Here is a 129,120-nt window from a genome sequence, read left to right on the forward strand (position 1 = left end):
TTTCTGTGTAACAGCACTTCATGTCCTGGAACTCACTCTGTAGACCTGCCTGTCCTGGAACTCACAGAGATCCACCTGCCTCTGCCTCTCAAGTACTGGGATTAAAGGCGTGCGCCACCACTGCCCCATCACATTTTTTATAAAATGGATGTTTTCTCCTCCTATCTAAATCCTGTTCTATCCCTTGAGCCTAAGTTAGATCCAGTTTCCACTCCCTCCCCAAAAGAAACCTTTTATAAGGTATGACATCACAAACAAAAATCAATAAAAGAAGGGCCAGATCCTTCTTAGCGAAGCTCTGGGGAGTCCACCAATGTTGAGCCACTGTTATTTGTAAAGTCTTCCCTAACAAAGAAGGTCAACACGAGAACACATTTGGTCAGCTGTAGGCAGAAGTTTCTCTCCCACCCGCCTGTTCACACATACCCATCAGCCGCTCCCAAATAATTTACTTGGAGGCTTAATATCCCCCTTTCTGTCTAATCAAAAAGGAAGGTTTTAACTTTAACATAGTAAAATTACATATGACAAAACAGTTATCAAGTAAGAATTATAGTAACACTATCCAATCCATTTGCATTTGGCAAAATTAGAGAAAATACTTAATTATCTATCTTATCTTGGTGAGTCTAAAGTTTTGTATCTAATTTACTTTCTATTATAACCAAGGAAAACTATAATTATAACTATCTAGTCTTCAACTCCATCAAAGACCTGAGAAGGGTGAAATGTTACCTAAGACAGGGACCTCAAACTGCCTCGACAGTCCCCCAAAGTTCCTCTGCAACATTGGGGCATCGATCTTTGGCCTATGGGCCTAGCATGTCTGACAGACTTATCTGTGAAGCAGGATTTTTGAAGGACGATTCCACCCTGTCTTGGCAAAGTTCTGCAGCTGCTTTCTTTTGTGTCCTGCCAGTCTAATTTGTACAGCATACTGTCAGCAGTCCAGGCAAAGGGCACTTTCTTTACCCACATGGCTAGCCTTTGCCATAAAGAAAACAAACTCCATATGCAGTTTCTTCGATGCCCATTATCCTCTTCGAAGTAATTGGTGCTACCAGAAATAGATAAGTCTCACTGTCAAGAAAAGTCTAAGTTCTTAAAACATTTTAAATGCCATATTCTGTATGTCTATGAAGTATTTGACAACTTTTCTTAACTATGTATTTCATTTTTAGATGAGCTACATAAACATAATACCCTAAACAAGAGTAGAAATATACATACAGTATAACAAAATTAACTTTAAATTTGTATCAATAAACTAAAACTCCCGCCTACATGTTCCAAAATATCCAACATCTGCTTCCCAAATAATTGATTCAGAGACTTAATATTACTTATCAATACTCAGCTGGTAATTCAGGCTTATTATTAACTAGCTCTTACCCTTAAATTAACCCATAATTCTTATCTATGTTTAGCCACGTGGCTTGGTACCTTTCTCAACAGGACATTCTCTGCATTCTCTGCAGGCTTCCTCTGCATCTGGCTGGCAACCCCTGACTCTGCCCTTCCCCTTCCTATCATTCTCTGTTTGGCTTTCCTGCTTAACATCCTGCCCAGCTACTGGCCTGTCAGCTTTTTATTAGCCAATGAGGGCAATACATATTCACAGCGTACAGAAGGACAGCCCACACCAGGCAGACATCAATCACCCTCACCCAGTCTATCCTTTCCCTACACCCAGCACCCTCACTATCCCTTTGCCAAATCAAAACTGTGTGACTTAAATCAGAATACAGTTTGCCAATCAGAAGAGAGCAATTTTTATGTGCCAAAACTGAATTGCGTACACTTTTCTCTCTCTGCAGCTCTTAACAGTTGGCTCCCTGTCTCAGGAGCAAAACGTGGGAGCCAGGACAGTCCTTCCTCATTCAGTGCTGGTGAACTATGAGAAGTCAGCATGCAGCCTGCAACATGCCTAAGGAGAGTGGAAGGAACTTGGACTCCCTAGTTCACGACCTAAGGGAAGGGCCTGCTTCTCTTGCCCATGGACAGTGACTGTTCCCCTCCCCCCTTTTTGTGGTCATTGGCTGATTTTCTTGGCAGAGAAGATGAGCATAACCTTTCCTAAGATGGGCTTGTAGCCTTGGAGACGCAGTCACCAACGCAAAAAGCCAAGTTGCTAATTGCTTCTCCATTTGCTCCCATACATACCGAGACACCTCACTGAAACAAATTCACACCCCCTTCTGTTTCTGCCCAATAGCAAGTAATCCTATTTTTACTTTTCTCTCTTGTCTATTTTCTTTTCCTTCTGCTTAATTAAAATAATTTTTTGTCACCCACAACCACTGCTTTTCACATTTTTATTTTTCTGCTCTCTATCTAAAGAAGAGACTTTTAAAAACTAATCTAGACAGGTGGTGGTAGTGTGCACCTTTAATCCTAGCACTCAGGAGGCAGAGACATGTGGATCTCTGTGAGTTCTAGGCCAGCCTGGGCTACACAGAAAATCCCTGTTTCGAAAAACAAACAAAAAACCTAATCTAAATTGTGGGTAATATAAAATGAAATTTAACTTAAATGTATAAAAATAATATAAGTAAAATGTGATTCATTGGATAATTTTTTTTTTTTTTTGAATCTCACTCTGTAGACCAGGCTGGCCTCTCAAACTCACAGAGATCCACCTGGCTCTGCCTCCCAAGTGCTGGGATTAAAGGCATGCACCACCACTGCCCATTGATAATTTATTTCTTACAAATCTGAATACAGATGTGTTTCATGTTCATTGTAAACTGATTTTTAAGGAGAAATTTAATTTTTCCCTTAGGAAAGCTACTTTAGGAAGTTATCACATTCTGTCAACATCATATTTTAGTAAGATAATGAAAATGAACTACTGTAAACTCTTGCACCAGAATCAGTGACAAGAGTGCTAGGCAATCCAGAGTCCTGGCTTCAATTTCAATCAATCCCAATGTCAGCTATCATCATATGTTCCACTTAATGAGTAACTAGCTGAAGAGAAAGATCTGAGTTTGATTGCAGCATGATACAGACTGACCAGACCACTAGTTTTTCTGCTTTTAACGCAGTTAAAGAGTAACAGACATGATTTTCAAGGCTGGGGAAAAGCACCACATCCTGGGAGAACTGCAAAAAAGAAGTGTCAGGTCCAGGTTACCTTACTTTCATGATCTGGGTCTGCAGAGGACCCAGTGAAATGCTGAGTTACTAACACTTGCACAAAAGGCTGGAGCATTTAAGCCTTGGATGTCTAGTGTGAAGACTGAGTCAATCAGTGTCAGACACACCCAAGACATTTTTTTTTAACCTTTCCCTAATGTGCATGAAATATTTCATTCGCTGCCTAAAATCTACTGAGTTTCTTTCACATTCATTGATGGCATGTCAGATCTCTATTTGTTCTTGCTGTTATACACACCAGCAGGGATGCTTATGAGTATCCCTTCCACACCTCAACTGCACTGGGTTGAATATGTTTTTACTGATATATGGTCTTGTGAAATATATTTTTTTATGGACTGTAAAAGAATCTCATTGAACTTCATATTCTATTTTGTCTTGTTGTTTTGTTTTTAGAGACAGGGTACCACGTGGCCCGGGCTAGCCTCAAACTCAGTGTATAATGAAGACAATGTTGAACTCCTGATCCTCCTGCCTCCATCTCCCAAAGCCAGCTATAAATAGTCTTTCACGGCTCCTTATCAAGGCAAAGTCACAAGCCAGGTATTCCCAAACTTGTTTGAAACATCTTTATCTAAAGAGATTAGATATACACACCAAGCAAATAATGATGAAAGAGGGCAGGAGCGTGCTTCTGTGAGCCCTTTAGGGGTGGAGGGGTGGGTGCTCCAGGTCCACCCACGGGGTTGGGTTACTCATATTCCTCATTTCAAGTCCCATAATCATCATTCATCTGTGCAAAGCCTCACCCATATTTTATTTATTCACTCATGTTTTATTTATTCACCCTCTCTTCCTCCTTCCTCCCCCTTCCATCCTCCTACAGGCAACTGTGCCACTGAGTATAAGGAATACTTGCTTGGATGCATTCTTGCAAAATATATTATTTTTGCATGAAGATTTTTCTCAGCCCACACTATGCTTGTATGTTCATTTATAGCCCATGTATAATCTACTTAGCTGCTTCTAGTTCTTGTCCTGTTCCCATGGTAACCAGTCTCCACATTTTACCTAGCCACTTTCCAAGAGAAGGACACTCGAGACACCATCCAAACACTGACCACCATAAATGATGCTAAAATGGATATTCTTGTGTGAACTTCCACATGAACAACCAGCTATGAGGAAAGGTGTAAGCACACATCCCTTGATCTGAGTCAGCTGATTCTGCCTGCCGTGAACAGACCTAGAGATTCTAGATATGAAATCAGAAGAGTTAGAGAAAGGAGCTTAAAGATCACAATTTAGACATTTTGATTTTCTTCAGGATCTAAATTAATGCAACAGGAATTAGACGTAACTAGTCAACAGGAACATTTGTTACCTTGAGCCACTTATAAAAAGCAATTGTTTTGGGGTTTTTGTTTTTGTTTTGTTTTGTTTTGTTTTTTAAGCAAGTTCTCTCCACATAGCTCTGGCTGCCCTGGAACTCACTGTGTAAACCAGACTAGCTTTGAACTCACAGAGATCTACCTCTCTATGCCTCCCAGGTGCTGAGATTAAAGGCCACCACACCTGGCTAGAACAGACAATTTTTACAAATATGTACTAGGGTTTGGGGAGAGGTTTGTAACCTTGTTGGAGTCCATCTGGGTTTCCTGGTGGCTTTACCCAGCAGGTCTGCATATGAGGATGATTGGACCATGGGCATGAGTATCAGGTGTTTGGAAGGGTCTATACTTGGTTGTATTAAGCAAGGGGGAGATCCTTTGCGCCTCCCGTTGGCATTGTGATAAAAAGTCCTTTGGAATAAAGTTCATGGCTGGTGGGTTGAGACCCAGGCCCTCCCGAGGCTATCCCGTGTTTTCTGTCTTTCCTCTCGTCTTCTAGGTATCTCTTTCTATCTAAAGAGTTCTCATTTCTCCCTGCTCAAGAGTACCCTGGTAGTAAAAGTGGCAGCTGATCTGTCACATAACCTGAAAGGTTTCCCTTTCTGCTTAAAACTAGAGACAGGGGAGGCTGCTCAGCAGTGAAGAGAACATACTGCCCTTGTGAAGATCCATACCGAGTGGTTCAATCCCTGGGACTCACATGGTCAAAAGAGAACTGACTCCCAAATTTATCCTCTGGCCTCCACATGCACCCCATGGTACATGCTCCCCATCCCAAGAAATAAAAAAATTAATTAATTTTTTAAAGGTGGAGAGTGATTGAGAAAGACAACCAATGTCAACCTCTGGTTTCCACACACACACACACATATACACAAACAGGTGTATACATACAGACACACACACATATACACACATATATACAAACAAGTATACACATACAGACACATGCACACATATACAAACAGGTAGACACATACAGACACACACACATATACACAAACAGGTATACACATACAGACACACACACACATACACAAACAAGTAGATACATACACACACACACACACACACATATACAAACAGGTATACACATACAGACACATGCACATACACAAACAGTTATACACATACAGACACACATGTATATACAAATAGGTATACACATACAGACACACACATACACCAACAGGTATACACAGACACACACACACATACACAAACAGGTAGACCCAGACACACACACACATACACAAACAGGTAGACACATACAGACACACACACATACACAAATAGGTAGACAAAGACACATACACACACACACACACACACACACACACACAAAGGGAGAGGAGTTGCATTTATTCTTTAAGGTGAATATTCTAGTTACAACTAAAGGATATGTGTGTGAATCTTAAGTCATATTAAGTTCCAAGAACAATGAGACTATTGTATAAACAGGACACAATCTAAGAACTAATGCATCAACAATAATACAAATGCAGCATTAAAAAGAAATACATTTTGTGAACCTAAATATATGTTATGTACTCACAGGAATGGCAAAAAAAAAAATGTAAGTTTTGGAGAGGATGCAGAACCACTGAAGTCATACACTGCTGACAAGGAAGATAAGCTGGTTCAACACTTTGAAAAACTGTCAACCCCTAATGACATCAATCATGTGAATTCTATGGCCCAGAAAGAAATGAAAATATGCATCCAAACAAAGACTTGCACACAAAATAATTAAAGCAATCTCATACATAATAGAAAAAAGTTGAAAACAACTACATTTCCATCAAGAGAACATAAATAAATAATAAATAAAATAAAACCCACCCTGTAATTATGTATGATGGAATGCCACTTGGCAATTTTTTTAAAAAGCATAAAATGCAGATGCTCACAATAACATTAATGAACCTCACAGACAAAATCAGCAAGAGCCAAAAAGCACATGCTGTGTACTAATATGAGTAGTTAGACTAGCCTGTGATTACCTTCTGCAAAGGTAACTGAGAAGAAGGTGTGCTCTTTTTTCCCCCTGGGTTCTGGGGATCAAACTCAGATCAACAGACTTGGCTGCAACCTGGACCTCTCCTGTTTTTATTTTTGTGTAGATGTGCCTTAATTAGGGTTTTTCTGTTGCTGTGAAGAGACACCATGACCATGGCAACTCTTATCAAGGAAAACATTTAACTGGGTGGCTCACAGTTCAGAGGTTCAGTCCATTATCATAGTGGGACATGGCGGTGTGTAAGCAGATGTGGTGCTGGAGAGGTAGCTGAGCCTTCTACATCTTGGGCAGGCAACAAGAAGCGATCTGTCTCACTGGGCATGGCTTGAGCATATATGAGACCTCAAAGCCCGCCACCACAGTGACATACTTCCTCCAACAAGGACACATTTCCTAATAGTGCCACTCCCTTCGGGGGCCATTTTCCTTCAAACTACCACAACAGGTATGTGCCTGCTTGTCTGTCTGTACACCAGATGCATATAGCAACCATGAAGGCCACGTGAAGGATGTCGGATCCCCTGGAACTAAACACGGGTAGTTGTAAACCACCCAGTGTCAGTGTGGAAGCGGGAGTCCAGTCCTCTGCAAGAACAGCAGTTCCCTTAACCACTGAGCCATCTCTCCAGGCCCCAAGATTCATGTATGCTACTGTATGTAAACTGTGTATGTGTGTGTTGTGTATGTGTGTTGCTAGGGGTTGGATCAAAGCCTTGTACAAACCAGACAAGTGCTGTAGCACTGAGCCACATCCCCAGCACCATTTTAAGGTATATAGAGTGCACATCAATAAATACAGAAGAAAAGCCTAAGCATTCCAACCATATATAGCTACACATGCATATCTATACGCATTTCCGTTCTTAGGAATGCTTTTTAAAGGACTGTTGTGAATTTTGAAAATCATTCTCGACTTTCCACTTGAAAGTAAAGGTCCCACTTGGACTTCCAAGGATCACCTGGGTTGTCTAATCTGTTTGGGGGGTGGGGGAGACAACTGAATTGCTTTCACACAGTTATTACCAAAACCCCTACATTTGGAGTCTCATTCACACTGTTTTCTTGCTGTCTTCAAAAATGGGCACCATTTATTTTCTACTATGTTTTGATGTGGTTTTGTTTTGTTTTGTTTTTGAGAGGACGGAATATTCTTATGTAGCTGGGGCTGACCTCAAATCTTCCTGGATTAGGCTCTCTAGTATTGAAATTACAAGCACATGCCACCATACTCATTCATTTCCTCTCTCTTTCTCTCTCCCTCTCTCTCTTTCTCTCTTCCTCTCTCTCTCTCTCTCTCTCTCTCTCTCTCTCTCTCTCTCTCTCTCTCTCTCTCTCCCCCTCTCTCTCCGTCTCTCTCATACCTGTTTGTTTCTAAAAGAAAAGGAAATGAGTGTGATGCTACCTAAGAAGTCTCTACATGAAACAAATTACATCTAGGTGAGCAGATCCGCACAGACTGGTCCTCTAAGCTGTGCTGTGGTACAGCCTTTCCCTCGAGGGCAGCAGCCTCAGCACTCAGAATTAGTCCGCCTGAGCTGGCCTTGCTCACAGGCCCAGCTGATGGGAATGAGGGATGCCTGGACAGCAGCAGCTCCAGGGCGGAAGGGCACTGGGCTGACACACAGTGAGAACTAACACCTGTGTTGGACTGTTTCCCCGTGACTCTGGGATACTGGGCCTAACTGGAGCCTGGGCTTTAAGGGCATGTAGGTACTGCTCTGGCTGGGCCCACCTTGAGGCATCCCTTGGGAAACTCTTATTCTAGTTAGTTTCTTGTCAGCTTGACCCAGGCTAGAGTTACCTGGGAAGATAAACCTAAACTGGGAAAATGCTTCAATCAAATTGCAAGTCTGTAATACATTTTCTTCATTAACGATTGATGTGAGAGGGCCCAGCCTACTAGGGTGATGCCACCCCTGGGCAAGTGGTCTTGGTTGTGGACTGAGCAAGCCAGGAACAAGCCAGCAAGTAGCAACATTCCTCCGTGGCTCTGCTTGAGTTCCCCTTTGCCTTGGCTTCTATGTTGGCGGGTCTTATGTCAACTTGACACAAACTAGAGTTTGCTGTGGATATCACTCTATATAAATAAAACACTGGCCAGTGACCAGGCAGGAAGTATAGGCGGGACAAGGAGAGAGGAGAATTGAGGGAACAGGAAGAAGCGGGGGAGAGACACTGCAGTCACCGCCAGGACAAGCAGCATGTAAAGACTCTGGTAAGCCACCAGCCACGTGGCAAGGTATAGATTTATAAAAATGGGTTAATTTAAGATAAAAGAACAGTTAACAAGAAGCCTGCCACGGCCATACAGTTTATAAGTAATATAAGCATCTGAGTGATTGTTTTATACATGGATTGTGGGACTGCATGGCTTGGTGGAACCTGGAGAGAAGCCCTCCAGCAACAAGAGTTATCTAACAGGAGAGAACCTCAATGAGAAAATGCATCCGTAAGATCCAGCTGTAGACATTTTCTTAATTAGTGATTGATGGCAGAGGGCCCAACTCATTGTGGGTGGTTCCATCCTTGGGCTGGTGGTCCTGGGTTCTATAAGAAAGCAGGCTGAGCAAGTCATGGGGAGCAGGCCAGTAAGCAGCCCCCTTCTGTGGCCTCTCTGTCACCTCCTGCCTCCAAGTTCCTGCACTGCTTGAGTTCCTGTCCTGACTTTCTTCAATTATGAAAGCAATATGGAAGTGTAAAGCCGAACCCTTTCCTCCCCAGCTTACTTTTTTGGTCATGGTGTTTTGTTGCAGCAATAGAAACCCTAACTAAGACAACTTCCCTCAGTGATAGACTGTGGTTGGGACATTTAAGTCAAATAAATGGTTTCTCCCCCAAGTTGCTTTTGGTAATGGTGTTTTACCACAGCAATAGAAACCTAAGCAGGACAGGCTCCATCCACCAAGAGCTCGGGGCCAGCAACTTAACCTGGTACCCTGAGCCTTCCATTAAAATGGCCATGGGGATGGCTTGCAGATGATATGTGGCCTGCCAAAGGTCAACAGCAGTCAGGTGGAGTACAAAGCATGAAGAAGTGCTGTAGCATGAATCCTAATTGGTCTTACGAATAAAAACCTGGAGTCAGATACCAGGGTGAAAGCTGAAAGACCAGAGAAGCAGAGCAGCCAGCCACTAGTTCTTACCTCTACGAAATCCTCAGTCAAAAGGGCTCTCAACTCCTGTCTCCTCCCGCCTTATATTCCTCTCTCTGCCCAACCATATAACTTCCCATCTTCACCTTCCTAGTGCTGGGATCAAAGGTGTCACCACTGCCTGGCCCTGTTTCTCTTTTAGACTGAATCAATCTTGTGTAGCCCAAGGTGACCTTGAACTCACAGAAATCCGTCTGCCTCTGCCTCCCGACTGTTGGGATTAACACCACTGCCCGGCCTCTATGACTAACTAGTGGCTTAGTTCCACACTCTGATCTTCAGGTAAGCTTTATTTGTTAGATCACAAACAAAATATCACCACAAAGCATTCAAGAAGCAGAAGCCAGACATCCAATTCTTGTCATCAATGAGTTCAAAATTGCCAAAGTCTATAGCCAGTATTCTCAAACCCATATCCCTGGAACTCAGATGAAGTTTAGACATTTCAGAGGAAAAAATAATAAAAGGGTTTTGGACACACACACTAAACAAACATAGCTAGCAGCTGACAGACTGCCTCAGTGTAAGAAACAGAAAGAAAAAAACTGACAATGATCAAGACACATCTAATATGAACATTAAGCTAAGGATGGGAAGACACCTTTCAGAAGGTTCGAACCAAGCTGGGCATGGTAAGTTATGTCTGCACCACCAGTTCCTTGACAGATGAGGCAGGAGGATCTCTTCAGTCCAAGAGATGGAAGCCAGCCCCAAAGAGGAGATAAAATGAGAGTATGTCAGTTGGACGCACACATTTTTATTATGAGGAATAAAATTTTGTTCTAGATTCTGATAATGCTGGGAAAGGCCCATTTTAAAAATTTCAAACAACTGCCTTAAGTTGCTGATTTCTTCACTATATTTGATATTAACTAGCTGGAACGTCTTATTTTAAGGTAAAAAGAGATTTATTGTAATGACTTAAGATTTCATAAGAATAGAAAGAATGATTATGAAAATTATCCAAGAGAAAAGTGCTTCATTCTGTTAAAGAAATCTGAAGTACATGAGGCCTATTTTAAAACTACAGCCAGAGGGGTCTGAAGAGATGGCCCAGAGGTTAAGAGTACTGGCTCTACTATGTCCTGAGTTCAATTCCCACCAACCACATGGTTGCTCACGGTGGGATCTGATGCCCTCTTCTGGCATAAAGACATACATGCAGACAGAGCACATTAAACAAATAGATAAATAAATCTTAAAAAAAAAAAAAAAATGTACAACCAGGGCCACTGAGATGGTTCAGTGCTTGTCTCATAGGCCTGCTGTCCTGAGTTCAGACTCTGGAACCTCCACAAAGGCAGAAGGCCTCTACAAAGTCAATCTCAGACTCTACCCATGGGCCAAATTGCACATGCCAACGTGGATACATTATACATAGCAACAATAATAATACTAATAAATTAAAAATACAATATAATATCAAAATCCTTTCTTAGAGCAACACACAACCAGATGTTTGAAGTATTGGCACCTGACCTAACGGAGAGCCAGATGTGCTGCTCAGGGGGAAATCTCACTCAAATTTCTGGATGCACGCTCAGTCCAAAACTCCAAAACTACCAAAGTTTGCCAAAATTTGTGCCCCTTTATTTTTTAATATTAGGGACAAAACTCAGAACTTCATGTGTGCTAGGTGAGCGACAGTCCTCTCCGATTTCTCATGACTCGTAATTGTGAGTTAGTTCTTTCTAATTCAGAAGAAAAAAAAAAAATACCCTGCATATAAAATCTGACCTAACTCAAGCATCCATCACCAAACCTGCCACATTACTAGTCCTTTTAATGAAAAAGCCAATAAAGTTTTAAGCCTAAATTTGAAGAGTTGCATATGTTATAAAAACCTTGAACGGACCTCAAGAGTTAACTATTAATGGTGGCTGGGAATTTATTCTGCTGGCAGACGTCTGCCTAGCATGTGCAATGTCCTGGGTTCAATCTCAAGCACTATAAATGATGCACACCAGCTGTTCCTAAGAACACGTCATCACAGACCCAGCGACCTCAGTGCCATCGCCTTCCCTGCCATGATGGACTGTTGTTATTCCCTGGGCCATGCCCCAAACTAACTCTCCCTCCCTCAAATGGCCTCTGTTAATAGTCTGCCATCATCAGAAATAAAAAAAAAGTAGCTAATACTCCATCCCACAAAGTCAGCCTCTTCCTGCCACTTCAGAGAGCAGTCAATGCAGACCCAAAGCAATGTGTCTGCCTTTGCTCTTCTCTGATCTGATGGCGCTCTACTCCCTGAACGAGGGTACGAAGACCTCCTCCTCCTCCTCCCCCACCTGCCCTCCGCTCTCTCCGCTGTCAGAGCTAGACAAAAACAGTATCTGAATATGAATTTGATTTTGTTATTTTGGGTTTGGTGTCTGTTGGTTGGTTGTTTTGTTTTGTTTACTACTTTTGGGTTTGGGGTTTATTATGTAGTCCTTAAGACTGAGCCAAGGGCTTTACGCCTGCCAGGCAGCCACCTTTCTACTGAGCTGCATCTCCAAGCCCTTCTTTTTACTGGTTTGTTTTGTGGAGACAAGGCATGTAGCATTGTCTAGCCTAGTACTCACTATATAGGCCAGGTTGGCCATGAACTCACAGAGATCCTCCTTCCTCTGCTTCCCAAGTGCTGGGTAAAGGTACATGCCACCATAGCTGGCCCGGCCAGTCTCTTCAAAAGCCTTAAATCCACATTGCAGTTTGATGATGCATTTTATTTGATGATCCTCAAACATTGGCAGAACCATTATTTCCACTAGGTGGCTGTCTTCACCAAGAAGTGTCAGAGCTGTGCTGGCTTCTGGTAATTTGAAAACTTCAACCTTACATTTTTTTTTCTTTATTAAGAAATTTTCTACTCACTCCACATACCATCCACAGATGTGTAGTCATTCCATAGACGTTCTCATACAAAGTATCAACCTGTAATTTTCTTTTTATGCCTTCACATTAGGAGGAAGGGGCAATATGTTTTTAAAAAAAAATGTACTCTCAAAAGTACTAGGAGAGACGAGTAGTTGGGGCATCTCTGGGAAAAACTAGAAACCCAGCACAATGGAAACTCCCAGGAATCTTTGAGGGTGACCCTAGCTAAGACTCTGAGCAATGGGAGACACAGAGCCTGAGCCGCCATCTCCCGTAACCAGACCAGATTTCCAATGGAGGGATCGGGACACCAACACAGCCACAAAACCTTCAGCCTACAATTTGTCCTGCCTACAAGAAGTGCTGGGGTACAGGTGGCACAGACATTGTGGGAGTGGCCAACCAATGACTGGTCCAGCTTAAGACCCATACCACAAGAGGGAGCCCACCCCTGACACTGCCTGGAGAGGCAAGACCCAGAGGAGGGACAGCCCAGAGACCTGGGATAGAACCAAACATGACGGGCAAAAAAGCAAACAAACAAGTCAATGAAATGATTCCTAATGATGTTCTGCTATACTCATAGACTGGTGCCTAGCCCAGTTATCATCAGAGAGGCTTCACCTAGCAACTGATGGAAATCCACAGCTTGAGGAATCCTGTGGAAGAGGGAGAGGAAGGATTATAGGAGCCAGGACATCAAGAACATCACAAGAAAACCCACAGAATCAACTAATCTGGGCGCATAGGAGCTCCCAGAGACCGAACCAATAACCAGGAGCCCTGCATGGGACTGACTTAGGCCCTCTGCATACATGTGACAGTTGTGTAGCTTGGTCTTCTTGTGGGACTCCTAAGAGCAGGGGCAGGGGCTGTCTCTGACCCTGTGGCCTGCTTCTGGGACCCTTTTCTCCTGCCGGGTTGCTTTGCCCAACCTTAATAGGAGAGGAGGTGCCTAGTCTCACTGCAACTTGATATACCATGGCTGGTTGATATCTGTGGGAGGTCTGCCCTTTTCTGAAGAGAAATAGAGGAGGAGGCATGGATGGGGAAGGGGGCTGGAGGAAAGGAGGAAGGAGAAACTATGGTCAAGGTAAAAAAAAAAAGTGCTTTCAAAGCAGAAAAAAGAATTTTCATATGAGACTGAAATTACTTTTAAATGTATTATTTTATTATTTATGTGTATATACATGTGCCTGCATGAGTTTACATGTTTCATGTACATGTGGATGACCTTGGAGGTCAGGAGAGCATGTCAGACCCCTGGAGCTGGACTTACAGGCAGTTACATGTAGCCATAAGTTTCTCCAGTCCCACCTGGCCCCTGTGGTTCCACACCAGCTTATAAAATAATCACTCAGAGGCTTAATATTAATTGCAAATTATATGGCCTATGGGTCAAGCTTCTTGCTAGCTGCTCTTATAACTTAACTCAACCCATTCCTATTAATCGATATGTTGCCATGTGGCTGTCGGGGTACTGGTCTGCTGGCATCTTGTTGTTCCTTCGTGGCGGGCTGGGGTCTCCTCGACTCCACTCTTCTTCCTCCTGTCTTCATTTTCAATGTACCGTCTAACCTTATCATGCCCTGCCATAGACCAATGCAGCTTTATTTATCAACCAATCAGAGCAACACATACTCACAGTGTACAGAAAGACATCCCTCAGCAGTGATAAGCCGCCTGACACAGGTGCTGAGAACTGAACCTGGATCCTCAGCAAGAATACTAAGTGCTCTGAACTTTTGAGCCACCTCTCCAGTCCCTGGAATCATTCTATCTTTCTTTCCTTTTTTTCTGTTTTAGATTTATTTATTTTATGTGCATGAGTGTTTTTCCTGCATGTATATATGTGTCCATGTGCATGTATGGTGTGCACAAAGTTCAGAAGAAGATATGAATCACCTTGTAAACCATCTCTGGGATGGTTTGTAGTGCTGGGAACCAAACCTAGGTCAACAAGTGCTCTTAACCACCATCTCGCCAGTCCCCTGGGAACTGTGAAGTGGGCGCTGAAGGGGCTGGAGAAATGGCTCAGCAGTTAAAGAGTGCTTGCTCATCTTGCATCAATGTCAGGAGGCTCCCCAACTGATTATAACTCTAGCCTCAGGGGATCTGATACCCTCTTCTGGTCTCTGTAGGCACCCACATGCACGTGTTCTACACACACACACACACACACACACACACACACACACACACTCTCACACACACAATAATAATAATTATGATAATTGTTATTATTAAATAAAATTGAAAATAAGTCTTAAAAGAAAATTAAAAAGAAAGAAATGTGAAGTATCCAGCTATCCCGCTCTTAGATAGACTCCTAAAGGACTCTAAGTCAATATACCACAAGATACTTGCACATTCATGTTTACAGTTGTACTATTCACATCATCCAAAATGTGGGCAAAGCAATGTGATTATACATGCACAATAGAATCTTATGCAGCTGAGAGAAAAATTGAAATTATGTCATTTAAAAAATGCAACTGGGGATCACATTAAGTAAAATAAGACAGACTCAGAAAAATATCACATTTTCTGTCATATATGGAACCTAAATTTATGTGTGTTATGTTTGTTTGTATGTCACAAAACTAGAAAGGGGATGAGATGAGGCAAAGAAGAGATCTTAAGGGAGATGAGAAAAAGTGAGGGTAATGGAAAGTGTTAAGTCAAAGTGGGTGACTGGGAGAAGGCAGGCAGGCAGGCAGCTGAACAGGGAGGGAGGAAAAGGGAAGGGAGTGGAGGAGGAAACAAATGAGAACAATGAGTAATCACACACACACACGTATGAAGACGCCACTGCTTTGTGTTCTCTGTGTGTGTCCTATGACAGCTAGTGTCAATTTGACAAAATTCTTTGCCACCTTGAAGGTGGGCCACTGAGGATACCTGGGGATAGGGGTTATCCTGATGACTGTTCATTAACTGAGGGGAAACTTAACTGCTGGGGTCCTTGACTATGCGAAGAGATGCGGGAGCTGAGCCACAGGCAGCATGCATTCCTTGCTCTCTGCCTCTTGACTATGGGTGCAGTGCATGCAGCTGCTTAAAAGCTCCGCTGCTGGACTCCTCTGCCATAATGAACTGACTGCACCTTGAACTGTGAGCCAAAATAGACCCTCTCTCCCTTAAGCTGTACAGATACTTTAGCAAGCTTAAGATCCAACTTTTAAAAAAATTAAAAATAGGAACTAAAGTATGAAGTTAGACCCAGGAGATCAGTGAAAAGCAGATAATATTTTAAAACTGTCTTGGAGTAATTGTTATGTTGTCAAGTCAAAAAGCACTTATTCTTAGAGCTTGAAGAGATGACCCAGCAGTTAAGAGTGTTTACTGGAGGCCTAGAGAGATGGCTCTGTGGTGGTATTGTGTTCCCCAAAATATTGTGTACTCTAATAAATTTATCTGGGGTCAGAGAACAGACAGCCACTAAATACAAAGGCTAGAAAATGGTGGCACTCACACCTTTAATCCTAGCATTCCAGAGATAGAAATCCCTCTGGATCTCTGTGAGTCAAGCCACATTGGAAATAGCCAAGCATGGAACACACCTTTAATCCAGAAAGCAGCCTTTAATCCAGGGAGTGGTGGTAGAAAGCAGAAAGATATATAAGGTGTGAGGACCAGAAACTAGATGATTTTGGCTGGTTAAGCATTCAGGCTTCTAGCAGCAGTTCAGCTGAGAGCCATTGGGATGAGGACACAGAAGCTTCCAGTCTGGGGAGATAGGACCAGCTGAGGATCCGGCGAGGTGAGATAGATGTGGCTTGTTCTGGCTCTCTGATCTACCAGCATGGACCCCAATAACTCGCCTCGGGTTTGACTTTATTAATAAGAACTTTTAAGATTCCTGCTACATGGCTCAGTGGTTAAAAATGTTTACTGATCTTGCAGAAGACAAGGGCTCAGTTCCTGGCAGCCACATGGTAACCCACAACTACCTATATCTCCAATTCCAGGAGATCCAATGCCCTCTTCTGATCTCTTTGGGCACCTGCACACACATGGTGCACATGTGTACTCAAAGTACACACATATATACATAAGATAAAATTTTTAAAGGATATATATGTCATATATATAGATATAGATATCCATACATGCACATAAGATAAAACTTTTAAAGGATATATATATATATCATACATATTTATTGTAATTTTTGAAGGTTGTATATCATGTATATATAAACTTTATTGTAATGAACTCACAAAAAAAATTATAGAACTAGATTAAGGTAGTCATTCAAAGAAACATTTCTATATGGTTAGAATGAAGTCATGGAGCTTCACTTACAGCTTTACACTTTCACTATCATTGTATAGAAATATAGGATAAATATTTCACATTGCTATATAGTTTATTGATACAAATTTAAAGTTAATTTGTTATACTGTATATATATACATATATATATTTCTACTCTTGTTTAAAGTATTATGTTTGTGTAGCTCATTTGAAATTGTAATGTATAATTAAGAAATGCAGATTATTAGTCATCTATGATAATCAAACTTATAATCATGCTAAGTTTTCTAGGCATACATAGATATAATTCAATTAGGTAGGTAATCTTCAAACACTTCAAAGACCTACAGAATATGGGATTTAAAATGTTTTAAAAACTTAGACTCTCCCAAACAATGCAAGGCAGAATCCAATCAGCTCTCTTTATAAGTTGAATTCTATCACTTTTGGGATATTTGCTGTTAATCTCTCCCAAAAAATTACTGCAAGCTCTTTGCCAAGGTTCATTTTCTGCCCATAATTTTTCAATGTCCTCCTTAGTTAAAGGTACTACAAATTCTGCTGGGTCTATTCCTGCTAATTGATAAAGTCTCAATTTTCCTTTTAAAATCAAGTCAGAGATCTTTTCCATGTAAGTTTCTAATTTTTTACTCTGTTTATTTGGTAGAAATATCCATTCCAATATAATGTCTTCCCTCTGCATGGAGAATGCTTAGAGGGTAAAATAACCAAAATGCAATCAAGCTTTGGATATACAAAATCCACATGTCCTTCCTATATTTTCTTTTCCACCAAGACCAATTCTCTCTCAGCTTCAGGTGGTAATTCTCTTGGACTATTTAAAACCTTGTCACCTTCTAAGGTTTTGAACAAATTGCTCAGTTCATCACTTTTTACCCCAACAATAGTCTGTAGATGGGAAATTGTCTCCAAATAATCTTTGAAAGTCATTAAGAGTTTGTAATCAATCTCTCCTAATTTGCACCTTTTGGGGTCTAATTTTTTTGTAAACCTATTTTATATCCTAAATAATTAATAGAATCTCCTCTTTGTATCTTTTCAGGAGCACTTTGTAATCCCCAACAAGGCAAAATTTTCTTTACTTTTTCAAACATTCTTTCTAAAATGTCTGCATTTGAATCAGCTAGTAAAATATTGTCCATGTAATGATAAATTATAGATTTAGGAAACTGTGTATGTATTACTTCCAATGGCTGTCATACAAAATATTGGCACAGGTTGGGCTATTTAACATTCCCTGTGGGAGAACCCTCCATTGATATCTCCTAACTGGCTGAGAATTATTATAAGTAGGCACCATGAAGGCAAATCTTTCTCTGTCTTTTTCTTGTAAGGGTATTGAGAAGAGACAATCTTTTAAATTGATAATCCTTTAGGTAATAAAATAGACAAAGGACAGTGGGACCAGGACCTGTCCTTAGTGCATGAGCTGACTGTTTGGAACCTGGGGCTTATGCAGGGATACTTTGCTCAGCCTGGGAGGAGGGGACTGGACCTGCCTGGACTGAATCTACCAGGTTGAACTGAATCCCCAGGGGAATCTTTCCCCTGGAGGAGATGGGAATGGGGGATGGGCTGGGGGAAGGTGGGGGCGGGCGGGGGAGGACAGGGGAATCTGTGGCTGATATGTAAAATTAAATTGAATTATAAAATAAAATTAAAAAAAGTAGGCAAAGGAATTCCAGATTGTAGAAAGCCCATTGGCTGAATTACTTTGTTAATTGCTCTTAGGACTGTTACCATTCTCCATTTACCAGATTTCTTTTTAATAACAAGTACAGGAGAATTCCAAGGGCTGGTTGACTCTTTAATCTGCTGAGCATTTAACTGCTCTTGTACCAGCTCTGTAAAGCCTGCAGTTTCTCTGTTGTTAAAGGCCATTGCTGAAACCATACAGGCCTGTCTGTTAACCATTTTAAAGAGCTGTTGGTGTCTTTGGAAGATCAGCAGTTTTTGTGCCCTGTTCTTGTACAATCTGGATGGCTAGTGACTACTTTTTAGAATAATATCTCCTAATATTTCTCTTAGAAACATGTGTTAGTTTATGATTTGTTTCTGAGGTTGGAAGAATGTTAATCTGGGTATTCCTCTGTCATAAGAGATCACAGCCCCATAAATTCATAGCTATATTAGCCACATATGACTTTAATTTTCCTCTCTGTCCTTCTGGCTCTATACATTTGAGCCATCTTGTGCTCTGTTTCACTTGAGATATGGTTCCAATCCCTAACAGCTGAACATTTATCTCTGAAGAGGCTATTTGGATGCCAAAATTCTAGTGCAATTATTGTAACATCCATACCTATGTCTATGTCTACCAACCCTTCCAAGAGAACATCATTTATTCATATTTTTAATTTTGGTCTTTGTTTATTTTTTTGCCAAAAAAAATCACCTTATGGTTTTTCCTGAATTTCCTGTTCTCTCTGCTACAGCTGTTCTATCACCTCGAGCAGCCTGGTTTATTCCAATAGGTATTTGGTTATTTAATTGCTCTGAGAAGGGGTTTCTTCTATGATGGCAGAAAAGATCTAAACTGAATTTGCTATGGGGGCCTGCATGAGGCCCCACAGGGAGTTTCCCAACAACAGAGGCAAAGTGACTGAGAGACTCTAGTCCTATAAGCTGAAAATGGATGCCCCAATGTTGCAGAGGAACTTTGGATGACTGTCCAGGCAGGCACCTGTCTCTGTCATTTCCAGAATTTTATAAATTGCTTACAATGCATTTCCTATTTTCTTAGGTAATACTATATCCTTCTGGGGTCTTTGATGTAGTTGAAGACTAGATAGTTATAATTATAATTTTCCTTGGTTATGATAAAAGATAAATTAGATATGAAACTTTAGACTCACAAATATAAGATAGAATATTTTCTTTAATTTTGCCAAATACAAATAGATTAGATATATAACTGTAATTCTTGCTTGATAACTGTTTTTTATATGTAATTTTACTATGTTAAAGTTAAAACCTTCCATTTTGATTAGACAGAAGAGGGGAGGTGCTGTGGGATGTTCTGTATGCTGTGAATATGTGTTGCTCTGATTGGTTGATAAATAAAATGCTGATTGGCCAGTAGCCAGGCAGAAAGTATAGGTGGAGCAAGCAGATGAGGAGAATTCTGGGAAGTAGAAGGTTGAGTCAGGAGTCGCCAGCCAGACACAGAGGAAGCAAGATGACAAGGCAGAACTGAGAAAAGGTACCAAGCCACATGACTAAACATAGATAAGAATTATGGGTTAATTTAAGAGTAAGAGCTAGTCAGTAATAAGCCTAAGCTAATGGCCATATAGTTCATAAATAATATAAGCCTCTGTGTGTTTGAGTCTGAGCATCTGCAGACCAGGTGGGATATGGGAAAACTTTCAACTACACTATCAATTACATTTTTATACACTTATCTACCCAAAAGAAAAAGAAAGAAAAAACACATAAGCTCTGGAGTACTGGCTCAGCAGTTAAGGGCACTGGCTGCTCTTCCAGAGGACCTGGATTTGATTTCCAGCACCCACATAGTGGTCTATAACTCCAGTTCCTGGGGTTCCAACTCCCTCTTCTGGTCTTCATGGGCACTGCATGCACATGATGCACAAACATACATGCAATCAAAACACCCATACACATAAAGTGAAAATAATTACAATTTGGGGGAATATGGTCCATTGAGGTAGGGAAGGCATGGTAGCTGTGACCAGAGGCAGCTGGTCACACTGCATCCACAGTCAGAAAGCAAAGAAAGACCAGAAAGCAGGGCCACTATATAACCTCAGGGCCACCCTCAGTGACCCACCTCCTTTCGTGAGAGTGCATCTCCTAAAGGTTCCACAACTTTCCACCACCAACACCATCCACTAGCAGGAGACTAAATGTTCTGATCCATAAGCCTATGGGGGACATTTCACATTCAAATAGCATTCTGTCCCTGGTACCTATAGCCGTATGGCTATTTAATGGCTCAAAACACATCCATTCCTAACTATAAAAAAAAAATCCCTACAGGGGGCTTTAACTGTCCTAACACTATTCAAAATTTCTAAGCCCAATCTCTTCTGAGACTCAGTGCAATTTCTTACCCATGAGCCCCTATAACACAAATTATATTACAAAGTTTCAATACACAATGCCATAAGAGTAAACATATGCTTGGGGAAAAAAAGAGTAAACATGTGGGATGTCCGTCTGTATGCTGTGAATATGTGTTGCTCTCATTGGTAACAAAAAGCTGACAGGCCAGTAGCTGGGCAAGAAGTTAGGCAAGAAAACCAAACTGAGAATGCTGGGAAGGGGAAGGGCAGAGTCAGGGAGTTGCCAGCCAGATGCAGAGGAAACAAGATGAGAATGTCCTATTGAGAAAAGGTACCAAGCCACATGGCTAAACATAGATAAAAATTATGAGTTAATTTAAATGTAAGAGCTAGTTAATAATAAGCCTGAGTTACCAGCCAAGCATTTATAAGTAATATTAAGCCTCTGAGTCAATTATTTGGAAAGCAGCTGCTGGGTATTTGGGAATAGGCAGGTGGGAGAGAAACTTCCGCCTACACATCCCTGTTCTAAAATGAAGAAATGAGACATAACAAGGAAAAGTTAGGGACAAACAAGAACAAAACCCAGCAGGGCAAACACCAACTTCTGTAGCTCTACATCCCACATCTTGGATTTGTGATAGAATCGCCTGAGTTCTAAAAGGCTGGGTGACTTCTGCCCTCCAGCTCTGCCATCTGCAGCCTCTCTCTCAGGAACAGATCACTCTGTGCCTACAGCTTTCCTCCACAGGTGACCCATGATTCACGCATCTGTATCTTCCTGGCATCTCTGTTGCAGCCTCAACTTGTCCCTTCCAATTTTATCTAAGTGGGTCTCAGGGCCTCCTTTTAGGGATTCTGACTCTGCCTTTCATGGCCACGGACACTCTCAGGAACCTTGGAGGAAGTCTCAATTGCCCTCTCAATCATGTGTCATTCATGCCTGAAGAACACCAGTGTCATAGTTCTCTTTCTGACTTGGGGCAGAGCCTCGCCCCCTTGGACCACTGCTGGAGTGGTTTCTGTATGCATCATTGGCTGAATCTTCAAGGCTGGTTTCCTCAGCTGTTTTCGAGCAGGGAACCATTATACCTGCATTCTCAGTTCAGGCTCTGTTCTTTCAAATCAATTGGAATTCTCACAAGTTGAAGGGGTCACTTACAGGAGCAGAATGACCCATCAAGCTTTGCTCACAGACTCATTTGGGCTTTTCTTACCCAAAGTTCCAAATTCTCCCAAATTCCTTCAGCCAACCAGTTCCAAAGGCCTAGCAACCACATGGTCAGGTTTATCACAGTAGGGACCCCCTCTCTTAGTTACAAATGTCTGCATTCACTAGTTACTTTTCTGGTTGCAAAACACTTGACAAGAAGCTTAAGAGAGGAAGGATCAGTTCTGGTTTAATTCAAGGGGACACAGTCCATCAAAGAGGGCATGGCAGCAGGAGAAGGAAGCAGCTGGACACATTGTATCCTATCAGGCAGCAGAGAGATCAGGACATGGGCCAGGTTATAAAACCTTAAGACCCACTTCCAGTGACCCACTTCCTCTAGTAAGCACACCCATCCCTACGAAGGTCCATGACCTTCCCAGGCAGTACCACCTGCTCCAGACCAAGTGATCAAACCTATGGGAGACATTTTACATTCAAACCACCCAGATAGCTTGAGTTTGAAGAGAACATTCTCTCACCTTTCCAATCCTTCTGTCTTATGAGCACACTTCAGTTTGCTATTGTTCCCCCTAGAGGACATAACAAGACGACATGACAGAAACAGGGACAGACCTCACGGGTTAGACTCCAAGTCTGCCAACACTTTAACTTCCTAGACTTCCTAGTATGAGGAATAAATATTTACAAAGTGATAAATCTCCAGTGTATTCTCTCCCTCTCCCTCTCTCCCTTCCTTCCTTCCACCCCTAGGGATCAAACTCAGAGCCTCACACTGGAGTGACTGCATCATAAATGGACTGATGTATTCAACTGTACTGCCCCACCCATCTCCACCATTGTCAAGTAAATAATGTAACAGTGTTGTTATGCAATCTGTTCATCTCCATACTTTTTCATCTTATAAAACTGAAATTCTATTAAATACTCCCATTTCATCCCTTCCCTAATGCCTAACAATTATTCTGTCAATTTGACCACTTTATATACCTCATGTTATGAATTAAATCATGTTCCTTCCTTATCTATGTTGAAGCCCTAATCTCTAAGTGCTTTAGAATGTGACTTTATTTAGGGAAAGGGCTTTTAAGAGATAAAGTTATTTCTTTGTTGTTTTTAGATGCCATATCATATATCCCAGGCTGGCACACAACTTGAACTTCTGAACATCTTTCCTCTACCTCCTAAGTGCTGAGACTTGGGGGCAGGTACAGTCACACTCTGCTTATTTAGTCCTAGGCGTTAAACACAGGGCTCCATGCATGCTAGGCAAACACTCTAACAACGGAGTTACTATGGTGTGACACCATTCCTAGCGAGATGTAAACACACAGACCAAAATAAGGATACTACCAAAATCAAACTTGGGGAGCCAACTAGGGAGGGTTACTTACAGGAGTATGGGTGAGAGGTCACTTACAGGAGCAGAAACAACTCAGAGACAGTTGCACCAAAAGCCCACCCCAGCATGGGTGACACCTCATGAAAGCAGCAAACCTGAAGCTCACTATACTATGTGCAGGTGGCTTAATGGGTTGGAAAGCATCTTTCAGACAGCCCCTTTAGCACGAATCCTGATTGGCCTTAATAATAAAAACCCAGAGTCAGATATCAGGGTGAAAACTGAAAGATCAGAGAAGCAGAGTAGTCAGCCATTAGAAAAACTTCTTACCTCTAGGAATTCTCAGTCTGAAAGGGGCCAAGCTCCTGTCTCCACCCACCTTAATGTTTCTCTCTCCACACAACCATATCACTTCCTGTCTCCACCTTCCTAGTGCTGGGATCAAAGGTGTGTGCCACCACTGCCTGGCTCTGCTTCTCTTTTAGACTGGATCAATCTTGTGTAGCCCAAGGTGGCCTTGAACTCACAGATACCAGTCTGCCTCTGCCTCCTAAGTGCTGGGATTAAAGGTGTGTGCCACCACTGCCTGGCCTCTATGGCTAACTAGTGGCTTAGTTCCACACTCTGTTTTTCAGGCAAGCTTTATTTGTTAAATCACAAACAAAATACCACCACATTTCCCCTTTTTTGTCTAAAATAAATGATGGTTATAACTGATAAAAGAGAAACTATATACAATAAGTAAATAACTATACACAATATATACAAACAATAATTACACTAACAATGTCTAATCCATTAACAATTGACAAATTCAGAGAAAATACTCGATTATTTATCATACTTTGGCAAGTCCAAAGTGTTGTAGCTAATTCATTTTCTATCCTAACTTGTATTACCAGCCAAAAACTATCTTTTGATGTCTCTCAAACTTATACACTTTACATCTCTTTAGTGAGTTTCTTTTCTGAATTTGTTAACAAGGAAAAACTATAACTATCTAGTCTTCAACTCCATTAGAAACCTGTGAAGGAAATAATATTTACGGAGTAAGCAGGAAGTACAAGCAAGCGACTTCCAAAAATTGTAAGAAATGACAGAAATAGCTGGCTGTTTGGACACTCACCTAAGGTTCCTCTGCAATATTAGAGCATCTATCTTCAGCCTACAGACCTAGCATATCTGATAGACTTATCTGTGAAGTAGGATTTTCTGAAGGGCTGTTCTACCTTGTCTTGGCAAAGTCTAGCAGTCATTTTCCTGTGGGTCCTGCATGTACAGTTTATATAACATATAGTCAAGCAGTCAAGGAAAAAGCAGTTTCTTACCCAAATGGCTAGCCTTGCCACATTGAAAGCAAACTCCATAAGGAATTTCTTCAATGCCCACCATCTCTGAAGTGAATTGGTGCTGCCAGGAGAAGATGTGTCTCATTGTCATGAAAAACCTTATGTTAACAAAACATTTTAAATGCCACATTCTATAGGTCTTTGAAGTATTTGAAGACCATCTATCTAAAATATATCTCTATATGATCCTGAAAACATACCTAACATATCTATAAATTTGATAGTTATAGATGGCTAACTATTAACCTATGGTTCTTGATTATCCTAAATAGTTTATATTAATAGCTTTCAAAAATTAGAACTTCACCTTATATTTTAAATGAACTACATAGGTACAATACCTTAAAGAAGAGAAGAAACATACATACAATATGTTGTAACAAAAATAACCTTAAATTTGTATCAATATATAAAAATCATTTAAATAAGTATAAAAACATATATACAGTATAACAATTTTTTTAAAATTTGTATCACTATATATCAAAATCCATGACAATGTAAAATATCTAAGATTAGTAGTTGTCTTTTTATCCTATATTTTTATATTCCCCTAAATTATAACAATCATCCATAACCCACCAAATAACCACAGACCACCCCCACCCTCCAACTCTTGTGGGTGCAGTTTTCTCCATACTGCTTCTTGCTGTTTGTGGGCAAAGGCATCACCAGGGGTCACTGAGAAAATTTTAAGATAATGACCAAGTCCTGGGAAGACCAGCAGTAAGTAACCTTTGTTGATACATATCATCTGTTAAGATTCAGGAGGTCTCCCTTGTTCAAACCTGATCCATATTATTCCTGAAGGAATTCACAGCCTCTCATCTCTTGTAGGAACAAAACTCAAAAGAATTTCTGATTTCCATTTGACAAATATATATTTTTACTTATTTTTTTAAGTTAAGGCATTCCTAAAATATCTAGATAGGTTCCATTTAGTAGTCCAGTTCACAATCCCATGTCTTTTAGCAGCTGTCTTTTGCTTTTTAACAATCAAAAAATTCAAAATCAGCATAATAACATACAGGATCCAGACTCCCTGTGTATTTCCCATCTCTATGTGGCTTGTTCTTTTTTATATTACTTTGCTTCTCTCTCTCTCTCTCTCTCTCTCTCTCTCTCTCTCTCTCTCTCTCTCTCTCTCTTGTTTTTCGAGACCGAGTTTCTTCTTGTAGTTTTGGTGCCTTTCCTGGATCTTGCTCTGTAGACCAGGTTGGCCTTGAACTCACAGAGATCCACCTGGCTGTGCCTCCTGAATGCTGGGATTAAAGGTGTGCACCACCACCACCTGGCTCAGACTGTAGCTTTAATGTCTATTTTTTTTTTAAAATAAATGTATTTGTCTGTCTGTCTATTCATTTATTTTACATCCAGGCCATAGTTTCCTCGCCCTCCTCTCCTCCCAGTCAACCCCCCTCTGCTCCCACACCCAACCCACTCCCCCTCTATTTCTGTTTAGGAAAGGGCATACGAGACAAAACAAAACATGGCATATCAAGTTGCAGTAAGACTAAGCACCTCCCAGACTAAGCCTGGGCAAGTTGACCCAGTATGAGAAGTAGGGTCTGAAAAGCCAGTAAAAGAGTCAGAGACAGCCTCTACTCCCACTGCTAGGAGTCCCACACGAGGACCAAGCTCCACAACTGTAACATATATGCATGGTCAGTCCCATGCAGGTTTCCTGGTTGTCAGTTCAGTCTCTGTGAGCCCCTATGAGCCCAGGCTAGTTGATTTTGTGAGTTTTCTTGTGGTATACTTGACCCCTCTGGCTCCTACAATCCTTTCTCCCCTCTTCTGCAGGATTCCCTGAACTCCTCTTAATGTTTGGCTGCGGGTCTACATCTCTTTCCGTCAGCTGCTAGATGAAGCCTCTGATGACATTTGGGCTAGGCACCAGTCTGGTCCCAGGAGATGACCAGTTCAGGCTAAGTATCTGTTAGTGCTAAGAGTCTTTTCTTTCTTTCTTTTTTTAAAGATTTATTTTGTTATGTATACAATGTTCTGTGTGCATATATTCCTACACCCCAGAAGAGGGCACCAGATCTCATTACAGATGGTTGTGAGCCACCATGTGGCTGCTGGGAATTGAACTCAGGACCTCTGAGCCATCTCTCCTGCCCATGCTGTCTTAACTAAGGTCCTCTTGTAGATTCCTGGGAGATTCCCTTCCACCAGGTTTTTACCTGACCCCGAAATGCCCCGTTTCAGAACTCTCTTCCTCTGTCCACCCCCCAACCTAATGGCTCATGTTCCCATCCCCACCCATCCTCAATCTACTCACAAAATCTCTTCTATTTCCACTTTCCAGGGAGATCTAGGCATTTCCTCATGAACCCTCCTTGTTACCTAGTCTCTCTGTGTCTGTGGCTTGCAGCATAGTTATCCTTTATTTTATAGCTAATATCTACTTATGAGTGAGTACAAACCATTTTTTACTTTCTAGGTCTGGGTTACCTCACTCAGAATGATTTTTTCTAGTTCTACCCATTTGCCTTCAGATTTCTTGGTGTCCTTGTTTTTAACAGCTGAGTAATATTCCATTGTGTAAATGTACTACATTTTCTTTATCCATTTTTCAGTTGAGGGATATCTAGGTTGTTTCTAGGTTCTAGTTATTACAAATAATGCTACTATGAACATAGCTGAGCAAGTGTCCTTGTGGTATGATGGACCTAAGAGTGGTATAGCTGGGTCATGTGGTAGATTGATTCCCAGTTTCCTGAGAAACCACCACACTAACTTCTAAAGTGGCTTAATCAATTAATTTTATGTTTTGGTATTTTGTCTGCATCATGTGTGTGCCTGGTACTTGTGGAGGCCAGAAGAGGGCAACAGATCCTGAGACTGGAACTATGGTTGTACACTACCATGTGGGTTGCTGGGAACTGAACCCAAGTCCTAGGAAGAGCAGTGCTCTTAACCACTGAGCCATTTCTCCAGTTCCAGTATGTTAAATTTTGTGAGGAACTCCCAAATTGTTTTCTATGAGTACACAATTTATTTATGATCTCATCAAGTGTGAAAAATGATTCTAGGGGCTGGAAAGATGGCTCAGCGGTTAAGAGCACTGGCTGCTCTTCCAGAGGTCCTGAGTTCAATTCCCAGCAACCACATGGTGGCTCACAACCGGCTATAATGAGATATGGTGCCCTCTTCTGGCCTGTAGGCATACATGCAAGCAGAACACTATATATAATATTTATGTATAATCTTTAAAAAGAAAATGTGTAATCTTTAAAGAGAAAAAAAAAGAAAAATGATTCTGATTTGTCCTATCTCACCAACATTTGTTATTTTCTGTTTGTTTGCTTTAGAGTAACCATCCTAAAATGATTTTCAACTGCATTTCTCTAGAAACCATATACAATTTTTTTTTAATGTTAGGGGTGGGTAGGAGATGGATCAGTAGGAAAAGTGTTTGCTGTGCCAGCATGATGTTGCTTAAGATACACATATTGGAAGGAAATACGTAAGCAGAAATTATTTTTAAAAACTAATGATAATTGGGAATATATTTGGCAAGTAGATGAAGAAAAATAAGACAATCATATTAGTAGTGTTCTATGTTCATGAATGTTCATTTTATTAATATGCATCAATTTAAATTTACACTAAATAGCCTAAAAACATTATAGGATAAACATATATAACAATGCTCCCATTTACTAAAATGCTCAAGAGTGTACCCTGCTTTTCTCCCACAGCAGTGAGTCAATACTCCCAAACAAAAACTGGATTTCCTGAAAAACAGGTTAAGTCAATTCACAGGGGGGAAATGCTTGTCAGCATGACAAAGGCCAGCACTTTTATGAAAGCAAAATCTATATATACCTTTCTTTCGGGTTCCTGAAACAAGATCATACCCAAAGACGGTACTACTACCTTAAACACAAAAATAAATTGTGCGCTTGTATTCTTTGATCACGGGGAGAAAAAAAAGAACTTCAGAAAACTTTCTTGATGTGCATGCTCGGTGTACCGGGACCTCGGCCACATCCGGTAACAACACTGATTTATATATAGATTCTCTAGTCAGCACTGAGCTAATAATTTACTATGGGAAATGTAGCTAATCAGAGCCACCCCCACCCGCAAGTGTTGCTTTAGAATTGAGATTAACTTTCATCGCTTTCTTGAGTTAGGGCCGTTCATCCTAACTTCTCAATAAGAGCAACGGGTCCATCTCTGAGAAGAGGCTTATTAAGAAAAACAAAAGCAGATGTGGAAGGTTAAGTGAAGAAACACTGTAAAGAAAACGGGCGAGGGAGGGAGGAGGGAGCAGGAATCTCCCAGGGGAAGGTATGGAAACAAAAATACAGAAATTTTCCACACTAAAACTTCCAAAAGAAAATGCATGCCCGGAACAAAACTTGCCAAGGTTCATTTTTTCAGTACACGAGCAATGAAACTCATCTCGGGAGGTCTATGCTTTCACAAAGAAAAAGAAAAGGCAGCCAGCCAGCCCTCCCGTTTTGGGCAGAGGCTCCGTAAAGATGGCGGTGGGTCGAAGCCCCTTCTCCTCCCGCAACCAAAGGCTCTCGCTGCACATTTCCCACAAGCCCCTCCGCGCGGCCCCGCTCGCCCAGGCCGGCCCGGCCCGGGGCGCAGCCATTGCGCACGCGCGTGCTGACGTCACGCGCGCTCCCAGGCCCCGAGCGAGCTGGCAGGAGTGGTCTCGGCTGCTTCCGCCGCCGCCGCCGCCGCCGCGTCGCTCCAGGGCTCGGCGGGCGGGTTCGCGCTGCCTCGGCCGCGGTGGGGCAGCCGGGGGTCACCGAGTCGAGCAGGGGGCGCGCGGTGGCGCGGCCATGGGACTGCGCCAGCTCTGGTGACAGCGGGGAGCCCAGCGGCCCGGGCCCTGAGCGCGTCTCCTGCGGGGGGCCTCGCCCTCCTGCTCGCGGGGCCGGGGCTCCTGCTGCCTTTGCTGGCGCTGCTGCTGGCGGCGGCGGCGGCGGCCAGGATCATGTCTGGCCGCCGCTGCGCCGGCGGGGGCGCGGCCTGCGCGAGCGCGGGGGCCGAGGCCGTGGAGCCGGCTGCCCGCGAGCTGTTCGAGGCTTGCCGCAACGGGGACGTGGAGCGAGTGAAGAGGCTGGTGACGCCCGAGAAGGTGAACAGCCGCGACACGGCGGGCAGGAAGTCCACCCCGCTCCACTTCGCCGCAGGTAAACGCCGGCCCCGCGTCGCCTCCCGCACTCCCCCACCTGCAGCTTCGGGGCTTGCAGGCCGCAAGCCACGCAGCACTGCCCTGTCTCCGACCTTTCCCCGGGACTCTCACCGTGGCCATCTCGCTCTCCCCGCCCCCTCGGGGGCTCGTGATTAGGGGTGGGGTGAGCGTGCTCTCGGGAAGTTGTTTTTATGGTATGGGTTTTTTTTGTTGTGTGTGTGTGTGTGTGTGTGTGTGTTGTTGTGTGTGTGTGGTTTGTTGGGTGTGGGGGGGATGCTTTGTTTTGTTTTACTGTATCAACAATACCTGCACCGACTTCCGGTCTTGCTACCCTAAAGGGCTTCGGCACACAAGAAAGGCTTAGTAGACCCTGTGATTTGAAAGAGTAATGATCTCAACAATTCACCCTTCTTTGCAAGTTCCACCGTAACGCTTAGCCAATCTTAAGTTCTAGCGGCCTTCGTAAACTGTGAAAATGTAATTTAGGAGTTGTTTTTATTGGGTATTGACTCATTAGAGTTAATTGGTTTAGGTATCTGGAGAGACTAAAACCGGAAATAGGCAGGTTGGGAGACTTGAGATCTACTTAGGCTGAGTGTGGGTGGCCTCTGCCACACACATGCACAAGTTGGGGTGGAAAGTGAGTGAGAGAGAGACAAGATAGGACAAGCTCTTGAGCTCGGATCTAGGATTTTAAGATTCATTTTGAGCCATCCTGAGATTTATTGTAGATAGTTTGAAATTAGTTTTAACTACTGGGTTCTCTTTATGATACCAGAGCGCTAAAGTTTGCCGAGTTATTTAAAATAGCCGGGGATGGCACCAGCTTACTGACTAAACCTTTTACGCTTCTCATGTTAAGGACACATTGTTAACTTTTTAACCTTGTGAACCTCGGGTAATCGAAAAAGGTCCTCATGGCTTGGTAACATTTGCTATTGTCTGCATCAAGATTGTTTAGCAATTCTTTTTAAAAAGAAACATTTTGAGTTCCTTTTGTTCCTTCGGGGGCAGAAGAACATGAAAAAGACTTCCTTGTTCGCAGACATTGCTTTTACAGTTTTACCAATTGTAGGTCTGTCTGTTTGCTGTGACCTGCCCCCATTTTCAAATGAATCATGTTTCCTTAATTGAGTGCCCCTTTGGGAGCCTTTCTAAGAGGTGAAAGTTTGGGAAAACCACAGTTGGGCGAACTGGGAACGCCTGTGGCACTGGGAAGAAGAGCACTGGAGCCAGATCTCTGGTAGAGTGTTGCCTTTCTTCGGCGAATTGGAATTGTCCTGCTTGACCATTTAGCCAACCTATTTGGCAAACGGTCACAACCAACTGCTCCATAATCCAAAGGGGTAATGTTACTTAGATTATGTTCACTTGATAAAAATAGCCAAGGACGATCTTAGTTGCCACCTTTCAAGAATTTGATGTATTAGTGAGTTCATGTCTGAAAATAGTAGTATTTAGAGATGTGGGTTTATGGTGTGACCTTGTTGCTCCTAGACCATCCCATCCTCAGTTCTTCCCCGATATTCCCTTCCTCCACCCCAAGGATGGAATCTAAGCCCTTGCACATGCTAAACAAGTGCTCTGCCACCGAGTGGGGTAGAGTATATCCAGTTCTTGGCCCAACATTTCAAAGCATATTTTTACATGTATTTTATATTGTTTGTCCAGGTTGAAATGGAAATTTAAATAGCATGGGGACCAACTCACCACTCATGGTTCACATGTATAGACAGTTCTAGGTTGTAAAATAATTAAGATATAAAAAGCAAATCATAAAATAATTTCTGAGGAGGCTAGGGAGGTGGCTCATTGGTAAAGTGCTTGCCTTGAAAATATGAGGACTTGAGTTCAGATCCCCAGAGCCCACATTAAAAAAAAAAACCCAGCAGCAACAACAAAAACCCATTGTTTTGATGCATGCCTATAATCCCAGCTCTAGGAGGTGGGAAAAGAAGGATCCTTGGGGCTTATTGGCCAGCCCTTAGTCACTGAGCCCCAGGGTCAATGCAAGACCCTGTCTAAAAAAGTAAGATTGGAGAGCCATGGATGGAGATGCCTGACCTGGCACACTGCACACCCATGTGGATATGCCATACACACAGAACAACAGAAATGGTTATTAAAGAATTGATATTCAATCACAGTTTTGAAAGTCCTGCATTTAAACCCTAGAAAATAAGGAGGTTTTAAAAAAATGGCTTTGTAATTTTGTGGGTTTTTTGTTGTTCAGTTGGTGGGTTGGTTGGTTGGTTTTCTTGAGACAGGGTTTCTCTATGTAACAGCCCTGACTCTCCTGGAACTCCATTTGTAGACCAAGCTGGCCTTGAACTCACAGAGATCTGTCTGCCTCTGCCCCCCTAGTTCTGGGATTAAAGGCGTGTGATACCACCAATGGCTGGTTTTGTAAATTTTTAAATCCAAATTATTAATGAGGCAGTGATTGATTCTGTTTTTCTTGGCTGGGTAATGAACTCAGTACCTTGACCCTACTAGACACATTGCTACTGCTGAGCTACTCAGTCCTATTTATTTTTAAGTAAGTATGCACACCCACATTTTGTTTGTGTGTAGTGAGTTACCGTTTTTTTTTTTGTTGTTGTTGTTATGTAAGCATACTGTTGGATGCTAGGTCTGTGGTCTATAGGTGGTGGTACTTGGTAATTGCCTGACCAAGCAGTTACTTGTGTTTGTATTTTATAGGGTTGGAGAAGCAACCTCATTTTTAAAAAAAAATTAAAATAGCCAATTAAAGTTTAGAGGTTTAATTAAGCAGGAAAGGCATGCTTTGTCAGGTGGAATGAGGGGTGTGAATGCTACAGAAAATGAAAAATGTTTTTGTCTTTCCTTGCACACAGCTCAAAAAAAAAATTCCAGCCCCCTTAAATACTTTTGGAGTATGCAGAAAAGTGTCAGTCAGTAGAGGAAAATGTAAAATGACTAAGGTTTAAGAAATTCATGTATGGGCTGGAGAGATGGCTCAGTGGTTAAGAGCACTGACTTCTCTTCCAGAGGACCCCGGTTCAATTCCCAGTACCCACATGGCAGCTCACAACTGTCTGTAACTCCGGGATCTGACACCCTCACACAGACATACATGCAGGCAAAATATCAATGCAAATAAAATTAAAATAAAAATAAATTAATTTTAAAAATCCAGGCTCGTAGATAGATGTTGGATAGGATAATACATATGCTGTGCTTGAAGAATGAAAAGTTGAAAATAAATGTGCATTCTATAGTTCTATCCACGAAATGTAACACTGTTTTGATTTGTAGTATGTTACTGGTACCCATTTTGAGCTGGTTAGATTCAGTTAGAATCATCCAATATATGAACTGCTTAGGAGGGGATTTTTTTTCCATAGGAAGAAAGAGTAAGAGCATCTAGAATTTATCATACAGGCAATAGATAGAAAGCTGGATTTCTAAAGACAAAAGAAGACTGGACCATGTTCACAATATTTGCAAGAGTCTTTAGAAAGAGTGAGTGAATATGGCTGGTGTAGCTTCAGCTACAGTAGGAGAAAGGTTACAAGGAGTTAAGTAGCCGTTTCTGTTCACCTATGGAGCTAGTTGGAAGTATCAGAACATGGGGTTGCTTGGCATCTTTCAAAGGCATACAGGATTTCTGCATAAAGTAGGCAGTTTGACTGACAGGTCATTCATTCTTTGGTATAGAAAAGTAGGATAGCAGTTGTCTCAATTCAAGTTTTTGACATGTCACCTACAAACAATATGACTTCTGTCGTTTTTATTGTTTGCCAAAACAGTACTCTTAAAAATCTCAAAAACCGGCTGGAGAGACAGCTCAGTGGTTATGAACACTAACTGCTCTTCCAGAGGACCTGGTTCAATTCCCAGCACCCACATGGCAGCTCACAACTGCCAGTTCCAGGGGACCTGACACCTTCACACAGACATACATGCAGGCAAAACACCAGTGCACATTAAATTTAAAAAAATTATTAAAAATCTCAACCAGCCAGGCGTGGTGGTGCGTGCCTTTAATCCTAGCAATTGGAGGACAGAGGCAGGTGAATCTCTGAGTTCAAGGCCAGCCTGGTCTACAGAGTGAGTTCAAGGACAGCCAGGACTTAAACAGAAAAAACAAAACAAATCTCAAAAACCTTTAATACCATTTCTTTTTTTAAAAAATTTATATTTAAGTGTATATGTATGTATGTCTGTATATGTGCATGTACCTGAGGTTAGGGCCATTCCCTGGAGCTGGAGTTCCAAGCTAAGTTCGTAAGCTACCTGATGTGGGTGCTGGGAATTGAACTTGGGTCTTCTGCAAGAACAGTACATGTTCTTAACCACTGAGCCATCTCTCCAGACCCTTTAATATTATTTCTAACATTATAATCATGAGTGATGCACTAAATGTGTCCACATTCTTTGCCTGGGACTACAATTGTACATTATTATTTTCAAGATGGGGTTTTGATTCAGGAATTAAATCTTACAACAGAAACTCCAATACTGATTAATCTGCTCAATAGTTCAGTCTTTGATTTACTCCATCCTGTAATGTGAGATCTTAGCTACAGCATTTGCCTTGACCCTTCCTGGACCTAGAGTGGAGAGCTGGCTTCAGTAACTTCTACCTTGAAGTACTCTTCTGGGTGTTCCCTTAATTCAAATTGTCAGGGTTTTATTGTCTCACAGCCTAAGATATTCTTTTCTACATTTCTTCTAGTATGGCTGGATAGTGTACCTGCTCCAAGTCAAGGTGGACAAAGCCCTCTTTTACTCCTTATTCTAAAGAAAGTTAAGATGGAGGTTGGCATTGACTCTTAAGATATGTCTACTCTTGTTCTACCTTGCCAGTGAGAACAGATTGGAAGGTAGCTGTAAAGCGATCCTCTCTCCACAAGAAATTGCTACTTATCAGAAGTACTTTGTATCATTCTTGAGAACCTAAGAATGAGGATTTCATCAGAGATTATCCCTTGAGAATTTGGAAAACATCTTTTTATTGTTGTCTATTTTATTTTATTTTTTGAGGCTAGATCATATGTAACCTTGTTGACTTATTAAACTCTTGATCCCTCTGCCTTTGCCTCTGAAATACTGAGGTTCGAGGTATGGGGTACCATGCCTGGTTATGATGCATCTTAGGTGGATATGTTTTCCCAGCAGTGGGAAGTTTATTGAAAATACCTCTGAGACTCTCTAAATAATAACCTTTAGTGCAGTGGTTCTCTTTTTTGGTTTATTTTGAGACAGGGTTTCTCTGTGTAGTTTTGGTTCCTGTCCTGGATCTCGCTCTGTAGACCAGGCTAGCCTTAAACTCACAGAGATCTGCCTGCCTCTGCCTCCCGAGTACTGGGATTAAAGACGTGCACTGGTGACCGCCGCCGCCGCCGCCACCGCCGCCGCCGCCGCCACCACCACCACCACCACCTGGCCAGTGCAGTGGTTCTCAACCTGTGGGTTGCATTTAGGGGTCAGACGACTCTTTCACGGAGGTTGCGTATCAGATATTTATTTACATTACGATTCATAACAGTAGCAAAAGTACAGTTATGAAGTAGCAATGAAAATAATTTTATGGTTGAGGGTCACCACAACATGAGGAACTGTGTTAAAGGGTCGCAGCATTAGAAAAGTTGAGGACTACTTTAGTGTTAGAATGTGGCTTCAAATGTTCAAATTTTCAGGCTCTTGATCTTGAGCAGTATAGCAAATTCCGCTTACATGTATTATAATTTTCCCATGTGTCTTTAAAAGCATGCCGACCTCAGGGCTGGAAAGATGGCTCAGAGGTTAAGAGCACTGACTGCTCTTCCAGAGGTCCTGAGTTCAATCCCAGCAACCACATGGTGGCTCACAACCACCTAATGAGATCTGGTTCCCTCTTCTGGCCTGCAGGGACGCATGCAGGTAGAATACTATATACATAATAAATAAATCTTTAAAAAAAAAAAAAAGCATGCCAATCTTTTGGAAAATCAGTCTCCAAACTGATTTTCGACACAGTGATAGCTAGGGAATCATGTTGATAGAAATCTATCATTGACAGAGACGACATCTATGTCAGTATGTGTTGTGGAATAATGGTAGCTATGTAGATCTGCTCACTCACTCCACTCATTCTAACTGTATCTCCTCGGGTAAAACTGTAGTCAGTGTCCCTTTAATTCTGGCTTCCAGCAGCCCTCTTCTCAGTGGGATTTTGCCAGGTAGTTACAACTTGACCTTCAGCTAAGTCACCAGCGCTTTGGAACAGGTATCTTCCCAATTGACACTATTTCCTGCAACAGTAGCAACTATACATCCTACTTTAGCTTTTGCTATGCTCACTAAATTCTTCTTTTAGTGAGGATTGGCCTTTATGTCCCCATCTTTATCAATGATTGTTACCAGTGAAGAAACAGGGATCCTTCTTCTAAAGGTGTGTGTATTCAATGACTTTACAGTGAAGAGCAATACTTAACTAGTTTTTCCTCATTCTCATCCTTCTTTTCTTTTACTCTCCAATTTAGGAAGCCTTTTCTCAAAGCATTTCCTCCCGATGAGTACTGAGTGGGTGAGAGAGGGACAGTGGTAAAAGACAGCGTCCCTAAAGCCGAGGAAGTGGTCACAGAGTCAGACCCAAAGGCAGTGAAATCCCTGCCTCCTTCAAACTTTCCGTCCTGGCTCTCAGGACCATTTCTAGTTTTCATTCTTAGCTTCCTTTCTCACACCCTGGTATATTAATTAAGCAAAATCAACAAACTGTTAAACACCTCATCCTCTGAAGGACTCCAGGAAAATAATGATGAACTAAGACATTCACAGCTCTCAATTCTTATGGAATTAGCACCCAGGAGCTGGGTTTGGTGGTACATACAGGTTGGTAATCTCAGCCCTAGGAAGCTGAGGTAGGAGGACCTTGAATTTGAAGCTAGCCAGATGCTTACTGAGACACTGTATACAGAGAAAGATAGATGACACAGACTAGGTTAGTAAAGCGTGTATTAGTTCACAAATCTTAGTAAGTGCCAAAACCCTGCTGTGAACAGCAAAGACACAATCCCTGCTCTTACGGGACTTTCATCTTAGTAGAGGAAAGGAGACAGCCAACCGGTGTTAGGTGATAACAGGTGGGCACAATGGAGGATGGTCAGAAGTGGCCTTGTTTGGGTGGTGACTTTTAGGACCACAATAAATGAGGGTTGTTCATTCTAAAGAAGAGCTTTTTGAGTGGACAGACAGCATTTACTAAATCCCCAACATACTTGACAAACTCAAAGGAAGCTGGATCACAGTTAGGAGAGGAGAGAGGGCATGAAACAGTGCCAAAGGGTAGTTCATCCAAGATTCTTCATGATTCGCTGAGGAGTATTTGACTGTTAGTCTGAGTATCCATGGGAAGCAGGTGAATTGTTTTAAACAGTAATGTCATATGATGGAGTTATTTGTTGGTTGGTTTTGTTTTTGTGGGTGGTTGTGTTTTATGGTGGGGGGGTTGCTGTTTGCAGAGTCACTAAGCATAGGGTACCTTCATATTTGTAATCCTTCTGCCTTAACCTCCCAAGGATAGGGCGATTGACACGTGACACAGAACCGAGGTATGACGTGAAAGAGCCATGCATCTCCTTGTTTATTATTTCCCCAGGATTCTAGTTTACTTCCTATTGTTGTGATAAAATACCATGACCAAAAGCAACTTTGGGAGGAAAGAATTTATTTGGCTTACACTTCCCCATCCCAGTTGCTCGAGAAGGGACGTGAGGGCAGGAACTAAAACAGAAGCTTGGAGGAATGGTGTATGTAAGAGCTTGCTCTACACAGCTCCTTCAGCTAGCTTTTTTATACAACCCAGGACCACCTGCCCAGGGGTGGCCTCCCACATCAATCACCAATCAAGAAAATGCCCTATAGACTCTGGAGGCCAGTCTGATGGAATCTCTTTCACAATTGATTCACTCAGAACTCTAGCTTGTGTCAAGTTGATAAAAACCTAACCAGCATACTAAGTGTCCTTCACAGTATGTAGTGTCTAACAGTTTGTTGATATTTGCTGGATTGTTATATCTTAGTATTAGAAAATAGATAAAGAAGAAAAACTATAAAAGAACAGTTCTGTTCTGATGTGTGCTGCCATAAAGACTGTTGAAACTAGAAGTGAGAAGGTAACTTCTGAAAAAGAAATGGTTGAAGGCCATATGGTTTTTCTGGGGGACAGTCGCAGTTAGTGCCCTAACTTGCTGAGCCATCTTTCCAGCCCCCAGAAGTTCAGCTCTTTGTCGGTGTCACACAGCTTTCCCACATCTCCGTTGATGACCCTCTGTTACTCAGGCCAAACCGCAGGGTCCCGCATGACTCCTCACTCAGTCCCACCCACTTTCGCTCTTTCTCACCACCTTACCCTATTCTCACCGCACATCTAACCCATCAGGAAGTTAGGCTGGCTCTTTCTACCCCAGAGTATCCAGGATGTGCCACCCATCATTCTGAGCGGTACTCTCGGGTTATGATACAAGTCATCATAATCTCTCATCTATTTACCCTACTTACCCCTAACACAGCAGCCAGATTAGTATAAGACATATCTTGTAACTTACCAGCTGAAAACCCTGTAGTGACTCCCATTTTCCGTGTGTGTGTGTGTGTGTGTGTGTGTGTGTGTATGTGTGTATGTATGTGTGTGTATACACACAAATATATATATAAAAAGCCAAACTTGGTGATCTTCAAGTTTCACCTGGTGTCTTTATCTGTCCTTCCTTGCTGCTTTACTTCCTATTCTATTACTCCTTTTTCACTGTTGTACCCACTGTTAGCCAGTAAGTCAGAGTCTTTGTCAATGTATTAGTGATAGCTACAGAGACCACCATATTCAATTTTGCAGTCTTCTCTCACATGTACTTGAAGTTCTCCTCAGCCTGCTCTTTTTTTTCATTGCCTCTTAACATACTTATTTTTTTATGTTTATTGTCTTCCCGCATACCAATAAAAAAAGAAGTTCCTCAAAAGCAGAAATTTGGTGAGCTAGAGAAAAGGTTTTGAAATTAAGAGCACTTGATTCTCTTGCAGAGGACCTGGGTTCATTACCAGCACCCATAGGTGACTCACAACCACCTATAACTACAGTTCAGGGGGTCCAAAGCCCTCTTCCAATTTCCAAGGGCCCCTGTGTATACACACACACACAACATATAAAAAAATTTTTTAAGGCAAAGATTTAGTTTGTTTACTGGTTTGTCATATACACCAGAAAAGTATCTGGCACATAGTTGATATTCTCTTATCATTTGTTAAATGGATGAATGGGATAGGAATAAGACCTGGATCATGACTCCTTCAAACTCTTTGGAGAAAGGATTTCAAGCAGGAAAGACTAGTGAGCTGTTGAATATTGCTGGCGTGTCTAGTCAAATACAGACAGAATCCTTTGGATTTGGGAATGTGGCCATTGTAAGTGCCCTTGTCCAAAGCAACTATGAGAAAGAAGCAGCAACTGGCCGAATTTGAGAAAAGAAAGGGAGGTGGACCTTACAGATTGGGTTATGCAGGAGCAGAGCTGAGAATGTGAGTTCAGGAAGAAGACTTTCCATGAGACGAAGAAAGGAGTGTATTGATGGAGCACAGGGAGAGCAAAGATCTTGAGAAAGATTGTAGGTACACTTCCCGCCATATAACAAAATATCAGTGTTCTCTAGTTAGCTTCATTAATATTCATGCCTGACTTTATGGCCAGAACTCCAAAATGACTGTCTCCAGCTTGGACCAGTTTCCGGAGTTTAGGATCCACAGAACCTACTACTTACTGGGCATTTGTCCCATGAGCACTTCTACTGGGATAAAACACCATGACTTGTTACACAGAGAAACCCTGTCCAAAACAAACAGACAAAAAAACCCACCATGACTGCTGGGCAGTGGTGGCGCATGCCTTTAGTCCCAGCACTCAGGAGGCAGAGACAGGCAGATCTCTGTGAGTTCAAGACCAGCCTGGTCTACAGAGTGAGTTCCAGGACAGGCACCAAAACTACACAGAACAACCCTGTCTAAACAAAACAAATACCATGACCAAAAGCAGCTTGGGAGGGAAAGGGTTTATTTTGTTTACCCTTCCACATCACTGTTCACCACTGAAGGAAGTCAAAGAGGCAGGAACCTGGAGGCAGGACTGAGGCATAGGCCATGAAGAATTGTGCTTACTGACTTGCTCAGCTTGCTTTGTTCTAGCTCTGCAGCTCAGGGGTGTGGCACTACATACAATGGCCTGTGTCCTCATCAGTCACAAAGAAAATGACCTACAGGTGCCTACAGCCAGATCTTGGGGAGGCAATTTCTCAGCTGAAGTTTCCTCCTTTCAGGTGATTCTAGCTTGTGTCACATTGGCAAAAAACTAGCCAGCACACTCACAAACCCTGTTTCATTCTGTATCTCATTTGAGAATCTGCTTACTGTGTTAGCCACTGGAGCCCATCATTTTCTTTTCTTTCTCTCTTTGGTTATTTATAGTGTCATGTGCAGTAGTAAAAAGATTGAGAAATCACTCAGCTGTCTAGATCAGATGGAACTAGTTAAATTTTGATATTCCAATAAAGAAAGTGTTTACAAATAGAAATTAATTTCTAGGGTACCATTAGATTTTAAATAAAAAAAGGAATATGCAAATAGCACTTTTCAAAAATATTGGTAGGGATATGAGTAGAAATGTGTGCAAAAAGCAATAATCAAAAAGGAATGTGTGAGAGGCTGGGAATAGGAACGGAAGGAAAGCCTCAGTATGTGAATGCAACCTGACTTAACAACTAAGCCTGCCTTACTGTATGCACTCAGCACATGTCACAGGAGTTGGAACAGTAACCATGTCAGATCTTGACTTAGCTATCTCCTGTCTCTGTAGTCCTTCCATGTATTTACATACCACCAAAGGGATCTTCCTAAACAAAACCTCAGGGCTGTTGATGTGCTTACTAGTATTGTTCAAACTTTCTCCGGTGGCTCAAAGATACAAGACTATTTTCTTTTGAGTCTTTGTGAAAAAGAAAAAGGCAGCTCTGAGTGTCAGCTATGTGCCAGCATTGGGTATTTGACAGTAACCATAGCATAAGTTTATTGGATAATAAAAAGGATTTCATTGAAATCTGCTGTCTGAAAAATACAAGTCTGTAGGACAGAGTCCAAACACTGCCTTGTGAGTCATGTAGATCTTTCCAAACTGCCCTCTGATAATTAAGTATTATATATCCTAGCTGTCATAAAGGATTTGTTCTTTTAGCTCTAAAAACAGATAAATGGTTTCTTCCTGAAGTTGTGTCCTTGTTGAGAGAGAGAATGTAGCTACAAAGAAAAAGCTGTTGGTAGAGTGTTTACCTAGCATCGAAAAGCTCTGGGTTTGATTCCCAGCACCACACAACAGGACACGGTGGTGCACTTGGAAGGAGCAGGAGGATCAAAAGTTTAAGGTCATACTTGGTTACATAGCAAATTCATGGGTAGGTAGCATGGGCTGTAAAAACCAAAAGGGTGGGGTAGGCTAGGGAGATACTCGGTGGTAGAAACACTTACTGTGCATATTTAAGAACCAAAGTTTAGATGCCAGCACTCAGCATTTAAAAAGAAAAACAAGCAGGCTCAGTTGTGCTTGCCCTGATAATCTCAGTGCTGTGGGGAAGCAGAGGAGGCTGGCCGGTCATTAGCTTAGCTCTGGGGTCAGGGACAGGCCCTGCCTCGGGGAAATAAGGAAGGGAGTGACATCCAGTGTCTTGACCTCCATGCATGGTACGTGTGTATGTACGCGCACGCGCACACACACTACTCATCTTCCTCGCCAAAAGATACTGAGTCCCCCCCCCACCTCCCCCAAAAAACCAATTGACTTCCTCAGCGCTGTTTCTTCTTCATTCACAGTCAGTTTCCTATCCACCTGGAAAGACCTTCCATTCTTTTGATATACATCAGATTACATTCAGACTTAATGATTCTAAGAATAATATGGAAAAACTTCAGAAGACTGAGGGGTTGAGGTTTTTCTCTGTCTCAACACACACATTTATCGTCCATCACCTGCTTTAACGTATGCCCCAAATCCTTTCATTTTACAGTTAATTTTTAAAGGTATTGAGTATTAATAGTATAAGAATGATAGATAATATTTCATTGGTACTAAATTATTCTATAAACCAGAATAATCATTACCAGATGTGATAGTTTGAATGTAATTGGTCCCCATAATCTCAGGGAGTGGCACTACTAGGAGGTGTGGCTTTGTTGGAGTAGGTGTGGTCTTGTTGGAGGAAGTGTGTCACCGTGAAGAGGAGCTCTGAGGTCTCTCATGTGCTCAAGATACCACCCAATGTCTCAGGTCACTCCCTGTTGCCTGCAAGTGAAGATGTACCAGCACCATGTCTGCCTGCACACTTCCATGCTCCCCGCCATGTTGACAATGGACCAAATCTCTGAAACTGTAAGCTGCCACCTCAATTATGTGCTTTCCTTTGTAAGAGTTGCCATGATTGTGGCATCTCTTTACAGCAATAAAAACGCTAGCTAAGACACCAGACCTTTTTGCTTCACTTGGTTTGGGGATGACTGAGCAGACTGGCACCTATATAAAGAAGGACGCCTACCTAGAAAGAAGTTGTTTGTGTTGTGCAAATAGCAAAATAAAGACTTACATTTCACCTGTCTTATCACGTAGGCAAGTACAAGCTGTAAGCTGGTCTTATTTTGTTGTTGCCTCATGGTCCCCCACTGGAGCAGAAAGGGATTCTATAAGACTTTAAGTCTGCCACTTCTTTATTAGGTACTCATTTACATACTTAGGTTACATACGTGGAGTGTCTGAAAATGTGTGCACACTAAATGCAGAATTTGGTATTTACAATTGGAAATGTCATTATATAGTTGGAATCATTTGGGGTTTTAGCCTTTGCCTCTCTCCCCGCCCCCCAAAAAAAATCATCTCTGAATTTAGTAGCAGCAGCAGCTAAGGCTCTCAACCACTTAGGTGGTCTGGGCTACTTAGCAGAGGGAGAGACCTTGAGCTTAAACATTAAGGTTAGTTGTATATATTTCGGGTCATCTTTTCAACAGTTCTTGAATTGTTGATCTTGTTATTTTTTTCATCCTAAAACATTTTAGCATGGCTTGTCATTTTCCTTGGTAAATTTAAATGTGGGCAATCGGCTTTCTTTCTAGGTTTTGGACGGAAAGATGTGGTTGAATATCTGCTTCAGAATGGTGCAAATGTGCAAGCACGTGATGATGGGGGTCTTATTCCTCTTCATAATGCGTGCTCTTTTGGTCACGCTGAAGTTGTCAATCTCCTTTTGCAACATGGTGCAGACCCAAATGCTCGAGATAATTGGAATTATACTCCTCTCCATGAAGCAGCTATTAAAGGAAAAATTGATGTTTGCATTGGTAAGTTTGTATTTCTTTTTCAGAATTTTCTAGAAAATGTAACTATTCTAAATCTAATTTTGAATCTAATTTGTTAATGTTGTCTTTCTACTAGGCTGAACTTACATTTAAATCTGTTCATGATTTAATCTAACCTTTTTTTCCCACTCCAGCCTTCAGTCTAACCATTCTTCACTGAATGTCTTTTCTTAAAATCTTAAAATTCTTTGAGAAAAAAAATCATTCTCTAGAAACTTGTGTTCTCTTGAGAGATAAGATGCTCAACAAATCAAATAAAGGCAGCCAAGCTTGGTGGCTTTTAGTTCCAGCACTCAGGAGGCAGAAGTAGGTGAATCTCTCAGTTCAAGGCCAGCCTGGTCTACAGAACAAGTTCCAGGATAGCCAGGGGTACATAGTGAAACCCTGTCTCTAAAAATCAAAACAAAACAAGAGAACCAAATAAAGCCATGGTAGAAATGAACATTGAGTATTAGACAATAATGGTGTAAGTTAGTATGCTGGTTAGGTTTTATCACCTAGACACCAAGTAGAGTCACCTGGCAAGACTGAACCCCAATTGAGGATTGCCTCTATTACATTGGCATTTTCTTAATTGATGTAGGTAGGCTCAGCCCATCGTGGGCAGTGCCTTCCTAGGCAGGTGAGCCTGAGCTGTGTAAGTAGCTAAGCAAGACAATAAGCAGTATTCCTCCATTGTCTCTGTTGCAGTTCCTGCCCTTAGGTTCCTGCCCTGGCTTCCCTTGATGATGGAGTGCAACCTGTAAGCCAAATAAACCCTTTCTTCCCCAAGTTTCTATTGGTCATGGTTTTATCCCAGTAACAAAAACCTAACTGGAACAGTTAGCCAGAGTCAGGTCTCAAGGCTCGACTTTCTGGCATCTTTGTACTGGAGAAATGTAGGAAAACAGAAAGGGGCCTTATGAAGAACTCTGGTTGCGGTTTGAGGGTCTTGTTGTAACTATATAGGCCCTGTTCGGTAATTGCCTGGATCAGCCTTGACCTCTCCATTCTTCAAAAAACTTTTTATTTTTTTGCTTCTGTGTGTGCAAGTGCACACAGATGTATGCTTGTATTCACATAGGTTTTAAATCCTACAGCTTTCTGCCTGGACTACGCAGCTTTAGGCATTTCATAATAGAGGAATCTTTCTAACATAGACAGTGCTCCTTTGCAACAAGAAAAGCTTTCAAGCCAGCTTTCCCTTTTCCCCTGCATACTTCTTACCATCCTTCATCACCTGTCAACAGTGATAAAAATAGCTAAGAAAAAAACCTTACATTGAATGAGAAAATTTAGCATGCTCTTAGTGTAATAAATAATTGAATATGTTACATTTTCTTAAATTTAAACATTTACCATATTATTAGTATACAAACAGTCTTTAAATAATTTTGAGAATTCTCTACTGGGACTTTTGTTTTAAATTTTTTTGTTATTATTGTATGTGTCTATGTGATGTAGAGGACATTTTTGCCAAGACACATGTGGAGGTCAGAGAACAACCCTGTGGACTTGTATCTCTTTTTCCACCTTTAAATGGATTCTAGGATTTGAACTTGGATTGTTAGGTTTGCATAGCAAATGCCTTTACCCACTGAGACATCTCAATGTCCCTGTACCAGAACTATTAAAAAACTGATTTATGAACTCAGATTGCCATGATCACCATTTTGAAAGGTAGTGTTGCTATTTTTTGCAGTGCTCTTACAGCACGGAGCTGAGCCAACCATTCGAAATACAGATGGAAGGACAGCGTTGGACTTAGCAGACCCATCCGCCAAAGCTGTACTGACCGGTAAGGCTGTGTACACTTTGGTCATTCCAGGAAGAATACAGATACTTACTGGGCTAGGCAGACGCACTGTCTCATGCAGTTAGGACCTCAAGTAGGATTTGTAAACAGTGTAGTTCACTTATTTTGCTGTCTGTGGAGAGTTTAATTTGATTCTTGTCTAAAATAGAAAAATTTTTTTCCTTTCAAATTTATGTTTAAGTTTGAAATTATATAGGCGGCCGGATGTGATAAACTTGTGTTGCTTCGGGTAGTCAGTGTGTTTTGAAAATATCCCCACGTTTTTCAGACAATTAATATATTCCTTTATTTACTGGTGTGTGTGTGTGTGTGTGTGTGTGTGTGTGTGTGTGTGTGTGTGTGTGTGTGTGTTTTTAAGGAATCCTTTCAAAAAGCACTAATTTTCTTCTAGTTATTTCAAATCAAGATTTGGAGCCGGGTGGTGGTGGCACATGCCTTTAATCCCAGCACTTGGGAGGCAGAGGCGGGCGGATCTCTGAGTTTGAGGCCAGCCTGGGCTACAGAGCGAGATCCAGGACAGGCTGCAAAAGCTACACAGAGAAACCCTGTCTCAAAAAATAGGAGGGAGGGAGGGAGGGAGGGAGGAGGGAGGGAGGGAGGAGGGAGAGGGAGAGAGGGGGAGAGGGAGAGAGAGAGAGAGAGGGGAGGGGAGGGAGGGGAGGGGGGAGAGGAGAGAGAGAGAGAGGAGAGAGAGAGAGAGAGAGAGAGAGAGAGAGAGAGAGAGAAAGAAAGAAAGAAAGAAAGAAAGAAAGAAAGAAAGAAAGAAAGAAAGAAAGAAAGAAAGAAAGAAAGAAAGAAAGAAAAGAAAAGAAAAAAAAGAAAAAAGAAAATACCCAGCAATCAGCAATCTCTTGGGGGCTGGAGAGATGACTCAGGTTAAGAGCACTGGCTGCTTTTCCAGAGGTCCTGATTTCAATTCCCAGCCACCACATGGTGGCTCACAACCATCTACAATGAGATCTGGTGCCCTCTTCTGGTCTGCAGGCATACATGCTGCAGAACACTGTATACATAATAAATAAATCTTTAACCAAAAAAAAAAAAAAAAAAAAATTGGGACACATTTCAGTACCGTGGTATGGCTGTCTTAACTATAATTCTTTTCCTTGTCATCTGTTGACATGACTTCAGCTCTTGTTTAAGCCAGTGGGCTTGCTTTGAGCTGTATCTACTTCATTTGTTTCTGCCTTTACCCAGTATGCTGTCTCGTTTAAGTAACTGCCATTATTTGTTGGATTCTTTTTTTATAAATATTTATTTAATTTTGTGTGTATGTGTGTCTGTAACTGTTTAGAATTATGTCTGATCTAAAAGGCAGAATCCTGAGGTTTGGCTGTAACTGTGAGCCTTTGTGCTTAGACTCTGATATTTCTTCTGGCATTGCTAAGAAAATTTAGACTAGTCCCTGAAGATTTCTGGAAATGTGAGTTGTCATTGTGACTATCAATTCTGTGTTTGTTTCCTCCTCTAATATTCTCTTATTCTGTGCCTTGATCGATCAATATAAATTCAGTGTAGGCTGCAGTGTAGATATTCTTACTGCAAATCTTTACCTTAACTTAAATTGTACTAATTGTTTAAATAGTTTTGTTTGTGTTCATTTGTAAATATAAAAACTGTTCCCATAAAATAGTATATGATTAATCCTTTTTATTTTATTATAAAGTAATGTTAAACAAAAATCCTAGTATAAATTTAGATTCATAAAGATGTTAGTGATGATGTTCAATTAGTGATTCTGTAGAAGATTTCTTCAGCTTTTTAATGTTACTATGTAAGGATTTTGGTGTGTGTTTGTCTGTCTGGTTGGAGGTTTTGTTTGGTTGGTTTGGTTTGAATTGGGTTTTTCATTGGTTCTGGGAATTGAACTCAGAGCTTCCTGTGTACCAAGCAAGTTCTCTATGATTGTACTGTTGAGTAGCACTCCCCATTGGATTTTGAATGAAGTGGTGAACTGTGCCAGGCTGCCCCCATCTCCACCGCAAGCATAGTGTACTACTTGTCTTAGGAGAAAAGGGAAGTTTACTGATGGCTCCACTCTGTGTAGTCAGCTTTGTTAGTACTTCCTTCTGGACCTGGCTTTATCTGTGCATACTGGTTTTGTGGTGGTTGTGGTTGTATGTTCTGTAACACTGAATCATTCTTTTTCATTGTACTAGCAAAGGCATTCCGTGTTTAAACTGCATTGATACTATTTTGATTAGCTACTTTCTAATTCTTAGGAGTGTATTTCTAGATTGATTGAACAAAGGCCTGGGTTTAATCACTAGTTACACACACTTAGATAAAGCAGATGATGATGATTTGCATGGGACAAATATCAGAATTGGAAAAACTGGTTAAAAAAACAAACAAGTTTTAGAAGTTTTGATGTTTAGTGAGCATCTTTATGCATAAAACTATCACTGAGGGTTTTTTAAAAATTTCTGATCTTTTTTTCCCTTACCCCCTAATTCACAGGTGACTATAAAAAAGATGAACTCTTGGAAAGTGCCAGGTGTGTACTACTATTATGTATATGTGCCATGAAAACTTCACAGTGAGGGGATGGAAAGATGGCTCAGGGATTAGGACCGATTGATATTCTTGCAGAGGACCCAGGTTCGGTTCCCAGCACCCACAAGACAGCTCACAACCATCTGTAACTCTAGTTCCAGAGATTCCTATACCCACTCCTGACTTCTTTGGGCTCCAGACAGAGTTTTTCTATGTAGCTTTGGAGCCTGTCCTGTAACTTGCTTTGTAGACCAAGCTGGCCTCAAACTCATAGAGATCCACCTGCCTCTGCCTCCTGAGTGCTGGGATCAGAGGTGTATGCCACCACCACCCAGCTAAAAATAAATCTTTAAAAAGCAAGTTTTTGCTAGATATAGTGGTGGACACCTTTAATCCCAGCATTCTAGGGGCAAAGGCAGGTAGATCTCTATGAGGGGATGGAGAGGTGACTCAGTGGTTAGGAGCACTTGATGTTCTTGCAAAGGACCCAAGTTCAGTTCCTGGTACCCACATCAGAGGGCTTAAAATTACCCTTAACTTCAGCTCCAGGAGCATCTGGTGCCTCTGACCTCTGTAGGGAGCACACATTAGCATGTATGTGTAAACACACACACACACACACACACACACACACACACACACACACACACACACACTTGAAAAGAATAAAAATATTTAAAAAGAAAACAGATTTTACTGTGAATCTCTGGTTGGTCATCCCCACTCCTGAAATGTGTTAGTGACCCACACTTGTAATCTCCATCCATGGGAGGCAGAGTCAGTAAGCCTACTATGAGTTCAGGATAGCTCAAGCTACATAGAGAGTTCTAGGACAGTCTTTGCTCTACAGAATGTAACAGGCTTTTTTTTTTTTAAAGTTGTTTTTAATGCCATAAGCATCCTTTAAGAGAAGACTTTGTTTTAATGGTCTCAATACATAGTATAAGCTACTGATATATTTTTTGGTGTGTTTCTAGGAGTGGCAATGAGGAAAAAATGATGGCTTTGCTTACACCATTGAACGTGAACTGCCATGCAAGTGATGGCAGAAAGGTGCTTGCTTTATGATTCTTTTTTTTTTTTTTTTTGTCATCTAGTGATAGGAATGTATATTTATTATAAATTAAAACATTTAAAGAGAGTTCTGGTGTTTTCTTTTTAAATATAAATTGAGATTCTTAAACTTAATAAAACTCATTGATAATGAACATTTGTCTCTGTATGCAGTAGTGAACTTTAAACTTTTATGCTATGCTTTCTATATATTAATTTTATAAAACCAAAATGATTGTTTCTTAGCAATGAAGTCATAGTTAGATTTTGTTTTGTTTTGTATTTGGGTTTTTATGTTTTCAGACATTTATGCAGCCATTATGTGAATTTCATTAGTGTATCTGGTTACTGTTTCAGTCAACTCCATTGCATTTGGCAGCAGGATACAACAGAGTAAAGATTGTGCAACTGTTACTGCAGCATGGAGCTGACGTCCATGCTAAAGACAAAGGGTAAGCTTTGAACAAAAGTGAAGTCTTGTTAGAGTCCTTGTAACACACTATCTCCTTAACGAAAGCACTTTCCTGGTACTGTTTAAGCAAATCGTTCATGTTTATTGAGCTTTTATAAGATGCAGGTTGTTCTGAGCACCATAAGGATTATAAAGCATTAAGCCTACCACTCATACATTATAATTTATAGCTTGTGAAAGATGCTTCATAAATTTGAGTAGTAAGTAGAGATTGATGGATGGAGTTATTAGAAAATCTTTTAGAAGATATATGTTCCATCCATATCTTCAGGGCAGGGTGTGATACCACATGTCTATAATCCTATAACTTGGAAAGGTATAGTCAGAAGACTCAGGAGTTCAAGGGCATTTTTAACTACATAGCAGTTCTGGGCTATATGGAATCTAGACTCAAAAATAAATGAATAAACAAATAGAAAGCAGAGTTTAGGGAATATGATTCTATAGGAAAATGTAGATAGTACATTTAATAAGTAGTAACCAAGCCAACTTGGACACAGGCATATAATCCCAGCTCCTTGGGGCCCGGGATGAGGCCGGCCTGGGGCAATTTAGTCAGATATTCATACCACTCCACCCTCACCCCTGGTGAAAGAAGGTAAATGTAGATCAGTGGTAGGACTTTTGTTTTAGCATGCACAAAGGCCTGGGTTCGTTCACCAGTAACACACACACAAACTTGGATAAAGCAGATGATGGTGATTCACATGGGACAAATACCAGAATTGGAGAAACTGGTTAAAAAAATCAAGTTTTAAAAGTTTTGATGTTATTAGCACAAGAAATTCAACTTTGTTCTTTAGTCTTAAGCATTTTATGATCTGAAAGGAAGAATTGTTGTTTTATCCTCAAAGGAACTTGAGAGGTGCATTATGGGATAATACATGTTGGGTTAATTGGGGAAGGAGGAGACTAGAAGAGCAGTAGCTAAGAGTGAGCACTGTGGAGCTACTATACAGCTAAGGTCTCTAGCAGTGATTGAGGGGAAATGAAAAGGAAGGCAGAGACATACTGCAGTGTGATAGCAGAGATAGTGAAAATCTGGATGTCAGGCAAGAGAGAGGAGTAGAGAAAATCACATCCTGGAACATGTTAGGCCCACAGCACACATGCTGAAGTGTGGGAGGGAAATGACTTGGCAGAAAACATTATGCTAACTTTTTAGAGCTCTTGGTTTTATGAGAATGGAAATTCAAGCAGCAGTATTTAGTGAGTGGCAGTAGAATTGGTATTCGGGCAAGGAGAGAGCTGTGTATTACCAGAAGCTGCTCAGGCAGTGCTTGTATGAGTAATAATGCTGATCCCAAGGAGAGGGAGAAGCTTAAAGGTAGAAGCCAGAAGTTCTTCCATTATATTACAAAGGAATTTGGCCTCAGTTTACTGAGAACTATATAGCATTTATTTTAGAGAAGTTCAAAAGATGTTTCAAATACCTACGAGCTAGTATTCAGAATAAATCTGAAAAAGAAATGTAAATGTGAGCCAGAGCAACAGAAGGAAGGAAAGCTATACCCGGGAACAGTACGTGTGCAGACACACAGGAATTACAAGGCCAGAGAGAAGCTCAGAACCTTGTGTGTGTCATGCTAACTTAGAACCAGATGCCCAACTTTAATCCCAACACTGGGAACTCAGAAGCAGGTAGATGTCTGTGAGTTCAGGACCAGCCTGGTCTACAGAGTGAGTTCCAGGCCAGCCAAAGCTGCATAGTAAGACCTCATCTAAAGAAATATTAAAAAATTAGAACCATCTCTTCAAAGCAAGGATGAATAATGATATTAAAACAAGAATGCCTATAAGGGATTTACCTTTATAAAAATCTGGCTAATGCTTAGAGAATAAATTGGGTTAACAGTTGTTTCAGAAATAAAATTTGTTAACATTATGTAAGCCCAAACTATAACCAATAGTAGTGGTGGGGAGAAAAGGAATATGGATTTGAAAGAGACTCAGGAATTACAATTTGAAGATTGCCCTAGACTTAGGGACTCTGTTGTAATAATAGGCTTTTTTTTCTTCATCTTGTAGTGATCTGGTGCCATTACACAATGCCTGTTCTTACGGTCATTATGAAGTAACTGAACTTCTGGTCAAGGTTAGTTCTTTTGTGCCTTATTCTATAATTACATAAAATGATTTGAAATGCATACTGTTTCTGGCTTATTCTTTGTTCTGGGTTCTTGATAGAAAGCGGGAATAATCATAACATGCAGATTATTGATAAGCTAGCATTTGAATGCCTTCAGAATTTTGAGATACCAAGCAATGTCAAATATAAAGTAGCACTAAAGAGTTCATACTAAAGTGTTACTGAAGTGAGGGATCAGGGACTTACCGGAATAAGATTGAAAATACATACAGAGGTCCTGGGCAAGCACCAGGTTGACAACCCTTGCTGAAGAGTCTGGCTAACAGAAGACATTCATTCAGCGACTGCATCTGTGACCAGAACACTCACTGTACCTAGGAACAGAGGGTACCAAGTCACATCCCTGAGTTAAATAATGAAGTATGGCACCAGCATACATAAAAATAGCAAGGGTTGGCACGAGCAAGATGTCTTACTGGATAAAGCCCCTGCTGCCTAGCCTGGTGACCTCAGTTTAATCCCTGGGGTCCACATGGTAAGAGAAACCAACTCCTTCAAGTTGACTTCTTACCTCTGCATGTGTACTGTGGCACGTGCATGTGTGTGCACACAGTAATTTAATTTGACAATAAATTTACTGTTTTGGTTTGGGTTTTTTGTTTGTTTGTTTTTGTTTTTGAGGCATAAAAGCATGTGCCACCACCACTTGGCTGACAATGTACTTTATAAAAAAATTTTTTTAAAGAATAACAGGTTTGGCACTTGTCTTTAATCTCAGCACTCTGGAGGCAGAAGCAGGTAGATCTTCAATGATCATTGAAGGTGTTGAGGCCAGCCTGGTCTGCATAGTGAGTTCTAAGCCAGCCAGGTATGCATAGTGAGACCCAGTATCAAAGTATCACAAATAAATAAATAAATAAATAAATAAATAAATAAATAAATAAATAAATGTATGTTTTTTAAAAGACAGCAAGGCATTTTCTCAACTTTCATCTTCATATCCTCGTAAGTTCAAGAAAGCAAGTAGCCTGATCCGAGGAGAAGAAACTCTGTCAGATTCATAACTAAGCAGCTCTGCCAGGAGTTAACTGCTATTCTTCCTTGAGGGGTGTCAAAAACTCTAATAGACTGCTGGAAAGTTCTGTCTGTGTGTGACTTTGTGATTCAGGTTTTAATGTTGTCTTGATACAGAATTAGAGAATATAAAGCTAATTGTTTTTCTGGTTTTAACTCTTGTTTATTTTTCTTCATGTGTGTGGAAGGGGGGACAGTTAAGTACGTAAAAATATAATTGGAAGTGAAAGTAAAATCCAGTGTAAAGCTCCATAGCTTCAGAATGAGAGTGCTCTAGCTATACCCATTCATTGAGACTGCATGGCTTTGGGTCTGGCTAATCTTACTGAGTAATATTTTTATTTGTGAATTATTTACAATAAAGTTTTGACCATTAAAAAAGAAAGACTGGATGGTGGTGGCTCATCTCTTGAATCCAGCACTCAGGAGGCAGAGGCAGGCGGATCTCTGTAGGACATCCAGTGCTGCACAGAGAAACCCTGTCTTGAAAAACAAAAACCAAACAAAAAAGGAATTAGAAAGGATATATAAAGGTTGGCGGGTTGACATGAAGCTTGTAAAAATAAATGTGAACAGCTTTGGTTGAAGCCAGTGTGATCAAATTTAATAAGATTCAACAAAAAGACCTAAGTTACAAAAATAGTGCATGAGATGTGATGTTTAAAAATTCTAGAGTTTGAAGGCTAGAGAGATGGTTGGGTTAAGAGCATATACAACTTTGCAGAGGACCAGAGTTTGGATCCCAGCACCCACATTGTGCACCTCTAATGGCCTGTTATCTCCAGCTCCAGGAGATCTAACTACCTCTTCTGGCCTCCAGAGGCCTTGCACTGATGCACATAATCAAAATTTAAAGAAAAAAAATTATCCCTGCTCCCCCAGAAAAAAATCTGGAGTTTTGAAGTTGCCCATATTGTGTGATGTTAGCTATTTGAAAGGCTACCTCCATTCTGTGATAATGGAAGTACAGTGTCAGAGTCAAACCACATTTAGGAATCTTTTTATTTCCCACTTCTCCTGCTCCCTGCTGCCTTACTCTTCTCATTCCTTCTCCTAGAAACAGTCCAGTTGTCCAGTAACAGGCTGAGCAAATCACAGTGTAATAAAGTTAAAAAAAAAAAAAGGAATCCACACTAGTGATACAGCCTGAGTCTTAGGAACATTAATATGTGAAAGAGCTAAACACAGACAATCTACTGTGCTTTGTTTTTTATGAAATCCAGAAACACATAAATATGGTACTAAAAGAAGGGGGCAAAAATTGTCAATGAAAGAAGCATAGCAAACACTTAGTGGTTGGTGGTAATGGAGCACGTCTTTAATCCCAGTAGTTGGGAGGCAGAGGCAGGAGGATCTCTGGTGCTCGAGGCCAGCCTGGTTTATGAAGGGAGTTCTAGGACAGCTAGAGCTATTATACAGAGAAACCCTGTCTCAAAAAAAAAAAAGGTATGAATCTTGTTTCTTGTGTGGTGGAATAGATGTCAAAATTCACTAAGCTACACTCATTATTAAGAGTTCCGTTTTCCTGTATGTTAATTATACCTGCAAAAGGAAAGGGAGAATCTTGCAGAAGACTTTTTTCCAACTTTCATGTTGTTAAACTACACAGGGTTAATCTAAATTCTCTTAAGAATTGCACATTAACTATATACCTTTTCTTCCCCAGCATGGTGCCTGTGTAAATGCAATGGACTTGTGGCAATTTACTCCTCTTCACGAGGCAGCTTCTAAGAACAGGGTTGAAGTGTGCTCTCTCCTCTTGAGTTATGGGGCAGATCCAACCTTGCTGAACTGTCATAATAAAAGTGCTATAGACTTGGCTCCCACACCACAGTTGAAGGAAAGATTGTCATGTGAGTATAAAAATGATGTTCAAGATGGATGTGGTGACACATACCTTTAATTCCAGCACTTAAGAAGCAGATGTAGGTGGATCTTTTTAGTTCTTTAGCCTGGTGTACATGTAGTGAGGTCCAAGCCACCCAGGGCTACATAGTGAGACCCTGTCTTGAAGGAAAAAAAACAAAACAAAACCATGTGATACTTAGCTAAAGATACATGACCTCAATGAGCGAGCTTTTTTTTTTTTTTTTTTTTTTTTTTCCTTTTGGGAATGTTTAAATAGTAAAATATTTTCTTTAAGGATGGGTGTCTATTTCTGTTTGCACAGTTAATAATTTAAATACTGGGTAGAAGTATATTTGAATTAGTTTTTAAATTTAAGAACTGTAAATTATAGCCTTTGAGCCGGGTGGTGGTGCATGCCTTTAATCCCAGCACTTGGGAGACAGAGCCAGGTGGATCTCTGTGAGTTTGAGGCCAGCCTGGTCTATAGAGATCCAGGACAGGCACCAAAACTACACAGAGAAATCCTGTCTCAAAAAAAAAAAAAATTATAGCCTTTGAATTTTACTCATATCTTTGGGACTTACTAGTTAATTTTACAAAAAGTTGTTATTGTCTTGTAAATATAATCCCTGAATTGTGACATATAATATTCTTTACTACTGGACCAAATTCTATGGTTTTCTGTGTAGCTAAAGAAAATACTGTAAGAAATAAGCACTTGATTCAGATACAGTATTCCTACATATAAATGAACAGTGTGAACTAAACTTGAATTATTCCAGAACAGTAAAATGATAATGAGTGGTTTCACAAATCTACTAAGTAAAAGAGAAGCTTTGAAGAAATGCTTTAATTTTGTTCAAACTGAGGAGTTATTGATGAACTAGTGCTTGAGCAAGACTATCTTATACTGTAATACTAGCGGAGGGGGGATGGTCACCCCTTTTTAAGTTCACAGAACACTTTGCAGTGGGAATATATTGTAATAGTGTAGATCTCTAATCCAGTTAGAGACTGTCAACAGACCATGGATTTGCCTTGGCCCAAATTTATGTATATACTTGGGAATGAATATGTTGCGCCATGACTAACGGGAACTAGAATGCCATTGTGTCTGTTAATTGTTGCTTATTAGTCTTACCTATAGAGCCTTAATCTGGTTATTTTGGAGATTACTTTGAAAATACTAGTATTGTGCGAGGCAACCTCGTTACTATGATAATTTTCATGTGAATGCAAATGCTTCTTTGTTTAGATGAATTCAAAGGCCACTCATTGCTACAGGCTGCACGGGAAGCTGATGTTACAAGAATCAAAAAACATCTTTCTCTGGAAATGGTGAATTTCAAACATCCTCAAACACACGAAACAGCATTGGTAATGTTTCAGACTTAAGCTTTTCAAATAAAATAACCCAAAACTAATCATAATGTCTGATTTTAGTGATAGCATTGTTTTTTAAAATACTCATCTGTTGGTTGGTGGCTGGCTTGTTTTTGTTGTTGTTTTGGTTTTGTGAGTCTAGTGTCTTGTTGCATAGCCCAGATTGGCCTTGTGCTCGTGGTAGTCCTACCTCAGCCTCTCAAGTGTTGAACTGAGCATTTGCTACCAGTTACCCATCTATATATAAAGGAAAAAGAGATCTAAATAGTGTAGACAAATAGACAACTCACAAAACAAGTGGTCATTTGCGGTTTTCACAAGTTTGAATTTAGAATCTTACTTAGAGTTACTTCCATTTACAAACTGGGCATGATACTGTGTACCTGGAATCCCAGAATCCAGAAGGCTAAGGTAGGGGAACACAAGTTTAAGGCTAGCCCGAGCCACACTAGCAAGACTATCTTAAAAAGCAAGTGGAGGCAGGGCATGGAGTGAGAGAGGTGACTGCCTTAAAAAGTAGAAATTCCAGAAGAAAACAGGAAACTCTGTTCTATAAGCTTCATAGTGTTCTTTAGGTAGAGGGAAATGAGTCAAGTAGACTGTCTGGTAGATAATGTGTTTTCTTCCTTATGCCTTAATAAACTGCGAAACTTGCAGCTTGACTTTTTTTTTTAATTTATTTATTTTATTTGCATTGGTGTTTTTGCCTGCATGTATGTGTGAGGATGTCAGATCTTGGCGTTACAGACAGTTGAGTTGCCATGTGGGTGCTGGGAACTGAACCCGGCTCCTCTGGATGGGCAGCCAGTGCTCTTAACTACTGAGCCATCTCTCCAGCCCCCAACATTTAACTTTTTAAAATCCAAGTTAAAAAGAAACTAAAGCTCTAGACTATTAAAAAATGCTAAGCAGAAAATTAAAACAATAGCAGCATCAAACTAGTATGGAGAAGCTTAGAAAGACTAACAGTCATGGAAATTTTTCTAGTTTGAAAAATCTCATTATCTAAGGAGGATATCTTCCAACTCCCCAGTCACTGCCTAAAATCACAGATAGTGATGAACCCTACATATGTCATTTTTTCTTACATAACCACACCTGAGATAGTTTAATTTATTCTTTACACACAGTAAAATTAACGACCATACCAGTAGCTCTTAGTAAAACTTCAGTATACAGTATCTTTTCTGTCCTTCATCAGTTGAAGCTTTTCAGTTTAAAAAAAAAAAAAAAAAGCACTTTACAGCTTCTCTCTGGTATATCATAGTTGCCAGCAAAACTGCCCCTGCACTTTAGAGCCATTAAGTAAAATAAGCATTTCTTGAACACAAACACTGTTACATTTCAGTTGATTCAAAGATAACAGACAGCTGCAAAGTTACTAACGAGTAGGCAGCATATGCAGCCTGTATACTCTGCACAAAGAGCCAAGGACAGGATTTCATCACACTTCGCAGAAGCATGTTTATTTCTGGAGCTTTTCTGTGTAGTAGCAGATCATAGGGATCTCAGGTAATAAAAGCAAAACAGCATAGTTGAAAGAATGTTTTACTATGTGTGTTTTCCTCTAAGTATCCTGCTGTAATGTCTTTAACTTTAAAACATGCTAGGACTTAAGTGTTCATGGGTAGTTGTGCAGGGGCAGTTTCTTACTGTTTCTAGAGATTGCAGGCCTTTCCCTAGGATGGACAGAAGAGTAGGACTCTGATTTGTGGTGGGTGTAATTAAAAACTTCCTGGAAATAAACTATCTTTTTTTTTTTTTTTTTTTTTTGTATTCAGAATAAATGTTCTAGGGTATTACTCTTAGTGTGTCAAAGGAACTGTGTACCAGTTAGATTTGACTTTATTGAGGGTGAAGGAATTATTTTGGTGACTGCAGCAATATCAAAAAAATGAATCAGGAACATAGTTGTTAGGAACTGACAATGTGTGATTAATAACAGGAGAACAGGGGCTGGGGAGATGGCTCAGCAGTTAAGAGCACTGGCTGTTCTTCCAGAGGTCGTGAGTTCAATTCTCAGCAACCACATTGTGACTCACATCTATCTATAATGGGATCTGATGCCCTCTTTTGGCTTAAAGGCATACATGCAGATAGAGTATTCATATACATGAAATAAATAAATAAATAAATCTTTTTTAAAAAAATAACAAATTTCATTATTGCTGTATGTTTAGAAGTATAGAGCAACTTTGCTTTAAAATTTTAACCAAAATTTTTAGCTCACAACTTTCAGATTTGGGTTTTGACAAATAATCACATTGATTTGGTCAATTCTCTGTCAGATATTGAATATCTGTTAGACAGCATTATCCAGATGTTGACAATGTAAAGATTGTGCCATAACCATAGGTAATAAGTTTATAAAAGGCAAGTCCCTACCTCCTTTCTCTTTCCCTTCTTGATACTCAGAAATGCTGCAGCCACAGCAGTACAGGTTGTGCCGAACAGGTAGTTCACGTCCTTACTCTGCTTTGGACCAGTTAAGGAAGATACACAACTTAGCAGCTAGCCCAGCAGTGCTTTTAAACCAGCAGAATTGAGAACAGAGCAGATGGGTATGCTTGTTCGTGTAACAGCCCAAACTCTGGGCTGAGGACATACACAGCCCAGTGGGAGAGCTGGGGTACCATCTCTGAAGCTGTGGATCAATTGTTAGCACTGCAAGAAGAAATGCTAACCTTTGAGTCTGTCCTAACCTTTTAAATATAACATTCATCCTATCAGTAGTGGCATTTTCAAAATTGAGAACAAAGTTTAACCAGAATATTTAATAACACAAAGTATTTGATCCTGTGGGATTTTCCAGCTGTGTCAGAATCTGTAATTACTACATGTTCTCTCCAATAGAAAGTTTTCAAGAGCAAAGTTGGGTAAAAAGAAAACAAAGAAGTTACATTGCATTTATTATCCATGATTGGAAACACAAGTGTTCTTAAGTGAAAATGGTTCTGTATGGTCCTTGATTAATGCTGCAATTTGAATTATTTAGCATTGTGCTGCTGCATCTCCATATCCCAAAAGAAAGCAAATATGTGAACTGCTGCTAAGAAAAGGAGCAAACACCAACGAAAAGACTAAAGAGTAAGTGTACCTTTGACCAGTAGATGTTATTAATATCTTTTTGTATGGAAAATATACTTATTGTGGCTGGCCTTTTCTCTTTAAGATTCTTGACTCCTCTGCACGTGGCTTCTGAAAAAGCTCACAATGACGTTGTGGAAGTAGTGGTGAAGCATGAAGCAAAGGTACATCCTTTCTGGTAACCGTTGGTAATCCAGTCAGTCAGTCACTCTCTGATAAGTGGATATCTAGCTCCTTAAACTAGTCATGCTGTCATAAAGGATTTTTTCTTAGTTTACAATTCAAAACAGCCCTAGGGTGGGGAGTAAAAGTACTTGCCATACAACACCCCTCAACCAAGTAGCCAACCCCAACTCAGCCATCTTCAGGGGAGCCAGGCCCAGAGAGGAAGTGGTTCAGAAGGAGCAAGAATGAGCTTAGGTTGGGAGGGAATGGGGCATGGGGGAGCTGGAGCAAGACCACAGCCCAGCCTGGTGGCGGCCGGTCGCCCTGCAGGCCCCATTTCCGCCTGGCACTGTCCTCCTTACAGCGGAAACAGAGCTTGCGAGTGCATGTCAGCTGTTAACAAGTGGTTTCTAGTACATTCTTGGCTTTGCTAAATTTAAAAAAAAAAAGGTACTTGCCACGAAATTGTGAGGACCTGAGTTCAGATTCTCAGAATCCATGGAGCAGGAGATAGTGCTCCTGTGGCTAAATGGGAGGCAGAGATGGAAGAGTGTCTAAATGCCTGTAGGCCAGCTAGTCTGGCATGTACAGTACTCAGTCTGTCTCAAACAAGATAGAGGGTGAGGAACCACACCCAAGGCTGTGCTCTTGACCATCATGCACACATACACATGTGTGCACATGCACACACCACAACCTCAATATGCAGAACTTCCCAAATCTATTTTTTGTTATTGTTAGGAAATTTATGTATCTATTCATATGTACGTTATTCCTGTATGTCCTTTTTTCTCCATTCCTTTTAATTCACTGATCAACATTATACTTGACTTTTTCTTAACAGTACACAGAACACCTCTTGTCTTAGCAGGAGACCAGTTCTACTCTGGTTTTCTTTTCTGACCCGCATCTGAAATTCCTTTATTAATATAATAACTCCTCCTTATTTACCAGTGCAGACTTTGTACTTTCCACGATTTCTGTAAAAAGACAAAGAACTTGAATAGAAGAAGTAAAGAAATAATTTGAGTTAAAACAACATACGTAACCATTTTGATGAATTAACATTCTTTAGTTGGCATTTATACGCAAAGCATTTTACCCCTTGAATAACTACTTCCATCAAAGCTGTAAATAATTTTCTTACTCAATAACTTTAAAATATAATTAATAATGAGTCCAGAGAAATGGCTTAGTATATAAAGTGCTTGCCATTCAAGCCTAACTACCTGAATTGGATCTCCTGGAATCTATGTGAAAAGCCAGGTGTGATGGCACACATCTGTAATCTCAGTGATCTGATAGATTGGAGAGACAGGGAAGTTGGCCAGTTCACCAGCCAGCTAGCAGAGTGACAGAAACAATAAGAAGACCCTGCCTCAGCATGGTGGGAGGTGAGACCTGAGTCCCAGAAGATGTCCTCTGACTTCCACATTTTTTTACACACACACACAATTTCAAAATTTTAATGTAAAGAATGCTTGGTAAAAGGTGTACACAGCAGAAATGACAGCTGGTAGTTTACAGTTTTTAGTCCAAAGACTTTCACCTTCTTCAAAGAAATTTTTTAGTGAAAATCTAGTATGTGGTACAGAAATGGAGCTGCTATGAGTGAAGGGGGAAAAAACAGGCCCTGAGAGGCCCTGAGGCCTTATCCTCACAGGTTTTCAGGTCAGTTTTCTTACTTTTCCTTCCTTGGATTTCTCCCCTCTCAAGGAATTACTTAAAATTTTCAGTTTCTTTTTCTGTTACCTTTAATGTCCTAATCTCTGATTTCGGGAAGATCCTGATGATAATGTATAAACGTGATTTTTTCCTATTGTAAATTACTGAATAAAATAAAGTTGGTTTCTGCTTGACTGCTTGGCATCCTCATTTGTCTCTGCTCTGTGCCTTCTTGTGGATTGCTCTTTCCTTACATACGGCACACTACTTGAAGAGTGTCCAGGCGAACACTGAATCTGAGTTGTGAAACAGTTGTGACTAGAGACCACTCACTTGCTTTTGTCCAGGACTGGGTAGTTTCTAAACCTGTGTCATAGTGCGAAGACTGAAGAAGTTCCAGGCAAACCAGCAAAAGTTGGTCACCCTGATATATATTACTCAAAGCTTTCAGGGTTTGTTTTTCAAAAAATATGATTTAGTGTGTGAGTAAACATTGCCCTGAGCATTTCAAATAGGGTTTCAGTTCTGTAATCATGGACACTCACAGCCTAGTTTTATGCTCATTGAGATCTTGCTATGTCCATCTTCAAATAGTCTCTGATGACATGAATTATTAATTAGCCAGTGCCTCAAAAGACACTGATGGACATAGGATTGGTTAGTTATATATTGAATTATTCTAATGGTAAGGAGGGAGAGTGGAAGTGAGGTACTCTTAGAGGTCATCTTATTTTCTTGTGAAAGAACTTTACAAAAAATAGTTCTGTACCCACTACCTGGATACTATCACCAACTATATTATGTTACATATCTGTCAACATGTATTTTTTGACAGGTTTACAGATTACTGTGCACATATTAAATACTCCGTGTATACACAGCAACTAGAGTTGAATATTTATATATAGTTTTTCTGTAGGTACAAAATTATGGGGTGAAATGTGCAAACCCTCAGTATGTATGTGCTGAATTTTAACAAATCTCTACATATATGTATGTGTGTATGTATATATGTATGTATATACACATATGCATATACAGTATATCTGTGTAACCAAAATCTATTAAAGAACACGGGCTGAGGCAGAAGTGGGTGATGGATAGTTCAGTGGTAGAGTGTCTCAATGTGTAAGGCCCTGAGTTCAGTCTATAACAGTGCTTCATCTCAGGCAGTCTCTACCCCAAACAATAACAGCCATTTTGAGATTTATCTATCACAAATGTGTACTCTTTAGTGTAAGGCTTTAGAGATTAGTATAATGTTTTAGAGATTGATCAGCATGTCCACAGTGCCTTTGTATTGCTGGTGAATGTTCCATTGTGGATATGCAGTATGTTTATTCACATAATATTCTACATGATACATGGTGTAGAAGGAATTAAATAGGAATGAGTATTTGAATACTAACTCACCTCTGGAGTTCTCCTTGCTGTTGTATGTCTTGGAGCCAGTCATAAAAATTACATATCTCAAAGATCCATAAAATTTCAATGGATGCAGCCTTTTCAGTCACTGTCTAGTTCTGAATAGTGTGAATTTATAAATGCTTTAAGGCTAAACATAACTTAAATGTTGAACTTATTGTACTTGGCAACCCACATGTTTAACCCAAAGTTGGATCTACATTCCTGATACCAGTTTTCATGGATTGGTGAATTTGTACTCTAGTATTGAATGGGAAAAATGCCTCCTTTGGCACTGGACAGTTGGTTTCTTTAAAAAAAGCTAGAAACTTTTAGTAGTAAGTATTAAGTACTAATGGATGATTTTAGATGGTGCACCATATGCTAATTTCAGTGTTTTCTGCATTATGAAGGTTAATGCTTTGGACAGTCTTGGACAGACATCATTGCACAGAGCTGCACACTGTGGTCATCTGCAGACCTGCCGCCTGCTCCTGAGCTATGGGTGTGATCCGAACATCATATCCCTTCAGGGTTTCACCGCCTTGCAGATGGGAAATGAAAATGTACAACAGCTGCTTCAAGGTATTGGGTGCTTCTCTGACATTCTTTTTCAAAGATTAACCTTTAAGGTTTTTCACATATCAGGTGTTAGGTGTAGGAGTTGATAATAAACAGAAAAATTTTGAGAAATGTTGGCCTTCTTAACTTAAAATTCTTAGCTCATTATATTTGATACTTAAATGTCATTAAATTGTAATTATGACTTTTGTTCAGTAGCATAGTCCATCCGGTTTCTCTAAATAAAGCTGATTTACCAGGCATGGTGGTGCACACCTTTAATTCCAGTATTCAGGATGCAGAGGTATGCACATCTCTTGAGTTCCAGGACAGACAGGGTGGCATAGACCCTGTCTTTTTTTTTTTTTTTCTCCTCATTTCTCCCCTCTCCTGCACTCCCCTCCCCTCCCTTTCCATAAGCATTGGGACTGCTTTCTTCTTTTTTTAGATCTTGAGTATGTAAGGCATGTATGTGTCTTCTAATAATGCATGTTACAATATGATTCTTTTCATCTTGTCCCTGGCTTTATTATTTTGTTTATGGGAGATTTACCCTGGCTTCTTCCCACATTCGTTTTTTATTTGGCTCTTCCTTTGATACACTGTTGTAGATGTTTATCCTAAGACATAAACATTTATCTCTGTTTTCTTTTAGTTCTTTTAAGGTTTAATTTTTAAACTTAAACCTTTACCTGGAACTTCTTTTGTTGTACGTATTCTTTTCAGAAATTTTGAGTTTTGAGTCACAGTTTTCATTGTTTTTGTTTTGTGTTGTTTTGTTTTTGTTTTTTTTGAGGCAGGGTTTCTCTGTGTAACAGTTCTGACTGCCCTGGAACTCACTCTGTAGACCAGGTTGGCCTTGAACTCACAGAGATCTGCCTGGCTCAGCCTCCCGAGTTGCTGGGATTAAAGGTGTGCGCTACCACTGCTGGCTCAAGACACAATTTTAAACTTGAAATGTTTAGCTACTTTCTAATCCAACTACACTCCTTAAAATTGAAAAAAGCCTGAGGCTCAGGAAATTAAAGTGATTTGTCCAGGTTCAGATAACTAGTAGATAACTAGTTACTATCAGAACCGTGTTTAGATTTCTGCTGGTTGCTCTTTACCGGTGCTGACACGTGGCTTGGTTATAATGCAGGCAAGCTTTCATTTTGGTTATGTTCCTTCACACCACCTAAATAGCATATAGCTAGCATGCTTACACATTTTGTTCAGTGTATATTTTCAGAAGTTCTAATAGCCTGAGTGTTTTCCCCTGTGGTGATACTAGCAAACCAAAACCTCCTTTGTAAAGTAGGACTGACTCCCTCCAAGCTTGGTCTGATTTTCTACATGGAAACTAACCTCTTTTCTCCCCGCTTCTAGAGGGCATCTCACCAGGTCACTCAGAGGCAGACAGGCAGTTGCTTGAAGCTGCAAAGGCTGGTGATGTAGAAACTGTAAAGGTGAGAAACCGTCTGAAATTGTTGTTAATCTTTGGTTTTTATTTTGGCATTGTTTAATCTGTACTGTTACATCAAACAGCTTTATTAAAAAGACAAAAAAACCACCCAATTCCTTTGCAGTAAGATCACTGAGAAATGGAGGTATTTCACATGTATTTTAGAAAATATCACACTCACAAATTTTAGTACTCTTGTAGCATAAAATGCAGTTGTCTTAAAGGCCTCACCTGTCCCTGTAAAAGGAGAATAAGGGGCTGGAGAAACAGTTCAGAAATTAGAAGCACTTGCAGCTCTTGCAGTGGCCCTGCATTCAGTTCCCAGCACCCAGGTGGTGGCTTACAATCGTGGATACCTGGGTCCAGGGATGTAACACCCTCTTCTGACCTCCGTGTGCACCAGGCACACATGTGGGGCACAGACAAACATGCAGGCAAAACATTCATACACATAAAATCATCTTTTTAATAAAAAATTATTTTAAGGATAAGTAAGTATAGACCAGGCATGATAGTGCACAATCCAAATACTAAGGAGGCTCAGACAGGAGGATTAAGGGTTATAAGGCAGCTCGAGCTACTTAGGAAGACTGTCTAAAAGCAATACTAAGAAAAAGAAGAAAGTGTCATGTTGCTGTCCATTACTGTTTATATATGACACATAGAACAACAGGAACCAGGTGCAGGTGTCTATACAGATTCCTGCTGACGACTGTGTGAGCATAGTGTTAGCACTGCTCAGAGCCGTTCCGTCTCTTTGTCAGCTGGAGGACTGCATGTCTTTTCTCCTACAGAGCGCCAGACTGCTCATCTGTGCCATCCTGGCAGCAGTCCCCAGAGTCCCTTCCCTCAGACTCTGTTTGGACTTGTGCCATACACACGTGGCTGTCCTGCTGTCCATGTTGTGTGTCCGTTACGTACAGAAATGTATGTCTGGGTAAAAAACCCAAAAGCCTGATGTTCTAAAAGAGCAAGGCTCACAATTCAAGTAATACAAATCAGAATTTGACTCATCTATTTCATGAAGTAAATAATTCTTCAATAGTGCAGTAATACTGTTTCAGTTTTCAAAACTAGCCAAGAGAAAAGCCGCCTTATTTTTTTATTGTTTTATTTTTCTCCTTAAAGACTTTTCAAAACTAGGCTGTTCCAAGTTGAGGGAGCACTCGTGTACAATAAGAAATTTTATAGAGCTAGATGGTGGTGGTGTGCACCTTTAATCCCAGCACTCAAGGAGGGCTGACCTCTTAGTTCTAGGACAGCCAGGGCTACACAGAGAAACCCTGTGTCAAAAAAAAAAAAAAAAAAAAAAAAAAAACCCAGGTTTTTGTATTACCTAATTTGTGGCAGAAGCAGCTGTTTGAAATAATTTTGTTGAATTTCTACACAGTTGATTTTCTATAGATTTATATAGTTGTTGGTTTTTGTTTAAGATACACAAGCCAGACATGGTAGCACTTGCCTTTAATCCCAATACTAGGGAGGCAGAGGGAGGTGAATCTCTTTGAATTTAAGGTCAAAAGATTTGTTAGGGTTACACAGTGAGACCCTGTCTCAACAACAACAAAAAAGACTTAAAAATATTGGTCTCTTTCTAGAGCTCTGAGAGTTTCTTCCCTGATCTTTTCAGTGGGCTAGGTGTTTGGGGGCAGGGTGTGTTCTCTCCTTCCCCTTTATGGAGGTCCCAGTGGTCACACTCAGGTCTGCAGACCTGCACAGCACCCATTACCAGCGGGCCCTTCTTGCCAGCCCTGAATGAGAGTGCACATGATCCACTCACTGCTGTGCCGGTGTGAATAGAGAGAGCACGTGCAACCAGGCTTTCTGATTGGATTTTCATGAGTCAAGTGATTGTGTTTTATTGAATTCAAGATATTTATTCAAGTTAAACTAGATAATTTTATCTGTATGTGTATGTAAATGAGGAGCCTGATGAATTTTAAATGTTAATTTACTTATAGACCATGAAAGTATTTAATAAGCATAAGACTTAACATTACCAGAAGTGGTGGTCATACTCTTTTGATCCCAGCACTTGAGAGGCTGAGGTAGGAGGTCACAGTTTGAGACCAGCTTGTGCTAAATCTTTTTTGTTGTTGTTGGCAGTGGTTTTGATTTTAGTTTAGGGTTTTTTGTTTGTTTTTTGTTTTTTTAGAAAGTATAAACTCTGTTTTCATCTGAATAGAAGGAGCCTAGAAGGAAAAGACATGAATTTAAAATACAAATTGGACTTAGAAAATAAAGTAATGCCATTGAATTAAGGAAGACACCTATTTCTCTCTGTGATAAGCATTAGGCTAGCTTCATTGCCCTCTGACTCTGAAATCACTTGGAAATGTATCTCCATCAGCTTTTCTGTTTCTTTTCTATCTTAGGGCATGTGACTGTATGAATTACTAGGATAGGAACATTCTCCATACTACCCACTGAATATTTACATTTTTACTTAGATTTGTTTACTATTGATCTGTCAGGTTACATCATTTTCTGGACACCCATAATACCTCACAAAAACAACCTAAGAAAGGAAGGGTTTATTTGGGCTTACAGTACAAAGTACGGTCCAGCATGGCAGCAGGAGCTTGGGGTAGCTGGTCACATTGCATCTGCAATCAGGAAGCAGAGATCAGTGAACACAGATTTTGAGCTCATTTTCTCCTTTTTATTCCGACCAGGACACCAGGCCATGAAATGGTGTCATCCACGTTACAGTGGTTCTTCTTAATTAATAGATGGTTCCTGGCAGGTGTGCCGAGGGAAGGCTCGTCTCCTAAGCTATTCTAAGTCATCCAGCCTGACAGTATTAGCTGTAACAGTCCCCAATAACAGAGTGGGCAGTATTAAATTGAAAAGGTATTAAAATGATGTGCAGTAACTACCACTTGTGGCGACAGCTGGTTCACAGTGGAAACACTCATTCCTAGATCATGTTTCAGACCCACTGAAACACTGCTTTGGTACTGGAACCTCACTCATTGAATCTAGTGTATTTTGTAAGCTCAGAAAAGCTTTGCCAGTTTGTGGCTCTCTTTGGGATAAAACCGCTGATGGGGCCTTACTGAACTTATCCTTGTTCTTAAGGTAGACTTAGTAAAATGATTCTTTACTAATGCTGATACTCTTTTGACTCTCTAAGCATTGTCTGTTGTCTGTAGCTAGAGTTTTCCTGCCTTGCCCACAGTCAGGACAAATCTTTGTCACCCGCCAGTCCCACAGCCGCTCAGACCCAACCAAGTAAACACAGAGACTTATTTTGCTTACAAACTGTATGGCCGTGGCAGGCTTCTTGCTAACTGTTCTTATAGCTTAAATTAATCCATTTCCATAAATCTATACCTTGCCACGTGGTTCGTGGCTTACCGGCATTTCCACATGCTGCTTGTCCTGGCAGGTGGCTGGCAGTGTCTCTTTCTGCCTTCCTGTTATTTTATTTCTCCTCTCTGTTAGTCCCACCTATACTTCCTGCCTAGCCATGGGCCAATCAGTGTTTTATTTATTGACCAATCAGAGCAATTTGACATACAGACCGTCTCACAGCAGAGCCAAGTGCAGACCATCTCAGACACCTGCACTCAGGCTTGTGGTCCTAATCATCTTCTATGCGGACCTGCTGGGTTAAGCCACGAGAAACCCAAGAACGGGCTCCCACAGAACATACAGAACATCCCACAGCAGTTGTCTGTTTTATTCCCCTAAATTTTCTGCATAGGACTCAAGAATATTTGGGGTATTACTTTTGATTGAGCTAGACTTACTCATCTGAACCAAAGAACACAAGAAAATAATTTTAGCAATTTTCTTAGTTCTCCAAGGATGGTATATAGCCAAGAACATTTTGTTAGTTCATTTTATTTATTTATACATACTGCAGAATGAGTCATTATCTTAAGTGTGGTTCCTTGGCTGCTAGATCACCTAGAAACTCGGTAGGAATGCAAATTTACAACCCCAGACACTGACTTACAAAATTTTGAGGTAAGACCAGTGTGTGTCAAAATTGTAAACCACTGGTCTACAGCATCACTTCTCAGATTTTAATATACTTATAGTAGAGGTCTTACTAAAATGTAAATTTGCTGTGGGGTTTTTATTTGTTGTTTGTTGGAAAGTCTTACCATGCAGTCCATACTGGCTTGGAACTCATAATCCTCCTGCCTTCACCTTCCAATGCAGGGATTACAGGCATATGTTACCTTGCCTGGCTTAAAATGCAGATTCTGACTGTAGATATGGATTTGGGACTCTGAATTTTTCCTCAGTGCTGCTGTGATCTAGTGTGCTATTACATGTGTGTACCACCAAATGGAAGTTACAGTGATATTCTTTGACATTACATTATCACTTTGATGTTACATTATCAATATATAAATAGTAAGTTTTACTACCTTTCAAAAAAGTAGAACATAAAAGTATATATGAGAGGACCAGAAGAATTCTCAGTAAATGGCAAGCTGAAATAAGAATAGTTTCTGACATAACTTATTTAATGAAATAAGAAAATAAGACAGACATTTGATATCATCATATCCCCCCCCCCCCCCCCCCCCCCCCCGGTTTCTCTGTTTAGCTTCGCGCCTTTCCTGGAATTCACTCTGTAGCCCAGGTTGGCCTCAAACTCACAGAGATCCACCTGGCTCTGCCTCCCAGGTGCTAGGGTTAAAGGCGTGCGCCACCACCGCCAGCAACATTTGAAATTCCTATTAATTGTGTTAAAACAACATGAGACTATGTAGCATTGTGTGTGTGCTGTGTTCAATCCTACAGAAACTGTGTACTGTTCAGAGTGTCAACTGTAGAGACATAGAAGGTCGTCAGTCGACGCCACTCCATTTTGCAGCTGGATACAACAGAGTGTCTGTGGTGGAGTACCTGCTGCAGCATGGAGCTGATGTGCACGCTAAAGATAAAGGGTAGGAAACAACTGCCATGGCTCTGCCTTACCTTTACATGACCCTGGAAAACTACAGAAGACCTTTATGAGAAATGATAAAAATACTTCTGTCTTTTAATGTATAATTATGTTTTCTAACATTGGTACAATGATAACTTATTAACCAGTTAAAGCTTTATGCTGAGCGTGGTGATGCATACCTGGATTCAGGCACTGGGGAAGTTGAGGCAGGAGGATCACCACAAGTTTGAGACTAATACAGGCTACATACAGTATGGGACCCTTTCTTTAAAAAAAAATGTGAATGACTCAAGTTTACATTAAGATTAACTTGTATAATGTCTTGTCATTTTATAATTGCCAGAGACTTCATTTTTGCAAATTTGATACTGACATTAATGTATTAAAGTATTTAGTGTTCATTGAGGATATTTGAAATTTTTTTTGTTAATCTCGAAATTGTTTTTGTTAAAAATACATAATGCTAGATGTTGAGTCTATATGTGAATGTTTATCATAGTCTCTGCATTTAAAATATTTTGAAAAAGTCTTTTCCTGCTTTCCATAGGTTTAAGTTCTACGGAGTCTTACCAGTATACTCCCTTAGGCAATTCTAAGAAATGTCTTTCATTGGTTATGTATAATTCCTGAGATTAAACCATGTTTTCTGCCATTACTGCTCATTGAACTTTTCAGAGGCCTTGTGCCTTTGCACAATGCATGCTCCTATGGACACTATGAAGTTGCAGAACTTCTTGTCAAGCATGGAGCAGTAGTTAACGTAGCTGACCTGTGGAAGTTCACACCTTTACATGAAGCTGCAGCAAAAGGAAAATATGAAATATGCAAGCTTCTGCTCCAGGTATGCTGAAGTCCTTGCTATGAACAGTGTGAATTACCTAAAATATTCAGATTATCTTTCAAATACCACTAGTATAAAATTTAAACTAATGAAAGTAGGAGAGGAAGTTACCTAATGCTCAACTAGATTTCAAAAGAAAATGTCATGGACATTTTTATTTTTGAATCTACATATATATTTCCCAGCATATGGGGGTTTATTTCTATAGCCACCTACCATGTGGTAGTTCTGGTGGCTATCAGATTTTCATGTTTGGTAATCCAACCTCAGATTACTTGACTTACTTGATTATGTCATTTATAAGCCCAATTTGTTTAGCATTCTATAAAATTGATGATCCTGGTCTAATATAGATACAGATACCTTGCTATAGAATATTACAACATAGATTCATTCATACAGTGTAAAAAGGAAAAATGCAGTGAGGTGTGGTCGTGCACTCCTTAAAACCCAGCACCTGGGCTTCAGAGGCAGGTGAGTTTTTATGAGGTCAATGCCAGCCTGGTCCTCAGAGTGAGTTTCCAGAAAGTTAAATCAAGGCTACATAGTTAAGATCCTGTTTTTTAAAAAAAGGAAAAATGCAATCATGCATTGTGTGATAATTCAGTCAATGGTGGGCTACATTTTTGGCAGTGGTTCCATAAAATTATCATGAGATACAGTTGTATCTCATTTGGTAGAGTACCTGTCTAGCATGCACAAGTCTGTGGGATTTATTCCCAGCACCACATGGACAGACTCAGTAGTACATACCTGTATTCTCATTATGTAGGAGGCAGAGACAAGAAAAGAAGACCAGTGGGTCAGGGTCAGCTTCAACTACAGAATAAATTTCAGAAGACTAGCCTGTGCTGCCTATAATAATAATAATTTTTAAATTCTATAACTGAAAACTTTTACTGTAGTTTATCTATTCTTAGATACATACTTACTAATGCGTTACAGTATTTATGCATTAATAACAATGAGGTTCGATTTAGTATAAAATTATTTTCTTTGCTCTGGTTATTTTCTCAGTGACAAAATACACACTGACCCACCTCTTCCCCCATCCCCTTTTTTTTTCTCATGCCTAGCATGGTGCAGACCCTACAAAGAAAAACCGAGATGGTAATACTCCTCTGGATCTTGTTAAAGATGGAGACACAGATATCCAAGATCTACTTAGAGGTGATGCAGCTTTACTAGATGCTGCCAAGAAGGGTTGTTTAGCCAGAGTGAAGAAACTGTCTTCACCTGATAATGTAAATTGCCGTGATACCCAGGGTCGACATTCTACACCTTTGCATTTGGCAGGTAAATGAGTGAAACCAGATTTAGGCTGGTGACATCTATTTATTTATTTAATTTTTTTGATGGGGGATGGTATGGAGGGTCTGAGATTAAAGAACAGTTTGTTAGAGGTTATTCTTTCTATCATGTGGGTTCCAGGGATCAAACTCTGGTTGTCAAGTTTGGCGGTGGATGCATTTACCTGCTGAGCCATCTTTACCATCCCTAAGACTCATTTTTACTCTTGAGTAAAGTATTTCCTCTAAGTAAACTTATCTACCAACACTTTCATTTCACCCTAGTATGTGTGTTTGAATAGAGCCATTGTGTTTATACATGAAGTGCTAGCTGAATTTCACTTCCTTTGGCACTGATCATATTCAGGAAGAACAGTTGCCAGATGTAGTGGTGCATGTTTTAATCCCAGCAGAGGCAAGCAGATCTGTGTGAGTTCAAGGCCAGCCTGATCTACATAGTGAGTTCCAGAACAGCCAGAGCCAAATAGTGAGACCCTGTCCCAAGGAAAAAAAAAAGAGGAAAAAAAATCAGTAAGAACAGTTGAAATAGGCTCTGCCGATCACTCTGAACTTTGGAATCCTTTCTGTGGGATCACTACATTGGGTTAGGAAAAACAGACCCGCATAAATTCTGCCTTCTTCATAGAAAACTACAGTTTTCATTTTCTAGTGATAGCTGAGTGTAAGCTGCAAAAATGAATGTCTTCAAAGACTTCCCTTCCACTATCTAGGTTCTGGGGATCAAACTTAGGTTATCAGGCCTGGCAGCAAGGGGCCTTCCCACTGAGCCATCTCACGAGCCCCAACTTTTATAAGCTTTTTTGTGGTGTATATATATATTATATTTATGTGTATGGATATATGGCTGGTCTTGCTTTGGACTGCCAGCTCCCAAATAATGATCTGTAGACTTATTAATTAATTATGAAAGCTTGGCCTTAGCTCTTATAACTTAAATTAACCCATTTATACTAATGTACAGTCTTCTCCATGGCTCATTACCTCTCCTCTATACTGTATATCCGACCACACACACACCTGACACCTCTCGCTTGTGAATCTCTGCCTGAGTTCCTATCTCTGCCAGGAAGTCCTACCTATCCTTTTCTGCCTAGCTATTGGCTGTTCAGCTCTTTATTAAACCAATCAGAAGGTATCTTGGCAGAGACACATCTTCACAGTGTACAAAACGATTATCCCACAACATGAGTTTTGCCTGCATGGATGTCTGTCCAGATACTTGTGGAGATCAGAATAGGGCATTGGATCTCCTAGAACTGGAGTTACAAATAGTTGTGAGCTGCCTTGTGGATGCTGGGGACCAAATCTAGATCCTCTGCAAAAACAATTGCTCATAACTGCTCAACCATCTCTCCAGCCCCTTATCTTGAATATTTGACATTACTGTTTTGTTTTATTTTCTTAAGATTTATTTATTTTATGTATATGAGTGCTTTATCAACTTCATGCGAAAAGAGGACATCAGATCCCACTATAGATGGCTGTGAGCCACCTTGTGGTTGCTGGGAATTGAACTCAGGACCAGTAAAGCAGCCATCTCTCCACCCCTTAGCATTACTATTTTAAATCCACATTGACTTTGTAAGTTGCAAATACATTGTTTTGTTTCTTGAGACAGGGTTTCTCTGTGTAGGCTTGGCTGTCCTTGGAACTCTCTCTGTAGACCAGGCTAGCCTGGAACTCAGAGAACCCACCTGTCTCTGCCTCTTGAGTGCTGGGATTAAAGGTGTGTGCCACCACTACCTGGAGTTGCAACTATATTTTATACATAAAATGTGTCTACCCACTTCTAATAGTGTTAATACTACAGCTTGGGCTGTAAAGAAAGTCATAAAATGTTTGCCATGCAAGCGTAAGAACTTGTTCACATTCCCAGCATTAAGGGGCAAAGACAGAGCATCCCTGGAGCTTGCTGGCTACCTGACTAGCTGAGTGAATGGGCTCCAAGTTTAGTGAGAGACCTTGCCCCAAGTAATCAGGTTGGGGAACTGTGAGAAGCCTGACAAACTGCATTCAATATCCGTGACCTACATAGTGAAAGGAGAAAGTCAACTCCCACAAGTTTTCTGACCTGTGGTGTGTACATACCACAAGCATGCACAGATAATAATACACATTTTTTTCTAAATTGGAAAGCGGCTGGGCCTGGTGATGCACACCTTTAATCCCAGCACTTGGGAGGCAGAGGGAGGTGGATCTCTGGGTTGGAGGCCAACCTGTTCTAGAGAGTTGCGGTACAGCCAGAACTACATGGAAAAGCCATGTATTGGGGGACACAGGGGAGGGCAGAAAGCAATCTATAATTATGTGTCTAGAGATACTTTGCCATAAGAGAACTCGCAGCTAGCTGACAAGATACAGGTTATATCATGCTGGAGAGTAATGAAGCTTTCCTCTTTGGTCTCAGTAGTGCTAAGGTCTCTACCATTTGTCTCCTAAGTGCTCTCATTAGGCTGAGGCCTGTTCCTACAACCTTCTGAAAAAGGATGCTTCCTGTTTTGCAGCTAAATGATTGGGTGCCTGTGATTTTTAGCCCTTGGGATCATACACCTGAATTAGAACATTGTATGTAACAACCATGAAGGCAGGGCCTTTGGTAGAGAAGTGCTTTCTTTCTTTCTTTACTTATTTCTTTATTGCTTTTATTGATTCTTTTTATTTCACATTGTGCATCCCGACCCCACTTAGCATCCTGTCCCCTCATGTCCGCCCTCTGCCCCTGCAACCCCTCCCTCCCCAAACAAAACCAAATTTAAAAGAAAAAAAACAAAACAAAAATTAAAAAATAAAAAGAATCTGATCATGGAAGCTGTAGTGTGGCCCGTTAAGACACACAGTTTACCCTTTAGTCCATGCATCTTTATGTTCGTTACCCTGAGTCATTGGTCTGGGTCGAGGCCTCTGGTTTCCGCCACATCACCAATAATGAATGGACTCTCCCTGGGGCTCCTCTTGGATATCCTGTTGTTGTCCTGTGCAATGGAGATCCTGCAGTTTTAGAGGTAGAGAAGTTTTCAATGGATAGAGAAAATCTTTCTGTAGTTTGGGTCTGCAAAACCAATGACTAACAAAAGCTTCTAACATTTTAGGCCAATGGAGGATTTTTTTTCCACAAGATTAAATACTATAATTTCAAACTTACATAAAATTTAGTAATATCTATTTAAAAATATATGGCTATATAGTAATATGTAATTTTTCTACATTTGTTAGTGAAAGTAATGTTACTTCTTTCCTGAATTAGCTGGTTACAATAATTTGGAAGTTGCGGAGTATTTGTTGCAACATGGAGCTGATGTGAATGCCCAAGACAAAGGAGGACTCATTCCTTTACATAATGCAGCATCATATGGGGTAAGTTCTCCTGTGTTACCTTTAAAAATCTATGTGATTTTTCAAAGTGGCTGTCAGTATCACAGTTTACATGGAATTTGATGTGACTTGTTTCACAAAGAACAAAATAAGAAGTTGTAGTTCTTAATCTGCTATAAGCATACTGTGTGTCACGCAATATAGTTATCATTTGTTGTAATATCTTTGGCACCTGTCTCTTGGTTTTGATGAAATACTAATTTGTGTGTGTGTCCAGAAAATCCACAGGTTTCATAGGAATCTTTAGAGATTCAGATACATTGTTACAGACTTCCAGCAACCCTGAAGATTCTGGTCAGCATTGGCCATTGTCAGTGGTCTAGTTTGAATAACTGAGGAAGGCTGCTAGTTTGTAAATTTATATTCACCAGTTATAATACACGAATTAGTTAGAAATCATTGAAGTTATTAGTTTATTTTTCTATGACAGATTCTGAACTGTAATTCTTAAGCAGCTACCCCTAAGTTTTACAATGCTGAGAAGAAGTAGCTTTACTTTTCATTTCCAGAATAAGTTTGAAAATAAGAAGGTAGGTACAGAGCCAGGTTTTGTTTTGTTTTGAGACATGGCCTCTCTACATATCCCTGGCTGTCCTGGAACTCACTGTGCAGTCCAGGCCAGCCTCGAACTCACAGAGACCTGCCTGCCTCTGCCTCTGCCTCTGGGATCAAAGGCATGCACTTCCACGTCCAGTTCAGAACTAGTTTCTTAAGAAGTGAAGTGCCATAAAACATTTCCAACTGTAACAGGAATATTTTCTTTTCCAGCATGTAGACGTAGCAGCTTTACTGATAAAGTACAATGCGTGTGTCAATGCCACGGACAAATGGGCTTTCACACCGTTACATGAAGCAGCCCAAAAGGGACGGACACAGCTTTGTGCTTTATTGTTGGCCCATGGAGCTGATCCTACTCTTAAAAATCAAGAAGGACAAACACCTTTAGATTTAGTTTCAGTAAGTGATGGGCTCTTTGAAAACTCAGAAAGTTCACGTGGCATGCATAAGATGTCTGCGTAGTGAATATGGTTTTAGCTCAAAATTTAGGAGTCCTTTGGTGTTGTGAAGTAGATATGTTATTAGTCAGTTATTGTACACTAAGTACTTTGGATATGGGGGAAAGAACAGTTGAGAGACAAAACAGGCCCAGGTCCTCTGTAAATGCTGTTACAGTGCATGATACTATGGACTGAAGATTGTACCAGCTTACCCAGTTAGGTCATTACCCCAAGGTGTAGTTGCAAAGCCTGCTACTAGCAGAGATTCTTGGTCCTTCCTCACTGCTTTTTCCTCCTGTTACTGTTTACCCTACAAGAGCTGTCTGTGTGGGAGCCGGCTAGATGGCTCAGCTGGAAAAGGCACTGTTGTCAGACCTAACGGCCTGAGTGGACTCCAGGACCCTCCCACAAGTTGTCCTGTGACCTCTGCATGTGCACCCTGGCACACATGCACCCATGCACATACTACACACAAATAAACAAAATTAAAGCTTACTGTTTTTTAAGGTTTATAAAATAAACTGGGTTTTTCCTTTTCTTTCCATGGCTGCTCATGTAGGAGCCTCCTTTTTAGCTCCCAAATCTGTGTCAGTCACTGGAATAGGAGTACTTCCATGCCTTTGCCACGGAGGTCACTGACCAGAGCAGTAAAGTAGAAGGAAAGAAGGTTTTGGTCATCCTTCCCCACCCCCAGATCTTCAGGATCTATTATGCAGTCCTGGCTGGCCTAGAGTTTTTGGATGTTTAAGATTATTTGATGCATATGTATGTGTGTCTGTATGTGTTTATGTGCACCACTTATATGCTGGTGCCAGCAGGGGCCAAAGAATGTCAGAACTTCTGGAACTAGAGTCACAGGAGGTTGTAAACCACTTGATGTGAGTGCCTGGAAACCGAATCTGAGTCCTCTGGAAGAAAAGCAATTGTTTTTGTTTTGTTTTTGTTTTTTATTTTTTTGAGTAAGTGTTCTTAAGCTCCTAAGCCATCTCCAGCCCTTTGCACCAACCTCTTGCCTGCCTCCTGAGTGTGCTGGGATTACAGGCATGTGCCACCACACCTGTAAGAAACATTTTGAAATGGGAAGGATAGTGTCTTCTGTGGAGAGAGATTGTTCCAACCGATTGAGCCAGAAACTGATTTAGTTTGACTATATACAGGTTTAAAGAGATGTTCCCAAGCAGGCTAATTAACCTAACCGTATTTGCACAAAGACTTCTTAGAAATGTCTCTTTGGTTCCAAGCTGATTAAGAAGTAAGCATTTAGAGTTCATTCCTCCCAGACATTGATTCACCAGATATAATTAGTGCCTCTAGAGAATGCGTAAGGCCTGGGGAGATGGATAACTGACTGAGAAAAGCACTTGTTGCATATATGGGAGCATCTGAGTTTGAATCCCCACAACAACCTACATAAGATCTGGATACATAGTAGGAGTCTATGTGAGAGAGGAGTTGGCTAGAAACCCCAGGGCCAGCTAGCCTGGCACCACAGTGGTGAAGAGACAGACCATCTCAAACATGGTCAAAAGTGAGAACCAATACCCCAGACTCCTCTAACTTCCACGTGCACAGATTTATAGACTCATACACACACATACAAATTACACACGTACCCACAAAATAAAATTTCAAAGATGGTTTCTCATAGAGTGAAAGCATGCATGAGCTTTGGAGTCAAATGGCTCTAGCCCTTAAAGCTGCAATCTTGCTAGTTGCCTAGCCTGTAAAGTTTAAAAGCATCATCTATAAGGTATAAAATATATCTGGTTAGTGGAATTAAGCATAGTAATAATATTGAAAGCCTTTAGATAGTTTCAGGTACCAAAATGTACCAATAAATGGTCTTTTTTATAGATAAATACTATATACAAACTATAAGGTCAAGAGATGCACAAATTGAAGAGAAAAAGAAAGGTAAGGGTGTGGACATATAAATGACTAACCAAGAAAGCATCCCTATTGATGATTACTTAGCATCTTCTTATATATTATTTTGTAATTGTTTGTTGCTGTTTATATATTGTGCAACCTAATATACTTATCTGGGGGTCAGAGAGCAGAACAGCCACTAGATAGACACAGAGGCCAGACAGTGGTGGCACACCCGCCTTTAATCCTATCACTGGGAGGCAGGATCTCTGTGAGTTCAAGGCCACACTGGGAACAGAGCCAGGTATGGTGGCACACACCTTTAATCCCAGCGCTAGGAAGGAAGTGATGGCTGGGTAGAGAAAGGTATACAAGCCTTTAATCCCAGAAAGTGATGGCAGGAAGCAGAAAGGTATATAAGGTGTGAGGACCAGGAACTAGAGGCTTTTTAGCAGCAGTTCAACTGAGATCCATTCGGGTGAGGACTCAGAGGCTTTCAGTCTGAGGAAACAAGATCAGCTGAGTTGGCGAGGTGAGGTTGGCTGTGGCTTGTTCTCTCTCTCTGATCTCTGAGATAAGTTTATTAAGGTACACAGTATATCAACCACAGTTTATTGGGGGGAAGAGGTTCAGATGTGCTTTAGTATACCTGTAGAAAGAAGTCAAAGGATAATTTGTGGGAGCCGTTCTCTCGTTACACCACGTGGGTACCAGGGATCAAACTCGGGTCATGAGGCTTACTGGCAGCTACCTTCCCGCTGGGCCATCTCTCCAGCCCACTACTTAGTTTACTGTCTGAGTGTGGTAAATAGTTGTATGTCATTAGTGAAGCGGATATAGCCCCGAATAGGGTTGAAAGTTCTTTATCGATCAGTAGTTCTGTAATTAATTTCAGTGCCTTTCAGTCATGGTGTTAAAATTAGCATTTTGTTCATTGTAGTTTGCAACATTTAGCAGTTTTTGTTTGTTTGTTTGTTTAATTAAATGTGACCTGGAAAGGGTGTTCTGAATTATGTTTTATATTTAGTGACAATTTATCTAGCTGGGTATCAGCCTGTATATTTCACTCTTAAAATTTTCTAATATTTCTCGGTGTCATATGATAACAGACCCAGTGTAAATTTGCTAGGTTTGTCCTATTTTTATTGCATCTTACTAGGCATAGAAGAATTGTAGAGCTTGTTTCTGACAGGTTTCATCTCCTTGAACTGTGTCCTAGGCCGATGACGTCAGCGCTCTCTTGACTGCAGCCATGCCTCCCTCTGCTCTGCCTTCGTGCTATAAACCTCAAGTGCTCAACGGTGGGAGAAGCCCCGCAGCCACCACGGATGCCCTGTCTTCAGGTCCATCCAGCCCCTCGAGCCTTTCTGCGGCCAGCAGTCTTGACAACTTATCTGGGAGTTTCTCTGAACTGTCCTCAGTGGTTAGTTCAAGTACAACCGAAGGTGCTGCCAGTTTGGAAAGAAAGGAAGGTGAGAAATCCTGTAAAAATAACTAGAGCTCCATGTTTGTCGTGTAGAGTGGTAGGAAATTGTCCTTTCCATCTTAAATACAACTCGATAAAATAAATTAATATAGGCTGAGAGTATTCACTTTTATTTTCTTGTATTCATAATGTAAATGGAATTCCTGTAGAAACTCCATTCAAGTCAAAAGATAGTGACCTATTGTTTATTTATTTATTGTTTGCTGGTGTGTGTGTGTGTGTGCAAGCATGTGTGCAAATTCATGCCATGGTATGTGTGTAGAGATCAGAGGACAACTTTGAAAAGTAGGTCCTTTCCTTCCCTGTTAAGTGGGTTCCAGATGTGCACAGTGGGTGCCTCTGCCCACTAAGCCATCTCCCAGCCCTGACCCATTCTCCTGATGTCAGTTTTTACCAGTCAGATCCATCTTACTCTACACAACACCATAAAACTCTTTTTCATAAATGTTGTTGTAAAGGAACCTGAAAGAAGGCTGATTTTTTTTTTTTTTAAGATAAGACTAAAAGTAAAATTTAAATGAAAGTAAAGTGGGAAATGTTTAAACTTGAGAAGGCTCACTGTTTAACTATTTAAGCTGAGCATGATGGCACTCACCCAGACACTCTGAGTTTGAGGCCAGCCTGGTCTTCATAGGGTGTTGTGGGCTAGCCAAGGCTATATAGTGAGACCCTGCCTCAAAAAAAGTTTATGGAATTCTTGTTAGTTTTTGGTGTAGCATAAGTGGCTGTTGGTATTTGCTTCTTTGATACGTTCTTTACATATATAGTAGCAAAACAGAGCTTTTGAATTTTGTACAGTGTTGTACAGTATTCTGATGTGAAATTTTGTTCTGGACTTTTTCCTCCCAGATCCAGGTGTAGATTTTAGTATAACTCAGTTCATAAGGAATCTTGGGCTGGAGCACTTAATGGATATATTTGAACGAGAACAGGTGAGTAAATGAATTGTATTGTTTGGTTTAGTGTTTCATATAAACTCAAGAAAGTCTGAAAAATGCTTGAAATTGCTTAAACCTTATAAGCTATTGGGAAATGTTTTTATAGGGTGTCTGTTGTATTTAGTGCTGGGCACTGAACCCTGGGTCTCCTACATGAAGAGTGTACCGTGTGCTAGTATTCTGTCTGCTGCAGCTCTGAGAGTGTTAAGAGACTGGAAATCGCTCACTACCTGATTTGGCTTGACTTTGGAGTCTCACTTAGTTCCTTTTATCTAAAATTGACTGATATGTAGTAATAGAACATCCTCCTTGAGAACATGGTTCCCTGATTCAGTCCTTGAATTAAGTTATCTTCAAGCTGTTTCTTCAGTTCTGTTATTTTATCACTACCTGCTTGAAACCTGACATTCTAGGAATTGGAATGTGCCAGTCATACATTTCAGCTTTTCTGAGTAGCCCCAGTTTAAAGTATTCCATCAGGATATATGTACCTATCCTTTTTAAGATTTACTTAATGTGTGTGAGTGTTTTGCGTGCTTGTATGTACACCACATGCATTCCCAGTGCCCATGGAGGTCAGACGAGGATGTCCGATCTCCTGGAACTGGAGTTACGGATGATGATTGAAAGTGTGTACTGGAAACCAAATCCCAGTCCTCTGAAAGATTAACAAGCCATCTCTTAACCAACAAGCTGTCTCTCTAGACCCTGTATGCACAGTTGTTATTGCTGTTGTTATTGTTCAGAAGTTACAATTACTGTAGACTTGAACCTGCAGTCTAGTTATGGAGGTGGAGCAGAGACAGGAAAAGTCACAGTCTGGTAAAGATTTTAATAAATTTAAAGAAGGAAAAGATTACTGTTAACTGGATTTACTAGGGGTGGCTTGGTAGACGTTATATAAATGAAACAGGATTGATGACTTCAGTTTCATGAAGCAGGAATGTTTTATTTTAGGTGAAAGTTTGAACAGTGATGCAGAGGTACCACTCAGCATCATCCACATCCTGGAGGAACCATGCAGGGCACTCTGTGAAGGCTTAGATATAGAGCAGGGGTGAGAGTAGAGTGGAAAGATGAAATGTAAAAGGACATTTATGACTCCAACTTTTTGAGTTTAACTGATGATTTGTTGGTTTTTGGTTTGGTTGGGTTGGTTTTTTTTTTTTTTTTTATTGAAGTTATTAAAAATAATAAGAAATGGAGGAGTCCAGATGGCTGGGGTTTGATTCCTAACAACTAACTCCAGTGAGGAGGGAGGGTGATGCCCTCTTGTGGCTGCCAAGGGAAATGCATGCACAAACATACAGCTAAAACATTTATATATGTAAAATATATCTTAATAAGAAATGTGAAATAAAAGTGAGTATTATGAGAATATAAATACATGAGTGTCTACCAAATGAGCAAGCATTCTGAATAATTTCATTCTCCTTTATAAGATCACCTTGGATGTGCTAGTCGAGATGGGGCACAAGGAGCTGAAAGAGATTGGAATCAATGCTTATGGACATCGACACAAGCTAATTAAAGGGGTTGAAAGACTGATCTCTGGACAACAAGGTATTTCATTTTGATAACTGGTTAACAGTTTAGCTGTTTATATAAAGGTAGCCTCAGTGTAACACTTTAGAAGTCTGTGACAGACTCTTTTTAGTAGGGAGCACACCAATAGGGTTTAGGATTATGTTAACTCCTAGAAAATGGGAAGGTATAATTAATGAAGTTACTCTAGCTCTAAAGCGTTGTAATTTTAAAAGATCTGGATCATGGGTGTCTCTTTCTTACGTTAAGATGCTAGATGATGATTAGGTATTAGACAGTTGGTAAGATACATAAATGTTTTGGGGGCTGGAGAGATGGCTCAGCAGGTAAGAGCACTAACTGCTCTTCTAGAGGACCTGGGTTCAATTCTCAGCACCTATATGGCAGCTCACAACTGTCTGTAACTCCAGTTCCAGATTATCTGACACCCTCACACAGGTATACATGCAGGGAAAACTCCAGTGCACATAAAATAAAAATCATTAAAAAAGAAGAATTTTCATAATGTTTTAGCTGAGGAAAATACAGATTGCATTCACTCCACAGATGTTAGCATTTGTGTGTCAGAGCCAGGTCAAAATGTGAATTAATTATTTTGAGAGTCAGAACCACATTTTTCACTTTCGCATTCAACTGAAATGGTGATTTACCCTGATGCTCACACACCACTGACAGGAATATAAACTAGTACAGCCACTATGGTGGTAGTGATTCAGTATTACCACCCCTGGGTATATATGTGTGTGTGTATGTATGTATATTTTTTTAAAGATTAATTTTATTTATAATATAAACAGTGTTCTTTCTGTAAGTTTGCCTGTACACCAGAAGAGGGCACACCATGTGGTTGCTGGGAATTGAACTCAGGACCTTTGGAAGAACAGCCAGTGCTCTTAACCTCTGAGCCATCTCCCCAGCCCTCCCTCCCCCAAATATATTTAAAAGACTTCAAACCAGCATACCACAGACATAGTTGCATGTCCATGTTTATAACTACACAATTCATAAGAACTAGGACATGGAACCAGCTTAGATGTCAGTTAACAGATGAATGTATAAACAAATGTGATATACACAGTTCTATTCGGCTGCAGTGGACAAAATTATGACATTTGCAATAAACTAACTCTCCCTAAAGATGCCAGACTTGGATAAATACCATTTGTTTTGTCTCATGTGGAACCACATTTAAATTTGTACATGTATGACATGGAAGTAGAAAAGGGATTGATGAGGAGGGAGAGGAACGAGAGAGGATAGGAGCGTATGTGTTATAACAACAGAAAGGGAGCTAGGAGGTGGTGGTGCACACCTTTAATCCCAGCACTTGGGGGAGAGTCTGGTGGATCTCTGAGTTCGAGGCCAGCATGGTCTACAGAGTGAGTTCCAGGACAGCCAGGGCTACATAGAAAAATGCTGTCTTGAAAAACAGGGTGGGGGGGGTACAGAAAGGGAGACTATTTGGGAACAGGAAAAACAGGTAAGGGGAGGGACAGAAGGCAGTAGGGTGAGTGGCTAGAATGGAACCTGTCATTTGGCTTGCCAATCAAAAGAATGAAATTTTAAAACATTGTAAAAATAAAAGCTATACAACTAGGATTAAATAAAAATTTCTACTTACAAAAACGAATAGGCTTTTCAGAGGGGGGAATATGTGCTGGCCAGGATGGGATTCGATAATTGTATTTTCTGTGTATGTATGAGCACCACCTGCATTCAGTACTGCAGGAAGCCAGAAGAGGCTGTCAGATACCCTGAACAACAGTATTTACAGCTGTTAACCGCTGCCATGTGGGTTCTGCAAACCAAGTCCTGGGAGAGTGAGTGGCCAGTGCTCTTGACCACCAAACCATCTCTCCAGCACCTGGATCCACTTCTTGAAGAAAAAAAACAAAGACCACTCAAAGTTGAGGTGACACTAAGAAATCCTTTAAACTAGGGCTCAGAATTTGAAATATGAGGTCATTCTGGGCTGTGCCTAGTATAATGACAAAATTTTGAAATGTAAAATGAAAGGAAAACCCACAACTCCCTCTTGCCCTTAGTCCCAGCACTTAGAGGAGACAGAGGCAGGAGGATCTCTGCATTTGAGACCAGCCTAATCTACATAACAGGTTTCAGGACTAAGTAGAAAGACCCCGTCTCAAACAAAAACCAACAAAGAAGATGACCCGCCATCAGGACTGCTAAGCTAACAGTCTTTCCTGTGTGGTGGCAGCTGTGACAGGACACCGGGGTATCCTGTGTGACAGCTGTTATAATAGCACACAGTTTCAGGAAGGAGTGGAGTGGACACAATGCAGGTAGATCCATCCTGACGTTAGCACTGCCTGCAAAGGCTCGGAAATTGGTGCTAGAAGTAGATTACTGTCTCCAGGTACCGAAGAGAAGGACCTCAGTGCTACTTAGGACCTGTCGTCACTCTGACATGTCCACTGCAGTTGGGTGGAGCGTTCTTTGTTCATGAAGGGGAAGCGTGTCTATTGTCAAGAGTCTCTGCTCTTGGTAAAGTTACCATCTGTTGGTATTCATTTGAAGCCAGGAGTCTGTTCACATCTGATTGGCAAAACAGGTCCCTTGACAGTCTGCTCTTGGTGACTGACAGCCTTTTCTTACCTTTCAGTACTGAGTTACAGATCAGTAATTCAAGGCTTTGTCCTAGTCTTTTTGGAGGAAGGGTGCTTTTTGGGTTTGGGGAGGTTTGATTATTGACTTTCATGGGGATTTTGGTTTTGTTTTGTGTTGTTTTATTTGCTTTTCTGAGGCAGAATTTCACTAGGCTGGGCCCAAACTCAGTAATCCTCTTAACCTTACCTCCCTGCATGCTGGGACTACAAGGGTGTGCAACTGTGCCTAACCATCATAGTATTCTGTAGAATAGTCTCCATATGGGCCCCATACTTCCTACAGACGTCATTAAGTCTCTGCAGTCTTCCTTGGTGTTTGTTTCTTAGACCATATCTCAAGCTCTTATCTCCACAGGCTCCTCTGTGCACTAGCCCTAGCAGTGACAGATTCACCTCTGCTAGAGAAAACAGCAGAACTTTGGCAATTTTGTAGATTTTAAAAGATGAAAACTATATTGCAGATATGACAAATAAATTAAAAGTTTTTGTTTGAGGGCTGGAGAGATGGCTCAGAGGTTAAGATCTCTGCTTGTTCTTCCAAAGGTCCTGAGTTCAATTCCCACCAACCACATGGTGGCTCACAACCATCTGTAGTGAGATCTGGCACCCTCTTCTGGCCTGAAGGGATATGTGCAGACAAAACACTGTATACATAATAAATAAATCTTAAAAAAAAAAAAAAAAACAGGGGCTGGAGAGATGACTCAGAGGTTAAGAGCACTGGTTGTTCTTCCAGAGGTCCTGAGTTCAATTCCCAGCAACAACATGGTGGCTCACAACCATCTGTAATGAGATCTGGTGCCCTCTTCTGGCCTGCAGTCATACATGCTGTATACATAATAAATAAATAAATCTTTAAAAAGAAAAAACGAAAGAGCACTGACTCTACTCCTCCATAAGACCTGGGTTCAATTCCCAGCACCCACACGGCAGCTCGCAACTGTCTATAACTCCAGTTCTAGGGGATCCAACACCCTCACACACACACACATGCAGGCAAAACCAATGCACATAAAATAAAAAATAAATAAATCATTTAAAAAAAGTTTTTGTTTGAAACTCCATTAAAGAATTTGTTTGACAGTTAATACATAAAAAACATGTTTCTTGACTGCTAACATTTAAAAGGCCTAACAAGGGACTAGAAAGCCGACTCAGCACTGGCTGCCCCTCCCAGTTCCAGTACTGCATAGAGGCTCACAGCTGACTGTATATGTAACTCCATCCAGTTCAAGAGACCAAACACTCTTCCTCTGCAGACACCAAGCTTGACACATGAGGGAAAAACACCCAGACACATACACGTTGTCTAAATAAAAATAGAAAGCATGACAAATTAATTATAGAATAAAGAATCTATTCATTTTTACTAGTAGTCAGGTAGCAAATTTTTTGAACTTATAGGATGGTTTTTAATTGCCTGAGGCTGTTCGAGTCTCCATAATTCTTACTCATAGTTACAGAAAATGAAAGGATAACTTTATTAGAATAAAAGACTGAATATTTACTAAAGGAAGTAATTTGAAGAAGAAAGTATGTTTATGAACTCATCAGCAATAAAAGAAAAGGGGAAGGGGATTTTCATAAGTAGCCCCTAAAACCACTCTAATCTGTCAGGTTAAACAGTAGTTACTTGAGAGGCTGGAGAGCTGACTCAGCGGGAAAGAGTGGTGTACTGATTTTACAGAAGACTCACATGCAGCTCTCTAATTCCAGCTCCAGGGGTCCTCTTCTGGCCTCTGAAGGCATTCACATGGTGCACATACATACATGCAGACAAACATACAAAATAAAAGGTCTTAAAAGATTAGTGTGCAGAGAGAAAGCTGCAGAAATGGCTTGGTAATTAAGACTACTTGCTGCCCAATTATGAGAACCAGAGTTGAGATCTCAGAACCCACATAGCAATAACAAGCTGAGCAGTTGCCTCTAACTCAGCTCTGAGGGATGTGATACTGGCTTCTGTCCTTTGTGTACATAGGCACATGCACCCACACACACACTCACTCACTAGTAGTCAAAATATAATGTGCTATCATGGTTTTGATCCTGTTAAGAGAAAGAGGACACTGATAGGAAAAACTAGTGCAGTCCAAACGAAGCCTGTGTTAGGTAGGTAGTAAGTTCTGACAATTGTAGTGTGTTTACATAAAGTACTATATAAGCCTGGGGGAAGTTGGGTGAACTGTGTACCTGTCTGCATTTCTATAAATCTAAATTATTATGAAATTAGGATTTGGGGGAATTTGATAGTGTCAGATAAATTGTGATTGTTTTGGGTTGGTGCTGTTTTATTGGCAGTTTTTTACTTCTAAATTTCATTTCATAGGTCTTAATCCATATTTAACTCTAAACAACTCTGGTAGTGGAACAATTCTCATTGATCTGTCTCCTGATGATAAAGAATTTCAGTCTGTGGAGGAAGAGGTATGTTCATCACGCTTAAGAAGATGGATAGTATGGATCTAAGCACTCACTGTTGACTCAGTCGCTGGCTTCTTGACATTTCCAGATCTGTTGGGATGTGCTTTCCGCCTCTTTTCACCACCTGGAAAATTTGGAAGTGTTTATAACGCATTTCTCCCCCCTCCTTTTTTTAAAATTTATTTTTATGTTGAATTGGTGTTTTGCCTGCATGTATGTCTGTGTGAGCATGTTGGGTCCCCTAGAACTGAAGACAATTTTGAGCTGCCATATAGGTACTGAGAATTGAACCTGGGTCCTCTGGAAAGAGCAGTCAGTGTTCCTAACCACTGAGCCATCTCTCCAGCCCCCTACAATGAATTTCTTTTCTTCCCTCCCTCCCTCCCTCCTCCCTCCCTCCCTCCCTCCCTTCTTTCTTTCTTTCTTTCTTTCTTTCTTTCTTTCTTTCTTTTCTTTCTTTCTTTCTTTCTTTCTTTCTTTCGTTATTTATTTATTATGTATACAGTGTTCTGTCTGCATGTATGCATGCAGGCCAGAAGAGGGCACCAGATCTCATTACAGATGGTTGTGAGCCACCATGTGGTTGCTGGGAATTGAACTCATGACCTTTGGAAGAACAGCCAGTGCTCTTAACCATTGAGTCATCTCTCCAGCCCTGAATTTCTTAATTAACCTTAATTCTAGGTACTTGGATTACTACTTCAGTTAATGTGGAACCAGAATTCTGTTGGAAAGAAGGTCTCTGTCATTTGAGAATAATGCTAGTGTTCACTCTCTTTATGAAGACAATTACAAAGTGAAGAATCTCAGACAGTATTCGACATGCAGATAGTATTTATCTGGGAAATTTTTATTATGGCTTTCTTTTCAAAGAATTCTTGGGTCCACTGAAATCTTGGAAAAGTTACCCCTCTTCCTTTGTGGAGTTTTGTTTGTTTTTGAAACAAGGTCTCAATATGTATGTAGCTCTGGCTGTACTGGAATTCAGTCTCTAGATCAGGCTGGCCTTGGAGCTCAGAGAACCACCTACCTCTGTGTGCCATTACACCCAGCTGAAGAGTCCTCTACACTTGTGAGGTACTTGTGCCTCATCTGTTTGAATTTAGCAGATACAAAATTGAGGGAGTTTTATTTCTAAAGCTCATACTCCCAAGAAAATATATATATTGTGCTTTATTAGGCTAATATCAACACAAATAGGGGCGGGAGAGATGACTCAGCGGTTAAGAGCACTGACTGCTCTTCCAGAGGACCTGAGTTCAATTCCCAGCACCCACATGGTGGCTCACAACCATCTGTAATGAGACCTGGTGCCCTCTTCTGGCCGGCTGTCATATATGCTGTATACATAATAAAAAAATAAAATAAAATAAAATCTTTAAAAAAAAAAAAAAAACAAATAAACCATTGTTTTTCTTTTATGTTTAACATATTTTGTATTCTCTCTTATTTTAGTTTACATTATGTAACTTTTCACCAATGAATATGTTTTCAGGGTGCTTAATAGTCCTCTCTAGAAAGATAGTACTCATGGTAATCCCAGCTCTCAAAAGAGCAAGTATATCTCTGAGTTCAAGGCCAACCTGGTCTATAGAGCAAGTTCTAGGACAGTCAAAGCTACACAGAGAAACCCAGTCTCGAAAGAAGAAAACAGGATAGTACTCATGAGTTTATAGAATTTATGTCCTTTCAAGAAAAATACCAAAACCTATCTTGAATTCTCAAAAATTGACATCAAATGAATCAAACCCATGTTCCCCAAGTCAGAAACGACAAAAACTAATGTATATATTTTAAATGATTTTTCCGTCAGATGCAGAGTACTGTCCGAGAGCACAGAGATGGAGGTCATGCAGGAGGCATCTTCAACAGATACAACATTCTCAAGGTAACAATGAGTGAGAATAAAGTTTCCATCAGAACATAATGATCTGTCCAGCACAGGGCTCTTTGACATGCCTTCAGGGACTATTGAAGGGGAACACTGTCCTCCAGAACTGAAAATTCTCAAAAGCTCTGTTCACATTTTGTCTTTTCAGACAGGGTCGCACTCTCTACCCAGGCAGGCTAGTTTGGAATTGGAATCTCCTGCCCTCCCTAGTGCTGGTGCTAAGATTAGAGGTGTGGGCCACCGTGCACAGCTTTTTTTTTTTTTTTTTTAAGATTCATTTATTTTTAGGTTAGACATGGTGGTACATGCTTTTTAATGACAGCACTTGGGAGGCAGAGTCAGGTGGATCTCTGAGTTTAAGGCCTGCCTGATCTACAGAGCGAGTTCCATGACAGCCAGGAATACACAGAGAAATCCTGTTCTTGAAAACAAAGTGAATAAATAAAAATAAACTTGCTGAACAGTAATCCTGAAGTGGATGCATCCTTTAGGCTAGTCAACACTAAAGCTTACTTAGTTTGCTTGATTGCATCTGCCACAGTCAGATCATTCAGGCAAGGGGAGTACAAAGGAGGTTTGTGAAGCATGAAACAGGAGAGAAGCTATTGACGCTCTCTCCTCCTCCTTAAAGGTGTGTGTGTGTGTGTGTGTGTGTGTGTGTGTGTGTGTGTGTGCGCGTGCGCAGGCTAAAATAACTTTATTTTTGTTCCATTTTATACATAAATAAGGGTCCTTGATTACATCTGTTACCAGTTTTTTTTTGTTTGTTTTTTTTTTTTTTTTTGTTTTTTTTTTTGAGCCAGTGCTAAAACTGCAGCTCTGCTGTGTCCTCTTAGGACCCACAGGGGTTGTAGCACTTAGTGCTCATAAACATACTCCAGTAGGAACTGGAGGGAAAGGAGTAACAGGAAGGAGGGTGGCTGGCTGTTTCAAATCGTGTTTATGGAATTTTGAGTCTGGTAAGTCAGAAGAGTAGGGTACTGTGCTCTTCTTCTCTACAAAATTTAGCATGTCTGAGGTATTTCAGTAATGACTTAGTGAGGATTTTTATTTAAGTAATACTTCCTGTTTTAAGTAATTTTAAAATTGAAGTATTTCATGCAGCTTTCAAGTATTCTTGCCCCTCCTGGTCATGTGTAGTCTTTTTCTCCTTGAAAAAAAAAATTGTTTACATGCGTGTAAGCTTACACAGACACACTCTGCATGTGTACAACCACAAACATATGGAGGTCTGAGGACATCCCATAGGAATTCTCTTTTAGTTATGTGGTATTTTTTGGTAAGATAAAAAGAATTATTTAATTTCCCTGGTTTTTAAAGATTCAGAAGGTTTGTAACAAGAAATTGTGGGAAAGATACACACACCGGAGAAAAGAAGTTTCTGAAGAAAACCACAACCATGCAAATGAAAGGATGTTGTTTCACGGTAAGTTCTCACCCTGCCCTCCCTGTGAGACCGCACACCATCATTGTCCTCCTTGTCATTGGTGTCTTTTTATTTTTGGAGTCAGGGTTTCTCTGTGTAGCCCTGGCTATTCCAAAATTCACTCTGTAGACCAGGCTGGGATTAAAGTCAACGGGTCACCACTGCCCAGCAACTTATGTCTTCTTAATAAAGATAATGTTTCTCTGACTTTTACATCTTTGTCCATATTTTCAATTTCTTTTGTGATGATGTACCTTATAATGAACATTTTTATAAATTAAGATTACCCCATTCAGGGCCAGCAAGATGGCTCATTAGGTAAAAGCCTTGTCACATAAGCCTTGGACTGGATTTCAGTCCCCAAAATCTGATGGAGAGAAGTAAGTTCTGAAGTGTGTGGTAGCACGCTTGTGCAGGCAGACACCCACACACACTGAATGAATGAATGAATGAATGAATGAATGAATGTATTTTTGGTGAATTCCCATGATAGGAAAAAGCAGAAATAAGAATGCTGGCCTGTCAGTGGTGGCACACACCTTTAATCCTAGTACTTGGAAGTCAGAAGCAAATGGATCTCAGAGAGTTCAAGACCAGCCTGGTCTACAAATCCAGCACAGCCAGGACTGTTAACACAGAGATGCCCTTTCTCAAAAAGAAAAAAGAATGCTGACTACTCACTCCTTTTTTTCTTTACGGGGGTTTGTTGTTTAGGTCACTCTGAAAAGTTGCATCTAGTTGACTGGATAAAGACGTGAAAATCATTTTGCAGAATGAATGCATCCTATTCTGTTTTTGTTTTGTTTTGTTTTGAGACAAGTTCTCACTACCAGCCCAGGCTAGCCTAAAACTCATAGAAATCCACCTGCCTTTGCCCCTACCTCTGAAGTACTGGGATTAAAGGATGTGCCAGCACACCTGGTGCTCCTGTTCTGTGTTTAATGTCAAAACCACATTTAACTTCCTTCTGTACTTAAATACCCATTGTCTTTGGGCCTGTAAAGGTTACTGCCAATGCTTGTGGAACTGAAAGCATTATTTGTCATGCTTAAAATATAGTGTTTATTTCCTGAGTTGGCAGGTGTTTGTCTTTTCAAGTTTATAGCAGAGCTAAATATAGATTTCCACATTGTTTATCAAAGCCTTTGGGCATCTTACCCATAGGCGCTTCAGAAACTATGAAGATTGATAAAAGTGTTAAATTTGACAATCCCCTATTAGAATAGTTATAACTGAACAGATTCTTATACAGTATTTAGCTGTTTATGCTCATTCTAAAGTCATAAAAGAGTCATCACAATATTCTCATGGTACAGGCACAATTCTTTCTTATTAACTCGGTGTTATAATGAATTGGTTGTCTTGTTTTGAATAGCATCTCTCATAGCCAGAGCTGTGATCACTGTGTAGTGGAGGATGACCTTAAACTTCTGATACTTCTGTCTCCATCTTCCAAGTGCTGAGCTTACAGGCATGTGCCACCTAGACCAGTGTTCAATGTGTTGTTGTTGTTGTTCTTTCTTGATTTTTTGTGTTTTAGACTAAATACGTGGTGGGTTGATTTGTTGGTTGGTTTGTTTTTTGGGTTAAATCAAATATGGCTCTATTTCTATATTTCTGTGAGGGAGAATTCAGGATATTTCCTTTCCCTTGGTGAACAGACTGCTGGTTTCGACGAAGCACTTAGCTGTGTTGGTTTAGTTCTCATCACAGCACATACATGCCCTACCCTGGTTCTCATATTCAGTGTGATTTTGGCGAAGCCTCTCTTAGCAAGGAGAGGAAGGAGGAGCAGTGGAATCTTCTATAGCAGTTGCTGAAAGAGAAGTGGAAGTACAGAAGAGGCACGAGGAACAGACTAAGAGCTGACAGCTGCTTGGGGACCTCTGATTAGCTAGTAAAAATGCACAGAGAACAGTCATGGTTGCAGACCTGATTGCAATTAGCCTTGCTGTTTGAAATGAACTGTGACACTGGTTTGACTCTGGAATTTGATAAGTTTTACATTGATATTTCAAATAATCTTTGTTTGTTTTGTTTTCTGGTGAATCTGTGCTTTGGCATCTGAACAATCACCTATTGGAATTATTAGAATTATTAACAATGTTAGGAATTCTTAACTCTAAAACTAGCAAGCCAGGGTCTGGAGAGGTGACTTAGCAGTAAATAATACATACTGCTGTTGCAGAAGAATGGAGTTAGGTTCCCAGCACCCACTCACTGGGTGGTTCAAACCACCTGTAACTCCAGCTTCAGAGAATACACCACCTCTGACCTGCACACACCTGCACTTATGTGCACATATACACACAGACATACACATAATTAAAAATAAAGTGTTTTTTAAAATTTGAAAATGGCACCAGGTTGCCGGGGGGGGGGGGGGGGGGATCTTTAATCCCAGCACGCAGGAGGCAGAGGTTGGTGGACCTCTGAGTTCAAGACCAGCCTGGTCTATAGAATGAGTCCCAGGACAACCAGAGCTGTTACACAGAGAAACCGTGTCTTAGACAACAAACCTAAAAAGTGGCAAGCCAGCTGACACAGTGTTCCAGTAGTGGCTCATGTTCAAGAATAACATCTGGGGCCAGGTGTGGTGACAAGCACCTTTAACCAGCACTTGGAATCAGAAACAGGTGAATCTCTGAGTTCAAGGCTAGTCTGGTCTGCATAGTGAGTTCCAAGACAGCCAGAGCTGGCTGGGTGTGTGGCTCAGTGCTTGACAGGCATGCACAAAGCCCTGGGTTTAATCCTCGTTCCTCAGGAAAGTCAACTTCCCAGAAGCTTTTGTTTGGTTTCTAAGTTGTTGTTGCCCGTTTGTTTGTATTTTAGGGTCTCCTTTTGTGAATGCAATTATTCATAAGGGCTTTGATGAAAGACATGCATACATAGGTGGCATGTTTGGAGCTGGGATTTATTTTGCTGAAAACTCTTCCAAAAGCAATCAGTATGTGTATGGAATTGGAGGTGGCACTGGATGTCCAATTCACAAAGACAGATCTTGTTACATTTGCCACAGGTGAGAGATTGTTTCTTATTACTTGTTTTGGTTATAATTAGATGAGAACTGATGACATATTTGAAAAACTTGGAGGGCAAGGCATATCTGACCATGTGAGGGACCCAGATTAAACTTTGTCTCCTCATAAGTTAAAATAATAGCCAATATTTACTGAAGGATCTGAATGGGCCAGCATGATTCTAAGCACTTAACCTGTTTAGTTCAATTTCTCATTTGAATACTTGGTACTTCATAAAGAACACTAAGGAGAGCCAGCAAGGTAGTGCACACCTACTGCCCAGCTATGTTGACAGATGAGATGGGAAGTGTAGGAGTTCAAGGCTACCTAGGCAAACAGCTAAACCCTATCTCAAGCAGGAAAAAAATAGCCAGACATGGTGGGACATGCCTTTAATCCCCAAACTGGAGGCAGAGGCAGGTGAATCTGTGTGAGTAAAAGAAGAAGGGGGAAAAACAAACAAACCAACCCACAACTGTTGCTGGAGGGCTTCTTTCCAGGTTCCCCAAGCCCCGCAGTCCCACAATCCACTTATAAAATAATCACTCAGACACTTATATCACTTATAAACTGTATGGCCGTGGCAGGCTTCTTGCTAACTGTTCTTATATCTTAAATTAACCCTTTTTTATAAATCTATACCTTGCCACGTGGCTGGTGGCTTACCAGCGTCTTCACATGCTGTTTGTCCTGGCGGTGGCTGCAGTGTCTCCCCCCTCAGCCTTCCGCTTCCCAGAATTCTCCTCTCTCCTTGTCCCACCTACTTCCTGCCTGGTAACCTACTTCCTGCCTGGTCACTGGCCATCAGTGTTTTATTTATATAGAGCAATATCCACAGCACACAACTGCTGAATAGAAGGTAACATTGAGCACCAAAGAGAAATTATTAAAGCCTTTGAATATTACAGGCCTGTATATCCCAGAAATCCTGTTATTGGGGTCTGGAAATATAACAAGGTATTACTACCTCTTGCCTGATAGGTGTGAGGTTTTGGGTTTAGTGCCTATCGCCATATGCACACATAAACACACAATGCAGCTAGTTGTCTAGTTACTCATTTTATGGTAATTCCTGTAGGAGGTTCTTTTTCATTATAATATCCTAATCCTCAGTTTCTAACATTACATCCATAAGAGAGGTAATTAAAATGCTTTAATTCTCTTTAGAAAGTAATTATCAAATGACTACTCTGCACTTCCCTTTTAGTTAATTGCCTGTTCTCAGTTGTTTAAATCATTCAGGTAACTTGGCCCTAATTTATAAAATCTTTGTAGGCCAGTTGAGAGGTCAAGTAACATTAGTTACTAAGATTTATTCCAGTTAGGGCCCTGATTTTTCAGGCCTGAGCAATACTTTTCAAGCCTTGGGATATGTCAGAATTACCTCAAGGGTTTATTAAAATGCAGACTACTGAGTCTAAAGAAAAAGGCACAGCAGGAAAGAGAACATGCTCTTGCAGAAGACCAAGGTTTTAGTTCCTTTTGCCCACGTGGCGGTTCACAGCATCTGTAACTCCCAATTCCAGGAGATCTGACACCCTCTTCTGGCCACCTTGAGCAAGCACACACACACACGAGATAAATACCCATATATAATATAAAAATCCCGATAAACACCAAACAAGCATGCAGACTTCTAGGCCCCACCTCTTGCATTGCTGGTATTTCGTAGGGCTGGGAAGAGACTATAGCACTGGATTTTCCACCAAGTTCCTAGGTGATCCAGAAGTATGCTTAGAGCAGAACTTCGGTCTTGGCACCACATTTAGTCCCTGCCCTGGGAAACAGAGACAGGCAGAACTCTGTGAGTTCAAGGCTAGCCTGTTCTATAGAGTGCGTAGGACAGACAAGGCTATTGTCTTGAAAAAACAAAAAAATAAGATTTAATGCCTCCTCCTCCCCCGCCCCTTACCCACACACAGGGAGTCTCACTTTTCTGGTTTTTGTCTGTCTGTTTCTTGTCTGCCTCCCTCTCTTCCTCCTCACCCCACTCTCCCATTCTCCCTTCCTTTGTCCCTCTCCTGCTCTTCCTCTCTGTCTCATACCTTCTCCCCCCCTCCTCTCTCATTCCTCCCCTCCCTCTCTCCTTCCCTCCTTCTCTCCCTCTCTCATGCATACACTTTCGTGCGTGCTTGTGTGGTGAGTCAAGTCTCACTCTATCCCAGGCTGTCTTGGAACTCACTGTGTAGCACAGGCTGGCCTCAAACCTCCTGCCTCGGCCTCCTGAATGCTAGTATTCACTAGGCCCAGCTTGTTTTTTCTTACTGCCCCCTAAGTTTAGGCTTATGTCTTATATTAGGAAGTTCCTTCTGGGTAGGTATGAATTACCACTATTTCTGTTTTGGGTCACAAATCTGTAGTGTTTGGGGGCTACAGAACTTGAAATTCTGTACATTGAATGCTCAAGTTTGACTTGTCTTCTATGGCTGTGCTTATTAGTAGTAAGCAATGTTCTCTGACTTCCCCTAAGCTGTTGTTGGAACACAGTAAAACTTCACTGTTCTGGGTTTGTGTGTTCAATTTGTTGTCAGGGTGACATTTCCTTTTCCTGTTTCAGGCAGCTGCTCTTCTGCCGAGTGACCCTGGGAAAGTCCTTCCTGCAGTTCAGTGCGATGAAGATGGCACACTCTCCTCCCGGCCACCACTCGGTCACTGGCCGGCCCAGCGTCAACGGCCTGGCCTTAGCTGAGTACGTGATTTACAGAGGAGAACAGGTACCTACCTTTTATTGGTGGGTCTTCAACAGGATGTGGCTCTTACATGGACAGGGCATGTTGCCTTAACTGGATTTGGGTGGTGGGAAATAATTTCAGGCTTAGAAATTTACAAATAAAATGTTTGGCATAGGTTTTTAAAATCAGAAAAGAACCATTGATAAATCTATCTAACCCATTTAGAATTTGTCAATCATTACTGGATCTTTTTCCCTTTTTTTTTTTTTTTTTCTGTAAAATACAGCAATGGTGTTTAATTCCTTCCTGCCATCAGTGACATGACAAAGACCTAATGAAAAGCTGCTCTAGAGCAGCAGCATTCTAAGTCAGGGTTGGTGGCAGATTTCCCTCAGTTACTGACAACAGACAAACATGTACTTAGTACTCACCCTAGACCTGCCTACTGATGAGAAGAAAGAATTAGGGTCACGGTGGGAATAGAGAAATATCCCCAGGTAGTTCTGGTCTGCAGAACTCCTCAAGGTTTGGAATGCTTATATAAAGACACCTTAACATGCACTAAATTAAAACACACCAACACTTGAATGAACCTTTCTTTTCCAGGCTTATCCGGAATATTTAATTACTTACCAGATTGTGAGGCCTGAAGGTATGGTCGATGGCTGAAACCAATTCCACCAGACCTGACGTCCAGAAGCAGCGGTGGCCTCTTAAGTTTCACTTCTTGGCTGGAAAAAAATGCATCCTGACTACAGGCCTGTGGCAAAAATGATAAAAATGTGAAAGAAGCTTAACATTCTGACTTGATAAAGCTTTAATAATGTACAGTGTTTCTAAGTATTTCCTGTTTTTCAGCACTTTAACAGATGCCATTCCAGGTTCAACTGGGTTTATCTGTACTAAATTATAAACAGTTAACTTGAATCTTTTATACGTTGTGTATCGATTCTAACAAAAATGGTAATGCCCTCAACAGAACTCATTTTACTAATCAGTACTGTGTTCTTTAAAACACAGCATTTACACTGAATACAATTTCATTTGTAAAATGTAAATAAGAGCTTTTGTACTAGCCCGATATTTATTTACATTGCTTTGTACTATAAACTGTTCTAGAGCTGCCGCGGTTTACAGAGTATTTTCATATGTGTTGCTCATCTGTGTTTCATCTGTCATCGCCTGAGTGATTGCTACATTTGATTCCAGAGGCTGCTCGGTTGCTGGTGGAGACCTAGTGGGGAGACACTGATTTAGCAAGTTTAATTTGCTGATGGAAGCATCTCTCTCTCATACAAGAAATATTTTCTCATTTAAGAATTTTATGAATTCTCTGGGAATTTAATTTGTGATGCCTTTGTATCTGCAAGGCACACATTCCAGAGAGCTCTGGTGTGAAGTGGTGGGGATGGTGGCTAAGGAAGCTTCTTCAAGGGCCTCAAACTCTGGTTCTTGCTTCAGAGAGCGCTCTGATGTTCTGGGCATGAGAGCAAGCTCCCCCAAGTTTTCAAGAGGCTCATGCCCTGGCTTCTGAACACTTAGTGTTCTGATCATGGAATGTGAGTAGAAGTTCAGTTCCAGACTTGGAAGAGGCAAGCCTTGACAACTTCTCAATTCTTATTATCTTCAATCTAAAAAGGAGTAGCAAGTGGGAGTGGGGACTTTTGTTTTAAGTTTTTCTTGATCTTATGGTTATATTTATAGCTAAGTCTATTTCTCATGAATAAACACAACCCAGAACCATAAGTGTGGCTGTATCCATCTGTGGGTAGCCTCTAGAATGGGCAAGCCCAGTGCGTCCTGCTCCTGTCAAGGCATTCTGCCCAGTTGGAAATACGCTGTCACGGGCTTCTGTTCAGAGTGGCGGCTGTGGAAGAAACTGCTTTCCATGAAAGGCCACTCCAGACTGTTCTCTGATGTAAGCCTGTGCTCATCATCTTACACAGAGGCCTACCTTCCTGCAGTACACTCAGAAATCAAGGAGAGACTTTTACCCACCTAAGTCTTTGTAAATGAGGACATCTTCCTCGCTCTCTGTAACACCTTATCTTGGTTTTGCATTTATTTCTTGCATTTGTCTCTTAATTAACTGGTCCTTTAGAGAAACTTGTACATATAGTTGCTTGAAAGTCAAATTTATTGTCCTATGAGTTAAGAGAAATGTATTTCTGGAGTTGTTCCTATGATGTAAATTGTGGTCAAGATTTAAGAGGTCAAATCCTCACCTGGAAGTGCTTTTATATAGCCCTCTATTAATTATAAATGTGATCCTAAAATCATTTCTTGGGACATAAAAGGAATATGCCAAATTTTGTAAAAGTTTCAGGTTCTGTAAGCTTCTGAGTTTTATAGTTAAATGATAATGAAATGAACTAATGGGGTTTATAATTACATACTTCTCAAAGTTTGGCCTACATTGCTCTATGCGTGGATCTGGAACTGTTTCTCCTGTAAAATCATGGTCTAGTCCTGAGCTGTGATACCTCCTCTAACCCACGGCCACTCGTGTTGTTTTCCACTGTGGTTAATGCGCTAGCATGGCAATGTCTATTGGGAGCTGGGAGTTTGGGGTGTGGCTTAGTGCTTTGCATGTAATATCTTACTTTATAATGATGGAATTGCTTTTTCTTTTGCCTTGTGATTTTTTTTTTTTTTTGAAGTGAAATTTAATTTGTGTGTGTGTGGTGCTCTTCTGCCCATCTGAGTGTCTTACTTGTATCACATTCCATGCCCTCACTTAATTCTTAATAAACTGTTGACTTGTTTTCTGGGTAGCATGGTAATTACTGGAGTAGTATAAATGTGTTGAGTGGTCCTTGAGAAATTCATTGAGATTACAGTAAATCATAATCGCAGGAAAACAGTGGTTTTGAGTCTGATAGTGTCGGGGTTCTGCATAAATGTAAAATGTTGAATGTTTGGGCCATACTTACTCAGAGGCTTTATGATAAAAGTAAGATGTGTTTGGACATTTATACCATCCAATATGATGTTGGTCATCCTAAAAATTCATTCATGAAAATCAGTCTGCTTAACTTAATTATAAAGAGAATATATTTTTGTTTTCTATGTCATAAAAACATTCTTGATACATTTCCAAGCTAGTCATATTTTTTTCTCTAAAAGAAAAAAAAAGTAGTGTATTTTATATTTCCATATGCTAATGATCTATGTGTAACCAGTCCTCAGCGTTCCATAAGAAGAGAGTGATGGTACAAGTGCCCCGAAGTCTCACTTGGAAGTCTGTTTAAACTGCTTTATCTTCCTGCTTCACTTAAGATGATATTGAAGTGTTTGCTTGCTGTTTCCTGAGTGCATGCCCACGTATGATGTGATCCAATTGTTTGCAGGTTGAGGCAAGAAAACATGCAAATAAATTTCCCAAAGCTCTTAACAATTAGTTCTCTTGACTGTGCCTTTACCTCCTGTTCTGTCCAGTTAGAAGACTACAGTGACAGCGTGCAGTGACCCCTGGTCACCAGAACTTGTAGACCAAGAATACCGCCTTTCACTGTCTCCTAAGTCCATACACATACACACACATGCACGCACGCGCGCGCACACACACACACACACACACACACACACACCTGTGTTTCTTGGCTTACTAGGTTGTGGCCTGGAGCAGTTATTACTATTACGTGTCTTCTCCACTTAGGCACTCACAGCTGCGATTCCCATAACACAGATGGCAGGGAGCCCCCAGAGTGGTGTACCAGCATACCACAGAGCAGTCTAACAAGTGTGCTCTGCTAATGGGCTTAGTCCTCACACTCTTTGTTCCCCCCAGTGGAAGAGGGAAAAAATGAGGATGTCACTTGGTGGTAGAGCACTTACCAAGCAATAAGCAAGCCCACCCAACACTAGCAAAAAAAAAAAATTTAATTCAAATTTTAATTTTCTTTTATAAAAGTATTCATCTGCAAGAGACTAGAAATAGTTGGGATTTGAGTCACGTATGGTGGCACATACCTCTAATACCAGCACTCAGGAGGCAGGGACAAGTGGAATGGTATGCTGGCACACCACTCTGGGGGCTCCCTGCCATCTGTGTTATGGGAATCGCAGCTGTGAGTGCCTAAATGGAGAAGACACGTAATAGTAATAACTACTCCAGGCCACAACCCAGAACCCAGTTCTAGGCCATCCTGATCTGCAAAGCGAATTCCAGGACAGCCATCCATGGCTGTTACACAGAGAAACCTTGTCTGGGGGTGGGGGGTGGCTGAGGGTAATTGAGAAGTTTAAGAACCAGTGTCTACAACCAGGTGGTGATGGTGCACACCTTTAACCCCAACACTAGGGAAGCAGAGGCAGGTAGATCTGAGTTCAGGTCCAGCCTGGTCTACAGAGTGAGTGCCAGGGCTACATAGACACCCTGTCTTGAATGAATGAAAAGAAAACCAGTGTCTGGATGAGCAAATAACGGCTGATCCTAGGATCCACATGGTGGAAGGGAAAGACTGAGATGCCATCCTTCGTGTATATGTGTACATATTCACGAATTCCCATTACATGTTCACACAAAATAAAATATAATTATTTTATTTGTTTAGGTTTTTTTAAAACAAGCCTTCTTAGCCCAGGGTGCTCTCAAACTCAGTTTAATTCTGTCCCAGCCTCCTTGGTACTAGGATTACAGGCCTATGCCAAGCAGGTGGTATACAGGCATATATGCAGGCAATACACCCATACACATAAAAATAATAAAACAATGAGAAACTAAAAGGCAACGCAGAAAAAGTAGAAGTCTACCACTCGAACCCTTCATTGCCCAAGAACAGAAAGGGGAAGACAGCCACAAACTCAAGAGTGTGGCGCTCCCGTCATTGGCATCCCAACCCTGTGTGGAGGGATTATTCTGATTGGCTAGCTTTGGCCAGAAATCCATTGATGCTGCTCGCCGTGTATTGTAACCAGGAGTTATGGATAAGGCAGAGTTCCTTCTGGGAACTGATCTGCTTTGGGAATCAGGAAAGTACGGGGACAGTCCTGTCTCATACAAGCTCTGATCACACAATAGCTTGTTACTCCGTCCCACATTCCTGCACACCACCAGCTTTGTAAGGGGACGCTGAGGATTTGAACTCGGGTTCTCATGTTTGTGCAGCAAGCACCGCCTGAGCCATCTCCCCAGCCTGTTCTTCCTTCTCAAGTCTGAGCACTGTTATGCAGAGGGAGCAATAGCTAGGAAAGACTGCGGCAGTAACAACATAGCAAGGCTGCAACTAGTAATAGAAGTAAGCCAACGTTTTCTGAGAAGTTGACTGCCAGAAACCATCAAGAGGCAAAGACGACTAGGGGTACTCAGCTCTAAAGTAGGGCAGCTGGGTTACACCTTCCCCCAACCCAACGCTCAGGGATGATCACAGAAAAGGGGGCCAAAAGGTTCTAAAGAGCTGGAAGGATGTCTGCAACAAGACGATTTGCTGGATGTGACAGGCAGTTGCACATGTGACTGGCGTACATCAACAGATCTGAGTGGAGGGGGGCTTAGGACGGACGTCCTTCCCTTACCTGGGGAACTGTTGGGCTAATGATGGCTGCTGAAGAAGAGGGAGGGGCTGTTCTCAGGAATACAGACCCAAGCTCCAGGAGGCGGGGCCTCACACCTGTGCACATCTGCTCAAACACTAGATGGACTCTGGGTATTGGTTTATGACACTGAGAAGAAAGTGGGAATGGGGGAGTCACTGGAGGATGGAGGAATAGTGGGATGGATTGGGACCAAACATATGAATATTAATTTTTAAAATACCAGTCATAGCCTCAAATCCACCACCAGTTAAATCAATACTATATGTCACCCATCTCCTTATACACCGGGCCAGATAAATCCCATGTTAGAGATTAAATCCCTCTTCAGATCAGGGCAAAAGAGCTCAAGAATTAAACTTAAAAGCAAGTGGAGTCCTTTCTGACACCCCTGTTTTCAGAAACTCACCCTAAATGTGCTATGTCCCTGGCATCTGGGAGAAAGCCACTGACGTGCCCACTGAGATGCAGGATGAGTAGCTGTCTCTGGTTCTTGCAGTCTCAGCTCATGCTGAGGCTCTAAGGGAACCCCCATTTCCTCTTCATCCTAGCCAATTCACAGACTTACCAGAAGCTTGGCTTCCAAGAAGGCCAATAGAAATCAGTACCTGTAGTTAAGGATGCTTGTGAGCCACCATGTGGGTACTGAGAATTGAACCTAGGGCCTCTAGAAGGTCAGCCAGTGCTAACTGCTGAGCCATCTCTCCAGGTACCCCCATCCACCCCACCCCCACACGTATACACCTGTATTTTAAACCGACCTGGGTAGGGTCAGGTGGAATCTGGATGAAGCTGTAATGGAAAGGCTTATAGTGTTTCGTAGTGACAGCTTCAATACACATACTTGTTCACGGTGCTCTCTCTGTTGATGAAGAAGAATGTTTCTATTCTGACGGCTGAACAAAAGACTGAATCTGGGTAGAAGTGACCTGCCTGCAGGTTAATGGATTTTCATGTAAAAAGGCTAGCAGGTTCCAATGGAAGTGAATATAGTCTATTTGTTATTTATAGACAGGGATTAAAAAACTAATCCAATGGGAGTTTGTGCTGTCCATTGAGAGTAAGATGGACCCGTCTACGTGCGAAGAATTGTGAATGAGCAAAGATCCATGGCTCAGTGGACAGGAAGGGCACAGGGGAGACCACCCGTCTGGATAATCAGACATTCACATTTCCCACTGTTTTGCCCCATTGTATCCAAATGTGAGAAGCTGCTCTCGAGTCCTCCTGTACAAAGCTCTTTATTGGACTTTACTGAGGCATGATCCCAGCTGCTTCGCTCCAACTGCCAGCCACTGAAGGGGTTTGGCTTGATGGTGTCTGGCAGCTTTGCCCCCAAGGAGATTTATGATCTGTGAAAGATAGTCAAATTAACACCCTGGGCATTCCTGATAGGATTAGAGGCCCGCATTTGCATGCTGCTCTGACATACTACATGATGCTTTCCCAGCCTTGCTGGGTGAGGTTTGGGGAGGTAATTAGAAGGAGCTGGCCACACAGCCCTCTCCCAGCTGGCCAGGTGAAGGGTCACTATGCATTTCCAGATGGGCTTTTTGGGATTTAACACTTTGCATTGCCACACCATTTGTGGAGGATTGAGGACAGCCTCAGGTTTCGGTTCTCACCATGTTAGAGATAGCGTCTCTACTGTTTCTCTGCTTCATAAACCAGACTAGCTAGCCCTTCAGCTTCCAGTCACTCTATTGTCTTCCCCTCACACTGTGTCTCCAGCTTTTATATAGGTTCTAGAAATTCAAACTCAGATCCTCATGTGTATGTGGAGAATGCTTTTGTCCATTAAACCATCTCCACAGCCTGTTACCATCTTTTTGCCTTGTGAGGCAGGACCACTAACGGAAGAATCCTATCAACATAATTGAGCCCCATGAAATAAAAGGAACACTCATGTGTACAGCAAGAATGTGTGTATGTACATGTACACACACAACACACACACTTATATCCAGAATTTCATGAACCCTCTAAAAGAGAAAATGGAACCCAGTGTGTTTTTTCAAATGGTAAAATGCCTTCCAGATTCTCCCGGGCTCTGTCTACAGGGTGGAACCATCCTCTGCAAACACAAGCCCCAATCACTTAGTTGCATATCATTGTATTACTACTACTGGATATTTTTTAAGTATGTACTTGCTTTTTATTTCAGGGTTAGATTGTTTCTGGTATGAAATCTATTTCAATATACTTGAACTATGCACCTAATTGGGATTCAGAAATGAATTATTTTTTCTGGTTTAATTGAAGACTATGACCCAGGAATGAATCATTTTTTATCATCTTATCCAATAGAAAGTTGTCTGAGGCTGGGCGGTGGTGGCGCACACCTTTAATCCCAGCACTCGGGAGGCAGAGCCAGGCGGATCGCTGTGAGTTCGAGGCCAGCCTGGGCTACCAAGTGAGCTCCAGGAAAGGCGCAAAACTACGCAGAGAAACCCTGTCTCGAAAAACCAAAAAAAAAAAAAAAAAAAGAAAAAAAAGAAAAAAAGAAAAAAAAGAAAAAAAAAGAAAGTTGCCTGATACCCACTGTAGAAAGGAGTTCTCAAGGCTGGCTGCCATTCAAATCAGTACCTCTAATCCCTCCCCTAGGGGTCGGGAGAGCTGAGGCAAGAAGACTACACTGTCTTCAGAGCCTGAGCTGCAGTATGAGACCCTCCCTTCCTCCCCAACACATACACTTACCTGTGTGTGCATGTGCGCGCACGCGCGCGCACACACCCCCCCATATGTATGCATACATACATATATACATACATATATCTTGACTGGAGAATTTAAAGAACACTTAATAATTCTGATTATCTAGCCGGGCGGTGGTGGCGCACACCTTTAATCCCAGCACTCGGGAGGCAGAGCCAGGCGGATCTCTGTGAGTTCGAGGCCAGCCTGGGCTACTACCAAGTGAGCTCCAGGAAAGGCGCAAAGCTACACTGAGAAACCCTGTCTCAAAAAACAAAAAACAAAAAAAAAAAAAAAAATTCTGATTATCTGTTAGGTATGGACTTGGAAATTCTTGTTAGCATCCAAACGCACGTTTCTCACAAGCAATATCTTGTGAAGCAACTCCCAACAAGGCTGCTTGCTCCTTGTAGACAAGGAGACATGTCAGTCTTGTTCATGACTCTTCCCAACATCTGGCCTGTGCCAGGGACATTTGTATTATATAAACATGATAATGCCCTTGGATGACAGTCTGGTTAGATTACTGGGTATGGGGGAACTGAAGACTCCTGGCACTACTTTGCAGGAAGTTTGGAAGTAAGGAGGCAGATGAACACTTGGTGATCGGCCAGGATCTTAACAAGGCTTTGGGCAGGCTTGGCGGCTTTGAGGCAGATTCCTTAGGAAGGCAGCTCCTCCTCTCTTCAAGGGCTCTGGAGTACTTACATGTATACAGCTGTATGTAAACTCATAGCTACAACCAGCTCAGTGGCTGTAATTCACCAAGTACCACTACTGTGGAAATTTACACTGTGTGAAAATGTGCCAGTGTGATTGCCTTAATAAAGAGCTGAATGGCCAATAGCTAGGTAGGAAGAGGTTAGGTGGGACTTCTGAGAAGAAAGAGGAGGAGTCATCAGCCAGACATGGAATAATCAGGATAAGCATAATGGAGATGAGGTTACGAACACGTGGAAGAATGTAGAGTTAAAAAATATGGGTTAATTTAAGTTATAAGAGCTAGTTAGCCAGGTGGTGGTGGCGCACACCTTTAATCCCAGCACTCAGGAGGCAGAGCCAGGTGGGTCTCTGTGAGTTCAAGGCCAGCCTGGGCTACCAAGTGAGTTCCAGGAAAGGCACAAAGCAACACAGAGAAACCCTGTCTTGAAAAACCAAAAAAAAAGAAAAGAAAAAAGCTAGTTAAAAACAAGCCTAAGCTAAGGCTGAGCTTTCATAATTAATGATAAGTCCCTGTGTCATTTTTTGTGAGCTGGTGACCCAAAAAGAAAACTCTGTCTATGTACCACTGATTGCCTTTGATAGATATGTCTGTTTGCATATTGATATGCAATCAGTTTCTTTTCTTCTATTTTTTTTTTTTTTTTTAGTGCAGACATATAGAATAACCATGCAGGAGAGAGAGAGAGAGAGAGAGAGAGAGAGAGAGAGAGAGAGAGAGAGAGAGAGAGAAGGGATAGGTGGATCCTGCTTTTATAGCCCCCACACACATGCACATGTGGGCTTACGTAGCTATGCCATGCATGCATATAGATTACTGATCATGCAGTGCACAGATTATATAGGATGCAAGGCATAGCACATATCAGATGGGTATTTTTGGATCCCCAGTAGTAGGTTTCTCCACCAGGCAATAAGCCAGATCAAGCTGAATTAAAAGTCTAGGCTTAATGAGCCAAGCACTCTCGGTAACTCTCAAGCCCCCCAAAAGTGAGGTGTGGGAGGAAGGAGGAAAAATCACAGGGCAGGTCTAGGGACCAGAGCTTAAATACCCTGTGGGTACGCTATGGAGCAGCTCCAGGGGAGGAGCCACTGCTTGGTGGGCTTTCTGAGAAGGGCAGGGTTTGAAATGGGGAGAGGCGAGTGAGACCGAATCAGCTTCCAACTGAACATCCCGACCTTCTTGGATATATGGGTGCCAGTTCAAGTCTGGCTACTTCCTGTTGGCATGGGATGACGTGGGGAGGGGAGTCCGGAATCAGTGGGCTCACGCTCAGTGGGAGGTGTGGGTGAAGGAGCATTTGGTTAACTGCCCTCCTGGGGACCTCAGGAATCTGTTTCTTGAGGAAGTGGCGAAGGCAAGTTGCATTTATCCCGAATAGGTGCCCCCATTGAGCCTGGAGAGGTGGTCCCAGGAGCTTGGGGGATGGCATGCCAAACCGAGGGATGCTGTGTTCCAGGAGTACCTGCGCCATCACATCTGCTGTTTCCCTGGAGATGAGGAGTGCCCCTATGCATCCTGTAAAGGTGTCAACAAGAGTTAAGAGATAGCAGAGCTTTTTATGAGTGGGCTTGTGAGTGAAGTCAACCTGCTAGTACTCACTCGGTTGGTGTCCTTGGAGCTGATACAGAGGCTGGCACATCTGGAGAGCCCCCTGCAGGTTGGCCTTGGCACACATCTGCCAGGAGGAGTGGAGCTGTAAAATAGGGGCTTGAAGATGGGTGGGGTTAAAGAGGGCCTCCAGAGACTGACAGTTTCCACCAGGCCAGATTTCTCGATGGAGCATTCTTTCCCCAGGAACATGCAGGTGTCTGTAAGACAGCTGGAACCGATTTACACCTTGGTGTCCTGACAGAGGTTATGGCTTTGGGTTAACCGGCATAAACATTTTTCCTGGGCCTGGTTTTAGCCAATGAAACACACCTTTGAAGTCTATACTTAGAAGACGACCAGAGGAAATTTACTGAACAGAAGAGGTTGAGCAAGCAAAGGAGGAGGGAGGGAAGGAGGCTGAGGAGCGAGGGAGACAGGGAGGCCCGCGGGCGGGCGTCCATACCCTCTTGAATGCTGACCTGTTTCAGAGGGGGAGGAGTTGGCGTTTCAGCAGTTTTGCCGTATGTGGCTGGAGACAATACAGTAATGCTGAAAAAGCCTCTACACAGTCCTAAAAGCTGGGACCAGTAAAACCCACAGCAATCTAAGAACGTCTGAAAGCTGTTTGTAGTCAGTGCTCTATTAGTTTATCAGAACTGCATTTATCAATGCTAAAACTCGGAACCTCCAAAGTTCCCGTGTAGTAATAGCATAGAAAGGTGACAGAAGTCTGGAACATCATTACAATACCTACTCCACATTAGCATAATGTTAACTCAGTCAAAGGAGAATCAAGCTTGGGGGATGTTAGAACACAGTACATGCCAAGCAAGTACTCTACCATCAAGCTACACCCCCAGCTCTGAAGGGAATTTTCTAAACCTATTCCACCGTGACTCAGCGATTGCCACTTCTCAATTTTTCTCTCATCCTGGCAGAAAGCATCTTAGCTAAACACTGAGATTCTCATCCAATCACAGGCCAAGGGTTGAAAGAACTTCTTGAGGTCACATCTGTTCCTAAGATGCGATTTGGGGGTCAGCTAATTATATGCTTTGCTATCTCTGGACCACGACACAGGAGGAAGAAAAATGTTTCAGAAAGGTCAGAAATTGGAGCCTCACACCTGCTCTGTGATCACTGGCTAAGTCCTCCTGGAGTACTGGTACCTGTCCTAGTAAGCACTTGCAAGTCTTCTGTATCAGTGTGTGTGTGTGTGTGTGTGTGTGTGTGTGTGTGTGTGTGTGTGTGTATGTGTATGAGTATGTATGCATGCATGTGTGTGGAAGCCAGAAGTGTCTTCCTCTATGTCTCTCCGTCTCTCCACCTTTTTTTTTTTTTTTTTTTTTAGACAAATTCTCTTCACTGAATCTGGAGCCCACAGATCGGCTAGATTAGCTGGCCAGGAAACTTCAGGAACCACCTGTCTCCACCAGGCAGCACTGAAGTTGCAAACACACGCTGCCTCGGCCAGTTTTCAGAGCTTTTATGCCCTTTTTATGGGTTCTGGTGGTCCGAACTAAGTCCTGGTGCTTGTATAGGAAACACTTTACCTTCTCAGGTGTCTTCCCAGGTTCTTTTTCTTTGCCTTAGTTACAGCCCACACCCCGCTCCCTTTTTTTTGAGACAAGGTTCATGCCGTAGCTCTGACTGACTTGGAGCTTAACCATTGAGCTATCTCTCCAGCCCCAATTTACATGCTTTTGTAAGGAACTTCGCAGGGATGTGATTTTCTTCCACTGGTTCCACACACCCAAGACGTTGACTCTTTTAGGCTCCTCTGCCTGGGGCACCTACAGCACCTGGAATTCATGCTTCCGTAGGTAATATTGGTCCTTTTATTATGCACTTTTCCTCGGGGTACTGAGGGCACGAACATGACCCTAGTCACCCGTAAGTCATCACAGACTCCCTAAGTGCTGCTAATCGAAGTGACGGATTTATCTTGTGTTCAGACGTTTCATCCTGTTCCTGCGTGCATGCTAATTTATTTTCTCTAGCTAAATAAATGGACTTAATCGCACTTTCTCTGTTGTGATCGGATGCCAGAGGGTGGTCAGTCTATGGCCTCGTGATGGGTCAACGCCACAGCACTAAGGAGGACACAAAAGGGGAAGCGTTTACATTATTTTGTTTTAGAAAATATCTTGGGGAATGTTGCCAGCTCGGGCTTATCAATAAAAGATCCCAGAGTGGGTTTGTCACAGAGCAGCCTCAGTGATTCGGCCTTGGTTCTGGATTGTTATTTTCATTTAGGTTGCCACAGCTTAAAACCTGATTTTTCTCATAAACATATTTTGCAAAACATGCTTTGTAAAATGAAACAGCGGCGAATCCCCCCACGCCCATTAACAAGGACTTGAGGAAAGGACGTGCGACAATCTTTTGCAGCTGTGCCACGCTTTATTTCCAAAATGCAGACAAAGAAACATTCGCAAACACCAGCGAGTTACACTATAGAAGCGGTCAGAATGCAAGACGGGGCGACCCGGCCTAAAGTGCCTGGGTAACTGTCCCCGATCCTGGCCCCACACGTTTCTAATTGCAGCGACGCCCCCAGACTTCTTAATGTCTGGGCTTTGTAAGCCCACAGGGTCGCCTGAATGGCGGCGAAGGTAACGTGACCGCGCGGCGCCCGGGCGGCCAGGGAGGGGCGCGGGCTCGGCCAGTGGGAGGGTAGGACGGGGAGAGGCGAAATCACCCCACCGGCATCAGACCACCCGCCCCTTTGAGCGACGGAATGTGGGCGGGCAGAGGCCCCTCGCCCGGTTAACCCAGTGCGCGCCGGGGAGGGGTGGGGATGGAGGGTTAAAGCTCCCCAGACCACCTGGCGCGCACGGGGGGGAGTGGATGGGGGAAATTGGCACGTTCACCTTCCCTGGCTCGTGCTTAGGGCTCTGTTTGGTATATCTGTTTCCAGAACCTCAGTTTTTGATGACCTTAATTCCATTTCTGGAACCACGAATTCTCACCTCGATTCAAAGAATTTAGGAAACCCTTTCAGGAAGCCGTGGAGCTGAGCTTCTCTCACTGGAAAATATGGCCCAACCAGGCGCCTAAAACTGCTGTTTGGTGGCCCACGCTTGAGATCCCAACACCAGAGAGGCGGAGGCAGGAGGATTGTGATGCTAGCAAGATCCCTGGGAACGGTTCCCATCCAGAAGCCTTTGAAAGACAGAGTAAAGTCGCTAAGTAAATGAAAAACAAATTGCCCCGATGTATGCTAAAGGGTGGTCAGTCTATGGCCTCCTGAGGGGTTAGCCCTGCAGCATTAAGAGGACTTTGGTGAAGTGCCAGCGCTCCTCTGTCTGGAGAAATTATTGAATGACTCTGAGCCCGATTCCCCTCACTCATGAAATCCATCTCAAACCAGGCATGGTGGCACACGCCTGTAATCGCAGCCCCCGAGAGGTGGATGGAGGTAGGAGAAATAGGAGTTAAAAGCCGACCCCAGCTCCACAATGAGTTTGATGCCATCCTGGGCTGCGTGACACTTTGTCATATATATCATATATCACATATGTATATATGATGTGCGAGAAAAGGATCTGTAACCTGGAAAGCAAAGAGATGATTGTCTCTGTGAATTTTCTACTAATAAAGGTTTTCAGACAAGTACGCGGGGCAGTTGGGCAGGAGCACGGATTCCGAGAGAGTCCGTTTTATGCAAGTTGTAGAACACAGCAGGGACCCTTGAGGATTTCCTTCCCAGGAATGTGGGGAGGACACAGTCCTCTTTACGTTAAATCCGGGTGGTTTCCAGTCTATCTAAGCCTCAACAATGGTTAACTTACTCCTGCAGAGAATGCAGTACAAAGTAGAAACAGGGAACAAGGTTGGGCATCCCTGAATCCCAGGAGGGTATGCTAAGCTCCTAAGAGGAGAGGCACCCCGACCCCACGCGCGCCCGGGAAGGCCACGTGGAAAGACCTCTGCCTGAGCTTGCTCTGGAGAAAGCCCATTCCTCACAAAACTGCAACTATATTTGTTAGCCAAGATACATAATCGACAACCTAGGTGCTCATAAAGAAAATATAAGATAAACACACTGTAACTTTATTCAACAATTAAAAAATAAAGGAATAGACAAATGGACAGAAGCAGAGGGTAGTGTGGAAGTGAAGGAAGACAGACAGAGGGAAACACTACCTGTGTTCATTCACATGCAAAAGCTAAAAGTTGATGCAATCGAGGTAAAAAGTAGAGCCTGGTCCATATAGTGAGTTCCGGGCCAGCCAGAGCTACCCAGTGAAACACTGTCTTCTTTTCTTTTTTTTTTTAAGTCGAGAGTAGTCAGTAGGAAAGCCTGAGAAGGGTGTGGGGGATGGGCAGGAGGCAAGGCCCGTGGTAACGGAAGTAAAAGTGCAGCTGGGTAAAAAGACTAACTTCCAAAATTTCCCACCACAGTAGGCTAACTACTGTTGATAACAACATTATATATTTAAACACAGCTCATGAAGAGGATTATGAATATTCCCAACACAAAGAAGTTCTGAGGAAGTATATACTCCAATAACAATTTCACCACTATACATTACATACATGTACGAAATGTACCCCATAAACATGTTCAGTTACTGAGCATCAATTAAAAAAATAAAAATACGTTTTAAGAGAGATTTATTTTGCTGGGTGGTGGTGGTGGCGGCAGCGGCGGCAGCGGCGGCGTGCGCCTTTAGTCCCAGCCCTTGGGAGGCAGAGCCAGGCAGATCTCTGTGAGTTGAGGTCAGCCTGGTCTACAGACCGAGATCTAGGACAGGCACCAAAACTACACGGAGAAACCCTGTCTCAAAAAAGAATTATGCGTTTCACTTTATGTATGTTTTGCCTGCATGTATGTATGTGGCCACTTTTACCTTCTCAGCCATCTTGTCTCAATACCTATATGTTGTGGATCTTCGCAGGGCTTTCCAGGAGCATTAAGGACTAAAACAAGCCTTTAATCCCAGCACTTGGGAGGCAGAGGTAGGTTGATCTCTCTGTGAGTTCAAGGCCAGCCTGGTTCTACAAAGCAAGTTCCAGAACAGCCCCAGGACTGTTATACAGAGAAATCCTGTCTTGAAAAACAAACAAAACAAAACAAAAAGACTCATCTAAGAGGTTGGTTGCATATCCACGTACTGACCATGGTTACATGAACCAGAGCAGTGGTTCTCAACCTGTGGTCTCGACCCCATTGGGGGTCGCATATCAGATGTCCTGCATATCAGATATTTACATTAAGATTCATAACAGTAGCAAAATTACAGTTCTGAAGTAGCAAAATAATTTTATGGTTGGGGTCACCACAACATGAGGAACTGCATTCAAGGGTCACAGTTAGAAGGTTGAGGACCACTGAGCTAGAGGATTAAAGAGAAAACGATCCTAAGCATCCTCTTCCCTCCAGATACTATGGCTGCTGGCCATTTTTCAGGATGCTCCAGTCCCCCATCTTGTTTTGTTTCCACTCTTGCCCATGTTTTTAATTGAGAGCATTCAGAGCTTTGAGTGGTCATAGGAAGAGATTAAATTAGAAGAGAGGAGAGGAAATAGGTACCTCTTCATTCTGTTTGCTATTTCACCCTGTGACATTGCCTAGGAACACTTCCAGGGCACATGGCCAAGCACTAATTTTGACATCTCACCCTTCTGGGATCTCACACGAACAGTTTTTCCTTCACCTCCCTCCCACATCTTCCAATCGATAAGCAAGGGCCCTATCCTTGTTTTGACTTAAGAGAAGAATCATCCTCATTGTACTCATTATGCCTGGGAACAAAAGAACATATGGATCAAAGCTTTGGGGTCTTCAGCCCCACCACCATCACATGACCACCCAGCTCAAAGGCAGCTACTGTCAACTGAAGCACTGGCCGGAGCTGGAGCTTCTGGTCCGTTTAAACGAGTCCCTGTGGTTACCTAGAAACAACACCCCCACCACATCCTCGAATTGTTTGAGGCTGTGTAGGCGGCGGCATTCCTTCTGTGAGACTGCATTTAGCCACTTCAAGCTGCACCCCTTGGTGAAAGCATCTTTCTCTCCTCCCCGAAACACAGAGCCTTTCGTCTTTCCTGCTCACATATTTCATTTTGCTTTCCTGCTGGAAATCTAAGAATCAGCTTGCCTAACTAATCAGATCCGGAAATTTACTGGTGTTTAGTTATAATCATATTTCAATGTATACATTAATTGAGGGAGACATTTTTTAAAATGTTAATGTATCTTATGTAATAATGGTAATCCATATGTTTTCATTTGAGTCTTTGTTTTCTATCCCCAAAGTGGTTCTGTGTTTTTGACATGGCTTTCCTGTATTTCCTGTTGAGCTCTCTCTCATTATACCATGTGTTGCCTGCCATTAACAGCCATTTCTATTGTGTTTCTTAATTTCTCGCTGTCTCTATATGACGACCACTTTATTTATTTATGTCTTTCTTTCTTTCCTTTCTCTCTTTCTCTCTTTCTTCCGTTCTTTCCCCTTTTCAGCGCTGGGGATGAAACCCAGAGCATCGTGCATGCAAAGCGTTTGCCTTGCCACTGAGTTGCACCCTAAGTACCGATGGTTTGAATATGATGGAAGTGGGCTTCTTCTTTAAAAAAAAAAAAAAAAAGGAGAGGAGGAGTTTGGGGTGCTTTTATAGCTGCTTTTATATTTTGAAAAGGAGAGAATTTTGAATGTGATGAGCCAGAGGTCACAGGGGGGACAGAATTCAGAGTAAGTTCATCAAAGCCTCGCAGCTGTAAGCACTGGTCAAGAACTAAAGAAACCGTTCTTTGAAGTCACAAGAAAGCTGTGGAGCTGGGAGGTCAGCTGTGGTCCCCTGGCTCTCAGGCCACTCTCCTTTCCTTTCAAGTCCTCCATGTTGAAGACTTCCCAAGCCCGGCCCCACCCCTGTGCCTCTGCATTAGGGATGTGAGTGCAGGCCCACCCTCTGTCACCATGGCATTCACTCCACAACCACCCCTCCCCCCTCTTCCTCCCACCCCTCTCTCCTCTTCTTCCCACCCCTCTCCCCCCACCCCCTTTTCTTTTTAGTTTCTGGTGCCAGAGAGTGAAGTCCAGTCTTTGCACATGTCAAATATACACTCCACTACTGAGTGTATATTTGTGTACACCTCAACCCTCACTTATTGATTTAAATATTTTTTAGATGTCTATTTATCTATCTATCTATCTATCTACCTACCTACCTACCTATCATCTATCTATCATCTATCTATTTATTGCTGTTCTGAACCGAGATGGAGAGCTGCTTCTGATTATCTTGCATAATTACCTTTTCAGATGGAGAGCCCCCTTTTCGATATGAGCATTGGTATACAAAAGAAAATAGGCCTTAACAATGTGCTGACTACACACTTGCAGCGAGTCCAGTCGGGCACTGTGCTCACTGAGCATCCCTTTGAAGTCTCTCCACAGTCCCGTGGTGAAAGTACTGTATGACCATCCCTACTTTACAAATGGGAAAACTGAGGCCCAGAGAGGGGAATTGAATTGCCCAAGGTGGCCAGCTGCAAGACCCTAATCTGAACCCATGTCTGTTGCCTTCTATTGCGTACACTGCTACTTAGATTTTTCCTATAATATTTTATGGCTGGAGGGGAAAACACCAAAAATCTTGTCTCAGCAATTCCAAAGCAGTCTTTTTTTTTTTTTTTTTTTTTTTTTTTTTTTTTTTTTTTTTTTTTGGTTTTTTCGAGACAGGGTTTCTCTGTGTAGCTTTGCGTCTTTCCTGGACTCACTTGGTAGCCCAGGCTGGCCTCGAACTCACAGAGATCCGCCTGGCTCTGCCTCCCGAGTGCTGGGATTAAAGGCGTGCACCACCACCGCCCGGCTCAAAGCGGTCTTTTTTAAAATGTCCTTGTATGGCAGCTATGGGAACTAGCTCCCTTAATTGTGCTTGTGGTGACTGGGTAATTGGGTGCCATGTTAACCAGCTACATCTCACCAACAGCATCCTCAGAAGACACCATAGTTCCCCTCAGACCATCCTTGGCTTGGCCCACTACAAGCAGCTGTACCTGCCAAGAAGCGAGGATGAGCAATGTCTGTGCTATGACTCAACAAGGCATGGCTGAGGTTTTCTCAGGGCTGTAATTCTGAGGCTATTCCTTCTCAAATTTTCTTCCTCCTTTCCTCAACCTTTTACTCTACCATCCTTAGGGTACTGTACATCTCTGCAGGGTTAAGGCTCAGTTTCTAGAGCATCCTTGACTAAAAAACTGAAGACATAGAAAGGCCAAGGCAAGCAGCGTCTTCTTGAAGCATAGTGAAGTTGAAGTTTGCACAAATCACTGGCAAAAGGTGAGTCACTTGATCACACCAGTGTGTAAGGAAGACTATAAAAGTCCCTCACTTGAGGGCACTCATCCAGGAAAAAGGGGAGATCAGATCTGGGTGAATAACTGGCACTTTATCACAATGAACAATGGAGAAATCGGAGGTATATTTTCCTCTCCCTCCCCCTCATCACCACATCTTCCTGTTTCCTCTCCCACCCACCTCATACAAACAGAATAGGTTCTCTATCACTGAAACAAACCTTATTCAAAACAAAACAGGCCCTACCAAAGCCCAGAGGTTATTTTCTTTTTTCCTTCTTCTTCTTCTTCTTCTTCTTCTTCTTCTTCTTCTTCTTCTTCTTCTTCTTCTTCTTCTTCTTCTTCTTCTTCTTTACTTAAAATGTCAGTTTAATTTGGAGAAATATGATGTACTGATGAGTATTAGCTTGAACCAAAAGAAGCTAAGTTGCCAAGTTAAGGAATTTACAGACAGAAGTTACATGTCTTTAAATGTATCCACAGCAACCGAATTCGCTTACATAGAATGTATTGATAGTATTGGTGCTCTTCTGTAATTTTCAAAGCACCGTGATATACAAGGTTGTATTTGTCTCTGAGATTCCCAGACCGTGAGTCCCTGAAGCCCCAGTGAGCTGCTGGTGAAAAATCACACATCTAGCTGTGGTCTCTTCAGTTGCCAGAGTCTCTGAACTTCTTGGGAAGGCTCCGCTGTCAGGACTTCCAGTGAAGGAGTGAGCTAGGCCACATGAACTTCATTGAGGGAGCTGGTTTGCAAAGACTTTGTGGATTTGTTTTTTTTTTTTTTTTTTTTTTTTTTTTTTTTTTGAGACAGGATCTCACTATGTAGCTCTGGCTGTCCTGGAACTCACTACATAGACCAGGTGGCCTTGAACTCATAGAGATCTGCCCGCCTCTGCCTCCCGAGTGCTGGGACTAAAGGTTTTCTTTTGCCCAACTACTCCATGGGTTGCTTTCCAGTCCTGAGACTGCAGACTACATCGGGTATCAGAAAGCCTGACAGTATCTGGTTTCTCTTTTACCTCTGCCATTATCTTTGCTAATAGATGCACTTAATACTATGTCCACATACTTCTCAAGCTACAACCACACATTCTGCTATGTTTCAGGTTCAATTGCATATAGTTCAAAATATTTATTATTTCCTTTAGGATCCACAGACTATTTTCGAAGTATGTGTTTACTTTTTAAATATTTGGAAATCTCTTTACTGTAGTTGACACCTAGCTTAATTCTTTTCTCATCAGAGATTTTTGCATTAATTAAGCTGTTTAAAATGGGCTGCAGCTTGTCTTGTTCTGAATATGATTTGTATTGGTGACTGACTCTACTAGGTTGATCGGAAAAGAATCTGTGGTCCGTTTTTATTAGACAGCTCTCCGAATGTAGCAATCAAACCTGTTTTATAGTAGTGTTGCTCAAGACTTTTATATCTTTACTGACTTTTTCCTGTTCTTTTTTGGGGGGAGTGGGGTGGGGTGCCAGCACAGGCTGGCTTACAATTCTCTTGCCTCACCTCCAAATGCTAGGATTTACAGGCTTATATCACCATGCCTGGCTTGTCTTCTTCTTTCTTTTTAAAATGATTTTATTTTATTTTATGTGCACTGGTGTTTTTCCTTCATGTATGTCTGTGTGAAGTTACAGACAGTTGTGAGCTGCCATGTGGATGCTGGGAATTGAACCTGAGTCCTCTGGGATAGCAGCTGGTGCTCACTCTTAACCACTTAGCCATCTCTCCAGCCCCAAGAGAGAAATATTGGAGTCCTCAGATATAATTGTGATTTTATATATTTCCCCATAAATTTTATTTTAATTATTTATTTTTTGTGTGTACATGTTTGTGTGTGTTCTTGTGCTTACATGTGGAAGTCAGAGAACAACTTGAGGAAGTTAATTTTCCCCCAAGACCATGGGGGAATCTACCATGTAGACTGGCCTGGAACTAACTATATAAACCACACTGGCCTTGAACTCATAGAACTCTGTCTGCCTCTGCCTCCTGAGTGCCAAATAATTTTGAAAACAGAACAAGAATCAGATGGTTTTCTGTCTATGATAACTTCTCTTTCTCCCGCAGACAAAGCTACCAGTGCCTTCCTCTTTAATACCTTCTGATCTCAGCACTGACGGTAGACACTAGTACAACCTGGCAACTCTCCCTCCACTCCGGATGGTGCCCCTACAGGGAAACATTCGTGTTTCCCAGAACCATCCCCCTCATTATTATGGAGATTTTGGTTCAGTCCTCTCCCAACCGCAGCCTTGACTTTCTAGTGTGCTCTTCCAAACCTTTCTGGATGTCCGAGACACAGGTTTCTCTTTCTCTGGACTTTTCAGATGGCTTTCTCCAGCTCTTTGAAGCCCACCATCTTTTTTGGGTTACATCACATAGTCCACATATGGTATACCTGTTGACATTCATGTTTTTATCTCTGTGGAGACTACACGTATAATTCTATAAGGTGATGAGTGTGCTTTAAAGTCCCAGACTTAGCCAGGCGGTGGTGGCGCACTCCTTTAATACCAGTACTCGGGAGGCAGAGGCAGGCAGATCTCTGTGAGTTCGAGGCCAGCCTGGGCTACAGAGTGAGTTCCAGGAAAGGTGCAAAGCTACACAGAAAAACCCTGTCTCGAAAAACCAAAACCAACCAAACAAACAAAGTCCCAGACTTAACCCAACCCTACCTTCATACAGCCCTGGAGATACTGAGAGTAAGCCAACGTCATTCAAAAGACGGATGGAAGGATCTGATCCTTCCAGCCCACTGGCAAGCAGCTGGCTCCTGTCCCTCTACTTTGTTCTTGAGACAGAGCCCTGTCAGAGAGTAAGGGAGCAGGGATGCTAGCTGCCTGTTTGCTTGGACACACAGAGTGTGGCCTTGTCCTCTTTCTTAGAAAGAAACTTGTCAGACCATCAGAGGGATTGGCAGTCCTCTTTCACAGAGAGCTGAAAGCAGGATTCTAGCCATGGACTCATTTCCATTACGTCTTTCTGGTGATGCATGTTTTTTTGCTTGTCTTTTTAGATAACTCGTATGTTGGGTCATACTTTTGGAGAACGGTCTTCAGATACCTTGAGTTTCCTGTCCTTGACCAGGACAAATTTTATCTAAGAGTGTGTTACTCAACGTGTGACCACATAAGCCTACTTTGTTCAATCTGGATGCTTTGACAATTGTATGAGTACAAAAAATATACAAAATGGATATAAAATAATTTCTATTCCCTAGAGGCAGATCAAAAAAGGAAAAGTTGGGAATTTGTTGCACTTACTAGTGTTTTTAAAGGGAGAGAGTAAAAACAGAAGGTCAAAAGAAATGTATTATACCTGGGGGTGGGCTTTGCATTGGCATCGGCTCAGGCTGGTGATGTAAGTTAATAAAAGATAACTGGACAAGGTGGGGCATGCCTTTAATCCCAGCCGTTTGGGAGCTGAGTCTGGAAGATTACAGGGTTCATGTGGATGCCGAGCGTGACCCTGTTTCAAGCTACAATTTAAAAACAAGCTTAGGGGCTCAACAAGATTTAGGAGCTGTCTGTCAAGGCTGACAGCTCTGAGCTCAATGCCCAGGACCCACACGGTGGAAGGTAAGAACTAACTCTAGCAGGCCAACTGTCCCCTGACTGCCATGTGTGCAAACCCCCACACAAACACACATGCAAACACACACACACATGCACACACACCCCAAAAGCCCAGCTTGGAATGTAGCTCAATGGTCAAGTGCTTGCCTAATATGCACAAGGCCCTGGGCTCAATTCCCAGTTACACACACACACACACACACACACACACACACACACAAATTAATAAAGTTGATTGATACATTGGAATGAGTACGAACTCTAGAAAACACACCTAATCCAAAGGGAGGCAATCAACACTCAGCCAGTTGTTACCATGTGAGAAGACAGGCCTGGTGTCTTCAGATCTGCTTTTGTTTCAAGAAAACCAGAACTTTGGGGTTTTATATGAAATTATTTCACCTTAAAATACTGACAGACAGCTAGCCGGGCGGCAGTGGCTCACGTCTTTAATCCCAACACTCAGGAGGTAGAGGCAGATGGATCTCTGTGAGTTCGAGGTCAGCCTGGTCTAAGGAGGAAGTTCTAGGATAGCAGGGCTGTTACACAGAGAAACCCTGTCTCTAAAAAACACAAACAAAAAATGCTGACAGCTAGCCCAAATCGGAGGAAAGGAAAGAAAGAGGAGAAGGAAATGGGGGCAGGAGAGAAAGGAGTGAGGAATGAGAGGGGAATTGGGAAAGAGAGAGAGAGAGATGACACCCTGTGAAGTCCAAGTAGAACAATGCACACTCCAGTAGCTGCTTGTAAGTGGCTTTGCTTCATACAAACTTTTCAGTTTCTTTTCCCAACAATTCAAATTGTGTGTAACAACTTAATTCGGCCAGGAGGCGAGCGGAAGGAGGGATGAGGGGGGAGGAATCTGTGATTGGTATGTAAAATGAATTTAAAAACATTTTAATAAAAAAGAACTTAATTCAAGTTGGTCATGGTGGAGCACCTATAAACCCCAAACTTGGAAGTCTGAGGCATCATGCTCTTGAGAAAATGGCTCTCTCTCTCTCTCTCTCTCTCTCTCTCTCTCTCTCTCTCTCTCTCTCTCACACACACACACACACACACACACACACAGATGGGAGGGGCTTAAATAAATGTGTATTTAGAAACAGATAAATGACAAAAGCAGAATTTCCATCGTTTTATCATTTTCTAAGTCCAGCAGTTTTTTTATTAAAGATGATCATTACATCATATTAAAAGTGAAAAAATTGAATTTAATTGCACAAGAGATAAGGGCCCACCAACTGAGATACAAGTCTACATTTTATCTGAGTTTTAAGAGTGATCAAATGTAAAGACTTGGGGATTTTCGTTTGTATTTGATGATCTGGAGAGCACTGAACTTCTAAAATTCACTTCTGATTTTAGGTAGTTAAGGAACTTTCAGGACAGTATATTCGAAATTCAATACAAAGTAGCAATGCTAAAGGAACTGAAATGCAGTTGTCCTGATAACCCATTCTTGGATTTATTTTTTACCTATAAGGTTCAATCCACATAGAAAGTGTGATGCTGTCACACCCAGAGTTGATAACAATCCAGAAAAAGGGGTGGGGAAAAACCTGTCAGCCCAGAAGACTGAACAATTCAGCCTGGCTGGGGCTCTTACTCACAGTTACATTTTAATAATAATGTGTTAATAGACTTTGTATCTCACTTCCTAGGAGAGATTCGCACCTCTTTAGTCACGGCAGTCCCTATCTTCAGCTTCTCTCTCTAGTCTACAGTTTTTGCAAACTTAATATAAACCTATCCGTTTCCACTACTTCTTCTGCTCTCAAATCAGAATTGAGATGCTTCAAAACGTGTGTACTCCTCTGCTGTCTCAGATTCTCCCTACCCTGACCCAGGCCCCATTTTGGAAACCCGGACTCCTGCCTACTCTCCATCCCGGTTCCCACGGTCTAAGACGCCCCGAGCCTCCCGCCCCGGCTTCAGTGCCCTCTGTTCCGCGGCAGCTGCCCCTGGTGCCCCCGCCAGGCCCGCAACCTCAGCCATTCCAGAAATTGACAAAGAAGTTGCAGAGGGAGTGCCACTTCTCGGCGCAGTAGGTCTCGGTGAGCTCGGCGTTCTGGTCCAGCCCGTCGGGCTGGAGCTCGGCCACCGCGGGAGGCTCCGGGACCCGGTCCGAGCCCGCCTTCCTCCCACCCGCGCTGGTCTTCGCCCTCGAGGGCTTCTCCTCGGGCGGCGAGCTCGGAGAGCGAACCGGCTGTCGCGGCCGAGCCCGGCTCCGCGCCCTGGGCCGGGGATGCTCGGCTGGACGCGCCGACAGGGTGGGGTGAGCGGGTGGGTGCAGCTCGGCGCCGGCCTTCTTGCGGGCGCACAGGCGCGGTGGCAGCGGCGCGGGGTCCAGGCAGGGTTGCGGCTTCCTACGCAGCGCGCCCAGCAGCCGCCTCCAGTAGTGCGAGCGCCGGGCGCCGGAGGTCGCACAGCGCTCGGGATGCCCGCGGTAGGCGCAGTGCAGGCGAGCCCCGCCCGGGGCCTGGCAGCGCAGGGCCAGCTCGCCGCCCGTCGGCGTCCCCGGGGCTGGCACCAGGAGCTGCCAGCTGCACGCGTGCTGCTCTGGGCTCACGAAGCGACCCGAGGAACCGCCCGTGGGGCCCGAGGCCGGGGTCCCCTCCCTACGAGCAGCCCCCTTGTCCTTTCGGGCAGCCGCGAGGAGGCAGCATCCCAGCAGCAGCAGCAGCAGCCTCAGCGGCGAGGGCCTCGGAGGATTCCTGCCTGCGGTGGCCATCCCACTCTTCTGGGGTCCTTGGGGCTTCAGTGCAGGCAGCACAAGGAGAGGAGCATCCTTGGATCTGCGGATGAAGGCTGCAGATCAGTCCCACGCACCCCTCTCCCTGGTCACAGGAACCTGCCAACTCCCCTGACTGGACTTTCTGGAAACCAATGTTCTCAGCTGAGAGGAGCCCCTCTAAAGAGTTGTCCTAGGGGGACAACTTACTGTTTAAGGGATCGTTTTTTGAAACGTTCATTGAGATAGGAAAATGTTTAATAATCACCCCGCCACCCTCCACCAAACTGTCTACAAAACCATTTCAGGTTAATTGTAGGATGCATGCACTTTGAGCTTACCGAATTCTAGAGGAGATGGAGGGGTCCTATCAGAGCAGAGCGAATGACTGCGTAAGGGATTAGTCTGTTTTAAACGGTCCTCTCTGAATGAACCTGTTATCAATGGGACAGAAGGGGCCTCCCCCTCTATGCCCCTCCCAGACTTCTCTCACACTGGATTTCCCACACTACTAACACACACAGAAGACCCACACATCACAGAAGTATGATAGAAGCGGCCATGTGACATGGAACATAAATGCTGTATTTTGCTTCCATCACTGAAAATAAGGCAAATGTTAACAAATCTTTCTTTTCTTTTGAAACTTACATATTTACCTGAAGGATAAAAATTAAACAGGAAAACCTAAGTTGTAAGATTAAAAAAAGATAAAATAAAACAAAAATATTCGGAACCAGATATTATTTGACTATTTGCAGTTTCCTTTTTCTTTCTGCATTACATGTAGTGTGCGTGCGTTCGTGCGTGCGTGTGTGTGTGTGTGTGTGTGTGTGTGTGTGTGTGTGTGTGTGTAAGAGAAAAACCTGCGGGAGCCGATTCTCTTCTCTCCCTCTACCTCATGGGCCCCAAGGATCCAACTCAGTCTGTGGGCCCGGAAGCACCTTTACCTACTGAGCCACCTTGAAGGCCCCATTATTTTGGTTTTTTCATATCGCTCATTTCTGTATCCATCCAGGGGTGGATATTTTGGTTTTTGACTATTTGGGGGTATGACAAATTAGTCCTAAATGTCTTTCAAAACTTACATGTTCTAAACGGAACTATTCGCTTTGTAGTCAGAAAGTAGTACAAACTCAAATGGTGTAATATTTAAGTATTAACCTGTTCTTGTATGCTTCTATAGAGGAGGGATAGACTTTGGGTCTGATTAATTTTGTTGTGTGTCTTTTTAATTTACAATTTTTTAAAATTTATTTATTTATTTTTTTAATATTCATTGTTGTCAGATCCCCTGGAACTGGAGTTACAGACAGTTGTGAGCTGCCATGTGGTTGCTGGGAATTGAACCCGGGTCCTGTGGAAGAGCAGTCAGTGCTCTTAACCAGTGAGCCATTTCTCCAGCCCCTAATTAACAATTTTTTTTATGATAAAGTTTATAAAATGAAAGAGTTTTACATTTATTATTTATTAATATATTTGCTGTGTGTGTGCTTCAATGCCATGGCACACTTGTGCAGGTCAGGAGACAAGTTTCCGAAGTCTATTCTCTCCTCCCACCATGTGGGTCTCAAGGATTGAAGGATCGAACTCTGACGATCAGGCTTAGCAGCAAGCCCTTTACTTGCTAAGCCATCTTATGAGCCCCCTTCCTTTTGAAATAGGGCCTCATGTACCCCAAGGCTGGCCTTGAGTTCTGACTGTGACCTCATATTTTAAGCAAAGTTGGTTGTTTTTTTTTTTTTTTTTTTTTTTTTTTTTTTTTTTTTAAGCTTTGGAGGTTTTGTATTCACCCCCTAATATATGTTATCTTTTTTTTATTTTAAGAGTTTCTTGCCAAGGGGCTGGTGTAAAGTAAGAGAAGACTGGCTCCACAAAGTTGACCTGTGATCTCCGTCAGGCACAGTGACACATGCCCCTCCCGTACACACAGCAACAATAAGAGAAAATGTTTTGGGCTTTGTTTTGCTTAAAGCACTTACTCCCCCAGGTCACGTGGATGTTGCTCACTAGTAGAGGTCTTGCTAAGTGTGTCCAAGACCCCCGGTTCACCCCTCAGTACCGAAAAATACTTATTTGCTAAGCTAATGTTGGTATTAATTATACTAGGAACATTTTTAATAAAAACAAATCAGTGCCTACAGCATTAAGAAATGCTAGCAACATCAAAACAGGAACGCTAACAAAAGTTTTGTAATTATCAATAGATAATTAATGAATTTCACAGGTGGAAATCCTTTCTAAATTTATTTCTCAGAAAAATATTCTCACAGGTAAAGCACCAAAAGTAGTCACAGACTTTATTCTTTCTGCTGCTCTGGTATTATCAAGGGCGGCCTGATATTGGGATAGATTTTTCAGCTAAAGGGTGACATCTTGTGGCATTGTGGTCTAGTTGCATTTAAAGAATGTAAACTAATGAGCTAGGTCCACAAGCTGAGCTGTCATAGGCATTACTCTGAGAAGCAAAAGGAAAGGTACACAGATGTGCTATACACATCAGAAAAGGCAAGACAAGTTCAAAACCATGCTAAGCGAAACAGAACACGTGTAGCCTGGTGGCTCCTGCCTGTCATTCCAACACCCTAAATGCTGAGGCAGGAGAATCAGACACTCAAGGCTAGATGGGGCAGCACAGTGAGCCTCGGGGCAGCCTGAGACACAACAAGACCTTGTTTCAAAAACAAAGACAGGAAGAAAGAAACTATAACATAAAACCTAGCGCTTTAGAGGCTTGGATGAAAAATATTTCCTGGGCTGGAGAGATAGCTCAGAGGTTAAGAGCACTGACTGCTCTTCCAAAGGTCCTGAGTTCAATTCCCAGCAACCATATGGTTGCTCACAACCATCTGTAATGAGATCTGGCACCCTCTTCTGGCCTGCAGGCAAACATGCTGTATACATCATAAATAAATAAATCTTAACAACAACAACAACAAAAAAAAAGATTGAAAAAAGAAAAAAAAAAGAAAAATATTTCCTGCCTTTACAGAGAATTGGAACTTGGTTCACGGCACCCATATCGGGTAGCTCATAGCCACCTGTTACTCCAGCTCCAGGTGATCTATCACCCTCTTCTGTCCTTCATGGGGACCTGCACTCCCATGTACACACTGCCACATGAATACATACACATAATTAAAAAAAATAAAAATAGGGCTGGAGAGATGGCTCAGAGGTTAAGAGCACTGGCTGTTCTTCCAAAGGTCCTGAGTTCAATTCCAACAACCACATGGTGGCTCACCTGTTCTTCCAAAGGTCTTGAGTTCAATTCCCAGCAACCACATGGTGGCTCACAACCATCTTTAATGAGATCCGATGCCCTCTTCTGGCCTGCAGGCATACATGCAGGCAGAACACTGTATACATAATAAATATTTTTTTTTTTTTTCAGAGCTGAGGACCAAACCCAGGGCCTTGCGCTTGCTAGGCAAGCACTTTACCACTAAGCTAAATCTCCAAACCCATAAATAAATCTTAAAAAAAAAAGGAAAAGAAAAGAAAAATATTCAAAGTCTCTTTAAAAAAATCAATCAATCTTTCCAAGGGAGGTCCAACTCCAGCAGCCCTGGGCTCCTGTGGATCCAACCATCTCTCCTTCCTCTGGGACTACAGCTTGAATGTTCCAGGTACCTCTTGGCTGAGCCCGCTGCGGGGAGGTGTGGCAGGGTAAGGCCTGTGTTAATTGTGGGTGGCTTGTGGAATTTTCTCTTGACATTCTTTATTCCAGAGCTCTCCCAGAGTATGATCTCGAGTGTTTGCATTTCACGTGTGAACTCAGGGGGTTTTATTACTCTCCTCCATTAATGTCATTCCACTGTCTCATGGTTGCCTTCCTAGCCCTGACCTTCCTCCCTCTCCTCCCAACTGCGTGGATACTTGAATGCTTATAACTTTCAGCTAGTATCAATAATACTGCTATGATTCTGGCTTGCAAATATCTGATCAAGTTCCTGCTTTTAAAGTTCCATTTATAATTGTTTGAGGACAGCCATTCTACCTCCTACAGTGGATGCATCATGTTACATTCCCATCAGCAGGGCACACACATCCCAGTTTCTCCACATCATTGCCGTCACTTGTTTTATTCATATCCATTGTATGGGTGCGCATTAATATCTCACTGCGGTTCTGGTCTGCATTTCTCTAATGATTCTTGAGTAAGCCCTTTGCTTATAATTTAATCATTTTGTTGATGTTGTTGAGAAGTTGGGCGTCTGTGTATTAACATTTTATAAGATATGTGATTTGGAAATATTCCCTTGCATTCTGTGGAATGGAATGTTTTCACTGTTAGTCATGTTCTGAGGTGCAGACATGTTTTTAACTTTGATGGAGTTCAAGGCAAACACCATTTCTAAATATCATGACAGGAGTAGGAAAACATGAAGTACATATCTTAACATTTTTTAAAAAAATATTTTATGTGAATGAGAATTTTGCCTGCATGTATTTATGTGCACTATATGTGCCTGGTACCCTTGGAGGCCAGAAGAGAGCGTGAGATCTCCTGGAGCTGGAGTTACAGGTAGTTGTGAGTTGCCCAATGTGGATGTTGGGAATTCAACCTTGATCCTCAGCAAAAGTAGAAAGTGCTCTTAACCACTGGGTCATCTCTCCAGACCCTAATGTTGCATGTGAGTTTGGGCATATATGCTACAGTGTGTGTGTGTAGGTCAGAAGATAACTTTGCAAGCTGGGTTCTCTTCTACTTTTATGTGGGTTCTCAGGATTAAACAGCTGAGTCATCTTGCTGGCCCACTTGCCATTTTCCTTAGCATCCCAAAAGTCTTCACAGTTTATAAGGTAAAGTTTGTTAATGACTTCAGTGATTAAGCCAGGAATGACTGTGCATGTCTAAAAATTTAAGAGGCTGGGACAGGATAGCCACCAATTTGAGCAGTTTTCAGCCTGGGCTATTTTTTGTTGTTGTTTTTCGAGACAGGGTTTCTTTGTATAGCTCTGCCTGGCTGTCCTGGAACTCGCTCTGTAGACCAGGCCGGCCTCAAACTCACAAGAGATCTGCCTGCCTCTGCCTCATAAATGTGAGGGATTTGGCGGCTCAGTCTGGGATTAATGCTACTTTGTCTCAAATTTAAACAAAAGATAATGTTTACATTTCTATTACCTTTTTCATATTCCATTTTATTCTCCACTCAGCTTCCTTCCAGGGGTAATGAATATGTTATCATAACTGTGGGATGAATTCTTTTGACCCACTTGTAATAATTCTATACTTGCTTATGTCCATATATGGGAAAACTCACACCAGCATAGTTACTGTACCTTTATGGATATTAACTAGAATTGGGAAAGCTGAAATATTAATTGTTCTGGATTTTCATGTACTGGAAATATAATATTAGTTAAGCAATTATATACAGACCACAGTGGACTGCAAGTTCAAAGACAGCCTGTGCTACATTGTAGGATTCTCTCAAAAATAAGAAAATGGGGGTGGGGAGACAGGTCGGTTGGGAAAGCATTTGACATGCAAGTGTGAGGGTTTAGTTCAGATCTCTGAACCCAGGTAAGGCCTGACTTGATACCACACCTGTAATTCGAGCACTCCTGTGGCAAGAAGAGAGGCTGAGAAAGGAGAATTCCCAGAAGCTGGTAGACAGCAAGCCTGGCATAAACTACAGCAAAAAGACATTGTTTCAAACAAGATGACAGTCAGGGACTGATACCCAGGGTTGTTCTTGGACCTACATTTGTGCTGGAGGAGGCAGGCACGTACTTGCACGCAAACAAGCACACACACGCATGCATGCACGCACGCACGCACGCACGCACGACACAGATTAAAAGAAAAAAATAAAAAGGAATGAGTGTAGACCAGCTCCAACCTGTCGAAGGGTTCTTGCATGGAGGAGAGAGGAATGAGGAAGTATTAGATAGAAATATAGGCAAAGAAAAGGAGAGAAACACAGGATAGCTTTGGGAGAGCAGTGGGTCAATACCCAGTCACCCCGAGTTTAATCATGATGGGCTTTTTATACATCAGCAAGGGGAGAAACAAAAGACCTCCCCCTCTCAAGGTCAAGGTATAAAGTACCAACAAGTGTAGACCCTTCAAAACACTTGGTACCCACGCCCTTGGTCAAATCATCCCACGATGCAGCCCTACTGGGTAAAGCAAGCTCAGACTTTCTGGCCTTGAGTAAGGCCTTACTAGGTAGCCCCTGTGGACCCCGACAAATGAGTAAATAAATAACTTATAGCTTGGGGGTGGTGGCCCACACCTTTAATTCCAGCACTCAGGAGGCAGATCTCTGAGTTTAAGGCTAACCTGGTCTACAGAGTTCCAGGACAGCCAGGGCCATACAAAGAAACCCTGTTTTGAAAAAGGAAAAAAAAAAAAAAAAAAAAAAAAAAAAAACCTCACAAAATTATACTCTGAATACATATACATTTATAAAACCTCAAGCTTCATAGTGACAGTTATTTCTGGAATGGCACAGAGGAGGATAGATGGGATTAGAAAGAAGTAAAGGATAATTTTAACTATAATTTTGTAGAAATTTATCTATAAAGCTAATATAGTAAAAGTATTGAAATATTTTGAATTTTTCTTCTTATAATTTGTCCATAAATCCTACTTATTCACTTTACTGCTTTTGGGATTCTACTATAAAATTAGAGGTAGATATTTAGATGGATATGAAACTACAGATTCAGATCATTTCCAGGTTTTCTATGTAGTATATACAGTGTTCTAGTGAATATTCTTTTTTTTTTTTTTTTTTTTTTTGAGACAAGGCTTCACTATGTAGCCCTGGCTGGCCTGGAACTTGCTATGTAGACCAGGCTGGCCTTGAACTCACAGAACCTTCTTCTGCCTCTTGAGTCCTGGGATTAAAGGAGTGGGCCATCAAGCCCAGCCTTTTTTTAATGTTCTTTTTTAAAAGTACATTTATTTACTTGTTTGTGTGTGGAGGCGAGTGAGCGGCACACGAGCGAAGGTCAGAAGACAACTTGCAGGAGCTGGTGCTCTACTTCCACTACCTGGGTCTCAGGGACTGAACTCAGGTTGGGCGTGGTGGCAAGTGCCTTTACTCACTGAGCTGTCTCTTCCAGCCCTCAGGTAACATCTTCATAAGGATGATCTCCAGTAAGAGTGTATTCCTACAGCCATTAGCTTTAAATTGGGGATATATGGATCCTCAAGAAATGTATAGGTCTAGTAGTGCCATGCTTTTAAAAGTCAGTGTGCCACAAAACTATAAATATATTTGATTAAAGAGCATTGACCTAGAAGCTGCTGGGGTGTGGCATCATAAAAGCTCTATGTACTAGATTACTTTTTACTCCCCAAATCTGTAACTTAGACAACCATACTTGCCAAAAGTTGTGAGCTAGTGTTATTATCCCCATTTCACAGTTGAGGAATTATGATACAGAAATTAAGTGAGCAGCTCAAGGTCATATTGTTAACAAAAGGGGTAGTTAGGGATGGAGGTTTAGCTCAGTGCCACAGCATGTGCCTAGCATGAGCCAGGCCCTGAATCCCATCACCAGCACTGCCATGAGCACCGAAGGTCAATGTGTTAATAGTTTTGAATGCTTACTGTGGCAGTCATTTGGCTAAATGTTTGTGTATTCTCACTGAGTCTCCACCAACTCTGCGCACCATTATTGTCTTCACTTCCCAGATGTAGAACTGAAACTTAATGAAATTATAAAACTTGTCTGGACACATAACTCTTAAGTGTGATGAGAAAGGACTTAAAAATAAGTCAGTCTAGCTGGGCATTGGGGGTGCACACCTTGAATCCCAGCATTTGGGAGGCAGAGGCAGGTGGATCTCTGAGTTTGAGGCCAGCCTGGTCCACAGAGCGAGTTCCAGGACAGCCAAGGCTGTTACACAGAGTAACCCTGTCTCAATATATATATATATATATCAAAACCAAAACCAAGAAAGAAAAAGAAAAGTCAGTCCTATAGAATATAATTGACCATTTGATGCTTACATTATCCATACAAGTTAAAGGGGCTGGAGACATGACTCAGTATTTAAGAGCACATATTACTCTTCTAGAGGACCTGAGTTTGAGTCTCAGGAGGCTCCTAATCATCTGTAACTTCAGCTCCAGGATGATCAGTTTCTCTGGCCTCTGTGGGCATGTGCCACACAAACACAATTAAAACAAACAAACAAAAAACAACTGATTATCTTTGGAAAAACCCAAGTTGATAGCAATAGTACTTTCCTCTCTTCAAAGCTTAATTTAGACTACAGACCTATGTGTCCTTGATATTAAAGAGAAAGAGTTTTAAAAATGTAAATCAGATCAGTGTAGTTGGTTGTTTTTTTCCTCCTTTGGCTCTTTTACTCTTTTTGGGGGGGTCTGCCACCCAGTTCCCAAATAAATACATAGTCCTATTCTTACTTATAAATGACTGGCTTTAGCTTGACTTGTTTCTAGCCAGCTTTTCTTAAAGTGTCTCATCTACCTTCTGCCTCTGGGCTTTATCTTTCTCTATTCCATATACCTTTCTTTCTTACTCCATTTCTGGTTGTGTAGGTGGGTGGCTGGCCCCTGATGTCCTCCTCTCCTCCTTTTTACTCTGCTTATCAGCCTCTCCTGCCTGGCTGTTCAGCTCTTTATTAGACCAATCAGGTGTTTTAGACAGGCAAAGGAACACAGCTTCACAGAGTTTAACAAATGCAACACATCTTTGCATCATTAAACAAATGTAACACATCTTAAAATAAGCTTCTATAACAGATCAGTTCACGCTCTTGTTTAAAACGCTCTTTACTACACCTAGTGTAAAATCCAAATTCCTTACTTACAAGCCCCCTTTACCCCTCCCATCAGAATGGACTAATCT

General features: G+C 41.7%; 2 protein-coding genes across 4 annotated transcripts; one reads left to right on the top strand and one right to left on the bottom strand.

Annotated features, from left to right (window-relative positions):
• The first annotated feature begins 29,383 nt into the window (after positions 1–29,383).
• On the top strand, positions 29,384–98,506 carry Tnks2 (tankyrase 2). Of its 3 annotated transcripts, XM_028882876.2 has the most exons (27): positions 29,385–29,854; positions 43,003–43,227; positions 44,927–45,022; positions 47,501–47,537; positions 48,514–48,589; positions 48,947–49,041; positions 51,090–51,156; positions 53,891–54,077; positions 55,328–55,449; positions 58,451–58,542; positions 58,628–58,706; positions 62,190–62,361; positions 63,706–63,785; positions 68,546–68,691; positions 69,369–69,534; positions 70,611–70,830; positions 74,089–74,198; positions 74,985–75,173; positions 78,303–78,555; positions 79,419–79,501; positions 80,950–81,070; positions 86,009–86,106; positions 87,917–87,991; positions 89,315–89,420; positions 92,253–92,439; positions 94,998–95,154; positions 95,719–98,506. In XM_028882876.2, exons 1-27 carry the CDS (start codon positions 29,656–29,658, stop codon positions 95,779–95,781), a joined length of 3,501 nt encoding a protein of 1,166 aa, XP_028738709.1. In that variant the 5' UTR covers positions 29,385–29,655; the 3' UTR covers positions 95,782–98,506. The 3 variants fall into 3 exon arrangements, with proteins under 3 accessions (XP_028738711.1, XP_028738710.1, XP_028738709.1); XM_028882878.2 differs by lacking the exon at positions 74,985–75,173 and having other exon boundaries at positions 29,384–29,854; XM_028882877.2 differs by lacking the exons at positions 58,451–58,542; positions 58,628–58,706 and having other exon boundaries at positions 29,384–29,854.
• Positions 98,507–118,690: 20,184 nt separating this feature from the next.
• Fgfbp3 (fibroblast growth factor binding protein 3) lies at positions 118,691–120,907 on the bottom strand. Its single transcript, XM_028882858.2, has 2 exons — positions 120,624–120,907; positions 118,691–120,346 (listed from the first exon to the last, which is right to left on the bottom strand). Exon 2 carries the CDS (start codon positions 120,280–120,282, stop codon positions 119,539–119,541), a length of 744 nt encoding a protein of 247 aa, XP_028738691.1. The 5' UTR covers positions 120,283–120,346; positions 120,624–120,907; the 3' UTR covers positions 118,691–119,538.
• Positions 120,908–129,120: the final 8,213 nt, after the last annotated feature.

Source organism: Peromyscus leucopus, chromosome 1 (genome assembly GCF_004664715.2).
Source record: "Peromyscus leucopus breed LL Stock chromosome 1, UCI_PerLeu_2.1, whole genome shotgun sequence".
Classification (NCBI taxonomy): domain Eukaryota; kingdom Metazoa; phylum Chordata; class Mammalia; order Rodentia; family Cricetidae; genus Peromyscus; species Peromyscus leucopus.

Bases quoted from the DNA above. Each gene is read 5' to 3' on its own strand.
- Fgfbp3 (XM_028882858.2), bottom strand. From the start codon at position 120,282: ATGGCCACCGCAGGCAGGAATCCTCCGAGGCCCTCGCCGCTGAGGCTG.
- Tnks2 (XM_028882876.2), top strand. From the start codon at position 29,656: ATGTCTGGCCGCCGCTGCGCCGGCGGGGGCGCGGCCTGCGCGAGCGCG. The intron at 47,538-48,513 runs GTGTGTACTACT...GTGTGTTTCTAG, and splicing joins GAACTCTTGGAAAGTGCCAG to GAGTGGCAATGAGGAAAAAA. The intron at 55,450-58,450 runs GTAATGTTTCAG...TGAATTATTTAG, and splicing joins AAACACACGAAACAGCATTG to CATTGTGCTGCTGCATCTCC.